We start from the raw sequence: 138,319 nt of genomic DNA on the forward strand, positions 1-138,319 counted from the left end.
CATCTGCAAATAGAGATACTTTTACTTCTTTCCTACCAATTTGGATGCCTTTATTTCTTTATCGAGCCTAATTGTTCTGGCTAGGACCTCCAGCACAATGCTGAATAAGAGTGGTGATAAAGGGCGTCCTTATCTGGTTCCTGCTCTCAAGGGGAAGCTTTCAGACTCTCTCCATTTAGGATGATGTTGTCTATTGGCTTTGTATAAATGCCCTTTATAATGTTTAGGAATTTTCCTTCTATTCCTACTTGCTGAGAGTTTTTATCAGGAATGGGTGTTGGACTTTGTCGAATGCCTTTTCTGCATCAATTGATAAGATCATGAGGTTCTTGACTTTTGTTTTATTTATATGATGGATTACATTGATTGTTTCTCTAATGTTGATTTTGAGTCATCCCTGCATACCTGGTGTGAGTCCCACTTGGTCAAATATTTGGTGAATTATTTTTTTGGTATGTTGTTGAATACTATTGGCTAGAATTATGTTGAGGATTTTTGCATCCAAGTTCATGAGGGATATGGGTCTGTAATTTTCTTTTTTTGTGGTGTCTTCACCTGGTTTTGGCATCAGGGATATGCTGGCTTCATAGAACGAGTGTGGGAGTATTCCCTCCTTTTCTATGCTCTGAAATAGCTTTTGTAGTAGTTGTTAACTCTTCTCTGAAAGTTTGGTAGAATTCTCCAGTGAAGCCCTCCAGGCCAGGGCTTTTTTTGTTGTTGTCTTTGGGAGTTTTTTGATTACCTTTTCAATCTCTTCTTTTGTTATGGGTCTTTTGTTAGTTGTTTTACCTCTGTTTGTGTTGGTTTAGGTAGGTACTGTGTTTCTAGAAATTCGTTCATTTCTTCTAGATTTTCAAATTTATTAGAGTATAATTTTTCATAGTAATCTGATTCTTTTAGTTTCAGTTGGATCTGTTGTGATATCACCCATCTCATTTCTTATTCGGGTTATTTGCTTCCTCTTCTGTTTTTCTTTTGTCAGTTTGGCCAATGGTTTATCGGTTTTGTTAATTTTTTTCAAAGAACCTGATTTTCGTCTTGTTAGTTCTTTCAATTTTTTTTTTCTGTTCTCTATTTCATTTAATTTTGCTCTGATTTTTATTATTTGCTTTCTTCTGGTGCCTCAGGGTTTCTTTTGTTGCTCTCATTCTATTTGTTCAAGTTGTAGGGATAATTCTTTGATTTTGACCCTTTCTTCTTTTTGTATGTTTGCATTTATTGGTATAAATTGACATCTAAGCACTGCTTTAGCTGTGTCCCAAAGGTTCTGGTAGAACGCGTTTTCATTCTCATTGGGTTCTATGAATTTCTTTATTCTGTCCTTAATTTCTTCTACAACCCAGTAGCTTTTGAGTAAGGTGTTGTTCAGTTTCCAATTATGCCTTTTAATTTTTTTTAATGGAGAGGTTAATGCCACCCTTAAAGATAAAAAGAATGCAGGGATGGTGATTCTCATCATCTCCTCCCTTTAATTCACCAATCTGGTCCCTACAAAAGTCAGATAGATCCTGGAGAATGATAGTTTACTGCAAACTCAACCAAGTATCAACCCAGTTGCAGCTGCAGTGCCAAATATGGTATATATTCTAGAGCATATTAACATGACCTCAGGTAGAAAACAGTCATTGATCTAATAAATGCATTCTTTTCTGTACCTTTCAGAAAAGAGGAACAGAAGCAGTTCATATTTGCATGGGATGGACAAAAGTTTACATTTTTGGTTGTTTCCTATGGGTTAAGGTAGCTCTCCTGACCTTGATCATATTATACTCAGAAGGGATCTGGACTATTTGGAAATCCTAAGGATATCATCTTGGTTCACTTTATTGATGATATGCTATTCAGACCACATGAGCAAAGCTTGATAATATGTTGGAGACCTTGATAAGGTACATGTGCTCCAGAGGGTGGAATATATACCAAATGAAGATTTGGGGACTAGACACATAAGTGAAGATTTTAGGTGTCTAGTTGTCTGGGAGGTCGTATGATAGAATTTTGCAAGACCAACAACTTATTCATTGCAAATACCTTTTTTTCAACAACATAGTGATTATACACATGGACCTTGCTGGATGGAATACACACACAGGAATGAAATCCACTATATCTGTGGAAAGAGATAATGGAGAAACTCAATATCATAGTTAGAACAAGGCCAGGGGCAACTGCAGAACAGACCATCAATTGCGCAAATACAAGTTCAAATTGAAAGTGAAGAAAATGAAAACGAGTCCACAAGAGTCAAAAGTATGGCCTTTAGTATATCCCACCTGAATTTAGAGAGTATCTCAAGAATATGTTTGATGCATTGAACACTAATAACTGGAGACCAGACAAGTTGTGGTATGACATCAAGGGCATGATAAATGAAGAAAGCAAAAGGTTATTAAAAAGACAGGAAAAAAAGAAAACACCAAAATGAATGTCAGAAAAGACTCTGAAACTTGCTCTTGAATGTAGAGTAGCTAAAGAGAAAGGAAGAAATGATGAAATAAAAGAGCTGATGGGAAGATTTCAAAGTGTAGCTTGAGAAGACAATTTATTATAATGAAATGTGCAAAGACCTGGAGTTAGAAAGCCAGAAGGGAAGACCACGCTTGGCATATTTCAAGATGAAAGAATTAAAAAAAAAATTAAACCTCGAGTTGCAATATTGAAGGATTCTATGGGTAACAATTGAATGGCACAGGAAGCATCAAAAGAAGGTGGAAGGAATACACAGAGTCACTGTACCAAATAGAATTGGCCAATGCTCAGCCATTTCAGAAGGTAGCATATGATCAAGTACTGACGGTATTGAGGGGAGAAGTCCAAGCTGCACTGAAGGCACTGCTGAAAAACACGGCTTCAGGAATTGGCAGAATACCAATTGAGATGTTTCAACAAAAAGATGCAATGCCGGAAGCGCTTACTCGTCTATGCAAAGAAAATTGGAAGACAGCTACCTGGCCAACCAACTGTAAGAGATCTATATACATGCCCATTCCAAAGAAAGGTGATCCAAAGGAATGTGGGAATTATCAAACAATATTATTAATATCACAGGCAATAAAATTTTGCTGAAAATAATTAAAAAACAGTTGCAGCAGTACATCAACAAGAAATTACCTGAAATTCAAGCCAGATACAGAAGAGGACATGGAACAAGGTATATCATTGCTGATGTCAGATGGATCTTGGCTGAGAGCAGAAACTACCAGAAAGATGTTTATTTGTATTTTATTGACTACGCAAAGGCATTCAACTGTGTGAATCATAACAAATTAACATTGTGAAGAATGGGAATTCCAGAACACTTAATTGTGCTCATGCAGAACCTGTATCTAGATTAAGAGGCAGTCGTTCAAACAGAATAAGGGGATACTGCGTGGTTTAAGGAAACCCTGGTGGCATAGTGGTTAAGAGTTCGGCAGCTAACCAAAAGATCGGCAATTTGAATCCACTAGCTGCTCCTTGAAAACTCTATGGGGGCAGTTCTACTCTGTACTGTAGGGTCGCTATGAGTCAGAATCAACTAGACTTGACAGCAATGTTTAGTTTGCTTTGGTGTGGTTTAAAATCAGAAAAGGTGTGTGTCAGGGTTGTATCCTTTCACCATACTTATTCAATCTGTATGCTGAGCAAATCTGAGAAGCTGGACTATATGAAGAACTCAGCATCAGGATTGGAGGAAGACCCATTAACAACCTGTGATATGTAGATGACACAACCTTGCTTATTGATGAAGATCAAAGACTACAGCCTTCAGTATGGATTACACCTCAACATCAAGAAAATAAAAATCCTTACAACTGGTCCAGTAAGCAATATTATGATAAAAGGAGAAAAGACTGACGTTGTCAAGGGTTTCATTTTACTTGGATCCACAATCAATGCCCATGGAAGCAGCAGTCAAGAAATCAAAAGGTGCATTGCATTGGGCAAATCTGCTGCAAAGACCTCTTTAAGTGTTAAAAAGCAAACCTGTCACCTTGAAGGTACGTCTGACCCAAGCCATGGTATTTTCAATCACCTCATACTTATGTGAAAGCTGGACAGTGAATAAGGAAGGCTGAAGAAGAATTGATGCTTTTGAACTATGGTATTGGCCAAAAATACTAAATATACCATGGACTTACAGAAGAACAGACAAATCTATCTTGAAGAAGTATAGCCAGAATTCTCTTCTGAAGCGAGGATGGTGAAGACTTCATTTTTCTTATTTTGGTGTGTTATACAGAGGGACAAGTCCCTGGAGATCAGTGAAAAAGAGGACGACCCATGATGAGATGGACTGACACAGTGGCTGCAACAGTGAGCTCAAATGTAGCAATGATTATGAGGATGGTGCAGGACCAAGCAATGTTTCGTTCTATTGTACACATGGTCACTATGCAATGGAACTGACTCGGCACCTAACAACAACAACAGCTGTCTGGGACATGCCAGGCCATCTTCTCCAAACTAAAGAAGAAACTATTGCATCTCATACTTCCACCAATAAGAAGGAAGCATGATGCCTAGTTTGCTTCTTCAGGTTCTGTTGTTGTTGCTAGGTGTTGTCAAGTCAATTTCGACTCATAGGAACTGCATGTAATAGAGCAGAACTGCCCCATAGGGTTTTCTTGCTGTAATCTTTATGGAAGCAGATTGCCTGGTCTTTCTCCTGCAGATCTGCTGGGTGGACTCAAACTGCCAACTTTCCAGTTTGCAGGTGAGAACTTAACCGTTTGCACCACAAGCGTTCCTTCTTTAGATTCTAGAAGCAGCATATTTCACCCTTGCGAAAAATTCTCTGAATCATTTACCAGGTGACAATGAAGCCTGCCAGATTTGAGTGGGTTCCAAGGCAGGAAAGGACTCTATGTGTGAGGTCCAGGCTGCAACACATATAGCATTGATGCTTTGGCTGTATGAGGGGGTATTGCTGGTGTTGCAGGTGTCCATTGTGGAAGTCATCTGTGTGGAGTTCATAGCAAGCCTGAATAAGAGAAACACAACATATACCACTATGGTTCTGGAGCAAGGCGATAGCATCCATAGTGAATTGTACACCTTTTGAAAAATAACTCCTCATGGCACAATGGTTAAACACTCTAGTGGAATAAGTTTGTCACTCAGGTGATCCACCAGGGGTCTCCTGGTTCTCCCCTGTACAATCTTTATATAAAATGGACAAATGCAACAGCCACATCCTGAGAGGACATTAGTGACCAGAGGATTAGACTTCTCAGGGATGAGTGTCTGGGTTACTCACCTAGACCATGAGAGACAATAGCCAGGAATGAGGGGAATATGGAATAGGTAGTATTGAAGGGAGACAGTGAATATTCTTTATGGATATGCTACAGCAGTGGGAGCTGTAAGTCTTTCTACTAGTCTACACTTATAAATTTCCACAGGAACAGAGCAGAATTCTGGAATAGCTGTACCTATTTCTAATTATACCACGCAAGTGATCAAGGGGTAAACTGTACTGTACATTTTGATACCCCACTCATAACAGTCCCTTCAGAACTGAGGCACTCATTTCCCCAGCTGTCTGGAGAGTTGGTGGCTAATGGTTCTTAGTTGAACCTCTCTCTGGGAATTGACCTCAGCCAAAGAATTGCCTCACAAGAGGCCACACCCCTTCCATGCTGAACACCTTGCATTAAAGCAGGAAAATTTTAAAGGGCTATTCTAGTTCTTGAGCTCCTGAAAGGATCACCAGGAGCCTCTCTTGTAACTGGAGTTCAACTGCTCAGTCTGGTCTTTTTTCCTTCCTCATGAGTGTAATTTCTGAGAGCACATCTCAGTAAAATTCCTGAATTCAAATCTCAGTCTTGAGTCACCTTCTTGGGAATGCAATCTAGAACAGTTCTCTTCCTCTGTGATTTCATTCACTTTCATAGGCTTAAATACTATTGCTCTGTTTCTAACCAGAGTTTTGAACCCATTCAAACCCCTGCTGAGAATTTTGCATTTCGACCCCAGATATACGGAATCAGAATCTACATTTTAACAAGATCCTCAGGTGAATCGTGTGTATAATAAAAATTGAGCAGCCATAGCACTTAGCCACTACACCACCAGGGTTTCCGGTATATCATATACAAGGGATTTAATACAGGGATGGAGTTACAGGGTGATGGAGAGGCTGAGGAACCAAATAAACAATGGTGAGGCAACCCAGAGATCAGCAACAGTAGGAAACTGATATCTTAGAGCTGGAGGGACAAAGGCAGGCAGTGGCGGTTGAATCACCCAACAAAAGCTGGATCATGAAGAACATTTAGTGAGAATAATGGTCTCACTTTTAGGGATATCAAACAAGAGGAGTTTGAGGCACTGAAGAGACATAACCATTGAATTGATTCTGACTTATGGAGACCCCAAGTGCTTCAGAGCAGAACTATGATCTTCAGGGTTTTCTTGGCTATAATCTTATGGAAGCAGATTGCCAGGCATTTCTTCCATGGCACTGCTGGGTGGATTCGAACCACTGTCCTTTTCGTTAATAGCTGAGAAAGAACAGTTTGTACCCCCCCCATGAACCTATATCCACAAAACCCAATGCCGTCGTTATAATAAATCCTAACAACTGGTAGAGCAAGTTTTTGCACCTCCTTCAATTGACCAAAAATTCCTTCACTCTTTCATTAGTTCTTACAAATTTAGCATCAACTAGTCAAGTTCCATGGAACACACTATTGAGATTTTGATTGGCATTACAGTGAATTTGTTTATTTAGAAAGGAATGACATTGAGTCCCTCTATACTCAAACATGGTATGTTTCTCCATTACCTATCTTTTTCTTAAGAAATAAGGCTTTGTAATGATTCCATTAAGGTATCTTATTATTTCTTTGCTCCTGGAATTGCTATCTTTAAAAAATTACATTTTTTCTTGTGATTGTGGGGAATGCAATTGTAAATATGAATGGTTTTGTCTAGCAACATAACTAAACTCTCTTATTAATCATCATAACTCGAGTTCCGATTATCTTGGGTTTTTCTGTGTAAACAATTCAGAACGCTCTTTAAAACATGTATTTATATTCAGTGTTTTAATTAGGTAATGTAATCAGCTCTAAAATTAAACATATAAACGCGTACAGTAGCACTCTTCCTCTCACACTTGTCCCCTGCTCACCCGGTTCCTAACCCTTCACCTCTCACAGCCCTCTTTTCTTCTGTATTGCTGTACAGCTTCTTCGTGAATATGCAAACAAATATAATTTAAATTCTTATTCACTTCTCTCTTTTCGCAAATGTAGCAAACTATAAACAGAGTCATGCACCTAGCTTTTCTCTCTTTGCTATAGCTGGAAAAATCATTTTTTCAAAAAGTCTGTTTAATAGCAATAGACTAGGGGAGGAGACCGGGTGGTGAGCTAGCAAACGACAGAGTGTCAGTCAGGGCCGTGGCTAGAGAGGCCCGGAAGCGGCCTCCGTGCCCCGCCCCGCGGGTGGTTTGCTAGTTTTGGACACTTTGTGAGTATGGGGTGAGTGAGGGACGCTGGTTGGGCACCCGCTTACTGGTGTGGATTTAGGTCTCCTCGCGTGGCTCTCCTCTGGCGATGCGTGCAGTTCTTTGGGTCCCTGGGTGGAGTTGTGTTTACGGTTAGGGGAAACCCCTCCTTGGGGAAACCCCTCCGTCACCAGCGCTCTGCAGCCGGGACCCTTCGGGAGGGACACCCCGGCGAGGGGCGTGGAGGAAGGGAGTGCGCTGTGTGGCCGGACGGGGTTGGGCCTGGGGTCCCCGCGGGGAGCCCACTGTGGGTGCCCCTTGTCCAGGGTCTTTTCTAGGAGTCTGGGTCAGTGCCTCACGGCGTTTGGAGACTGGGGATTCTTGGGTCACACTCACAGACAAGCCTTGAAAATGGGAGCCGTTAAATTTTGCTGGAGACAAGGTCAGTACCAAGGTCTTAAAATTACTATTGAAGTACTGGAAAAGAGCTCGAACTTTGGCGTCAGACCGCCTGGTTCGAATCCTGCCTCTGCCACTTATTGGCTGTGGGACTTTTGGCCAGTCCTTTAACCTCTCTATGCCTCATTTTACTGCTTTGTAAAATGGGGATAATGATTATGACCTAATTCACTGGGTTGTTGTGAGAATTAAATGAGTAAATATGTGCAAAGCCCTTAAAATAGTATCAGGCACAGAGTAAGCACCATTTAAAGATTTGCTATAATTATTTCTAATTGTGGAATATTATCTTTATCATGGTATCTGGCTTTTGCTGCTGTTCCTTGGAATTTTAGTGCCATTTGTCAGTTTTCTTTGTAAGGCGATCACCTATATTTTAGTAGGGAAAAATGAGATATTCTTAAGAAGAGCCTCTCCCAAAGCAAAAACCCAAACTGATTTGTGTTGTGTGTTGTGATGCTCAAATTCACAGTGGCATCCAGGCTTGAAGGTGCCTTTTCCTTGGCTTTTTTTGATTCAAGAAGAGCAAGAGAGGTTTTTAACAGTTAAGAACTAGGACCCCTGGTGTGAGCAAACATCTTGGGTCCTTCACAGTCTAGAGATCTGCCAGCTCTTTAGGGAAGAATTGGAAGCACTTAATAGACTGGAGACAATAATGAAGGCCTGAGCCATGGAGATGGCAGTGAGAATGGAGAAAAGGGAACAGATCTGAGAGACATTACAGAGGTAGAAGAGATTGGACCAGGTAATCCAATGTGACAACTGAATGAGAAGAAAAGGTCAAAGATGATTCCGAGGAAACATGGTGGGTGGGTGGCACTGCTGTTTCTAGAGAATGCCACACTGGGGAAGGAGTAGATTAGGAGGGAAGAAAACCAGCGTGGCTTTGAACATATTCAAAGTAGGCTAAGCCCTACTTCCAAGCTAAGTGTAAATTTCGTGGCAAGCCTCACAACAGAGACAGATGGAAGCCTCACCAGTATGTAACCAGGGTTGAGAAATTCAGTTCTATTTCTTCTGATCCATGTCCTGCCTCTTTTCTTTGTCCTTTCCCTAACGTTGGTGTCTTGACAGCAGGTAACTGGTTGCTTTCAGTTGTGACTGTTGGCAACCCCACATGGCTGTAATCTTACGTTAAGTAGATCATTTTTTTTCTGGGGGGCTGCTGGGTGGATTTGAACCACCCACTTTTCACTTAGTAGCTGAGAGCAAACCATTTGTGCCACTCAGAGACCTTCTTGACAGCAGATAAGGACCCAGTATTAGTTTTCTATTGCTGCACAACAGCTTGCCACAAATCTATCAGCTTAAAACAATACCCATTTATTATTTCCCAGTTCTGTAGGCCAGAAGTTCAGGCAGGCTCAGCTGAGTTCTCTGCTTGGGGTTCTCCGAGGCTGAAATCAAGGTGTTGGTAGGGCTGAGCTCTTACCTGGAGGCACTGGGAGGGATCTGCTTTACAAGCTCATCGGGACGTTGGTAGAATTCAGTTCTTTGCAGCCTGAGGATGCTAATTCATTGTATTCAGAGTCTTAGGGATTAAGGCAAGAAATCTTTGGGAGACATCTTAGAATTCAGCCATCCACAGACCATGGTTGTTAATGGGACAGCTCCAAGCCAATCACTGTGAAGGGCTTCCTAGAGAACACAGGAAGTGGCCTGGGTCTCTGCCAAAGGTCTCCTAGCCCAATCTCAACTTCTCTCCCAATTAGTTCAGGAGTAGGGAGGAAGGGGAGCGGCCAGCCCACCCCCAGGACATCCTTTTAGATGTTTACTATGGGATTCAGGACTGGGGTAGTGCGCAGGCTGAAGCTGCAGAGGCATTTGAACAAGGGGAGAAAATCTCTGCAGTTGCTCCCCAAGGGTGTTGCGGGCCACTGGGCATGGAGGGAGGGGACCCTTGCAGTTTCACTAGTTAATAGCGATTTCCTCCTTTTCAGGAATCTTCTGCAGAAATACAGCTCCCAGCTAGAGTGAGGCCCGAGTACCACCTTGGCCCAGGATGGCAAGAGAATCGAGGCAACGCGCAGCCCTGGACGCCCAGTCTACAGAGGACCAGACGAGACTCCTGACCGTGAAGGTGGAGAAGGAGGAAGCCTCCGCCTTAGCAGAAGAGACCTGTTTGCCCGGCAGTCCGGCACCGGGCCGCGAGCGCTCCCGCCAGCGCTTCCGGGGCTTCCGCTACCCAGAGGCTGCAGGGCCCCGCGAGGTGCTGGGCCGGCTCCGGGAGCTCTGCTGGCAGTGGCTGCAGCCTGAGATGCACAGCAAGGAACAGATCCTGGAGCTGCTGGTGCTGGAGCAGTTCCTGACCATCCTGCCGGGGGCGCTGCAGAGCTGGGTGCAGGAGCAGCATCCAGAGAGTGGGGAGGAGGTGGTGGTTCTGTTGGAGTATTTGGAGAGGCAGCTGGATGAGCCGAGGCAGCAGGTAGGGACAACTAGCTTAGTACCTGAGAGCTGTGTATTCTTTCTTCCTAAAATCTCAAGATTGGAGTGAGGGGCATTCCTTAAGATTCAGGGGTTCTGAATCTTTTTCTGTACCATGAACCTCTTTGGCAGTAAGGTTAAGTCCCTGGACCCCTTCTCAGAATAATATTTTTAAAGGCATAAAGGAAAATATAAAGGGCTACAAAGAAAATTAATTGTGCTGAAATACAGTTAGCAAAATATTAAATTTGTGATGCAGTTTTTTTTTATTAACACAGTAAAAAGATATAGGGCAGGTATAATGATTCTGGCAATTTCAAGGTGGTAATAAGCAAAATTACTTTGGAGATTATTTGCCTGGTTGTCATGTGATGTGAAAACATCTGCAGTTTCTATTGGTGACAAAGTCAGAGGTACAGCTCAGACTACCTTGGTTTGTTGCTTGCATTCATAATTGAAGGAAATGCTAAATTTCACTTAAAAAAACCAGTGCCATGGAGTCAATTCTGACTCATATTGACCCTATAGGACAGAGTAGAACTGCCCCATGGAGTTTCCAAGAAGCAGCTGGTGGATTTGAACTGCTGACGTTTTGGTTAGCAGACATAGCCCTTAACCACTACACCACCAGGGTTTCCAGATTTCACTTAGAGGTTAGTAAAATGAAAAATACATTTTTTCCTTCCTTTGTCATGGACCACTTGGGAAGGAGTCCATGGCCCACTGGTTAAGAACCCCTGGTAGAAATGGTTCATTTTTACCTGTATCTTCCTGCTTGTTGTAAGAGACTGTTTCCTCTTTGCATTTTCCTGTGTCCTTGTGCACATTCCTTCAGAGAATGAGACCAGAGTAAAGCCTTCTAATCCACGACCAGGAGTTCAAGGTTCTTGACTTGGACCTACTGCAGCTGAGCTGTGTAACAGTGAAGAGTCATTTCAAGTCTTTTAAGTTCAGGCTCTTCATTCTGTAGAAATTCTGAGCTGCATATGAATTAATGATCATGAAAGTGACTCAAAAACTGTAAATATATAACGTAATTTATAATTAAAAAAATAATATTTAATTATAATTAAATGTAATTATATAATGTAATTTAACACAGGAGGCCCTGCGTTGGACAGTTTCACATAAAACCAAAACCAAACCGATGGCGGTCAAGTTGATTCCAATTCATAGCAACTCAATAGGACAGAGTAGAAATGCCCCCTAAGGTTTCCAAGGAGTGGCTGGTGTATCTGAACTGCCGACCTTTTGGCTAGCAGCCAAACTCTTAACCGCTACACCACCAGGGCTTCCACAGTTTCACATACTGTGATCTTATATCAAGTCCCCCAAACCCTTTAAGTTAGAAACTTCTATTCTCATTTAGCACCATTTTCCAAAGGATTTTCATAAAAGCACAAATGTATATAATGATGGGGCGCAGAATAATTGTGAAAAGCATGGGCTCTGGAGTCATTTGGTCTGAGCTCCCAGTCTAGCATTGCCACTAACTAGCTGGGTGACCCTGGACAAACTTCTTAAACTCTGCTTTAGTTTCCCTATCAGTAAAATGGAGATCATAAAAGTTCCTACCTCCCTGGGTTGTTGTTCATGTTAGATGAGTTAATACTTGTAAAGCTCTGAGAAACAGTGCTAGGCACATAGAGAGCACTACAGAAGTGTTTGATGAATAAATGAAAATAAAAATTAATGACTTCTAGGTCCCAGGTGGTGACCGAGGGCAAGAACTGCTCTATTGCAAGATGGCACTGTTGACAGGAGCCCAGGGGTCACAAAGTAGCCAATTCCAGCCGATGAAGGCTCTGCTCAAGCATGAATCTTTGAGGTCCCAGCCCTTACAAGAAAGAGGTGAGGATTATCTTCTGGGCACTATGAATTCTACCGATTTCATCCAGTTTCCTGTCAGGGTCACCTAAAAGCTGGACCCATTGACAGTTACTTTATATGCCTATCACAGACTGACTTTTTTTTTTTTTTTTGAGAATGAGACTAAAAGGGCAATTTCAAACACAGTGATGGAAAGCCTTCCTAACCAAGCCTGGACATAGTAAATAAGATTTTACTAAAGTTTGGGCTTGGAAAGAATTGATTTTTTTAAGAACACAGTGTCTCCATTCATTTAACACATCTTTATGGAGGTCTCCTATGTGGTAGCCAGTATTGTTGGCACTGGGGATAAAGCTGTCAGTGAGACAGATCCTTGCTCCAATGGAACTTATGTTTAGGGGAGACAGCAACTAACAAATTAATAATACAATTTCAGATAGTGGTTAAGTGCTATGAAGAAAATAAGGCAGAATCTGTAAAGCCAGCCAGAATACTCCACAGATCGTAGAACTATTGCAAAGTGAAGTGTGTAAATCTCCTAAACCATAGGCCTGTTATTAGAACAGCATGAAAATCCCTTCACAAGAAAAAGCTGTAAGTTCCAAGGTGTCCAGTCATATGCCCTGAACATGTGTGCAGGTTCCCAAGACACACAACACTGGGACAGGCCAGCCAATGTGTATTCTTCAACTGACCAACTTGCTTTCTGCCCCTTGCAAAGTTTGTCTCCTGTGGGGAAACCAGAACTTCTTTACATTTCTCTCTCTTTTGAATCTGAGAAAGTTCTATACAAGCAGACTCCCGTTTCCTTTTTTCTGGGCCCAGCCTTGTCTGACTTCGTAGTTTTTCAAAACCAAAGAAGAAAGTACCCTAACCAAAACTGAACCAGTTGCCTTCAATTTGATTCCAACTCATGGCGACCCCATGTGTTGCAGAGTAGAACCTGCACTCTGTGGAGTTTTCATGACTGTGGCCTTTTGAAAGCAAATGGCCAGGCCTTTCTTCTGAGGCACCTCTGGGTGGATCTGAACTGCCATCCTTTCTGTTAGTAGCTGAGTGCCTATCCAGTTGTGCCACCCAGAGGCTTCTAGAAAACACCCTGTTGTTATGTGCCTTCAAGTCAATTCCAACTCCTAGTGACCCTATAGGACAGAGTGGAACTGCCCCATAGGATTTCCAAGGATGTTTTCTTTTATGGGAGCATATTGCCAGGTATTTTCTCCCAAAGAGTGGTTGTGAATTTGAAACACTGACCTTTTACTTAGCCGCTGAGTGCTTAACCATTGTGCCACCAGGGCTCCTTAGAAAGCACCCTAATAGCTACTGAAGACATTTTAAGCAAACATCTTATTTTATCCCCCTGTTGTTAGTTCCCCTCGAGTTGATTCCAACTTGTGGCAAACCCGTGTATGCAGAGTAGAGCTAGTTTTTGAGGCTGTGACCTTAAGGAAGTAAATCATTAGGCCTGTTTTCCAAGGCACCTCTGGGTGAGTTCGAACCGCCAACCTTTTGGCTAGTAGCCAAGCACTTAACCATTTGTGCCACCTAAGGACCCCTATCTCAGCAAAATTCAAGACTAAAGGATCTTCAAACAGAGGGCTCTGTTTTCTTTTTTCTAATTTTTATTGTGCTTTAAGTGAGAGTTTACAAATCGTGTCAGTCTCTCATACAAAAACTTATATACACCTTGCTATATGCTGCTAGTTGTTCTCCCCCTAGTGAAACAGCACACTTCTTCTCTCCACCCTCTATTTTCGTGTCCATTCAGCCAGCTTCAGACCCCTTCTGCCTTATCTCTCCTCCAGACGGGAGCTGCCCACATAGTCAGAGAGCTGTTTTTATTTTGTTTTGTTTTATGTTGCTTTCATTTCTCCATTCCTTCCAAGGATCCTGCCCATGGTTTGTCTCTCTGCAGGAGCACACCTGCTCTCTTCAGGCCCTAGAAGTAGAGCTGGTAGGGATCAGGCATTTTGGAAAGAAACACTCTGTATAAATTTGTTTGGCAGGAATTTATTAACCCAGTTTTCGAACTTGGATTCCACAGGGCGGGGAGGCTGAATGCCAGGATAGATCTCACCCATAGCTTCTTTCCTTCTTAGTTCTCTGGGTTCCTGGTCTTGCCCAGGGTGGAAGCTGCAAAGAAGACACAGTGGTAGCTGCCAGGCTCATCCCAGAGTCCCAGGTGAGCTAGAGTCTCCCGTCTCTCCCCCAGAACTTTTCACTACTGTTGGTCTTCTCACCAAGGTCCCTCCCCACTCCTCCTCAACCCCAATCCGAGATTGTAAAAATGGCACAGGGATGTCTGACCTCATCTAACGGGGAGAGAATCCTTATCATCAGCAGCCCCAGGCTGATCCCCATGAGGTAGAGGTCAGACACACCTCTCTTCTCCAATCTTTTTACCAATTCTGACACCAGCCGTCCCTCCCACGGCACTCTCTACTTCTCTCTTGGGTTTGATAATTCATTGCCACACAGAACTCACAGATCATACTCAACGGTTATGAGGTTTATTAGGGAAGTAACAGGTTATACCTCAGAACCAGGATCAACAGGCTACAACTCAGGATCAGGATCAGGAAGCCCGTAGGCAAAGTCTCCCTTCTTCAGTGCAGGACAGCTCTCTCCGCTCCTCTCCGTGCCCTGAGGACAGGCTCACTCAGCCCTCTGAGGAGAGGCTCCTCTCTTGGCCCTCAGTCCTTGGCCGCACTTGGGCCTGGCCTCTGCCCTGCTTGGGCAAGCCATACAAAGCTCTTTAGCTCTGCCAATAAGCTGCCAGATGCACCCTACTCTGCCAGTAAGCCTTGGCCCAAAGGCGCTTAGCTCTCTCTCGCTCCATGGATCCTCTGTGGGTTGGTGGGCCTTACTCTGCCAAATGCCTGGAGGCACCCCACTCCACCAGCAAGCCTCCTGCCTGAAGGAGCTCAGCTCCCTCACTCCGTGGTTCAGCACAGCCTTTGTAGCCACCTTGTTCTGTGGGCTGGGAAGCCCACCGCGCCATCTTGCGCCGGTCTCCTGGTTCTGCTGCTCTGTCTCTGCTGCCGCTTCTTGTAGTCTCATACTGTCTCCTGTGTTATAGCTCTCTGTCTCCTGGATCTAGGAGGTTCTCAGCACAAAGACCCTGGGTCCTAAGGATGTGCGCCTTTCCTAGCTCTTTTTTCTTGGCGGTAGTGAGGTCCCCACCTCTGCTCTGGGATTGGCTCTCTTTTTAAGCCTAGTGGGGTGGCAGAACTGACCAATCCCCTTGTTAGGGTTCCATATACCTTATTTGCATGGTCCCAACCCTGCAAAGGTTCCATACACCTTATTTGCATTATTAGCAGGCTATCAAATCCCCTTGGTGGGCCACAGGCACATTATTTGCATAGTCCCTCCCACTCATTACAAAACTATGAATGGCTAAAAGGGCCATATTAAGTAATTGACGGCACTGCATAGATCCACCTGTGATTCAAGTTTTCCCGTCTATCCCAAGTTTGCTTATTACTGCCTGTCTTCGTTTTGGTGCCCATGTAAGAGGTATTTCCTGTTTTACTAATAGCTTGGAGGGCTGTCTGTGCTTCCCAGATCTTTTCTACTCCGTCTCTTTGGTCAGCCCCTTCATCTGTGGGATTTTCTTCTTGAACCAAGGGCGATTTAGCAAATGTTAACTGAGGATTTTTATGTGAAGCTGGTCTTGTTTTATTCTGTAAAAGTTTTTCAAACTCTTTGTTTTTAAAAAAGTTTTTACGGTAGTCATGTTAGTGAGGGACATAAAGACATGGACTCTGCCCTCAAGGAGCTCACACTTGAAGGGACACAGAAGACCTGTCCTTTTGAGTCTGAAGTTATTTATGATACCACCTGAGCAATCTTTTCTTACCTGGATTTTCATTTCTCACCCAGTCTTGCTGGAAGATCTCAGTGTTTAAGGCACTTTAGTTCTCCAGTTTTTTCCCACCTCAGACTTAGATTTCATTGTATCTTAAAAACTATTAATGTAAATAAGCCCCCACCTCTACCATGCCAAAAAAGCACAACATAAATCTTTTGAAAGTTTTGGATCTGGTCCACTCCTTTTACTTTGTTGGCCTTTATTTTCCAACTATTTTCACTTTCTAGACTGTTGTCTAGATATTTATATGAAAATACTTATCCTAATCTGTTTAATGTGGTTTTTGATAAAAATGTTACTAAAGATAGGGTTAAGTAGGTATGGTTGGAGAGGCCTCGCTCTCTTATTAAGTGGGACGTTCATTCTTTGCATATGCCCCTCAGGCAGTGTCCAGCTTTGTGAGTGACCTTGGGCAAGGGGAACTAGGTGGGATTGCCTGTTGTTTCAGGGGTTGCTGAAAGTGGAAGATGTGGACCTGACCCTCTCCCCTGGGTGGCCACAGCTGGACTCATCTCAGGCAAACCTCTACAGAGACGAGAGGCAGGAGAACTGTGGCAGCCTCATCTCCCTGGGTAAGATGATGGGCACTCATTTCTCTTAAGCTTTCTTGGTGTTCTTTGTGTATTAGAACCTACTGGGCTATTAGATGCTTTGAAGCCCCATTATGTTTAGATTCAGAACTAACATTTCTGAAACCCAGCTACTAATCAGCTGTGTGACTAGTTCCTTAACCCTTCTGACCTTACCTTGTTCCTTGCCCTGGCACTTCTCTAGTCAGCTTAAGTGTGATATAGTAGATGCAGCCCCTTAGCACAGGCCTTACTCATAGTAAATGTTGACTTCCTTTCCTTCCCTTCTTAGGGCCTAAATGATGAGGAAGGCTGAGGGGTCTCTTCAGGAAATGGGCCATGAGACCATAGAGTGTAAGCACTAGAACGACCTTAGAGATGAGGGTGCAGAGGACAGAGGTTAGGTGACTTGTCTGAGTTCACATAGCTCATTGGTGGCACAGCAGGGGTTCCAACTCAGATCTCCCAACACCAAAACCAGTTCTGTTTTGCAGACCCTGCCATTTCCTGAGGCAAAGTAAAAAATGACTATCTTTTCATTGGTCAGTGACCAGTTCGAGTCATCACTTTTCCTGTTTCTTACAGAATGCTTCAGAAACCCTTTTACTTGCACTTTTTACTTTGGCCTTCTGCTCAGCCCTTTTAGTATCTAATCCTAGGGGTATGGCCCTGCCTTACTGTTCTTAGAGCTGAAAGCCTCTGCATGTATCCCCCCCACAGTTCTTCATCCTCACCACCCTCCTCCACTCCCTTCGCTCCCAGTTGTACCCTTCTTCCGATGCACCCATTCCCAGTCTCAGGTCTCCCTCCTCTCCAGCACTTCTGTTCTCCCCTGTATTCCTGTCTGTACACTCGCACTCAAGTCCCCCTCCTTGGCATATGCAGACCTCCGGAAGTCTTGCCTCCCTGATACGCATCACAGAGCTTTCCTCCCATGACAGGGCATTATTGACAGTCACCCGTCATTTGTTGTTTCAGGTGGTGAAATACAGACTAAGATCAGCAACTTGCCTCCTGAAGATGAAAATCTAGTACGAGAGCCTCGGGAGCTCCCATGCCACCTGGGTGAAGACATTGCCAAGATTCCTCCATGTGCAGAAGCTGGTGAACAGGAGGCCAGGGTACACAGAAAGCAGAAAAATGCCACAGGAAGTAGGCGGCACTACTGCCATGAATGTGGAAAGAGTTTTGCTCAGAGTTCAGGCCTGAGTAAACACAGGAGAATCCATACTGGGGAGAAACCCTATGAATGTGAGGAGTGTGGCAAGGCCTTCATTGGGAGCTCTGCCCTTGTCATTCATCAGCGTGTCCACACTGGTGAGAAGCCATATGAATGTGAAGAATGTGGCAAGGCTTTCAGTCATAGCTCGGATCTTATCAAACACCAGAGAACCCACACTGGGGAGAAGCCCTATGAGTGTGATGACTGCGGAAAGACCTTTAGCCAGAGTTGCAGCCTCCTTGAACATCACAGAATCCACACTGGGGAGAAGCCCTACCGGTGCGACATGTGTGGCAAAGCCTTTAGGCGGAGTTCACATCTGCTGAGACATCAGAGGATCCATGGTGGGGATAAAAACATGCAGGATTCTGAACTTGGAGACACCTGGGAAAGTCAGGGCAGAATGGAAAACCAGTGGGAAAATGCTGAGGCTCCCATATCTTATAAATGTAATGAGTGTGACAGAAGTTTCACTCGGAATAGAAGCCTCATTGAACATCAAAAAATTCATACTGGTGAGAAACCCTATCAGTGCAATGCATGTGGAAAAGGCTTCACCCGAACATCATACCTTGTTCAACATCAGAGAAGCCACGTTGGGAAAAGAATTCTATCACAGTGAGCCATGTAGTACATGCCAAAGGTGGTGCTCATTCCCCATGGGACCGAAGCCACCCTGGAGCTCCTCCTGACTCCAGAAATTGTAGGCTGGGGCTTTGTTTACCACTGAATATAATCAGGTGTTAGACAATATAGAGTCTGATTAGGAAGAATTATCTCCTATAAGGTGATGGGAAAAAAAAGAAAAACTTGTTTAATAGGAGGCTATGAGACTGGTATCTCAAAGAGGTAGGACCTAAAATAGTTTGTTTTAATCCGGTGAACTTAAATGGGCTTCCATACTAGCTGCTCACTCTTAGCCAGTACTTTGTTATATCCCCTGGGTGGATGACTGTGATTAAGCTGTTCCGACCATTTCATTCCACCTGTACCTATAATGAGGAAACCCTGGTGGTGTAATGGTTAGGGGCTGTGGCTACTAACCAAATCCACCAGGTGCTGCTTGGAAACTGGGACAGCACTACTCTGTCCTATAGAGTCGCTATGAGTCAGAATTGACTTGACGGCAGTGGGTTTGGTTTTGGTTTATAATGAAGGAATGGTGGCACAGTGGTTAAGCACTCAGCTGTTAACCAAAAGGTTGATGGTTCGAACCCGCCAGCCATTCCGTGAGAGAAAAATGTGGCAGTCTGCTTCCATAAAAGATTACAGCCTTGGAAGCCCTGTGGGGCAGTTCTGCTCTGTCCTGTAGGGTTGCTATGAGTCGGAATCAACTCAGTAGCAACTGGTTTGGTTTTTTGGTTTCTATACCTTGATGAATCCTCCAAAAGTTAGATTCATGAGGACTTATACTCCCCACTGTGCCTTGCACATAGGCGCTAATAAACCTTTGGTAAATGTATCAGAGAGATTACCTTCATAGATTTGAAAATCTGATGCTGTCTAGATTTCGGAGGAATTTCTCACTAAAGCCATTTGTGCTTGTATCTAATTCTTTGAAGTTCTAGGTTCTGGGTCAGTCTAGCCCCTGATGTAAATTCTGAGATGCTCAGCAGCTTGTTTCTCACTTTTTAGGCCTCTTTGGCCTAATCAGGTGCCCCTAAAGCTCCAGACACTACCCTTTCCTCTCCTCCCACTGTGTACAGACTACATCAAGGTTGTGTCCCCCAAGTGCAAACTTCCTTTGGATCAGTGAATTCACGCTAAATATTTATAACAAGTAGCACGTAAGGTTTCAAAACTGCCTTAGTAGTGTGTGACAGTGTTTATCTTCTATGTAATGATTCCTGCATCGCCTGTGTGGTGCTAGCTCCTCACTTATTCATGTGAGAACATTAGAAGTTCTTGTTACTGCCTCAGGCTAACTACTTTTCTCTAACACGCTTTTGTAGACCATCTTTTTTTCCTCATGGTAGTCAAAATTTCAGTCTTGTGAATTCAAGGGAGGAAACGTGATTGTTTAGTCAGCTCTATAAATAGCACTGTTTTTTTTTTTTTTATATAAGTAGTATTTATTATGTATGTATTTCAAATGGAGTTGCTGCTACAGAAGTCTTTCAGGATAGCTGCTTTCCTGCAAACTTTTTTGTTAGTGTATCACTTCTTATTTATAGAAGTATGCTTTTGTTTTTGCATCTAGAAACCAAGTGAGAAACCAGCAATCCCTTCCCATTTACAGTATCAGTCTAAGACTCTGGGATTTGGATGTAGCAAGGTTTCTTGCTCACCTTTCACAATTAGTGGTTTAGCCATTGTGATATATTCCTGCATGCTGTTTTTTTTTTTTTTTTTTTTTTTAGGAGTTGAGTCATCACCCAAAATTACTTGCAGATTTATCCATGCCCCTGTTTTTATGCCAATTGCCAAGACTTGGTACTTCAAGGTTTTCAGGATCTAGGACAATGAAAACTCTAGGGATCACAATGAAATATTGTCCCATCCGCAACCAATTATGGGTATAGCGCAGGGCTGAGCAGCATTTTTTTCCATTGTGCATGGAGTCACCATGATTTAGGGATGACTTGCTAACAACAACAGGGGAAAGAAATCTAACAAATCCTAATGTATTTTTACATGCACCACAGATGGCATCCCATACTTGATACATTTTTTATTCCAGGTGGTTTCTTGTATATATTATCTATTCCCATGGGCATGAAATGTGCAGTGTAACTATTAAATTTGTGTGTACATTGCTTAATCTGCTTTTGTAAAGCCTTCACCATATGATGTGCCCTTCAAAATCTAATATTTAGAAGCCCAGTGGCCTGACCATCCAGCAGGCTCCTTAATGAGGGCCCATGAGTCTATGTGCTTTAGTCAATGTCAGGCTCTGTACCAAATTGATGTTCAGCTTAACTGCACAGTCTCCAGTGCTTTAGGCAGTTTACTAACATAACAGTGGATGACTTCATAATGTGGATTTACCACTAATGTAATGTGGATTTTCCACATTAGAGATGGACTGTTCCATCAGTGAACCATGCTTCATTATCGGGTTATACCTGTTGCCCAGTCCTCCATAGGCCAGTGGTTTGGGTAAAGCAGCAGATGATTACATCTCTCTGCCTACCATCTCTTGTGCTGTTTGTTAAGGCCTCTGCATCCAGATTTGGTCCTCAAATAAATGTGCTGTCTCTATTTCATATGGGGACTTTTTTGTACTTGCTTACTTTTTGGGATTTTGGTTCAGAAAAGACCCTTTACAGGATGAGAAGTCATCACTTTTTCTTTGGTTTGATGATCTCTATTTATTAGCGTTCAATAACAGCAATGCAGTTGCATCTCAAAGGGCTGTACTCTTCAGAGTTGGAGGAAAGCCTTAAGTGGAAAAGCCCAGGGCCCACTGAATAATCAGGGGGTTTCACTGCCAAAGGCTACAACCAGCTGTTGATTAATTGATTAAAAACACCTGCAATTTCATGTTTTTGATAGAGGAGAAAGGCAGTGCTTATTGCACACTTAAATGAACTGCTTCCAGGGCCTCCATTCAAACGTAGCTGCATTTTTGGTGACTTGATTCACAAACTGTAGGAAAATTCTCAGGTTTGAAATGTGTTGTTTCCAGTACTAAAGATGCCAATGAGATGTGGGGCATCCTTCTTTGTCACTGTGTGTCACATAAAGTCAGTGATTCTCTGGAGTTGTTTGTGGGCCCAGGTCTCAGGCCTGATCTTTTTTTTTTTTAATCTGTCAAGGTATTTATTTGTGTAATGAAAAGCTTTTAAATTTCTCAAGTTCCAATGAATTATTGTAATTAAGGGTGCATTCATTAAAAAGTATCACTAATGAGAAATGTGGCATCCCTGGGTGGTACAAACTGTTAACATGCCCAGCTGCTAACCAAAAGGTTGAAGGTTTGAGTCCACCCAGAGGCCCTTGGAAGAAAGGCCTGCCAATGTATTCTGAAAAGCCAGCCATTAAAAACCCTGTGGAGCACAGTTCTATTCTGACACATATGAGGTTGCCATGAGTCAGTCAACTCGATGGCAGCTGGTTTTTAATGAGAAATGTGGGCAGAAAGAAAGAAGAACATATAAAATTCTAGCAAAGCAAGTGATACCAGGTTAGACTTGCTTAAGGCAAGAGTCTGGCCCACTTTCATGGTTAGAACACCCCTTGATTTCTGGGTCTAGCCAGGCCTAATCTTATTTCAGTTTGAGAAACCTAAGTAGGGAGTCTCTGGTTCCTGTATCCATGTTATCACACAAGATGTAATTGGGGGCTATGATTTTTCCTCCCAAAAGTCTCTTCCAGGGTAGGACTTCTGGTACTGTCAGTATGAGGAGGGTAGGAAAGTCTTCCTGTAGAAAACAATTAGGAAAATGACAAAAATAATAAAAACAAATATTTGAGATCTGTGGGAAATAAAGACAAATTTGAGAAGAGCTTTAATCCTGAAAGACTACTACTACATTGGGTAAGAACTGCAATTTTGTGGCCTCCTCCTAGTGTGGACTCAACTCAGTGACTCATTTCTGATGAAACAAAGTAGAAATAATGGTGTGGGACTTCAATTATTAGGTCATAAAAGGCACTGTGTTTTTCTGCTTGGCATCTCTCTCCCCCTTGAATTATTCGTTTTGGGAGAAGCAGCTGCCATGTCATAAACACATCCGCCTATGGAGGGGCCCACGTGGTGAGGAATTGACGCTTCTGGCTAACACCAAGTAAGGAACTGAAGCTTTCTGCCACCAACCACATGAGTGAGCTCGAACACAGGTCCTCCAGAATTAAACATTCAAATTATTACAGTTCCATCTGACATCTTGATTGAGAAACCTTTAGTGAGAACTACCTAGCTAACCTGGTCCTGGAGTTCTGGTCCTCAGAAACCATTGGGGATAATAAATGTTTGTTGTTTTAAACTGGTAAATTTGATATAATTTGTTATACAGCAATAGATGACTACTACAGACATTTGGTACCTGAAAATGTGATGCTGCCATAACAAAAACTTTAAAATGTGGAAATGGCTTTGGAACTAGTCAGTGGGCAGGAGCTGGAAGGGCTTTGATAAAAATATTAGTCAACACTGAAGAGTCTGGAGGAAACTATTTGTAAAAGCAAAATGTCTTTTGAGGAGGCTATCTGTAAGGGCTTAAAGTGAGGAAAACCTTACTGGAAACTGAAGGAAAGATGATTTTTGTTACATAGCGACAGAAAGTTAGCAACACTATTGCCTGCAGTAAAGTGGAAAGTAAAAAACGTGCCTAGTAAAGTGGATGACCTAAGAAGATTTCTAGGCAAAATGTTAAAGGTGCCACCAGTTTTTGCTGCTCAAAATAAATTGCTAAAGGAAGATTTATTAAACTAAAAGGTTCAGAATTCTGGCTTTAAAGATTCCCAGCCTCTCCAAATGGTGAATAATGCTAAAAATAAGAAATTACTTCCTAGCAAAGATCAAATCCAAGGCACTCTCAAGGAAGCAGTAGATGAAGCTGAGGGCAAGATACAAACTCCTTTGCCAAAACCTCAAGAAGATCAAGTTGGTGTCACAGAGTACAGTTTAATCAGACAACAGGCCTTCAAACGAGTTACGAGTGTGCCTCAGATTCTCTCAAACAATAAGCGTTCTAAGAAGTTTAAGGATGTTGATCCTTAGCAGTCTTAGCTGAAGCCTAAGGTACAGAAAGCCTTATCTCTAAGAAATTTGTGGGTGTGGATTTTGTCTAATGGAATGAATTCAACAAAGTTTTTCATAGATCAGCAGAAACATCACACATTTTGAATAAAAGGAACAGAGACGGTACTAAATGTGAAAAGCAGCCTATGGAGCCCTAAATTCTACTGGCAGGAAGCAGAATGAAAGAAGTATGCAACAACAAACACAGGTAAAAGGATGGATCACTCAGCATGTAGAACTAAGATTCCAGAGTATAGAGTCAAGAGCCATGGAGCATTATTCCCAGGCAGGGGTAGGGCTGGGTCCTAACCAAGGAATTTCGAACATTTGCCTGGATGGATTTTAGCATTGTTATGTGGCTCCTTTGTCCCCTCCCTTTTCCTGTTTTTAAATGTCCACAATGGTTATCCTATGCCTGTCCCACTGTGGTGTGTTGGGGCGCTGGGGGTGGGGGGTGGGGTGGGGTGGAGGGCAGGAGATAACTTGTTCTTTAGTTCACAGTACTTCAGATCATGGATAACTGTACTTGAAGCACTGTTGTTGTTGTTAGGTGTCATCGAGCTGGTTCTGACTCATAGCGACCCTATGCACAACAGAATGAAACACTGCCATGTCCTGCACCATCCTTACAATTGTTGCTATGCTTGAGCCCACTGTGTCAATCCATGTCGTTGAGGGTCTTTCCTCTTTTTCACTGACCCTCTACTTTATCAAGCATGATGTCCTTCTCAAGGGACTGATCCCTCCTGATAACATGTCCAAAGTATGTGAGGCAAAGTCTCACCATCCTTGCTTCTAAGGAGCATTCTGGTTGTACTTTAAGAAAGATTTGTTCGTTCTTTTGGCAGTCTATGGTATATTCAATATTCTTCACCAACACCGCAAGTCAAAGGTGTGAATTCTTCTTCAGTCTTCCTTTTTCATTGTCCAGCTTTCACATGCATAATGAGGCAATTGAAAACACCATGGCTTGGGTCAGGTGCACCTTAGTCCTCAAGGTGATATCTTTGCTTTTTTAACATGTTAAAGAGATCACTTGCAACCAGTTTGTCCAGTGCAGTGCCTCCTTTGATTTCTTGACTGCTTCTTCCATGAGCATTGAAGCAGTGTACCCAAATAAATATATTCCAGGAGCCTTATCACACTGGAACCTGGAGATGAGAATATCCATGAATCCCACAGATATACATAAGTGATTAAATAACTGGGGGAGGATATACAAATCTGTACAGAAAAATTCTAAATAATTTATGTAGATATTCTGCCCTCAAGGAATTGGAGCATAATTTCTTACCCCTTAAGTGTGGACTTCGCATAGTGGCTACTTCCAAAGAGTACAGTACTAGCGGGGGGAGGTGGGAAGGGGAGGGGGTAAAAAAGTAATTTCACAGTGGAGACACCTAGGAAAAGGAAACTACTTTAGTCAGGTGATCAAGGTTAACCTCAACAGCGATGAATCAAGTAGATATTATATACCCTTGATAGGTTGTTGAGATATCTCTGTGGACTTCCCAAAAACTCATATCCCCCATCTAACCATGAGAAAAACATCAAAATGAAATTGAGAAACATTCTACAATATATCTGACCAGTACTCCTTGAAATTATTAAAGGTCATCAAAAACAAGGAAAGTCTAAGAAACTGTCATAGCCAAGATGAGCCTAAGGAGACATAACAGCTAAATGTAATGTGATACCCTGGATGGGATCTTGGAACAACAACAACAAAAAAGACATTAGGGAAAGACTAATGAAATCTGAATAAAGTATTGTTTAGTTAATTACAATGTATCAGTATTGCTTCATTATCTGTGACAAATGTACTATAAGTAAGGTAAGATGTTAACAACATATAAATCTAAAATCATTCTAAAATTTATTTTAAAAGATATGCTCAGAAAAGGAATAGGGAGTACAAGGTAAAAATTACCTACGTTTTAGTTTTCCCAGGTGTTGCCATCAAGAGGGTAGAGAGACCGGTTATGTGAGAAGAGATGGAAACCTCAGAGATGGCACGAGGCTCCTGAGCTCTCCTCCAACGCCTCCTCCACCCAGGATCCTGGCCCCTGTGGAGTCCAGGGCTGTTGAAAGGAATCTTCATCGCCACATTGATGCCTAGACTCTGGGTCAGCTATCTCTGCCAGCCTTACCGCGCAAACCCCTCCACAGCTACTCAGACTTCAAGAGAGCAGAGCGCATGCGCCCCCATATGGCCACAGGGCTAAGGACGGAAGACCACAGATTCATTTCGCCTCCCCACGTGATTCCCCCTTTTGGTTTTCTCCATCATTTTTGTTTCCCACTTGGTCTATTACTATCCCAAAGAAGGAAATATGGCAAGTAAAGTACTGAAAATCTAAATATCTGAAAACTTCTTTAGGCTACTTTGCCACTTATATTTCATTTACAATTCTGTGTCGGAAATAATTTTCCTCCGAATCTGGAAGGCATTTCTTCAATGTCTTCCAGCTTTCAGAGACATTGCTTTTTGTTCCCTCTTTTTATTTTCAGGATCTCTTCTTTTCCATCCTCTTTTTGAAATTTCATTGTTATGTATCTTAGTGTGGATCTCTTTTCATCTAATAAGAATTTGATTGGGCATATTTAAACTATAAACTTTTATCTGTAATTTGTAAGACACTTATTTTAATTATTTTAAATCATTTCCAACTCTCAATTCTTTTTGAAACTTATGTTACGAGGTTGTGTTGGAATTGCTTGATTTACAGTATAAGATTCTTGTAGTTTTCTCTCGTTTGCCATCAATTTTCCATTTTGTACTGCTCTGTCAAAGTGTGACATGTTGTAATTCATCTATTTTTTTTCATTTCTATGATCATATTTTAATTTCCAAGACCTCTTCATTGTTTTCTGTTTGTATTTGACTGTATTTTTTTAATTTGTTATTGTTTCATAAATGTCACATATTTTCTTACATCATTTAGAAATTAGTGATAATAGTGACAGGAGACCTGTGAGGTCTCATGGTTATCTGCTTTCATAATATCATGAACTTTTCCCTCTCAGCACTTAGCTCAGTAGTGATTTTACATTTATCTTTGTAATTTTTTTTTTTAATAAATGCTGGTTATGTATTAAATTGTGTCCTCCAAAATTATGTATTGCCAATCCTAACCTCTGTGCCTGTGGTTATAATTGTAATTCCTAAAAGAGAAATTTGTGTCAATATGCAAGCACATTGAAATTGTCTTTATTACATTAATGAGACAGGATTAGTGTATGGTCTATCTTGAGTCAATCTCTTACAAATATAAAGAGAGCAGATTAGGAGGCAAGGCCAAGACGGCAGCGTAGACAGATGCTTCTGGTGATCCCTCTTACAACAAAGACCTGAAAAGACAAGTGAAACAATTTTACTTATGACAAGCTAGGAGCCCTGAACATCAAAGGCAAAGTTAGAAAATGGACTGAGCAGCAGGCAGAGGGAGAGACGGTTCAGAAGTGGAGAGTTGCCAGAGCTGAATCGTCAGAAACCCTCAGGCAGCATTCCTGAGACTGACTGCAAGGGGTTGGTGGTAGTGTTTGGCCAGAGTTTCCTCAGGGAGAAACTGGCAGCTGCACAGCCTAGTTGCACCTCCAGAACCAGAAAAGAATGGCACTCTTGGCAAAAGCTAAGTACTTGAGTATATTTTACTGTGGCCCCAGCCCCCAAGCCGGTTCCAGTGGCTGTTGATTTCCCTGGGCCTGAGATAGGCTCTGCTGAGTGCTCTGAGCCATTCTCCCAGCCTTGGAGAAGGGATAAATTCACAACTGCGGGAAAAGATAATCTGCCAGGTCCACTAAACTGTGGACCTGAGGACAGAAGCGGCTCCTGTCAGGCATAAAGGGTCCATGGACTTTGAATACCTCCCCCTCCCGCATGGACCTGTGTGGGCCTAGTTCAGGAGAATAAGCCCTTATTGGCAGACTGCAACTCTTTCAGCTGTATGGTAGCGAGGTGGGCATTTGAAATTTGACACTGCTCTGCCTATTAAACAGTGTCCTCGGCTACCCACATCAGGGGCCTAAGGAATGGTGTCTCCACTCAGGTCACCCAGCCACCTGTGACAGGGGTCCAAGGAAAACGGGTACCTCCCAGTCCTTACAACCAAAAGCATTGGGTGCCCATGGTCCATCTGCAGAACTGACCCACCTGTGTGTTCTAGGGAACAGGGACATACTTTCCTCATAGACACTCAGGGGACAGCTGTCAGCCCTCTGCTTTGTTCAGGGTGTGACCCTGCTGCAATCAGATACCTATGCCTACACCAATCACCCCTGCCCCTCTAAGACTGTAGGACAGAGCCTGTACCACACACTTGATGACCAACTACCTAGACACCTGAGCTAAATCCATACAAGAAAAGTGAATGGACTCCTAGGCTTATATACCTGATAACAGCTCTAGCCATCTGGTGACAGGACATTAGAGCTTCAAACGTGAAAATAATCAAGCTGGCCCACTCAAACAAGCTGTTTGAACATATCGAAACTAAACAAAGCAAGAAGCTAGGATACAGTAAGCAAACATAAATAATGCAATAACTTATAGATGGCTCGGAAACAATGGTCAATATCAAATCACAAAAAGCATGATTGCTTCAACAAGCTCTCAAAACAAAGAATCAAGGGATCTTCTGGATGAAGGTGCCTTCCTGGAATTACCAGATGCAGAATACAAAAGATTAACATACAGAATTCTTCAACATAGCAGGAAGGAGATCAGGCAATATGCAGAACAAGCCAAAGAACATGAAAAGCAGTTGAAGAAATTAAAAAGGTTATTCAAGAACATAAGGAAAAATTTAATAAGCTGCAAGAATCCATAGAGAGACAAAAATCCATAGAGAGACAGCAATCAGAAATTCAGAAGATTAACAATAAAATTATAGAATCAGACAACTCAATAGAAACTCAGAGGAGCAGAATCGAGCAAGTGGAAGGCAGAATTGGTGACCTTGAAGATAAAGCACTTGGCACCAATATATTTGAAGAAAAATCAGATAAAAGAATTAAAAAAAAAATGAAGAAAACATAAGAATCATGTGAGACTCTATCAAGAGAAATAAACTACGAATGATCAGAGTACCAGAACAGGGAGGGATAACAGAAAATACAGAGACAATTGTTGAAGATTTGTTGGCAGAAAACTGCCCTGAAATAGTAAACGATGAAAAGATATCTAAGATACTCATCAAACTCCACAGAAGGTAGATCTTAAAAGAAAGTCACCAAGACATATTATAATCAAACTTGCCAAAATCAAAGATAAAGAGAAAATTTTAAGAGCAGATGGGGGTAAATGAAAACACACCTACAATGGAAAGTCAATAAGAATAAGCTCAGACTACTCGGCAGAAACATGCAGGCGTGAAGGCAGTGGGGTGACTTATACAAAGCATTAAAGGAAAAAAATTGCCAACCAAGAATCATATATCCAGCAAAACTGTCTTTCAAATATGAAGGTGAAATTAGGACATTTCCAGATAAGCAGAAGTTTAGGGAATTTCTAAAAACCAAACAAAAACTATAAGAAATACTAAAGGAAGTTCTCTGGTTACAAAATCAATAATAACAGATATCAACCAAAGACTAGAACACAGGACAGAGCAAGCAGATGTCAACCCAGAGAGGGAAATCACAAAAAGAAATCAAGGGGAAAAAAAAAAAAAAACACCCAAAACAGGGAAACAGTGGTGTCATTATGTAAAAGAAGACAACATCAAAACAATAAAGAGAGACTAAGAACTGTAGTCATAGATCTTTCATACAGAGAGGAAGACAAGGTAACACAAAGAAATAAACTTTTGGTTTAATCTTAGAAAAACAGGGGTAAATATTAAGGTAACCACGAAGAAGATGAACAATCCTACTCACCAAAATAAAATACAAGAAAAAAATAGAGACTCAGCAGAAACAAAATCAACAACAACGAATAAAACGAAAAGACAATGTATAAAGATAAACTACTCAGCACAAAAAATTAAGTGGGAAAAAGAAACTGTCAACAACACACAAAAAAAGACATCAAAGTGATAGCACTAAATTCATAACTATCCATAATTATGCTGAATGTAAATGGACTAAATGCACCAATAAAGAGACAGAGAGTGGCAAAATGGATAAAAAATACACAATCTGTCTATATGCTGCTTTCAAGAGACACACTTTAGACTTAGAGACACAAACTAAAACTCAAAGGACGGAAATAAATATATGAAGCAAACAACAATCAAAAAAGAGCAAGAGTGGCAATATTAATTTCTGACAAAATAGACTTTAAAGTTAAATCCACCACAAAGGATAAGGAAGGACACTATATAGTGATTAAAGGGACAATATACCAGGAGGATATAACCATATTGAATACTTATGCACCCAATGACAGGGCTGCAAGGTACATAAAACAAACTCTAACAGCACTGAAAAGTGAGACAGACAGCTTCACAGGTATAGTAGGAGACTTCAACACACCATTTTTGGTGAAGGACAGGACATCCAGAAAGAAGCTTAATAGAGGCACAGAAGATCTAAATGCCACAATCAACCAACTTGACCTCATAGACATATACAGAACACTCCACCCAACAGAAGCCAAGTATACTTTCTTTTCTAGTGCACATGGAACATTCTCTAGAATAGACCATATATTAGGTTATAAAGCAAGCCTTAGCAGAATCCAAAATATTGAAATATTACAAAGCATATTCTCTGACCATAAGGCCATAAAAGTAGAAATCAATAACAGAAAAAGCAGGGAAAAGAAATCAAACACTTGGAAGCTGAACAATACCCTGCTGAAAAATGTCTGGGTTATAGAAGACAATAAGAATGGAATAAAGAAAATCATAGAATCCAATAAGAACGAAAACACTTCCTATCAGAACCTTTGGGACACAGCTAAAGCAGTGCTCAGACGTCAATTTATACCAATAAATGCACACATCCAAAAAGAAAAAAGGGCTAAAATCAAGGAATTATCCCTACAATTTGAACGAATAGAAAGAGAGCAACAAAAGAAACCCCCAGGCACCAGAAGAAAGAAAATAATAAAAATTAGAGCAGAATTAAATGAAATAGAAAACAGAAAAACAATTGTAAGGGTTAACAAGACTAAAAGCTGGTTCTTTGAAAAGATTCACAAAATTAATAAATCATTGGCCAAACTGACAAAAGAAAAACAGGAGAGGAAGCAAATAACCCACATAAGAAACAAGATGGGTGATATCACAACAGAGCCAACTGAAATTAAAAGAATCATGCCAGATTACTATGAAAAATTGTACTCTAACAAATCTGAAAACCTAGAAGAAATGGATGAATTTCTAGAAATGCACTACCTACCTAAACTAATACAAACAGAGGTAGAACAACTAAATAGATGAATAACAAAAGGTAATCAAAACACTCCCAACAAAAAAAAAAGCCCTGGCCGGGATGGCTTCACTGCAGAGTTCTACCAAACTTTCAGAGAAGAGTTAACACCACTACTACTAAAGGTATTTCAGAGCATAGAAAAGGAAGGAATACTCCAAGACTCATTCCACAAAGCCAGCATATCCCTGATACCAAAACCAGGTAAAGACACCACAAAAAAAGAAAATTATAGACCCATATCCCTCATGAACTTGGATGCAAAAACCCTCAACAAAATTCTAGCCAATAGAATTCAACAACATATCAAAAAAATAATTCACCATGACCAAGTGGGATTCATACCATGTATGCAGGGATGGTTCAACATTAGAAAAACAATTAATGGAATCCATCATATAAATAAAACAAAAGACAGGAACCACATGATCTTATCAATTGATGCAGAAAAGGGATTTGACAGAGCTCAACACCCATTCATAATAAAAACTCTCAGCAAAATAGGAATAGAAGGAAAATTCCTCAGCATAATAAAGGGCATTTACACAAAGCCAACAGCCAACATCATCCTAAATGGAGAGAGTCTGAAAGCATTCCCCCTGAGATCGGGAACCAGATCCTTCCTTTATCACTACTCTCATTCAACATTGTGCTGGAGATCCTAGCCAGAGCAATTAGGCTAGATAAAGAAATAAAGGGCATCTGGATTTTTTTAGATTGGTAAGGAAGAAGTAAAAGTGTCTCTATTTGCAGATGACATGATGTTATACACAAAAAACCCTAAAGAATCCTCAAGAAAACTACTGAAACTGGTAAAAGAGTTCAGCAGAGTATCAGGAGACAAGATAAACTTACAAAAATCAGTTGGATTCCTCTACGCCAACAAAAAGAATATCAAAGAGGAAGTCATCAAATCAATACCATTTACAGTAGCCCTCAAGAAGATAAAATACTTAGGAATAAATCTTACCAAAGATGTAAAAGACCTATACAAAGAAAACTACAAGACACTACTGCAAGAAACCAAAGGATACCTACGTAAGTGGAAAAACTACCTTGCTCATGGATAGGAAGACTCAACATTGTAAAAATGTTTTCTACCAAAAGCAATCTATAGACACAATGCAATTCTGATCCGAGTTCCAATGACATTTTTTAATGAGATGGAGAAAGAAATCACCAACTTCATACGGAAGGGAAAGAGGCCCTGGATAAGTAAAAAGCGTTACTGAAAAAGAAGAAAAAACTGGGAGGCCTCATTCTATCTGATTTAAGAACCTATTGCACTGCCACAGTAGTCAACGCAGCCTGGTAATGGTACAACAGATACACAGACCAGTGGAACAGAATTGAGAATCTAGACATAAATCCAACCACATACGAGCAGCTGATACTTGACAAAGGCCCAAAGTCAGTTAAATGGGGAAACGACAGTCTGTTTAACAAATGGTACTGGCGTAACTGGATATCCCATCTGCAAAAAAATGAAAGAAGACCCATGCCCCACACCATGCACAAAAACTAACTCAAAATGGGTCAAAGACCTAAATATAAAATCTAAAATTATAAAGATCATGGAACAAAAAATAAGGACAACGCTAGGAGCCCTAATACATGGCATAAACAGTATACAAAACATCACTAACAATGCGGAAGAAAAACTAGATAACTGGGAGCTCCTAAAAATCAAATACCTATACCCATCCAAAGACTTCACCAAAAGAGTAAAAAGACTACCTACAGACTGGGAAAAACTTTTTAGCTATGACATTTCCAATCAGCACCTGATCTGTAAAATCTACATGATACTGCAAAAACTCAACTACAAAAAGACACATAACCCAATTAAAAAATGGGCAAAAGATGTGAACAGACACTTCACTAAAGAAGACATTCAGGTAGCTAACAGACACATGAGGAAATGCTGACTATCATTAGCCATTAGAGAAATGCAAATCAAAACTACAACGAGATTCCATCTCACTCCAACAAGGCTGGCACTAATCCAAAAAACACAAAATAATCAATGTTGGAGAGATTGTGGAGAGACTGGAACACTTACACATTACTGGTGGGAATGTAAAATGGTACAACCACTTTGGAAATTGATTTGGCACTTTCTTAAAAAACTAGAAATAGAACTACCATATGATCCAGGAATTCCACTCCTTGGAATATATCCTAGAGAAATAAGAGCCTTTACATGAACAGATATATGCACACCCATGTTCACTGAAGTACTATGTACAATAGCAATAAGATGGAAACAACCAAGGTGCCCATCGACCGATGAATGGATAAACTATGGTATATTCACACAATGGAATACTACGCATCGATAAAGTACAATGATGAATCTGTGAAAGATTCCATAACATGGAGGAATCTGGAAGGCATTATGCTGAATGAATTTAGTCAGTTGCAAAAGGACAAATAATGTATGAGACCTCTATTATAAGAACTCGAAAAATAGTTTAAACAGAGAAGAAAATATTCTTTGATGGTTATGAGAGTGGGGAGAGAGAGGGGTATTTACTAATTAGATAGCAGACAAGAACTATTTTAGACAACACACAATACAGGAGAGGTCAGCACAACTGAACTAAACCAAAAGGAAAGATGTTTCCTGAGTAAACTGAACGCTTTGAAGGTCAGTGTAGCAGGGGCGGGGGTTTGGGGACCATGGTTTCAGGGGACATGTAATTCAATTGGTGTGATAAAATCTATTAAGAAAACATTTTGCCTCCCACTTTGGAGAGTGGCGTCTGGGGTCTTAAATGCTAGCAAGCGGCCATCTAACATGCATCAATTGGTCTCAACCCACCTGGAGCAAAGGAAAATGAAGAACACCAAAGACACAAGACAATTATGAGCCCAAGAGACGGAAAGGGTCACGTAAACCAGAGACTACAACAGCCGGAGACTGGAAGAACTAGATGGTGCCCGGCTACAACGTATGACTGCCCTGACAGGGAACACAACAAGGAACCCCTGAGGAAGCAGGAGAGCAGTGGAATGCAGACCCCAAATTCTCATAAAAAGACCAGACTTAATGGTCTGACTGAGGACTAGAAGGACCCTAGAGATCATGGTCCCCAGACCTTCTGTTAGCCCAAGACAGGAACCATTCCCAAAGCTAACTCTTCAGACAGGGATTAGACTGGACTATGGGATAGAAAAAGATACTGGTGAGGAGTGAGCTTCTTGGATTAAGTAGACATATGAGACTATGGGGGTAGCTCCTGTCTGGAGCAGAGATGAGAGGGCAGAAGTGGTCAGAAGCTGGCCAAATGGACACCAAAATAGAGAGTGGAGAGATGATTGTGCTTCTCATTAGGGTGAGAGCAACTAGGGGTTTATAGCAAGGTGTATATAAGTTTTTGTATGGGAGACTGACTTGAATTGTAAACTCTCACTTAAAGTGCGCACACACACACACACACACACGAAGCAGATTAGGACAAGGAAACAAGCAGAGATGGGAGAAGATTGATGCCAAGGCACATGGAGATCTCCAAGGAACCAGGAAGCAGAAGCTGAAGAGACAAGGACCTTCCTCCAGAGCCAACACAGGGAGAAAACCTTCCCCTAGACCCAGCACTCTGGATTTGGACTTGTAGCCTCCTAAACTGTGGGAAAATATATATTTTTTTGGTTAAAGCCACCCACTTGTGGTATTTCTGTTATAGCAACACTAGATGGCCAAGACAATGCCTATCTGCCTCATATACGCAAGTCATCCTGCTTATCTGGGAATAGGGAATTGATGGAAGATGAGTTAACAAGGCCTCTAAGAGAAAATGCCCTGGGTTCAATTTCAGCTCCACCACCTCCTTAACCACTCTGAGTCTCCCTCTCCCTATCTGTAAAACTGAATAACATATAGGCTACCTTATGACTTTTACAGAGGATTAATTTGACGAATGCAATACGTCGTTTGATTTCTTGACTGCTGCTTCCTTGTAAAAAAAAAAAAATTTTTTTTTTTTTGTAGATCCAAGTAAAATGAAATCCTTGACAACTTCAGTATTTTCTCTGTTTATCACGATGTTGCTTATTGGTCCTGTTTTGAGGATTTTTGTTTTATGTTGAGGTATAATAAAAAAAAAATTTTTTTTCTTTTTTATAATCCATATTGAAGGCTGTAGTCTTTGATCTTCCAAAAATGTAAAATGATCCTCCCTTTTCACTACATTGTTCTATTTGGGAAAACAAATATTTTTCATAAAAATAAATCATTTTTGCTAAAATGCTGTTGTTGGGTTATTAATATTATTCTAAATGAGTTAATAATTTTTTTGTTTTAATTTTTAACACGGTAAATGCCGATTGGAGTCCCTGGGTGGTGCAAATGGTTAACAAATTCAGCTGCAAAACTAAAGGTTGGAGGTTGAGGGTACCTAGAGGCAATTCAGAAAAAGGCCTGGCAACCTACTCACGAAAAATCAACCACTGAAAATCCTCTGGGGCACAGTTCTCTGATACACGTGGGGTTGCTGTGAGTATGGGTCCGCTAAAAAGCAACTGTGTTTTGTTTTGTTTTTCAATATCAACAGATACAAACCATATAAACAATATCTCTTTGTTGTAAGAGCGTACAAGATTGGAAAGCAAAAAGTTTTAAAACCACCGACATCTTCCTGGGCACATACTCGAGACAGTGTGACAAAGAGTGATCCGTGCAGGAGGAGGGGGTCAGGGCAAAGACCCAGGTCTCCGGGATTGGCTCTAGGGTCTCAGGCCGCGATGGCAGTGTCAGGGTGGGGAGGCCTACCATTGTGGTTTCTCCCTCCCACAACCTGCGTCGTCTCCTTCTGCCTGGACACACATGACGCGTCCCGGTTCTCCAATTGGGCCCCCAATTTCCGGAGCAGCCAGTCACAGTCTCCGCGATTCCCGTTACAAGGTCGGCTCGGACCCGCCGGAACGCAGACCCTCCCTAGAACCCCAGCACCTGGGTCATGGTGCCGGGGACCCTCCTGCTGCTGCTCTCAGGTGCCCTGACCCTGACCCAGATCCGGGCTGGTGAGTGCAGGGTCGGAAGGGAAACCGCCTCTGGGAGGGAGAAGCGAGGGGACCGCCCGGCGGGGACGCAGGACCCTCGGGGAAACCCCCTCCCCCGCCCCGGTCCCCCCACACCTACGTCCGGGCGCTGCTCCTCCCACCGCCCCTTCTCGGTCCCCCATAGACCCCAGACCTGGGAGCCGCGCAGAGAGGGGTTTGCGCGGCTCAGGCGCTCTCTGCCCCCAGGCTCCCACTCCCTGAGGTATTTCCACACCGCTATATCCCGGCCCGACCACGGGGAGCCCCGGTACATCGAAGTCGGCTACGTGGACAACACACAGTTCGTGCGGATCGACAGCGACGCCGCGCATCCGCGGACGGAGCCGCGGGCGCCATGGATCGAACACGTGGGGCCGGGGTATTGGGAGCAGCAGACACGGAGAGCGAAGGGCAGTGCACCATCTTTCCGAGGGAACTTGCTGACCTTGCGCAGCTACTACAACCAGAGCGACGCCGGTGAGTGACGCGGCCCTGGATCTCAGGTCACAGGTTCCCTCGTCCCAATGGACCGGCCGCCCCGAGGTGGCGGGGTCCGCCAACCTCTCGACTTGGGAAGGTTCGTGGGCATTCGCTCAGGTTGCGTTTTCAGTTTAGGGGGAGACGGGCTCTGGCAAATAACCGCCTGTCGGGGCCGCGGGGACGCGACTGACTGAGGAGGCGGGGCCGACCGCGGGGGCGGGGCCGACCGCGGGGGCGGGGCCGACCGCGGGGTGGGGCTGACTGCGGGGGCGGGGCTAGGGCCTCACACCATCCAAGTGGTATTTGGCTGTGAGGTGGGTCCAGATGGGCGCCTCTTCCATCCGTACAATCGGCAGGCCTACGAGGGAGCTGATTACCTCGCCCTGAACGGGGACCTGCGCTTCTGGACCGCGGCGGACACGGCTGCTCAGATCACTCAGCCCAAGTGGGAGGCTGCTGGGTTTGTAGATCAGGTCAAGGCCTACCTGGAGGATACGTGTGTGGAGTGGCTGCACAGATAGTTGGAAAGCGGGAAAGAGACACTGCAGCGCACAGGTAGGAGGGACTACGGAGCGCCTCCCTATTTCCCCGGGGGCTGGGGCCCTGTCCTCATCCGTTGTCCCACAAGGAGGGAAGGAAAATAAGATCAATGCCAGAGTAACAGCCCCGCCCCCATCCCCCCTACCCACGCGCCGTGGGCCAGGAGACGGATGAGTTGGCCCCGTTTCCACCCGTTTCCAGATCCTGTGTTAGAGCTTGGAGGACCTCTCTCCTGGACTATTAAAGGATCCAGTCTCTCAGAACAGTGGGGGAGGGAAATGATCCTGGCTGCGGCCTTGGGACCCAGTGTCTTTGGAGGTCTGACTCCAGTTTTTCCGCGTTTCTTAATCTCTACCCATATCAGGACTAAAAGTCCCCGTTCTTCCCTTCAGACACCTGGAGCCTCCTACCTTGGGCTGGCTCACCTTGATACTAGAAATTTCCAAGGAATAGGAGGTTCTCTCACACTCTCATCCCAGCTGGTGTCTGGGTTTTACACGCCCTCCCCCAACCCCAGTTGCCCTGTCCATTCTCAGGATGGTTCTTGAATTTTCTGTCTCATATCCTCAGACCTCTTAAAGACACATGTGACTCACCACCCCATCTCTGACTGTGAGGCCACACTGAGGTGCTGGGCCCTGGGATTCTACCCAGCGGAGATCACCCTGATCTGGCAGCGGGATGGAGAGGACCAGACCCAGGACATGGAGCTTTTAGAGACCAGGCCTGCAGGGGACGGGACCTTCCAGAAGTGGGCAGCTATGGTGGTGCCCTCTGGACAGGAACAGAGATACACGTGCTATGTGCAGCATGAGGGCTGCCTGAGCCCCTCACCCTGAGATGGGGTAAGGGGGTGATAAGCGCAGAGCCTCTTCTCAGGGAAAGCAGGGCCCCTTCTGGACATAGCAGCAGGGTCAGGGCCCCTCACCTTCCCTTCCCTCCCCTTCCCAGAGTCCCGTTCTCAGTCCCCCGCCCTCATTATGGGAATCATTGCTGGCCTGGCTCTCCTTGGAGCTGTGGTGGCTGGAGCTGTGATCTGGAGGAAGAAGAGCTCAGGTAAGGAAAGGGTGGGGCTTGAGTTTTTTTTTTTTTTTTTGTCCCACTGCAGGCTTTCAAGCCCCAGGTGGGAGTTTGCTTGCCTTCTGCCTCTACCGTGAAGCACTATCTCCACACCCATGCATACCCAGTCTGGGCCCTGTGTGTTAACATTTACTCTTTTGTAAAACACATGTGAACATGAGGACAGATTTTTCACCTTGATTCTGGTGATGGGGACCTGATGCCCACAGTTGCAGGTCAGAGGGGAAGGTCCCTGCTGAGGACAGACCTCTAGGAGGGTGATGGGTCCAGTCCCTGCACGTTTCTTCTGTTGTTGCTTCCTGATCCTGCCCTGGATCTGCAGTCAGTGTTCAAGGGTCCAGGACTAGTCGACTCTTCTAGGACCTCATGGTCCTGCCTCTTCCCTGGTCTTTCAAAGGACATTTTCTTCCCACAGGTGGAGAAGGAGGGAACTATGCTCAGGCTGCAAGTGAGTGTGAAGAGGTGTGATCCCTGAGACCTCTGGAATAATGTAGATGAGAGCCCATAGGGAGTTCACCTACCCCATAATTCCTCCTTTAGGCAGACTTCCTCCTATGGGCTCTGACAAGATTCTGTTTTTTTTCTGTTTCAGGCAGTGACAGTGCCTAGGGCTCTGATGTCTCTTGAGGCTTCTAAAGGTGAGACTCTGGGAGCCGGATATGGGGGAGGGGTTGGGGCAGAGGGGACACGACAGGGTTATGGGGATTCTTTGTTTTTGGACATTTTGAGCATGTGCTGGGCTGTTCAGCATATCAACACTGACCCAAGAAATCAGCTACTGACCCAAATTTGTTCATGATTACTTTCTTCTATAGCATGAGACAGTTGCCTTTTGTAGGACTGAGTGATACAAGATTTGTTCATCCCCCACTTTGTGACTTCAAGAACCCTTGGCTTCCCTTTCCACGACTGGCATCTGGATGTGTCTGTTCCTGTCAGCCTAATATGAAATTGGAGAGAGAGCAGCCCAGTTCCACCTACCAGACCCTCCTCACACTGACCTGTGTCCCTTTCCTGATCAGCATTCCTGTTCCAGCAGAGGCAGGGCTGATAAGTCTCCATCCCCGTTGTAGCCTCCTGTTGCTCTGAGCTGCAGTGTCTCACCTCCTTGTCGAAAATGAGAGTCTGGATATTAATTCGTTTTTTCAAAGTTTTGCCATGAGGTGTGGTTGATGGGTTAATTAAAGGAGAAGAAAATTCTGAAAATTTAAGAAAGGCGATAAATGAAGACCTGAGAACCTTTCAGAATCCGATGTTTGCTGTGCTGAGTCTGTTGCAGGCAGGACAGGAGAAGACTATGGAGTAGCTGAGCCTAGATGGGGCCTGTGCCCAGGTAGTACTCCGTACTTCATGGGCTTTGACATGGTCACTCCTCGGCTAGGTCATCTTCATTGCTCTGTTGTCCTTGTCCCCTTAATAGAACCTTGTCCCACCAGGACCTGTGATCACAGGGACTCAAACATCGTCTGGGTCTTGTCTGTCTGCAGAGCAGTGGGCAGCAAGGGCTAATGTCACTGTGTTAGCCAGGGCTGAGACCTGGCCCAACTCTCAACTCCCATGGTTTATGTTGTTTATTTTTTGTGTCTTGGTCTTTATGGAAGAGTGTGCTTGTTCTTCTTCTTGTGCATGAGTTTTTTGTTCTTGGTCCCATCCTCCTCTGGGTATCCCCATCTCTGACAGCACTAGTAGTTGTTTTCCTGTCATTGTCCCCACAAGGCCCAGGGTGGCCCCTGCACACAGGAGTCTCTGTGGTATCGAGAAACCAATTTTCAGGCTAGTTCAGCTCTCGTTCTCCTTCTAGGACTGTTCCTGGATTATTATTTCCATTTTCTCTGCAACCTTTTTTAAAAGAACCAGATTCTGGAATCAGCAGAAAGGAGGGATCTGATAGTTTCTCATCTTGATAAGTTCCTGTTATGTTTCCATCCTCTGCTCACCCACCCTCTCTCCCTGCTCTTAGCTCTATAATCCTAGTGCTGGCTCCTTCCAGACTGATGACTATCGAAAGCAGACTCTCATTTACATTCGCAGTTGATTGGAAAATAGGGTCCATAAGCCTAGGATTGTTCTTTTCTGAAAATAGAAATGAAATTGTGTGCTATAGTGGGCGGGGTGGCGTGGAAGGGAGGGAGAGCAGCCCCTGTGAGAAAAGTCCAGGCGGCATTAACGTCAGTGTGAGTGGATGTTGTGCTGCGGCTGCCACAGAACAGCCTTTGGTCTGAGGCTGGATTAATAAAGACACTGTCTTTAGAATAGGAAGGCGCTCTACGCTACAGGATCATTCATTCTACTGATATTTATTGAGTGCAGGCTATGTAACACACTTTTTACATCTGGGAAACATCAGAGAACTAAAAATGCAAAAATCGTCTTGTGGAGCATGTGTTCAGGTGGGGAGAGATAGACTACTGACTGTAAGCATAGAAACAAGCAAAGTATTTACGTTAAAAGGAAGTAAGTGCAGTGGGGAAGGGGACCCAGAGGGTGGGTGTGTGGGGAGGGGGAAGGTGGCTATGGTAACTTGGGTGATCCTTGTGGGCTTCCTTGAGGAGGTGACCTTTGAGGAAAAATTTGAAGGAAATGAAGGAATTAGCCATGAGGATGTCTGGGGAAATTCTTTCCATGCTGGGGGAACATCCAGTGCAGACACACTAGGGCAGGAGGGTGTCTGTGTTCTGGGAGCAGCGAGGAAGGCAGTGTGGCTACAGCAGAGTCACTGAGTGAGGTCAGAGGTACAGCCAGACCATGCAGGCCTTGAGGATGTTGGAAGAGTTTTTGACTTTTCTCTAGGTTAGATGAGTTACAAGACAGTTTTGAGCAAAAGAGAGACATGTTGCAACTTCTCTTTTAAAAGGATCACTCTGGCTGTTGTGCTGAGAAGAGTTGAGAGGAAGAGCAAGGCAATAGGGAAAACTGGGAAATTTGGATAGTATTCCAGCTACAGATGTTGGTTGCTTAGACCTGGGTGTGAGCAGTGCAAATAGTGGGACATGATGGGATTCTTGATACATGTTGAAGATGGACTTTAAAGGACTTCATAATGGATTGAATTTGGGATATGAGAGAGAGGAGTCAAGGAGGACACCAAATATTTTGGACTGTGCAAATAGAAATATGGTGCTGATGTCCACAGAGATGGGGAAGACTCTGGAAGAAGCCTCTTTGAGGAGGGGGCATCACAGTCTGTCTCATTTTCTGAATCTGAGATAGACCTACAAGTGACATTGTCAAAGTGGCAGTTGGATACACTAGTCTGCAGTTAAGGAGAAATGTCTGGGCCGGAGAAGTAGATGTTGGAAAGTGATGCCACATCAATGGTATTTAAAGCCTTGAGAATGGATGAGGTAACAAAGGGAGTGATTAGCTATAGAAGAGAAAGGAAAAAGGACTGAACCCTGGACCCTCCAGTGCTAAATGATCTGATTAGCCCATACACCAAGAGCAGACTGCACAGTTCTAGAAGCACATCCAGAAAGTACGTAGACCAGGGAGTCCCAACCTTTACTATGCACAGAAATCACCTGGAAATCTCATTAAGATTCAGGAAGTCTGGAGAAGAACATGAGATTCTGTATTTATAATAAGGTTGATGCTTTTGCTGCTGGTCTTCAGGTCACACTTTTAGTAGCAAGAACATAGACCAGGAATTCCCACATGGCTGTGCATCAGGTTCTCCTGTATAGCTTAAATAAGGGATTTCTGGACCCTGGGCCCAATACTCTAAGACAGTGGGTCTGGGGAGAGGCTTGGGTATTCTGTAACAAGCCCCACGAACACTCCTTGTGCTCAGCCAGATTTGGAACCACTGATGCCAGTGATCAGAGTGGTGCTCAGGGGGATGGAGGTTCTTAAAACCACATTAAATGTACAATGGAATACAAATTTTTATAATTTTAACATAAAGGAATTTATCTATACAATATTGGGGGCTCATCTCATTTTTATGAAATCGATAGAACCAGGTCCGAGACTACACAGGCAGGAACAGAATCCACAATCCCACCCTCAGTCGGGTCTCATATAGAAACCACGGCCGCTGCTGCTGGGTCAGATGCCACTGCCCACACCACTGACACCCTGATGCTGGACACCGGGCCCTATGACCAGTACGACTCTCACTGCTGCTCCCAGCAACTGGATGTCACTACTGCCATTCACACCACCTTTGCCAAAGTGCATTCCGCACAGTCCTAGCTTCTCTGGCAGCACGTCCTGAGTCAGAGTCTGGCATATGGGCATCTGACTGGTGAAGCCTAAGCCCCATGCCCGTGTCCAACTGCATGAATGTTTGGGAAAGTGAGTTTTCCTCTTTCATGGAAGGAGGTGGTCTTCGCCTCCTATCAAGATTTTAAGTGTGGAATTCTCCTAATGTAGGATGAGTGTTCAGGTGCTGGAGGGTGGGAGGATCGGGGATGGAGAAAGAATGACAAATGACAATTCCTGAAATAGTGTTCTGGGACTAAGACTTGATCTGGTACATTGTAGGTATTTGATGGTGTTGGTCGGATGAATGAGTGACTAATAAATGACATTTTTTCACTTATTCCTTTGACGGTCTGTTATGGGATCCTGCTTTTGTCTACTCTGGTTTGTATACACAAATATGGGGTGTGGTATTGTGGCCTGGTGAAATGATTACCCAAAACATTTCCTGTCTTTGTCTCCTACTAGGATTAAAATATGTACTGACATATTAATTCTTATAGTTCCTTGTACCTGCACTATTTCTGGGGAGACGATCCATAACATTTATCAGTTTTTATGTGATCCCTGCAAAAGTTTTTTAAAAAACCCAAGTTTAGACACTGTGCTACTTAGTCTGGTCCATGAACAGCTGATCACAAACTTTTTAGCAGCACCAGTGATGTGATATAAATGCTCATCTTTTGCTTGGCTGTTAACCAGTCTGGGGCAAGATATGACAGAGGTTTACTTGCTTCTTACTCTCAATTTCTGTCTGTACCTCCTTGTGAGCTGGTAACAAACAGTTCACAGAGCAGTGCTGGTACACAGACCACCTTTGAATAACACTGGTTTAGACAACTTGTATTCCAGCACCTAAGCCCAAACCAAAAAAAAACCAAACCCAGTGCCACTGGGATTTCCACACCTAAACCCATTGTCAGGTAAAAAGCAGGAATCAATCAGTAGTTAATGGGGATTTCTACCACCTTTATGTCACCTTTATGGAAACCCTGGTGTCCTAGTGGTTAAGCACTACGGCTGCTAACCAAAGGTGCCAGCAGTTCGAATCCGCCAGGCACTCCTTGGAAACTCTATGGGGCAGTTCTACTCTGCCCTGTAGGGTTGCTATGGGTCAGAATCGACTCGACAGCACTGGGTTTGGTTTTTGGTTTTTTATGTCAGTTTGTCATACTGTGGCAGCTTGTGTGTAACTGTGATTCTGGAAGCTATGCCACCAGTATTTCACATACCAGCAGTGTCACCCATGGTGGACAGGTTTCAGCAGAGCTTCCAGACTAAGACAGATAAGGAAGAAAGGCCTGGTATCTGCCTCTAAAAATTAGCCAATGAAAACCCCATGGATCACAACAAAACATTGTCTCATTACCAACAATCATGAAGATTGTTCAGGACCAAGCAATGTTTTGTTTTATTAGGCATAGGGTCACCATGAGTTGGAGCACACTCAACAGCAACTAACAACAATAGGGATTCCATTTCCAGTGTATGGTAGGCTAGCTTTTGAGGCTGTCTCTTTCACTGAAAACAACTAAAAATAATAGATAAATTATAAGAAGCATCTAAATGTGTAGAACAAGCAAGAGAATAATCATGTAGGCCAAAATATATATGTGGGCAGGAACCCAGGGAGAATAGTTATGTTTATTCTGAGGGCATTTGCCAACTCTGGGAAATCGTAGCTTTGGATTTCTCAGGCTCACAAGCTGTAGGAGGCAGGAGATGATGCCCAGAGCTTGTCAGTTGGGGCATGTAATAGGAGACACCTCCACCCTAGAAAATCCGGGAAACCAAAGATTCATATCCTTAGAGTAAAAAGAAGTAAACATTCTCAGAGTAAAAATCCAAAAGCCTTACAGGGAACAGTAAGTACTCCAGAGATGGGAATAGTGACTGTTCCCACCAGCCAGAGAGGAAAACTTAATAATTCACTGGGCATTGGGTAAAGTATTCAGGAAAGTCTTTCAGTAGTGGGAATAATTAGCACTGGCCTAAACACAGCTCTGGTTTCACCTGTTGTTAGTGTTGTTAGCTGCCATCAAGTCAGCCCCTGACTCATGGCAACCCCATGCACAAAGGAAGGAAACACTGCCCAGTCCTGCACAATCCCCAGGATCAGTTGTGGATCAGACTGCTGTGATCCATAGGGTTTTAACTGGCTGATTTTCAGAAGTAGATTGCTGGGCCATTTTTCCTAGCGTCTTCTTCTGGAAGCTTAGCTGAAACCTGTTCAGCACCATAGGAACACACAAGCCACTACCGACAGACGGGTGGTGCTGTGCATGAGGTCCACTGGCAGGAAATCAGACTCAGCTCTCCCGCATGGAAAACTAGAATTCTACCACTGAACAGGGAAAACCGTGGTTTCACCTAGGGAATATTAAAATCAAGTCTTAAAAGGATCAGATAGCTTCCAAGTAACTTATCATGTCCCAGAAATATAAGCTCAAGATCATTTAACCCACCCAACCTACTGCCGTCGAGTAGATTCCAACTCATAGCGACCCTAGAGGACACAATCATTTATAGACATAAAAAACAACTAGCACCTAACAAGGCAAAATTGTACTGGGGAGGAAGGAGGTGGGGCTGGGAGAGTAAATGGCGTTGAGGTGGTGCAGTCCCTGTTCAAACTCAGCGCTGACCACTCAGTGGCGCGAGCAGCGGTGCAGGAGGCTGCAGCCCCGAGGCCTAGCTCCGGCCAGGCGGGCGGTCAAGGCAGGGAGGAAAGATGCGGGGATTTCCCTCCCCGCGCCGCCCCCCCGCCGCGCCGCCCCCCCCCCCCCGCCCGCCGCAAGCCTCTGGCTTCCTCTTTACCAAACGCGGAGTGTCTGGTTTCGACGGTGGCTGAACTCCCTTCCTCACCCTTTCTCCCACGCAGGTTCGTGGGCCTTTGGGAGCAGGAGAGGCAGAGGCAGCCCGAGGCCAAAACACCTGCCAGGCGCCAAGGAGAATATGCAACAGGTGTCAAAATGACTCCAGACTTGGGAAGACATAGGAAGAAATGGCAGTTCAAAATTTGCTGAAGTCTTTTCCATCAAACGGACCACCCTTAGCACAAAATGGGGAGAGGCCACATTTAAAGCTAAATTAGGGCAGAAGAGGCCCAATTTCAAACCAGATATCCAAGGAATCCCAAAGAAACCCAAGGTGGAAGAAGAAAATACTGGGGATTCTTTTGGATTTGATAGTGGTGATGAAGAGAAACTAACAGCCTCATTATGGGGAACAGAGAGATGTTTATGAGTTTTAGAAAGTGTAACAGTGTATAATCCAGAAAATCAAAGCTACTTGATAGTATATAAAGATTCACAGCTCATTGTTTCATCAGCTTGATTACTAGCCAAAAAGTTGGTGGTTTGATAAAGAAAATGTTCTATATTTTACTTTGATGAGTAGCGTCTGGGGTCTTAAAAGCTTGTGAGCAGCCATCTAAGATACTCCACTGGTCTCACCCGGTCTGCAGCAAGGGAGAATCAAGAAAACCAAAGACGCAAGAGAAAGATCAGTCCAAAGGACTAATAGACCACAACCACCACAGCCTTCACCAGACTGAGTCTAGATGGTGCCAGGCTTCCCCCACCGACTGCTCTGACAGGGATCACAATAGAGGGTCCTGGACAGGGCTGGAGAAAAATGTAGAACAAAATTCTAACTCACAAAAAAAAAAAAAAAAAAAAAGCCCAGACTTACTGGTCTGACAGAGACTGGAGAATTTCGAGACAGACACACTTTTAGCTTAGTAATGAAGTCACTCCTGAGATTCACTGTTCAGCCAAAGATTAGACAGGCCCGTAAAACAAAATGAGACTAAATGGACACATCACTCTAGGGGCAAGGACAAAAAGGTGGGAGGGGACAGGAAAGCTAGTAATGGGGAACCCGAGGTCAAGAAGGGGAGAGTGTTAACATGTTGTGGGGTTGGCAACCATATTGTCATATAACAATATGTATATTGCTTAATGAGAAGCTAGTTTGCTCTATAAACCTTCATCTGAAGTGCAATAAAAAAAATGTTAGTGGTTCAGATTCACCCAGAGGCACCTAGGAAGACAGGCTTGGTGATCTGCTTCTGACAGGTCATAACCTTGAAAACCCTATGGATCAGTTCTATTCTGCAACATGTGGGGTCTCCATGAGTCATAACTGAATCGACCCAACAGCAACTAACAACACCAACAACATATCTTTTTGGAAGTGGGTTGTCAGGCCTTTGTTCTGAGGCACCTCTGGATGGACTGGAACCTCCAACTTTTTGACTAGCAGCTGAGTACATTAACCATTCCCAAACCCCTGGGTCAGACAACAGGGCCAGAAGTCAGATTTGGGGTCAGCGTTGTAGGACCTTTACATTTAGGGATAGTTGGTGGCAGGGAGCAAGGTCTGAGACAGCAGATCCCTGTCTACTCAAATCCATGAAGAAGAATAAAAGAGGCAGTATGTCAGCGTCCTCGGTTCTCAGGGCTGGGAGAGGAAGGGGCCACCCTCCGGGCTCCAAGAGGATCCACCCTTGGTATTCGGAAGGATGGTGGTGGGATGCCTGGGGTCTGGAGGTCTGGGGAGGTGCAGAAGGACTGCTCTGTCGGGTTCCTGGGAGATGTTGGGCAAACACCTGGGCCGGGTCTCATTGTTGATCTCATTGTAGCCCACTACAATCTCTAGCCTCCATGCCACATCCTGCCCTCAGTCCTCCAGGAACGCCACTTCCATGGCCACCAGCGGAGGCTGGGGGGCGGGCAGCTCCCTGCCCATGAAGGGCCACCTTCCAGGTTGCCAGGGCTGTGGCCTTAGGCAGGTTTGGCTCTAGAAGAAGGGGAATCCCCTTAATCACATTCCCTATACTCATCTCTTTCCCTTTCTTTATGTGTGTGTGTGAATTATACCATACCTTAGGTACAGAAAAAAATGCATAAAACTTAAGTACAATTTACTGATTAGTTATAAAACACACCTGTGTAATTACCATCTGTGAAAAATAGAGACCTCTACAAGCACCCCAGCCAGCAACTCCCTGTGCCTCTCACCTAACAGAACGCATCCCTCCCAGCACAGGTATCCACTAAGCTGACTCCTTCCAGTGCCCCTTTCTTCTCTGGTTCCTTCCCAACCACGACTTTTTGCCTCTATCTCCTTAATGTCCCTATTTCCTCCCTCTCTTTGCTTCTCCAGGAGCCTCCCCATCTTCCTAGGTCAGTGACCCAGCATGCACTCCCTCCCCTGGGTTGGGATTGATTCCTGAGATGAGATGCCTTCATCCCTGGAAGTAGCAGCAAAACAAGTGACAAGGACCTGGGGGTCCAAAATCCTATCCTGACAGGGGAAGTTAGAAGCAAGGTATTTGAGAATGAGCCATGTGATACTGGGTTAGAATTGGACACATCAGTATGAACTCATGATTAACTATCGATATGGGTGAATATATATATATATCCTCACATATATGTAATCATAGATATGTATTGTATGTGGTGAGTATACATGTATTTCCTTGTTCTGTCTGCTAAGGTGGCCTAGAAGCAATGAAATCCCAATAGCAATGAGGAAACCCAGTGCCCATACTTGGTTTCTAATACCATCCTCAAATAAAAGGACCCAAGGCACCTTGGAGAAATAACTGACTCGATGGCACCGGGTTTGGTTTGGTTTTGGTTTAGGGCTGGGGCAGGGAATATACAAGATGAGTCTGGTGTATCTCCAGGAAGTAACAAAGTGCTCAAACAACAAAATCATGGGAATTTGTCAAAGTGACTCAGGAGCCAACTGAAACAACTCCCAAAGGCCAAAGTTGGAACAGCTTGAGCAACAAATAACACAGAATTGGATTATAATCTGAAATATAATACAAATATCCACAAATCCATACTGATATATATATAAATGATTTAATAAATAAATGAATGACGAGAATAGACAAGCCTAAAGAGAGATGGCAACTAAATGTAATGTGGTATCCTGGATGGGATCCTGGAACAGAGAAAGGACACTAGGGAAAAACTAGTTAAATCTGAATGAAGTATGAAGTTTAATAATAATGTATCAACATTGCTTCATTAGCTGTGACAAATGTACAATAGTAATGTAAGATGTTAACAACATATAAATACAAAACTATTCTGTCTGAGTCATCTAGTGTTGCCATAACAGAAATACCACAAGTCGATGGCTTTAACGAAGAGAAATTTATTTCCTCACAGTAAAGTAGACTAAAAGTCCAAATTCAGAGCGTCTGCTCTAGAGGAAGGATTTCTGTCAGCTCTGGAAGGTCCTTATCCTCAATCTTCCCCTGGTTGAGGAGCTTCTCTACTCAGGGACCTGGGGTCCAAAGACTCGCACTGCTCCTGGTACTGCTTTCTTGGTGGTATGAGGTCTCCTGTCTCTCTGCTCACTTTTCTCTTTTATATCTCAGAAGAGATTGCCTCAAGGGACAATCCAATCTTGTAGATTGAGTCCTGCCTCACTAACACAATTGTTGACCATCCCCCTCATTAACATCACAGAGGCGGGATTTAAAACATATAGGAAAACCACACAATACTGGGAATCATGGCCTGGCCAAATTGATACACACATTTTTGGGGGGACATAATTCAATCCATGACATTTTCTAAAATTTATTTTAAAAGATGGTATTCAGAAAAGGAATGGGGAATACAGGCAGTCTTCAGGTTACAAACCTCTGAATTATGTATAATCTGTAATTATGAACCAACACCTGTAAAGCCTATTATAACAAAAATGTGGGGTATTTGGCAACCAGTGTCACAAAACAATTTCTGTATTGTTTAATGAGAAACTAATTTGCTCTGTAAACCTTCACCTAAAGCACAATTTAAAAAAAAAATGCGAGCTATATACGATGGTTTGTAATAACAAATTGGTACTACATTACTATTATTACTGTATTATGTTAAAGATGTTCTAATGTAACTGGAAATGTTTCTTTAATGTTTTTTATGCATAGAAAGGTACACTATTTAATAAAACAAACATTTAACTAACTGACGTTAGATATATCACTGAACTGTTCCTAACTATTCTGACTTACATACAAATTCGACTTAAAGACAGATTTATGAGCAGAATTCATTTGTAATCCGGGGACTACCTGTACAGAATAAACCAGATAGTTATTTCCTTTGTCTGAGTAAATTGTTAGATAAAAATGCATCGCATTATTTCCAAACTGTCTGAACATAACTGTAGTTTCAGGTATTAATTAAAGTGTTAAAGCTTTTAACCATTCTTCCCCCTTTTGATCTCCCACCAGTTCTGCCCATTGGCAATAGGAGCCTAGGGAATTAAATTTATAGCCTCCCTTCCCTGCTTACAGACCAGTATAGAGAAGAGCTGGTGTGAAGCTATGAGATGAGAGAGAAATGATGGGCTCACTAGTTCAGGGTTGAGCATTTGACCCAAATGGAGCTAATTATAGTCCCTTTCCTAGGATTTTGGATTTGGAATAGACACTCTTAAACCGGGTAGAGCCACAGCAGTGCCTTGGAAAGCCTGGAACCATATTTTCGCTGTCACATAGATTGTGAGGCATAGAAAGCCTGTTTGCATCAGGAATATTGAAGTGTCCCCCAAGAGATGGATAAAAATAAGATGGAGAACCAATGAGTCCCAGTGTGTTCTTGAGACCTTATAGGATATCTTAGTATCCTTATACTACATTCCCCCTTTTTTCCTTAGGATAGCTCCAGTGGGATTCTGCCCTTGCAACCAAGAGACCTCTTTATAACCAGTGTGTTGTCATATTATACGGCAGGCAGAATAAAGACTCCCATAAAGTTATCAACATCTTAATCTTGCAACCTTTGGATATATTACATGGCAAAATGGACTTTGATGATGTAATTAAGGTCACATCATAAAATAGAAAGATTATACTGGATTATCTTGGTGGTCCCAATCTAATCACATGATCCTTTAAAAAACTGAGAGCTTTCTGGCTGTAAGCAGAGGAGAGATGTGGCAAAGCAGATGAGGAAGAACAGAAGGTGAAAGAGATTTGAAGCATGAGACTCAACTTGCTGTTGTTGTTTTTGAAAATGAAGGGGCTATGAGCCAAGGAATGCATGTGGCCACTAAAGAGTGAAAATGACTTCTAGCCAACAGCCAACAAGGAAATGAGGCAGTCAGTCCTGTAAGAACACGGAACTGAATTCTGCCAACAGTCTGAATGAGCTTGGAATCAGACTCTTTCCACGAATTTCCCAATGGCAGGCCATCCAGCTGACACCTTGATTCTGGTCTTACGAAACCCAGGGTAGAGAAATTTGCTGAGTCAACCAGGGTTTCTGACTTACAGAACTGTGAGATAATAAATTTGTGTTGTTTTAAGCCACTCTGTGGGCACTTGTTATGGCAGCAATGGAAAATAAATACAAGCAGCGTAGCATCACCTGGAAGCTTATTAAAAATCAAAATTCAATCTACTGAATCTGAATCTATATTTAAGATTACCTAGGTTTTTACGTTTCTCTGCATACACTCATTTTTGAGAATCACTGCTCTGTAATACTTGCCTGCTATGGAAGTAAAAAAGCTGAAAGACAGTTATATTCACATTTGTAGCAAAGAAAGAAAAAATCAGGAACCCTGAAGACCAGATATATATAGATTTATTAGAGGGAATAGGGTTACACATTTGTGGAGCTGGTTGAATAGTCTCCACAAAGCTCCAAAGTCTATAGGCAGGCTGGAAGGGAAGATCATAAGCAGGCTGGAAACTCATAAGCATTAGCTGGAACCTATTGTCCATTCTTGTTGCCTCTGATCTTGGTGACAAGGGTATCCTATAAGAGCTGGGACCCTTCATCTCAGATTTAAATACATGCACCTGGATCAAGAGGCAGACAAACTGAAGGAAGACTCAAGGGGAAAGGAGAGCAATTGTAGGCTGATGCTGCTTCACCTAAGGTCCGGGATTGTTGTTGTTAGCTCCCAGCGAGTAGACTCCCAACTCATGGCAACTCCATGTGTTACAGGGTAGAACTGCTCCATAGGGGTTTTCTGGCTGACATCTTTACAGAAGCAGTTCACGAAGACTTTTTTCCACAGAGTGGCTGGGTAGGTTCAAACCATCAACCTTTAGGTTAGTAGCTCATTGCAAACTGCTTGCACCATCCACGCTCCTCATAAGTTATTCTAGAACATTAAAAACTTAATTCTTTTTATGATGCAAGTAAAATACTGGAGCCTAAACCTTAATAATACAGTTAAAAAAAATTACAGACCAGTATCACTTTTTATTGAGGAAAAATGCACTGAATAAAATAGTAGCAAAATCCATTACCATATTAAAAAACTAACTGCTACTCACAGCAGATCCGACCATGGGGGTGATCACATTATACGCCGACTGCTGAAACACTGAGAATCATGGCCCAGCCAAGATGACACACAATCTTAACCATCACATACACCATGACTAAGGTTTATTCCAGGAATGCAAGGTTGGTTAGACATTAGGAAATCCTTTCAGAGAATACAAAATAATAATGGCGTTAAGGAAAATAACGTGATCTCTACAGACGCTGAAAAAGTCTTTAACTAGATGTAGTACATCTTTTTATATAGTAGCTGTAACACCTACCAAAACAAAAAAATATTAGGGATGTACAGCAGACACAAACCCAGGATCCTGAAATAATCACTGTGAAGTTTTAAAATATGTGGCTACTGTATTTAGTTGAGCTTGGCTGCTAACCAAAAGGTCGGCAGTTCAAATCCACCAGCGGCTCCTTGAAAACCCTCTAGTACAGTTCTGTTCTGTCCTATATGGTTGCTATGACTTGGAATCGACTCGATGGCAAGGTGTTTGGCTTTTTGTTTATATTTAGTGACCCACTATAAAATATATAAGCCTTGTTCTATGCATGGATAGAAATTTGGCTATGTTACTACCTTGCTGAAGGAGAGCTTCTAAAGATTCTTTCCTCTTTAGCTTATAGGTTTTCGAAGTGAAATTAATATGTAACTGAAAGTATTGACCCTCACAATATTATATCACACGTTATCTACAAGGGAAACTACCTCTGTCATTATCTGTCAATAGGCTGTATATATCTTTTTGTTTCTTAAAAAATAATAAAGTTTAAGCTGAAAATAGATACTCTGAAGGACACCTACATGGCTTTGTGTTGGAGGATAGAGAGGTAGTCTCAAATGTTTGGAAGTGGCCAGCAATTCAATGATGTTGGTTGTTTTCACTCTATTGAAACATGGTGTGATTTCTGTGTCCTGGGGTACCCATACATGCCTATCTAGCCTTTAAAGAAAATATTATATATTTACAACAAACAATAAACAACCAGTACTACTGTCTATACTCGTTGAGTGAATTAAAAACATGAGATTAGAGTAGGCGTGGGGGAAACAGCACATCCTGCAACACGTAACTGTCCAGAAGATAGTATCACAAGTCCAGGGATGCAGGTAAACAGCATATTTCAAAAGTCCTGGTTGCTCTGGGAAGGGAAAACGAACTTCTGACTTTTCCTTTTCTTGACCCAAGACATTCAATGAATATTTTTACTGGCTAAAACGGGCAATTTAGAATACTCATTCCCCATACAACTTGTCCATTTACCTTAATGATGTTAATTTTTGTGATGTTGAGGTTGGAGCTCCGTCTATATGACTTCCCACAAGTCTCTCATTTTTAAGTGTCCCTCTAATATGGACTCACTGATGTTTATCAAGGTGCAACCTCTGTCTGAAGACTTTTCCGTGCTCATCATGCTGGCAGGATTTCTCTTTAGTGTGAATTCTCCAATGCTGAATAAAGTTGGTGATTCCATGGAATACTTTCCCACATTTATCTCTCTCCAGTAGATTCCCTGGTATATAGTCGGTCCTGACTTCTCAGTGAAGGCCTTCCTACATTTTTCACACAAGGTCCTATAAGGTTTCTTTGCTGAATGAAGGCATCTTTACGGTCATTACATTTATGAGGTCTCTCTCTTACATGGACTCTCTGATATCAAATAAGGCCACTAAGGCTGAAAGCATTCTCACATTCCTTACACTCATAGTATTCTTCCTTGTGGCGGATCTCCTGTTGAGAAAGGAGGGTCCCATTATATAAAAATAGCCTTTCCACACTTGTTGCTCTCAAACAGATTCTCTTCAGTGTGGACTCCTGATGCTGTGTAATGACCCACTAGTAACTAAAGCGCTTACTACACTTACTGCATTCATTGTTCTGTTCTATAGAGATCCCCCCACGTGATTCAGCATCTTAAGATTTTTTGTGTGTGTTACAGCCAAGTCCTTATTTCAATCTCAGTAACACACATAAAAAAAAAAAAAAAAAAAAGCACAGACAATTCAGATGTCAGTTGTCTCTTCTGCAGACATAATGAGACTTGTGATGAAGAAGAGAGAGAGAAAAATAAAATCTAGTTTTACCTTAAGTATGCAGCCTATATCTCTAAACTGGCATCCCAACTTTGTCAAGTGCCAAGGAGGGCAGGGTTCAGTTTGAATGACAAGAGGAGACAGCTGGGCAGAAAGAGTTTGGAAGAACATGGGAGATATTCTCACAAAATATGACAAGCAAAGAATCAGTAAGGAGTAATCCAAAGGTTAAGAAGTCAGTTTGAATCCAGAGCTGAGAAACAGGGAGTATCATGAAACCAAGACAGAGTTTAATATGCTAAGGATAGTTAAAAGGACCACTTACACTTAGTCTACTGCTGTAGACATAGGAAATGCTCAATAAATGTTTGTTGAGTGGATCATTAAACCAGGGGATATTCTTAAAGTTAACTTGAAGCGGTAGCTAGACTGGTTTCAAAATACATACTAATTTTATATGGGGGAATCAGTAAAGTGAAAAATTATGGGGGGGGGGTGGGGAAATAACTTTTCCAGGTAATGTTCAGGACTAAAAAATAAGCACGCAACATTTTGAAGCTAAGGGAGTTGAACAGGCTGAGGAAAAAATGTTACAAATATGGCTGAACATTTCTCCTCAGGAATCAGGTAGATAACAAGGAGGTAGGCAGGGGTGAAGTTTCAAGGAAGCGGACACTACTAATAAGCGTTCTTCAGAGTTTCCCTTGAGAGGCTCCTGTCTTCTGCCATTCTCTCCAGAGATCCTTTCTCATCAGCTTTCTGTTTTAAAAGGCAATAATGCTGAGAGTTACCCTGAGACAGGGTCTGAACAGGTTGAACCTGAAACCTTTGTGATTCCAGGGTACTATTCTGCCATAAGCAGAATAGCCTGGGACCTAAGGCAATGGGATAAAGTTGGTCTCAGAAAACCAAACTTAAAGCTAAACTCTTAGTAAAAATGCCCCCCCACACAAAAGTCTCCCAATATAGAAAGAGAAGGTTCCAGAAGTGTACATAAATAGCAGGGGGAATTAAAGCCTATGAGGGAAATGCTGGGTGACGGCTCCAGACACATCTGGTGGATTCTAAAGTTCAGTTTTGCTGTTTTCTGGGCTATTCCCAAAGCCTTTCAGTAGCAAAGCCTAAGTGATGATCCCAACCCTTCCCACCTGATGGCTTGTCCTTCGAGCTGTTTCTTCAATGTCTCCAGCATAATCTCTCCACATTCTGGATGGCATTATCCTACCCAGGTCTGCAGGCCCCTAATCAGGGTCAGGACCTGCTCCAACACCTGTTTCTGGGTATGTATTTTTGGTCTCAGCAACCCCTGAGCCAGCTGAGAGCTGCATGGGCTCCATCCATCTATCTCCAGGTGGTAACAACATTGGTCGAAATATTTGTGTTTTCTTTGCCAGCATCATTCTTGGTCCAGGCACAGTCCTCTTCCCCTAATGTCATTATTAGAGACCCTTCCTGCAAGAGGACTGCCATTCTGGAATTACAGAGCTCAGGAGAAGGTTCACTCCAGCTTGGGGTCCACACTGACTTTTCAGTAGTATTTCCTCATAGCTAGTCTTCTTCCTGAGGCATAAAACAATACTGTTAACAGAAACTTTAAATTTTGCTTAGCTTTTCTACCCAAGAACTCACTTACCTAGACAGTGCACAGAATGAAGGAACTGTGTCAGGAAGCTAAATAAGTTAAGAGAGAAAGTGGGAGTGGCTTACCAAAGTCGCTTTTACTTCTTGAATGTGCATTGGTTCCCAAGGCAAGAAAGTAAAGGCAGATCTGGGTAGGAGCTTTTATCCAAGGCTGGATGGACAAAGCAGTAGGGAAACTTTCAGCCTGGTTACAGGTAACTTCTGGCCCGGGGCTGGGGCATCTTGAGCCCAAACCATTTGAGAGCACGAAGCGTAGTAATCAAAACCATAGCAAACAATTATAAAGCACTTAACAGGTACAAAGCACTGTTCTAAGCACTTTACGTATACTGTAAAACCAGTGAAAGCCAGAACCTGTGTAAGGCGGAAGCCTCCAGAAAAGAAAACTCCAATATTTTCCACTAAACTGAGCAACAGAAATGTGGTAAGACCGCACCCTGTCAAAGGCAGAAAACTTGCAAAACCTGGAAAAACAAGGTGGTTCTGTGGAGTTCCAGCTTTCACAGTTTTCACTGTATTACAGAACTCATTTAATCCATATTATTGCTCAGTGAGGTAGGTACTATTATTACCACCACTTTATATACGAGGACACCAAGGCAAAAGTTTACCTTCCTCGCCCAAAGTCACTCAGCTAGTAGTGGCGAAGCTGAGATTCGAATCCAGCAAATCTGTCTCAGGAAGACATGCTCCTAAACTCTACCTCAGGAATCCATAAGGAGCCTGACAATTTCCAGAATCTACAGGAAGCTATTTTTTTTATTTTTTATTTTACAGGAAGCTATAAAGAATCCCTAAATTGCTTCTTCATTCTTTATCGGGGATGAAATGGGGAGATACCTACTCCTAAATCCTTCATTGATGTGGGCAGAACTGAGGCACTAGATCAAGGTGTAGGGCATGCATAGCTAGCTGGGAGAGGAATAATGAAGATCTAACCAGAAGTCAGAGGTTCCTAATGGTCTCCACTTAGGAATTCTTCTCAGGACACCCAAGACCAGGCCATTTGGGCTTAGGAAGATGATGGCAAACAAACATATCCCCCAAAGATCACCTTGAACTCTGGTAGGTGAAAGTTCTGGGTGTCTTGACTGATGAATTTTCAGACCCAGAATCCTTCTTCTTGAATGTGTGAAGAGAATCAGCTGTTTCCATGAAATCATGGGAAAACTGCTGGCTCTCAATGATGATCTTACAATGTAAACTAGGGAGCTAATCAACTGAGAAGTGAAAAAATGCTCATCATAGTTGGCTTTGTAAAATTCAAATTATATATATGCATATATATAATAGAAATTGTATATACAACATACATAATACTATCAATATACATATCTATACATATAGATAAACATATTAAAATATTATGTATGTATAGAGATAATGTGTGCAAACTCCTTATAGATTATACCCACAAACATTTGGAACTAGAGAGGAACCAAAGAAATTCATTTAAAATGATGAACTGCAGGAGTGGCTGTGCTATGAGAACTTTTCAGTGTGGACAGATATAAGTTGAGAAGGGATACAATAAGGTTACCAAATAACTATCCCTAAGTTGAACAAGGACTCACTGTTCAGATAAATTCCGGCCTTGTGAAGTCAGGAGGGGCACCATTTGAGCCATAAAAGAGGCAAATCTTAAGCAAATTAAACCACTATTTTACATAATATATAGTTATGTTTTGTTTTTAACCCAAGAAGTGGTACTGGCTGCAAATGTAAAATCACTTTTAAAAACTCGTTGAAGATATATAATGGGTTATTAACACTTGGGGACATATCTCTAAATCGTTGACTTGTATTAGAAAAGTCAAATATCTATGACAGCCAAAATAATGCAGAGAGTGGATTGTCATTCTAAGACTGGAGGATGATCCTTTCATATAAAGAGCCCATTTTTAAAGTAAAATGTCTGCTGAGGACACCCTCATTGTGCAGAGAACAAGAATTAGGGCTGATGTTTACAATGGCTAATCCTCATTCAAGATTTGGTAGGCAGAGAGGGTGATGATACCTTTGGTATTTTGACCCCAGAGCTTTGGGGTTTCTAAAATATTTTCGAGAATAGTGATAGGAGTTGAAAACTTTCTACAGGTAAGTACTCAAGACACTAAATACCACTGCAACACATAGTTTGTTCAATTGGAATAAATAATTAGAGGAAGTGTGTTACAGATGTTAAAAGCATGGACTCTGGAATCAGGCTGTTTGGCTTGAAATCTTGGCTCTACCACATACTTGTGACCTTGAGGAGCTTTAATTCATTGATTTCAGTTTCTCTAGCTGAAAATGAAATAATTTAAGGAAAATAAATTAAGTAAAGCATTTAGTTATGTCTGGCCCTTCGTAAGCAGTTAATAAATATATTATTAACAAATCCTTCACCATTCCAAAAGATGACCAATAGTGGTGGCTTTGTTCTTACTGTAACAACAATCAATAATCTACTGGCTATTAACAAAAGAGGATACTTCTGTACCAAGTACAGGAGTGCAGAGCTTTTCAAGTTTTTCTATCTGTGCTCTCCACATCTGTTCTACCCCACAGTTCAGATCTCTGCTCTATCCCATTCTCTTTCTCCATCAGCTTTATCTCACATCACAAATTTCAGCAACTTTTTAATTCAATTTTTTGGGGGCCCATCTTTCATTAGTCCCTTTCTACTGCACGCTCTGGAACCTGTTTTCATCCAAAGCCTGTGTTTAAGCTCACTTCACTTTTCACTGCTTTTAAAAACTTGGGTCTCCCCCAACTTCATCAGGTGCTTTTTGCCTTAAAAACCCAGTGTCTTGTTTAACCTGAATCAATTAGAAAACAGAAGCCAGTCAACCTTATTCTCATTCTTAATGCTATTTTTGAGCTGCTGCTTTATGATTCATCATTTGAATGTTACACCGGTATGACTTCTCCTCACTTATTATATTGTTATTCGACATTTTGCATTTATGGCTATAGTAAAAAATCTACTAGATGACTACTTTGTGCATTAACGATGTACATCTGGCAGTAACAGATGCCAAGGTGCGAGGCTAAAGTTATGTTTTGATGGTTAAGGTTGTCAGCTTGGCTGCGCCATGATTCTTAGTGGTTTGGCAGTTACGTAATGATGAAGTCATCATCCATTTTCACACACTAATCTGCATAATAACCTGGTCTTTGGAACCTAACCATATTGATAAGTGAGGTTTACTCCCATCTGGCTGCTGTGTTAATATTGACTGCCGTTACTTCTACATTAAACCTGCTTCACTTTCATACTCTCTTTCCATTCAGCCTCCTGTCATCACTGATGATTTCAAAATTCATGTAGATAAGCTGCTTCAAAGGTCCCAGATTCCTAGATCCTGTCATAGCACGTCTTTTATCCATAAAGGCTTACACTTGACTTCATTGCAAGGCATTCCTCTGTTCACTACACTCCCCAATGTAGCACTCTTATCCCATATCGAACATCTATCATGTCCTCTACTTGCCCCTCTGGGCCTTCAGTTTTTCTGTCCCCAATGTAGCCCCAATTAATAACTTTACTTCACTATATGTTGTTGTTGCGTGCTGTCAATTCCAACTCCTACTCACCCTACATAAGTAATCCTTATTCTGGGTAACTAGTTTGATCTTTTTTGATGTCTACCTGAAAATTCCATGCCCCTCTACCTTTTTTTGGTATTGCAACTGTATTTAAGCACAAGAAACACCCAGAATAAAATCCCCACATTTTAACAAGTTATGAATCATATCCTTATATATAATAGGCATATTTCATTGTTCTGGGTCTTTGTTTTATGGTCCTTTTGTAATATTAGGTATTAAGAGAATTAGATTAGGTAGGCAGATGGAGGTACATGTATGTGTTGAGAGAATATGTTAAGCAGAAGATGAACTGGAGAGACTCCAAGTCAAGACATGCAAAGGAACAGAAAGCAAGGTTAAGATAAGGTTTGCATTCCAGTGAGCAATCAGATTAAAAGGGGAGACTCTGAGGTTACTATGAAGAGTAATTTTAGTTTGGGTAACAGGTTTGAGAAATCTGATAAGCCGGGGAGTATGGACAGCATCGATTTGGTAAGGTGGACATTCTCACGAAGGGTCTCGTCACTAAGTAAAGTCCCCTTCAATAAGAATTTGCATGAGAGTAAGCAGTGGGAGTAGGACAAGTAGGGAACAAGCCTCACATAGATGTAGCTACAGAGCTTTAGGCTCTCTTTAGGATTATTATGGATTGAATTATGTCCTCCAAAAATACGTGCTGTAAATCCTAACCTCTATGTCTGTGGTTATCTCATTTGGGAATGGGTTGTCTTTGTTATGTTAATGAGACAGTATTAGTGTAGGGTGTATCTTGAGTCAATCTCTTTTGAGATATAAAAGAGATTAAACAAGTAAGTAGAAGCAAAGATGGGGGAAGAGAGATGTCCAGCCACATTGAAGATCTCCCAGGAGCAGAAGCCCACAGAGATAAGGACCTTCTTCCAGAGCTCAGAAAGAAAGCCTTCCCCTAGAGCCAGTACCCTGAATTCGGACTTCTAGCCTCCTAAACTGTGGGAAAAATAAATAGCCATCTATTTATGGTAGTACTGTTATAGCAGTATTAGATAACTAAGACAGGGATCCTTGTTTTCTCCAGGTAAAAGACTAGTTTTTAATCCCAGCTGCCTCAGTGCCTTATGTGTGCAACCCCAATGTTGGTCTTATGATAAAGTCTAAATAAGCAGTTCTCAATTTATAAATGAGTTATTTTTCAATTGTTCATCTGCTTTTCCACGCTATCAACTCAGTGTTTTTCCATATAGAAACAGTCATACCAATTTCAACTCCAAAAGCCAATTTGATACATAAACCAAAAAAAAAATCCACTGTCATCAAGTTGATTTCAAGTAAACTGTCCCATAGGATTTCCAAGGTGGTAAATCTTTATGGATGCAGACTGCCACATCTTTCTTCTGCAGAGCAGCTCGTGGGATTGAACTGCTGACCTTTCGGTTAGTAGCTAAGTGCTTTAACCACTATGCCACCAGGGCTCTGAAATTTGACACACAGTATGTCTAAATTATAAAGCTAATAATATTATCATTTATATGGGAAAATATGTTCATACTTACTAATTAGAAAGTTGGGAACTAATCTATTCCTATAGCACTAGAGACTCTTAGTTCTAAGCCAGTGATGACATTCTGATGTTCTGTATGGAGGTTATGGATAGAGGGGTAACAGACAGAGATACTTGGGAAATACGGTACAGTATGTCACAAAGGTGGGAAAAAGATGGAATAAAGATGCAGGGCTGGATAAAAAGGTAGTTATGAATGGGACTTATATAGCAGAATGGAAATCACCCTTTTTTTCTTTCTCCCCATCCCCTTTTGTCACTGTCTCACCACTTCAAACCCACTGATCAGAAAGAGGTGAGGGAAAAGGGGCTGGAGTTGGGTGGAAGCAGGGTTGAGGAGGTAGTCCCAGAAATTGAGGAGTTTGCTGTGGCAAGATAGAATGGGAAGGAAATAAGAGAACATCTCAGAAGGGATTAGGAATGATTTCTGTAAATAAGAGATACACAAACCATGTGTACTTCTATGTGGCTTGCCTATTAAACACTGAAATAACCATCATCCAAAGAGGAAATTTTTACTCAGTAATACAGGAAAAGTCGATCAGTTGTTGGTTAACTTGTTTTTCAGAAGCTCCAAGGGGTAGAATCATTAACCTCTGGGATATTTTACATACTCCAGAAGGTATGTGAACCAAAAATTTAAAGCAGTCCTCAATAGCAGTTATTAGAAAATTCAGAACACAATGATAACTATAAGGAAAGAGTTGAGGAACAAAGGTAGGGTAAGAGTATAACTGTTAAGACCACCAGCATTCCTCCAACTAAATAAACAAGGCCTGCACTGAGAAGACCTTTGAGAATCCTGGAATGTAGGTCAGTCTGTTTTTGGAAACACTTAAACCTGAGTAGGTCAAAAGACCATCTTGAGGCCCTAGTTTTCAGGCATGACGCTTATCTAATTCCCTGCTTCATTCTAAAAAGATGGTAGCACATGTCCCCCGGTAGGGCTTTCCTTGTGCTAAGATCTGTAGTGGTTCCTTGTTTACAGGACTGTGCTCAGGCTTCCTTCACAGACAACAGCGAAAGCAGCTGTGATTCAATGCAATGTTTCTCAAATTTCAGAGTACATCAGGTGACTGTGGAGTTATGAAAATGAAGATTCTTACACATACCTTCCACTCACACCTATCGAAGCAGAGTGTCTGTGAGTGAGACTCAGGCATTTTACACAAGCTCCACAGATGATGTGGATGGTCATTAAAGTTAGGGAATCACTGGTTTAATGGACAGGACTTGAAGTTAAAACCAAAAAACAAACCCACTGCCGTCGAGTTGATTCCGACTAATAGCGACCCTACAGGACAGAGTAGAACTGTCCCACAGAGTTTCCAAGGAGCACCTGGTGGACTTGAACTGCCAACCTTTTGGTTAGGAGCCATAGCTCTTAACCACTACGCCACCAGGGTTTCCAAGACTTGAAGTTAGAGACTTCCATTTCAGTTGCTGGTCTCTTCCTTTGTGTGATAGCTATAAAGCCATGTCACCATCTCCATGAGTATCTTCATTTGTCAGTGAAGAATAATTTCAAGTTACAGAGGCATTTTAGGAATTAAATGAGCAAAATACTTTATAACTGTCAAAGCTCTTTACAGTATTGAAGGAAATTATTGACCTCCCACAGTCTGTCCTCAAGCTATGTTTCCAACTTTAATGGTATCAATTTCCCAATTTGCAATCTCTACTTTAGGTAGATTAATCTTGTCACTGATGCTTCCAAACCACATTGCACTTTTGCCACTGGTTATATTTCATCCTAATGTTTTCTCCCTTTTGCCTTCCAAATCTGCCCATTAAACTCTTTTCTTTAATACAATCTTTCCTGACTACCCTGGGCAAAATTGGTGTCTGTCCTGTAGAATGTATAGCACTTACTGCCCATCAAGTGCCCTTTAATCCTATACTACTTTGAGTATCACCTGTATTGTCCTTTATTCTCATTTAACTAAATATGTGGAGCTTATGTATTTTAAACTAGGTTGCAAACTGTGTCAGAAAAGGAATCTGGTGTTATGCTTCTGGTTCCCCACAGCACTAATAAAATGAGCAGCATGTAGTGGTTCTTTATGAAATATCTGAGGTTTCCTTATAGCAAAAATGACTGATGTTTTGCTCCAAATCATTACAAGGCTAGTATTTTCTCTCCAGCCTGCCCTGTGTGAGACAGCTTCCCTGCAATCATCACACAGGAACAGATTTCTCTCCTTTGTGGATAGCCTGATGTTGAATAAGAGTTGAGTTCTGCCTGAAGGATTTCCCACACTCTTTACATTTACACGGACCACCCCTACTATGGATTCTCTGGTGTTTACTAAGATCTGACCTCTGTCTGAAGACTTTGCCACAGTCTTCACATTGGTATGGTTTCTCCCCGGTGTGGATTCTCTGATGCTGAATGAGGCTGGTGATTCCTTGGAAGGCATTCCCACACTCATAACACTTGTAAGGCCTCTTTCCAGTGTGGATTCTCTGGTGTTCAGTGAGGACTGATCTTTGAGCGAAAGACTTCCCACACTTAACACATTTATAGGGTCTCTCTCCAGTGTGAATTTGTGGATGTTCTATAAGGCTTGTCCTCCGAATAAAGGCTTTCCCACATACGTCACATTTGTAGGGTTTCTCCCCAGTGTGGATTCTCTGATGCTGAATAAGGCCACTCTGGCTGAAGGATTTCCCACATTCCTTACACTGACAGCATTTTTCCTTATGGTGGACCTCCTGATGGGAAACAAGAGATGAGTTATAAACAAAGGCTTTCCCACACTCACTGCACTCATAGGGTTTTGCCCCCGTGTGAACTCCTTGATGCTGAATAAGTACTGAACGCCGACTAAAACTTTTATTACAATGAGTACACTGATAAGGTTTGTCTCTTGTGTGGATCTTGAGATGGTGAAAGAGGCCTGCTTTCTGGCTAAAGGCTTTGCCACACTCATTACAGTGGTAGTGTTTCTCTCCTGTGTGAAGTCTCTGATGTTGATTAAGAGCTGACCAACGGCCAAAAACTTTGCCACACTCATTACATTTATACGGTTTCTCTCCAGTATGTATTATTTTGTGCCGAACAAGCACAGTTCTGCCACGAAAAGTTTTTCCACATTCTTCACATTTGTAGGGTCTGTCTCCAGTATGGATCCTCTGATGTTCTATGAGGCGTGAGTGCTCACTGAAGGCTTTTCCACAACTGTCACACTCATAACGTTTTTCTCCTGGACAGATTCTCTGTTGTTCAGTAAGATCTGAGTTCTCAGTCAAATTTACTCCATTCTCATCACATGTGGGCTGTTTATCTTCCTGCGAGTATCCAGAAGGATTTTCTAGTTTTTCTTCAGGTTCATGGGTTTCCCCGAACCCAGCAGCCATCTCACTTTCAAATCTGTTTGATATATCCCCATACGGTTCCACTTCTTCAGAAACTTCATGCTTTAGAATTAAATTCCTGTACTCATTTTCAGTCTCAACATCTGAAACTACAAAGGAATCACAAATGTTACCCAGCTGCCTGTGACAGCAAACAGCAGCCTCATTAGAGAACGATGAAAATTTTCAAATGAAAAACATAAAGTAATAACCTAGACTTTCTGTATGACTATAAAAGTGGACCTAATATATACAGTACTCCAACAATCGTTAAGGAATAGATCAACAACCCAAGAGAAAGTGGGCAAAGGAAAAATTGACAGTTTCCAGGAAAGGAAATACAAAAGCTCTTAAACATCAGATGCTCCATGTCACCACAAGGGAAAATTTAAACAATACTGAGATATAATTTTTCACCATTGGATTTGCATAATTAATTTGATATTACATTGTATATATAAAATGGATATAGTTGGTAGGAATATACATTATAAATCTCTATGGGGGTAATTTGACAATATCTATCAAATTACAAACGTATACATTCTTTGACCTAATAATTCCACTATAGGAATTTATGCTACAGATATACTCACATACATGGTTATTCACAGAAGTACTATTTATAATAGGAAAACACTTTAGACAAATGTCACTGCAGGGGACTGGCTAAGGTAATTGTGTTGTACATCCAAACACTTTAATACTAAGAAAGCTGTTAAAAATAAAATGTGCTACCAGACTGAGCCCAGCACAACTAGATGGTGTCCGGCTACTGCCACTGACTGTCCTGACAAGGATCAAAATAGAGGGTCTCAGGCAGTGCTGGAGAAAAATGTAGAACAAAATTCAAACACACAAAAAGACCAAACTTACTGGTATGACAGAGACTGGAGAAACCCTGAGAGTATACCCCCCTAATACCCTTTTAACTCAGTACTGAAGTTACTCCTGAGGGTCACCCTTCAGCCAAAGACTGGACAGGCCCATAAAACAAACAATAGTACATGTAACTCAACCACTAAATGGGCATACCAGCGCAAAGGCAAGGATGAGGAGGCAGGAGAGGACAGGAAAGCTGGATGAATGGAAATGGGGAACCCAGGGTCAAGAAGGGGAGAGTGTTGACATGTCATGGGGTTGACAACTAATGTCACAAAACAATATGTGTATTGTTTAATGAGAAGCTAATTTGCTCTGTAAACCTTCATTTAAAACACAATTTAAGGAGGTGGGGCCAAGATGGCGGAATAGACAGACGCTCCTGGTGAGTCCTCTTAGAATAAAGACCTGAAAAAACAAGTGAAACGGATATATTTATGACAAGCTAGGAGCCCTGGACATCAAAGGCAAGGTTAGAAAACGAACTGAGGGGCAGAAAGAGGAACAGATGGTTCAGAAGCAGAGAGGAGTTACGGGACCTGAATCGCTGGGAGCCCTCAGGCACCATTCCTGGGAGGGGCTGCAGCAGGCTGATACTAGCGTTCGGCTGCAGCTTCCTCAGGGAGAAGCAGCCAGCCACACAGCCTACTCACACCTCTGGAACCAGAAAAGAATGGCACTCTCAGCAAAAGCTAAGTAAAAAAAAAAAAAAAAAGTACCTGTGTATATTTTAGTGCACCCCCCACCCCCAAGCCAGCTTCAGCAGCTCTTGATTTCCCCAGGCCTGAGATAGGCCCTGTTGAGTGCCTAGAGTCATCCTCCAGGCCCTGGAGAAGGAATAAATTCGTAATTGGGGGAAAAGAAAATTTGCCAGGTCTACTAACCTGGGGAGCTTAGGACAGAAGCGGCTCCTGTCCAGGCATAAACAGTCCATGGACTTTCAGTACCTTTACTTCTGCATGGACTTCTGTGGGCCTATTTCAGGAGAATAGGCCATTGTTGGTAGACTATAACCGTTTCACCTGTGCAGTGGAGAGGTGGCTGTTTGATGTGTGACACTGTTTTGCCTATTAAACAGGGTCCTCACCTACCTACATCAGGGGCCTAAGGACTGGTGGCTCTACTCAGGTCACCCAGCCACCTGCGACAGGGGTCCAAGGATAACTGGTACCTCCCAGTCCTTACAACCAGAAACATTGGGTGCCCATGGTCCGTCTGCAGAACACGCTTTCCTCAGAGACACTTGGGGGGCGATTCTCAGCCCCCTGCCTTGTTCAGAGTGTGACCCCCTGCTGCAACCAGATACCAGTACCTACACGAAACACCCCTGCTCTCTAAGGCTGTAGGAGAGAGCCTGTACTGCATACTTGACGATCAGCTACCTGGACACCTGAGCTGAATTCATACAAGAAAAGTGAATGGACTCCTAGACTGATATACCTGATAATAGCTCTAGGCACCTGGGGACAGGATGTCAGAGCTCCAAAGGTGAAAATAATCAAGCTAGCTCACTCAAGCAACCCATTCGGACATATCAAAACAAAACAGAAGTTATGATATAATAAGCAACATAAAATAAACTAATACAGCAACTTATAGATGGTTCAGAGACAACAGTCAATATCAACTCACAGAAAGAAACAGATCATGATTGCCTCAACAAGCACTCAGAACAAGGAATCAAGGGATCTTCTAGATGAAACTGCCTTCCTGGAATTACCAGAGGCAGAATACAAAGGATTAATATACAGAACCCTTCAAGACATCAGGAAAGAAATCAGGCAATATGCAGAACAAGCCAAGGAACACATAGATAAAGCACTTGAAGAAATTAGAAAGGTTATTCAGGAACATAATGGAAAATTTAATAAGATGGAAACATCCATAGACAGACAGCAATCAGAATTCAGAAGATTAACAATAAAATTACAGACGTAGACAACTCAACAGAAAGTCAGAGGAGCAGAACTGAGCAAGTGGAAGGTGGAATTTCTGAAGATAAAGCACTTGGCACCAATATATTTGAAGAAAAATCAGATAGAAGAATTTAAAAAGATGAAGAAACCTTAAAAACCATGTGGGACTCTATCAAGAGAAATAACTGACGAGTGACTGAAGTACCAGAACAGGGAGGGATAACGGAAAATACAGAGAGAATTCTTGAAGATTTATTGGCAGAAAACTTCCCTGAAATTATGAAGGATGAGAAGATATCTATCCAAGATGCTCCTCGAACTCCACATAAGGTAGATTTTAAGAGAAAGTCACCAAGACATATTATAATCAAACTTACCAAAACCAAACACAGAGAATTTTAAGAGCAGATAGGGATAAACGAAAAGTAACCTAAAAAGGACAATCAATAAGAATAAGCTCGGACTACTCAGCAGAAAAAAACTCAGCAGAAACCACGCAGGCAGGAAGGCAATGGGATGACTTATACGCAACATTGAAGGAAAAAAATTGCCAGCCAAGAAACATCGAGCAAAACTGTCTCTCAAATATGAAGGTGAAATTAGGACATTTCCAGATAAACAGTAGTTTAGGGAATTCGTAAAAACCAAACCAAAACTAAAAGAAATACTAAAGAGAGTTCTTCGGTTAGAAACTCAATAATATCAGGTATCAACCCAAGACTAGAACACTGCGCAGAGCAATCAGATGTTGACCCAGACAGGGAAATCACAAAAATAAATCAAGATTAAAAAAACACTCAGAACAGGGAAACAGCAATGTTATTATGTAAAAGAAGACAACATTAAAACAATAAAGAGGGACTAAGAAATATAGTCATAGATCTTTCATATGGAGAGGAAGACAAGGCGATACAAAGAAATAAAAGTTAGGTTTCAATTTAGAAAAACAGGGGTAAATAATAAGGTAACCACAAAGGCACAAACTATCCTACACATCAAAATAAAATACAAGAAAAAACTAGAGACTCAGCAGAAACAAAATCAACAACAACAAATATGAGGAAAAGACAATATATAAAGATAATCTACTCAGCACAAAAAATTAAGAGGGGAAAAGAAACTGTCAACAACGCACAAAAAAAGACATCAAAATGATAGCACTAAATTCATACCTATCCATAATTACACTGAACGGAAATGAACTAAATGCACCAAGAAAGAGACAGAGTGGCAGAATGATTAAAAAATACCATCTGTCTATATGCTGCCTATAAGAGACACACCTTAAACTTGAGAGACACAAAGAAACTAAAACTCAAATGGTGGAAAAAAAATATATCAAGCAAACAACAATCAAAAAAGAGCAGGAGTGGTAGTATTAGTTTCTGAAAAAATAGACTTTAAAGTTAAATCCATCATAAAGGATAAGGAAGAATGCTATATAATGATTAAAGGCACAATATACCAGAAGGATATAACCATATTAAATATTTATGCACCCAGTGACAGGGCTGCAAGATACATAAGACAAACTCTATCAGCATTGAAAAGTGAGCTAGACAGCTCCACAATAATAGTAGGAGACTTCAACACACCACTTTCTGTGAAGGACAGGACATCCAGAAAGAAGCTCAGTAAAGACACAGAAGATCTAAATGCCACAACCAACTTGACCTCATAGACATGTACAGAACACTCCACCCAACAGCAGCCAAGTATACTTTCTTTTGTAGTGCACATGGAACATTCTCTAGAATAGACCACATATTTGGTCATAAAGCAAGCCTTAGCAGAATCCAAAACATTAAATATTACAAAACATCTTCTCTGACCATAAGGCCATAAAAGTGGAAATCAATAACAGAAAAAGCAGGGAAAAGAAACCAAACACTTGGAAACTGAACAATACCCTGCTGAAAAAAGACTGGATTAGAGAAGACACAAAGGATGGAATAAAGAAATTCATAGAATCCAATGAGAATGAAAACACTTCCTATCACAATCTTTGGGACACAGCGAAAGCAGCGCTCAGGGGTCAATTTGTAAAAATAAAAGCACATATACAAAAAGAAGAAAGGGCCAAAATCAAAGAATTATCCCTACAACTTGAACAAATAGAAAGAGAGCAACAAAAACCCTCAGGCACCAGAAGAAAACAAATTAAAAAAATTAGAGCAGAACTAAATGAAATAGAAAACAGAAAAACAATTGAAAAGAATTAATAAGACAAAAAGCTGGCTCTTTGGAAAAAAACAACAAAGGTGATAAACTATTGGGCAAGCTGACAAAAGAAAAACAGGAGAGGAAGCAAATAACCCAAATAAGAAATGAGATGGGTGATATGACAACAGATCCAACTGAAATTAAAAGAATCTTATCAGATTACTATGAAAAATTGTACCCTAACACTTTTGAAAACCTAGAAGAAATGGATGAACTCCTAGAAACACACTACCTACCTAAACTAACACAAACAGAAGTAGAACAACTAAATAGACCCATAACAAAAGAATAGATTGAAAAGGTAATCAAAAAACTCCCCCCCAAAGAGCCCTGGTCCGGATGGCTTCTCTGCAGAGTTCTACCAAGTTTTCAGAGAAGAATTAACACCACTACTACTAAAGGTATTCCAGAGCACAGAAAAGGACGGAATACTAACTCATTCTATGAAGCCACCATATCCCTGATACCAAAACCAGGTAAAAAAAAAAAAAAAAAAGACACCACAAAAAAAGAAAATTACAGACCTATTTATCCCTCATGAATTTAGATGCAAAAATCCTCAACAAAATTCTAGCCAATAGAATTCAACAACATATCAAAAAAATAATTCACCATGACCAAGTGGGATTCATACCAGGTATGCAGGGATGGTTTAACACTAGAAAAACAATTAATGTAATCAATCTGTAAATAAAACAAAAGACAAGAATCACATCATTTTATCAATTGATGCAGAAAAGGCATTTGACAAAGTTCAACACCCATTCCTGATAAAAACTCTCAGCAAAATAGGAATAGAAGCAAAATCCCTCAAGATAATAAAGTGCATTTATACAAAGCCAATAGCCAACATCACCCTAAATGGAGAGAGCCTCAAAGCATTCCCCTTGAGATCAGGAACCAGACAAGCATGCCCTTTATTACCACTTTTATTCAACATTGTGCTGGAGGTCCTAGCCAGAGCAATTCAGCTACATAAATAAAGGGCATCCAGGCTGGCAAGGAAAAAGTAAAAGTATCTCTATTTGCATATGACATAATCTTATACACAGAAAACCCTAAGGAATCCTCAAGAAAACTACTGAAACTAATAGAAGAGTTCACCAGAGTATCAGGATATACAATAAATATACAAATAGATTCCTCTACACCAACAAATAGAACACCGAAGACGAAATCACCTAATCAATACCATTTACAGTAGCCCACAAGAAGATAAAATATTTAGGAATAAATCTTACCAGAGATGTAAAAGGCTTATACAAAGAAAACTACAAAACACTTCTGCAAGACACCAAAAGAGACTTACATAAGCGGAAAAACATACCTTGCTCATGCATAGGAAGACTTAACATTGTAAAAATGTCTATTCTACCAAAAGTGATCTATAGATACAATGCAATTCTGATCCAAATTCCAACAACATTTTTTAATGAGATGGAGAAACAAATCAACAACTTCAGGTGGAAGGGAAAGAGGCCCCGGACAAGCAAAGCATTGCTGAAAAAGAAAGTGGGAGGCCTCGCTCTACCTGATTTTCAAACCTATTATACTGCCACAGTAGTCAAAACGGCTTGGTACTGGTCCAACAACAGACACATAGACCAATGGAACAGAATTGAGAATTCAGACATAAATCCATCCACATATGAGCAGCTGATATTTGACAAAGTCCCCAAAGCAGTTAAACGGGGAAAAGATAGTCTTTTTAACAAACAGTGCTGGCATAACTGGATATCCATCTGCAAAAAAATGAAACAAGACCCACACCTCACACCATGCACAAAAACGAACTGAAAACGGATCAAAGACCTAAATATAAAATCTAGAATGATAAAGATCATGAAAAAAAAATAGGGAGAACATTATGAGCCCTAATACATGGCACAAAGAGTATACAAAACATTACTAACAATGCAGAAGAAAAACTAGGTAACTGGGAGCTCCTAAAAAATCAAACACCTATGCTCATCCAAAGACTTCACCAAAAAAGTAAAAGATTACCTAGAGACTGGGAAAAAGCTTTTAGCTATGACATTTCCGATCAGCACCTGATCTCTAATATCTACATGATACTGCAAAAACTCAACTACAAAAAGACAAACAGCCCAATTAAATAATAGGCAAAAGATATGAACAGACACTTCACTAAAGAAGACATTCAGGTAGCTAACATATACGTACGGAAATGCTCATGATCATTAGCCATTAGAGAAATACAAATCAAAACTACAATGAGATTCCATCTCTCTCCAACAGGGCTGGCATTACTCCAAAAATACAAAATAATAAATGCTGGATAGGTTGTCGAGAGACTGGAACACTTATACACCGCTGGTGGAAACATAAAATGGTATAACCACTTTGGAAATCAATTTGGCACTTCCTTAAAAAGCTAAAAATAGAACTACCATAGGATCCAGCAATCCCATTCCTTGGAATATATCCTAGAGAAATAAGAGCCTTTACATGAACAGATGTATGCACACCCATGTTCACTGCAGCACTGTTTACAAAAGCAAAAGGATGGAAGCAACCAAGGTGCCCATCAATGGATGAATAGATAAATAAATTATGGTATGTTCACACAATGGAATACTACACATAGATAAAGAACAGTGATGAATCTGTGAAACATTTCATAACATGGAGGAACCTGGAAGGCATTATGCTGAGTGAAATTAGTCAGTAGCAAAAGGACAAATATTGTATAAGACCACTATTACAATAATTCAAGAAACAGTTTAAACATAGAAGAAAATATTCTTTGATGGTTACGAGAGGGGGAGGGAAGAAGGGAGGGAAAGAGAAGGGTATTCACTAATTAGATAGTAGATAAGAACTACTTTAGGTGAGGGGAAAGAGAACACACAATACAGGAGAGGTCAGCACAATTGGACTAAACCAGAAGCAAAGAAGTTTCCTGAATAAAATGAATGCTTTGAAGACCAGCATAGCAGGGGTGGGGGTTTGGGGACCATGGTTTCAGGGGACATCCAAGTCAATTGGCACAATAAAATCTACCAAGAAAACATTTTGCATCCCACTTTGGAGAGCAGCGTCTGGGGTCTTAAACACTAGCAAGTGGCCATCTAAGATGCATCAATTGGTCTCAACCGACCTGGACCAAAGGAGAATGAAGAACACTAAGGACACAAGGTAATTACGAGCCCAAGAGAGCAACATCATGATAAACGGAGAAAAGAGTGAAGTTGTCAAGGATTTCATTTTACTTGGATCCACAATCAACAGCCATGGAAGCAGCAGTCAAGAAATCAAAAGGCACATTGCATTGGGTAAATCTGCTGCAAAAGACCTCTTCAAAGTGTTGAAGAGCAAAGATGTCACTTTGAAGACTAAGGTGCGCCTGATCCAAGCCATGGTCTTTTCAATTGCATCATATGTATGTGAAAGCTGGACAATGAATAAGGAAGACCAAAGAAGAACTGACGCCTTTGAATTGTGGTGCTGGTGAAGAATATTGAACATATCATGGACTGCCAAAAGAACGAACAAATCTGTCTCAGAAGTACAGCCAGAATGCTCCTTGGAGGCAAGGATGGCAAAACTGCGTCTTACATACTTTGGACATGTTGTCAGGAGAGATCAGTCCCTGGAGAAGGACATCGTGCTTGGCAGAGTACAGGGTCAGTGGAAAAGCGGGAGACACTCAACAAGGTGGACTGACACAGTGGCTGCAACAATGAGCTCGTGCATAACAACACTTTTAAGGATGGCTCAGGACCGGGCAGTATTTTGTTCTGTTGTGCATAGGGTCGCTATGAGTCGGAACTTGACGGTACCTAGCAACAACAACAAAAGACAGAATCCAAAATAAAAGACAGAAAGGGCCCCATAAACCAGAGACTACATCAGCCTGAGACCAGAAGAACTAGATGGTGTCCAGTTACAACCGATGACTGCCCTGACAGGGAACGTAACAGAGAACCTCTGAAAGAGCCCGAGAGCAATGGGATGCAGACCCCAAATTCTCATACAAAGACCACACTTAATGGTCTGACTGAGACTAGAAGCACCCCAGTGGTCATGGCCCCCGGACCTTCTGTTAGCCCAAGACAGGAACCATTCCCGAAGCCAACTCTTCAGACAGGGATAGGCCTGGACAATGGGATAGAAAAAGATGCTGGTGAAGAATGAGCTTCTAGGATCAAGTAGACACTTGAGACTATGTGGACATCTCCTATCTGGTGGGGAGATAACAGGGCAGAGGGGTTTAGAAGCTGGTGGAACGGACATGAATAGAGAGAGTGGAGGGAAGCAGTGGGCTGTCTTATTAGGGGGAGAGCAATCAGGAGTATATAGCAAGGTGCATATAAATTTTTGTATGAGAGACTGACTTGATTTGTAAACCTTCACTTAAAGCACAAAATTAAAAAAAAAAATTTAATAAATAAAAGAGTTACCGTCTGAGTGAAAAAGAGAAGAAAAATATGTCTCTGAATATGGAAAATGTATTTACATTAAAAAAAATCTCTGGAAGAACACACAAGAAACTAATAATAGTGACAACCTGTTTCACAGTAGGGGGATGAAAGCAGATGGCTGGGGAATTGTATGAAATGGAAATTTTTCACTGGATAACATAAATTTTTGTTTTTGAACCATTGAATGTATACCTATGTAAATAAACTAAATGAAAAAGAAAAAAAAATAGAGAAAATAGTGATAAGGAAGGTACAGGGTCTTTACCCATTCACTACCTTTCAGAGTTTTGCCATATCTATTTTATTATTCCTTCTCTTTATAGGTGTACACAATTTTTTCCCCCTACGCCATCTGAGAGTTAGTTGCATATATCATGGGCAAAGGCTTTTTAATTGAGGAGGAGGGATATAGTCAAAGGGGAAGATAGTGGTAATGTCTGGTAGGATAAGGGCTAGCAATAGCAGGGAGGTCAGTGCAAAGGAAGATAACAGTAACAGGAATTAATATTAAATCAAACAAAACACAACCACTATTTGGAAAACTGTAAGTACAAAGAGAAAGAAGAATATAGTCTTTTTGAAGAATATTTTAAGAGTGGCACACCAGGCTGAGAATCTAAAAAACACCAAACCAAACCCAGTGCCGTGAGAATCTAGAGAGGTCTTTAATGATCAGAGAGAGTGTTGGCTACAAAAGAGCCCAAAATGCCCTGTTAACCCTGTCTTCCCCTTCTTCTCAAGATACATCTTTCTTCTTTACCTTGTTCCTGTTGGACTTCAGGTTCTGGACAGTCACGCTTTAGTTTAGCTTTCACGGACTGAAGGGACATGCTGGGTTCTTGTTCTGTTCCTGGAGGTGCCATCTCCTGCAAGAACATTTCCTGTTCCTCCATGTGGACTGAGACCTGAGGAAAATGAGATATAACTGAGAGAGTCCCCTGGATAACAGAAAACAAAAGGTATCCTATTCATGGCAGTGGGGAGAAAGGCCCATACCCAGCTCTCTGAAGCTTGGAATGATCTCCCTCCCAGAAATCAGCCTGTCATAATCCTACTCATACTTCAAGGTCAACATAAAAGCTGCCTCCTCTGAAGAATCCTCCCTTCCCTAGCTGGAAGCAAGTTCTCCTATTCTTACATTCTAACGTATGTTAGTTGTCCCACTTTTATATGTTTGTCTTATGCTCACAGAAGTGGAGAAAGCAAAGGGAAAAAGAAGGAAAAGGAGGTAAAAACAGGCAGAAAGAAGGGAAAAATAAAATTGAAAGAACAGGGAAGGGGCTAAGTAAAGGGAAATGATGGAGAAATGATAAAGAAGGAGAAGGGAACAAAGGAGAAAGAAAAAGAAAAGAAAGAGGTTGAAGAAGAAAGGAAACATGAAGGAGAGAAATCTCTTCTTTATTCACTCCCAGAAACTATTCCCAATGTCTCCACTCTTCTGAGGCCCTCATCCCACTTTTCTCTGGGAAAATGATCTTATTTCTTACTTATCTGACCTAACAATTGCCCAGAGTTTACTTCTTCATTCATTCTTCACTTTACCCATCACTACCTTCATCTCCTTTCCTTCCCTTCTTATTTTCAAGGCTCACTTTACATGTGCCTTCAATCCCACCCCTTTCAACTTCCCTCTGACTCTTGTTCCCGCAATAAACTCTTTATTCAGCAATTTCAGCCCCTCTGTGACTCCCATTCCTCCATGGGCCCATTCCCTCTTGCATTTAAAAATAATAGGTCTCCCCAGAATGGTACTGTGAAAAGCTGGGATCTGGATTCACTCTAGTTACTTTGTCTCTTAGTTTAGTAGTTCTGGACTAGTTACATAATCTGTCTGACATTTTAACACACCATGTATGTGAAGCATGAAGAACAGGGCCTTAGCATACAGCAGGCCCTCCAAATGACTCCTCCCCCCGACCCACTCAATGGCTAAATGTTTAAGCCAGAGGTCATTGCCATACACTGCCTCTATGTCCTTGACACATTTTCACTTTTTAACCTCTGCTTTTTTTTTTTTTTTTTCCAGACTAGGAAACAGAATCAGCAGAATGTTATCTCAGATGTACAGAAATAGATGTTTTGATACCTCAAGGAAAAAAAAAAAAAAAAAGCCAGTACAGTGAGCCGTGCCTTTTATCCCTGAATCTCTGGCTGGGCCTTAGAAATCAAGCTGTCAACTCTATTAGCTGCCCCTGGCATGCTTCAAAGAGATGGCAGGTTGGCAATATAAACTCAACATTTTTGCCTGCACCTGAGTCTCTTCAGTTTTCATTGCTGGTTACTCTGATGATCTCATCCTGGGTCATGGCTTTAATGCAGTTCCCAATTTTATATTTTTAGCGCAGACATCTCCATTGAATTCTAACTCATAATACCTACTTGCTTGCTCAACTTCTCCACTTGGATTTAAAAAAAAAAAAAAAAAAGCCCACTGCCATCAAGTCGATTCCGACTCATAGCGACCCCATAGAGTTTCCAAGGCTGTAAATCTCTACGGAAGCCAAATGCCACAACATTCTCCCATGGAGCTGCTCGTGGTTTCAAACTGCTGGCCTTTCAGTTAGCAGTCGATCATTTTTAACCACTGCAAAACCAGGGCTCCTTTGAGTTCTAATGGACCTCTCAAAATTAACTTATCTGAAACCCAACTCTTGATTCCAGTCCCTCCACCCCAAGCCTACTTCTCTCCCAATCTGTGACTGACAAATCCATTCTACCTGATGTCGAGACCAAAAAGTTTGGCATAATCCTTAACCGCTCACTTTCTCTCACATCCAGGAACTACATACTACATAAAAGCAAATGCTATCAAGCTCTACCTTCAAAATACATCCACAGTCCAATCACAACTCACCACTTCCACTGCTACTATTCTAAAAAAAAAAAAAAAGCCACCAATATCTCTTCCCTGGATTACTGGTTATGGCTCTATCCTCCCAAACTGCTCTCCCTGCTTCTACATTTGACCCTATATTTCCCTGCCCTCCCCTTCCCCACTATAGAACTTCCTCAGCATAGCATTGAGGATGATTATTTTAAAACTTAAGTCAGATTCTCTCTCTTCTCCTCTCAAAACTCTCCAATGACTTTCCACTTTACTTAGAATAAAATTCAACATCTTTATAATGGCCGAAAGTTCCTACATGATTTGATTCCAATACCTATTTGACTCCATCTCCTCCTTGCTGTTCTTCTACCATGACAAGCAAATCTTCACCTTCAGACCTTTCCATTTACTATTCTCTCTGCCTGAATGCTCTTATCCTAGACCACTGCATGGCTTGCTCTTTTAATTCAGACACTACTGCAAGTGTCACCTTACCTGCCCCAAATGTCAAGCCTTCCCTGACCGTTCTATCAAAAATAGTATAACCTGTCCTATGGTCACTCTTTCTTTACCCTGCTTTATTGTTGTTTTCATAGAATTTACTACCACTGACATATTGTATGTTTGTTATTTTGTTTCCTGTCTGTCTCTCCTCAGTAGACTATACAGGAGAGCTGAAACCTTCTATGCTTTGTTCACGGTTGCATCCCCAGTGCCTACATGGATGACTGGTGCAAAACAGACTTTAAGTGAATATTTGCTGAATGAACGAACTGTTCCCCAATCCATCTTCCCCTACAGTCTTTGTTAGGAGTGTCTCCATTACACTAGTCTTTCAAACTTGAAATCTCTGATGCTTAGCCCAAAAAAGATTTTGCTCAGTAATGAATTCTCCGTTTATTCTTTCTTCATTATACATCTAATCTGTCATCATTTCTAGTTAATTTATCACCTAAGACATGTCTCATCCTTTGTAGTTACTCTTTCATGGCTCTATTTCAAACTTAGAAATTCTTGCCACATACACCTTCTTTCTGCAGTCTATTTTGTACCCCAATGCTAGATTACACATCCTATCTTACTGTTTTTTATTTAACTGTTTCATATGCCTTATGCCAATATTTCCTAATCTTGGTTCTATCCACACTCTGGGTTGGATAATTCTTTGTTGTATGGGACTGTCCTGTGTGCACTGTAGGATGTTTGGCAGCATCCCTGGCCCCTACATGCTAGATGCCAATAGCACCTCTCACTTATGACAACCAAAAATATCTTAGGACATTGCCATATGCCCTGAGGGGTAAAAAATTGTCACTGTTTGAGAACCACTGTCTTTTACCAATGTTAAAACAAAAAAAGGTCCTACATAATTTGGTTCTCTTTTACATCTTGGAGTTAGTAAAGCTTATTTACATGCAAGGAGAAAGGTTAAGAACCTCTTTCCTACAGAATAAAATCTAAATTCCAGAGGCTGATATTCAAGGTCCTGGACTCTACTTTCAACTCTTCTACTCACAACTCAGCTTTCCAACCTAACTAGGCCTCTGCTACGCAAAGAAGCATGAGTCCCCCACCCTGCCCCTCTCCACCAACTTTCCCCTCTGCTGCTACATCTCAGCCCCCAGAAATAGTGACTTTAACTTCAACATCTTTTAATCCTTTAATGGAGTTGAGGCTCTGTGAAATAGATGTCCACAATTTATCTTTTCTCAAACAGAAACCACATCTTATTTCTCACCTGCTCTCCTGGCTCATCCAGCTCTCTCTCTAAATCCTCCAGCACAATCACTGCCTCCTCTCCACTCTCCGGATGCTGCTCCCGCACCCAGGCCTGGAGCTCCTCAGGCAGGATGCTCAGGAACTGCTCCAACACCAGCAACTCCAGAATCTGCTCTTTGGTGTGGGTCTCTGGCCTCAGCCACTGATGGCAAAGTTCTTGGAGCTGGCACAAAGCCTCACGGGGTCCAGATGTTTCCTGGTAGCAGAACTGCCTAAAGTACTGTCGGAAGACCTCTCTGCTATGGGAGTTGTTCTTTTGCAGCCTCTGATCCTTTCTGGTGGTATACTTATATTCTTCCTTCTCCTCCTTCTCTATCTTTACTTCCAAAACTTCATCCTGGTCTGCAGGGGCCGGGACAGTCCACGTAGCTGCCATCATAGCCGTGTCAAAGCTGTACCAATGTTTTAAGCAATATATTCCCTGGAAAATTTCTTCCTGGGTGAACTGGAGAAACAAGCCATCATTATTAACACAAACTACATCATAAGCAAACATTGCTAGTTCTAAGAATTTAAATATGAACCTTGAAAATCTGCCTCTAGGTTAATTGATTATACTCAGGGAAATACTATGATAGAAAAGACTTCCAAATACCATAGGCTAAGATAAAGAGACTAAGTAAAAAGCTCCAAGAGCCAAGTTATTTCACCCCTTTTCAAGATGGAAGAGTGAGAAGGAAACCTATTTCCACTTAGTTCTAAAATAAAGAAAAACGAATTGGTATAAAATAAACATTTAGGGCAAGTACATAACCACAATAAAAGGCTGGTGCAACGCTGGTTTGTTGCCTTTTTTATTTTTTTAATGCCCAGACGTCTGTCTGGGGGAAACCATGAAGCTCCAAAAGCTGAAGAGTCACACGAACTTATTTCTTTGTAACTTAGTCTCTATGCTCCTCTCTTCATTCTTCATTGATAAAGTGAAAAGGCTGGAGATGTTGCTCTTTAAGGCCTTCTTCTGCCGTCGCGCTCTATGATTCTAAACGTAAATAAAGGCTGCCAGGCAGGCCCAGGGCAGGTTCCCTAGGACACCGGTCGGTGTCTGTGAGCTAGGAATGTTAGAAGCGTCTAGAGAAGCCGAAGAGTACACGGCCCAAGGCAAATCTAGAGGCAATGGGGCGCACAACCCGTAATGTCCGCGGAGACCCGGGGCGGATCCCTCATGAATACACTATTCTGATATGGTTTGCCGGGAGGGGAGCGTCCTGCGGCCCCACCTGGGCGGGGGAAGACCGGAGCCCACCCCGCACCGGCCTCACTGAGTTGAGGGGCCCAGGCCGTGGGAACGCAGCAACCCGTCGCCAGGCAACCGCAGTCCCACCGCCATCTACCCCTCCTCTTGGCCCGGAACACGGGCTGGCTCACCCGCGGCCCCAGGGAGGGCGAAGGGCTGAGGTCTACCGCCCCTACGGACCCCGGAACCCTCCAAGAGACACCCACAAAGGCCGGAAGCGACCGGTCGGTGCGGAGGACATGGTCGCTCAGCCTGCGCACAACGCACTTCCGCGGGAGCTCTAGGAAGTGGGGCGTGAGGGCGGCTTTTCCACTCGGTGGTTTTCCTTCGCGTCCACCGGGAAGAGCCACTGGGGTTTCTTACGACCCTGGTTAGAGGGAATTCTTTTTTCCCTTGTTTACCCCGCCATTTTCCCGGAGCTCCCCAACCCGATTGGTGGTGGACGCTTGCAGAGAGGATCTGAAGATAAGGAAATCCTTTACTCTTCGTTGTCACTTTCATTTGGGTTTTTTCATCTATAAAGTTTGGTCTGGACTACTTTCTTCCGTGGTAGTGCGACGGAATAAAAGTCCTGGCGACAAGATTACAGCCAACAAAACCCTATGAAGCAGTTCTACTCTGTAACACGCGGCATCACCTTGTGTCCCCATCCACTGGAAGCAACAGGATGTTTGTCTCAGTCATCATGTTGGCCGATGGAAACCCCAGGTTTTGCTATGTGGGACTGTCACAGTCAATAAACAGTAGGCAGAGGTGGGAGATCAGAAAGGTGCCTTTATTTCGTTGCTCAAGGAAAGGAAAGTTGGGGCTGGTGTCTCCAACACTGCTTGCAGGCAGCTTGAGGAAGTGGGCTTTTACAGAGAGCAGACAAGGAAATGTGAATTTATCATGAATATTCACGATGGACCTTAGTGCAGGCTTCCGGAGCTTGTAGACGATTGGATTTTCTTTAGACAAGGGTTCAGTTCTGTGGGATGGAGGAAGAGTTTGATTTTCTTTCATTAGCATGTTTAATCTCCACCCAGAGGCACTTCTTTTGAGCTAAAAAAAAAACCGTAAACTCATTGCTGTTGAGTAGAGTCCAACTCACAGTGACCGTATAGGATAGAGTAGAACTGCCCTATAGGGTTTCCAAGGAGTGGCTGGTGGATTTAAACTGCTGACCCTTTGGTTAGTAGCCTAATGCTTAAAAAAAAAAAAAAACTTAACCATGTTAAATTGTCAAGATGGCATTGAAAACCTTCTAAAACCAGTTGAGGCCGGCTATGGCTCATTCTGTGGTTATCTTGTCAAGGAAATTACAGAAAAAAATGTGTATCCTTTTCCGCCCTGTGTAGGAAGATAAGCCTGAGCAGGCCATTAGAAGGGCTGAGTTCTGAGGCTGCCTGTCTCATTCACTCTCACCTTTATTTGGGTTTATGCATCTGTGAAGTTGCAGTGCCTCAAAGGTATGGTTTTCTGACACCTTCCCTACTCAACAGTGCTTCATGGCTTAAAGGACATGGCCTCTTCTACATACACTCCTCAAGGGGCAACCTGCTGGTTTGTGCCTGCTTTTCTCACCTTCAACAATGCTCTTGGGGTCCATTTTTATGCTCTGAAAACCAACGGAATTCAATGGGGAAGAAGCCATATAAAAAAGATAATTTAGTAAGTAACAGGATATAAAATTAACACAATTGATAGCCCTTATGTATACACATAACCAGTGATAACCAGCTACAAGATAAAATGGAAGATCGTATTTCCAATAACAACAATAAAAGAAAGATAAAATACTTAGAAAGAAACTTGAGAAATGTGTAAAGCCTGTGTAAGAAAACCTTAAAACACTCCTTAAAGACTAAGTGTAATTTTAAATAGAAAGCCATATACAGTTCTTAGAAAGACCAATAAAGATGTCAACCTTTCTTAAATATATTTGTAACGATAATATTCCAATAAAAATACCAGCACATACTGTTCTGGAGTTAGATAGGTTGATTATAAAATTCAAATGGGAAGGTAAGAATAGCCAGGAAATCCCTGAAATAACAATGGTGAGGGGCAGCCTTATCCATTATTAGAACATATTATAAAACGAATACAATTGAAAGAATATGGTATCTATGCATAAACAGACCAAAAAATGTTCATAAATGGACCCAGGTATATATGGATATTTCATAAATGATGAAGGTGGCATCTAAAATCAATGGGGGAAATGAGGGCTTATAAGTCAGTTTTATTGGGACAACTCATAGTCATTTAGTGAAAGATAAAATTGTATCCATATTGCTCACCATGTACTACAATCAGGATAAATTCCAAATGGATCCTAAATCTAAATGTAAAAAATGCACCCATACGCGTTTAGAAGAAACCAGGAGTAATTCTAACACTTGAGAGTGAAGAAACCTAACCACGACCCAAAATCCAAAAAATAAAAGATAAATCTGACTACATAAAAATAAAATATATTGCTTGTCAGGACACATTAAAAAAGTCAGAAGGTAAATGATACGCTGAAAAAAGTTTGCAACATATCACAAAAGGCTAACATCCCTAAAATATAAAGATTTCCTAAAAACTGAGAAGAAAATAATAACCCAGTAGAGAAAATTGGCAAAAAAAGGAACAGTTGACAGAGTAGAAATGCTAGCAACCCTCAGACATCTGCAAAGCTGTTCAACTTCACTCAAAATATAAACATACAAGCTAAAAACTACACTGAGGTACCATTATTAATGGGAATTATAATGTATAATCTTTTATGAACTATGGTTGCTAATCAGTTTCTTTAAAAGTGATCACACTGGGCATCAAAGCAGATCAGAGCCAGACATGAAAGCATTAAAAAATCAAACTGTGGGACCCTGACGTAACTGTACTGATAAAATTGTTGTCGAATGACGTTTTTGTATTTTGAATCCATATTTCTCATCTGGAAAAATGTTAATACCTAAACTCAATGTAATAGCACGTAATACGTTGTTGTTGTTTTTGTTGGGTGCCAACAAGGTGATTCTGGCTCATAACAAGCCCATGCAACAGAGTGGAACTGTCCCGTAGAGTTTTCTAGGCTGTAACATTGTTGTTGTTTTTGTTGGGTGCCAACGAGGTGATTCTGGCTCATAACAAGCCCATGCAACAGAGTGGAACTGTCCCGTAGGGTTTTCTAGGCTGTAACTTTTACAGGAATAGATTGCCGGGTCTTTGTGCTGAAGAGCAGCTTGTAGGTTTGAACCACCAGCCTTTTGGTTAACAGTCAAGCACTTAACCATGGTGCCACCAGAGCTACTTATTTAACACATAGTCAATTTTTTAATTCTCATGTAGGAAAGAAATGACTAATTTTTAAACTCTAGATTATTATTAGTGATAATAAAACCAGAAGCCAAAAACAAACCAAGGTTTTGTGATATGAATTATGTGAGCTTCTAGAAAATATATGGCAGAAAACACAGGTACCATATGTCAATAAAGGAAGGACTTTCAGAGTTCACATGGAGACAGTGGATTTTTTTATTTCCTGTTCACAGTTCTAATGGGAGAGTCCACAACCAGCTGTTTTAAAGAATCAATTTGCATCTAATTCATGAATGCTGATATAGTTCTTTGCTCAGGTCAAGAAGCTGATCTATCTTTAAGGTATGTGGCATAGACTGAGGAAAAGGCTCAAGAATATTTAGATATGTCCATGCTGTTAAACATAAACTGAGTCATGCAACTAGGCATATACTATGATTTTGCCAGAGTACATGTTGAATAAACCCTTGTTTACAAAAATGATCAAAAATTTAATCTCACCCAGGTGACAAAAGGAGGAACTGAGACTAGTAATATAAATATACTGTGGGGACTGTACGTGACTTAAATTCCACCCTAATGTAGCAAGAATTCAGTGGACAATGTCTACATAAAGTAAACGAGCGAATAGTAACAGGCATGTTGTTTAGTGATACGGAGATGACCACTAGGAGAACCAGGAACAGAAAAGGTGACCCTCAGGAATATCACAGTATTAAGTCATATAACAGGGTTTGTTGCTTTTCATCATAATACCTGGCATGATACTTAGACTTTTTTTTAAATTATAAGCCTAATTAATTAAAAAAAAATACAATAGAAAAAAATTAACATTTTGAGTATTGGCCAAAATTTGATTGCTACTGCCCAACATGAACATATTAACAAAAAATAGAATATTCCTATCTTAGATACATCAGTTAGGCTGTTCTGTTGTTTACCACAGTGGTTTCTTTGGGAGGGCTGGATGTTACTGTGGGTTACAGGTCCTCATTTCTTGGATCCACTGATCACTAAGATTTTATGGCCCATTTACCATATTTGCTCATATTTTATATGTATAGAGGTTCATTCTGTGCTTCTAAATGCAGACTCCAGTCTTTGGTTAAAACTGAGATTTTTTTACATAACCACCTGGAGGCCCTGTAGGAAGCGATGGCCACTTGCAGACTACTGCTCTTATGTTCCATCTTGGATCAGATCGAAGCATTCAGAGTATGAGGATGAATAAAGGAAAAAAGAGAGAATGAAAAGGGAGAAAAGTGGGGGAAGGGTATAATCCATATTCCCACAATGACGAAAAGAACACTGTTGGGTACTAGAGGCCAGTTGCCAAGTTTTGTAACATAAGTAGGACAGCAGCATGCTGCAGAGGCAGAGCACCATTTAAGAGAAAGGGAATGAACTTGAGAGATTTAGATCTGGGTCTCTTCTGGCACTTAATAACTGAGTGACTTTGAGCAAATGACTTTACTGAGCCTCAGTTGTCTCACCTATAAAACATGCCATGTGTAAAGAGTATACTATAAATAGTCGATCCTCACTGATTGTGGATTCTGTATTTTTTAATTTGTCTACTTGTAAAATTTATTTTGTAGCCCCACAATCAATACTCATGGTGCTTCAATGCCCATTGTCAGACACGCGCACAGTGGTAAAAACTTGAGTTGAGTGACACACGCGTTTCCAGCTGAGGTTGAACAAGGTGGTGCTCTGCCCTCTCATTTGAGCTGTCATGCATAAACATACAGTCCACTTAGTGCCTTGTCTCTCGAATTTTTGTGCTTTTTTGTTCATGATTTTGCTGCTTAAAAGGGTCCCCAAGCTTAGTGCTAAAATGCTCTAATATTCCTAAATACAGGAGGCTGTGATGTGCCTTAGAGAGAAACTATGTGTGTTAGGTAAGCTTTTTTCAGACATGAGCAATAGTGCTGTTGACTGTGTGATTATTGTTAATCAATCAATATGGTGCATCTAGGAAAAAGAAGAGGAAACTCACCAATCTGTACTTGAGGCTGCTTCAGAAAGTGTTAGAGTAACATCTATATTACATGACAAAGTGATGGAAAAGAGGCTAAATTTGTAGATTCAATGAGATGATGAGAGATTAAAAAAGCATGGTGGAACGCCTTGTGGGAATGAAAGCCAAAGAAATTTACAGTCACATTACTCAGGGTTCGGAAAATGTTAAACCTCCTCATCTAGTGTTCTATTTTGAAGAAATTACATGTAGTTAATTATTTGTAAATATATATATATTAAGTAAGGTGTCTTTAAACAGAAACACATATAACATGATTATATATTGATTGATTGATGAAAATGTACTGAGGCTTATAGGAAACTAAACCTGTATTTCTGCTAGGAGCAATGACTTAGGATTCACAAATTAAGTCTTCACGATGATTTAACAGACCATAACTTCCACGAATAATGAGAAGCAACTATGTTTAGTATATACTAGTACGTAGTCTATAATAGCTTCCCAATAAATCACATTATTAACAATAATATATTATTACAGACAATTTGCTCTGTTGTCTGATACCAGCTTACTCAATTCCTTTGGCAATATCTGGGTGCTAGATAAGGAATTAACAGTAGAAGGAAGTTTTCCTACTCTTACCGCAATCATGAGGTCTTTCACCAGTAGATTTTCCAATGTTTAGTTAATATTATGCATCTAATAAACTATTTACTCCACAGATTATACTGGAAAGGCGTTTTCCCCCAATGTGTGCTCAGTTGGGCCTGTGTTCTGACTGAAGGCTTTGCCACACTCATTGTAATAACAACACTTCTCTCCAGTGTGGACAGACTGGTACTGGGTAAGCACTGACAACTGGCAAAAGGTTTCCCCACACCACGTTATAGGGCCTCCCTCCAATGTAGATTTTCTAATGTCTAATAAGGCATCAGGATTGGAGGAAGACTCATTAACAACCTGCAATATGCAGATGGCACAACCTTGCTTGCTAAAGTGAAGAGGACTAGAAGCATCTACTGATGAAGATCAAAGACTACAGCCTTTAGTATGGATTACATCTCAACATAAAAAAACAAAAATCCTCACAACTGGACCAATAAGCAACATCATGATAAATAGAGAAAAGATTGGCGTTGTCAAGGATTTCATTTTACTTGAATTCACAATGAATGCCCACATAAGTAGCAGTCAGGAAATCAAACAACATACTGCATTTGGGCAAGTTTGCTGCAAAAGACCGCTATAAAGTGTTAAAAAGAAGAGATATCACTTTAAGGACTAAGGTGTGCCTGACCCAAGCCATGATATTTTTCAATTGCTTCATATGCATGTAAAAGTGGACAATGAATAAGGAAGACTGAAGAAGAATTGGTGGTTCTGCATTATGGTGTTGGCCAAAAATATTGAATATACCATGGACTGCCAGAAAAACAAAGAAGTCTGTCTTGGAAGAAATACAGCCAGAGTGCTCCTTGGAAGCGAGGATGGCAAGATTCTTCTCATGTACTTTGGACATGTTATCAGGAGGGACCAGTCCCTGGAGAAGGACATCATCCTTGGTAAAGTAGAGGGTCAGCAAAAAAGAGAAAGACCCTCAACAAGATGGATTGACACAGTGGCTGCAACGATGGGCTCAAGCGTAGCAAAAGTATGAGGGTGGTGCAGGACCAGACAGTGTTTCGTTCTGTTGTACGTAGGTTGCTATGAGTTGGAATCGACTTGATGACACCTAACAGCAACAATAAGGCCAGCTTTTGCACTTAAAGTCTTTCTACATTCTTCACATTTGTAGCATTGTTCTCCTGTGTAACTTTTCTAATGTTCAATACACCCTGGACTGAACCATATCCTGCAATTGTTACCTCCAAGGCATTTCTATCCTGAGGGGTGTGTGTTGTGATGTTGGACAAGTCATTTACTGGGTCTCTGATTTCTCTCAGCCTTGTTCTGCTCACAGAGGTTCCCCTCATTAACTAATTTTCAACGAGGCCCACAATTGTGACTTCCAGTCTCTTTCTGGGTTGCTTAGTTCTTCCCTGAGTGAACATTATAATTCTCAGTGCAGGCTGCCCTCTGATTGATGGGTTTCCCACGATCTTCCTGCTTACAGGGTTTCTCCCATAATGGATTCTCTGATGCTCAGTGAGGCTTATTCTCTAACTGAAGGCTTTCCTATACTCATTACATTTTACACACTGATGTCAAAAGGAGGATGAGTTGCACTCATAATGTTTCTCTACTGTCTGAGCCCCCCGATGGCTGAATCAATATAGACTGGCAAGTAAAGTTTTTACTACACTGATTACAAAGAAAGCTTTTTTTCTCCAGTGTGTTTTTTGAGATGATTAAAGACTTCCATTCTGAGTAAAGGCTTTTCAAGAGTAGTGTTTCTTGCCTGTGTGAAGTCTCCAATGTTGATTAAAGATTGATCTTTATTAGTCAGTTGCAAAAGGACAAATATTGTATAAGACCACTATTATAAGATCTTGAGAAATAGTTTAAACTGAGAAGAACATACTCTCTTGTGGTTACGAGAGGGGGGAGGGAGGGAGGGTGGGAGAAAGGTACAAGAACTACTTTAGGTGAAGGCAAGGACAACACTCAACACAGTGGAGGTCAGCAAAACTGGACTAAACCAAAGCAAAGAAGTTTCCTGAATAAAATGAATGCTTCGAAGGTCAGCAAAGCAGGGGCAGGGCTTTGGGGACCATGGTTTCAGGGGGCATCTAAGTCAATTGAAATAATAAAATCTTTTAAGAAAACATTCTGCATCCCACTTTATAAGAGTGGTGTCTGGGGTCTTAAAAGCTAGCAAGCGGCCATCTAAGATGCACCAATGTGTCTCAACCCACCTGGATCAAAGGAGAATGAAGAACACCAAGGACACAAGGTAATAACGAGCCCAAGAGACAGAAAGGGCTTCCGGAGACCGGAAGAACTAGATGGTTCCCAGCCACAACTGATGACTGCCCTGACAGGGAACAAAACAGAGAACCCCTGAGGGAACAGGAGAACAAATTCTCATAAAAAGACCAGACTTAATGGTCTGACTGAGACTAGAAGGACCCCGGTGGTCATGGCCCCCAGACCTTCTGTTGGCCCACGACAGGAACCATTCCCGAAGCCAACTCTTCAGACATGGATTGGACTGGACAGTGGGTTGGAGAGGGATGCTGGTGAGGAGTGAGCTGCTTGAATCAGGTGGACACTTGAGACTATGTTGGCATCTCCTGCCTGGAGAGGAGATGGGAGGGTAGACAGGCTTAGAAGCTGGCAAAATGGACATGAAAAGAGAGAGTGGAAGGAGGAAGCGGGCTGTCTCATGGGGGGCGGGGGGAGAGAAATTGGGAATATGTAGCAAGGTGTATGTAAGTTTTTATGTGAGAGACTGACTTGATTTGTAAACTTTCACTTAAAGCACAATAAAAATTATTTATAAAAAAATGAATATTACCCGTCAGTACTGTGTTTCTTTAAAAAAAAAATCACCTATATGAGACCAAACAGTCAACAATTACTTTAAAACTAAGATGAGAATGTACGGGGGAAATTATATTAATGTATGGGGAAATTAGATTAATGGAAAAGAAACAACCAGAACAAAAACAATGAGAACGTTCATGCATTGTAAAGAATATAACCAATGTCACTGAACAATTTGTATAGAAATTGTCAAATGGGAACCTAAACTGCTGTGTAAACCTTCATTGAAAACATAATGAAATATTCTTAAAAAAAGAAATTGATCTTTGACAAAGATTTCACACTCATCCCATTTACAGGGTCTAGTTCCAGTTCAGACTTCCATATGTTGGATAGGCCATTGCTTGAGCTAAAGGTTTTCCCACACTCTTCACATACAGCTGGTGGGTCTAGAGTGTAACTTCTTAGGTGTTCAGTGAGCTCTGTATTTAAAATGAGGACTGTCATGCTCACCCTCCTCCAAGGATTTCTCTGTGAGGTAGAGACTGATTTTGTGGATTATGCACAAGTTAGAGACCTTAAGCTTGACTTGTTTCTCAACTGTGAACGTACTGACAGCTTTCCTAACCTTTCCTCCAACAGGATGTTCCACTCTTGGGGCCCTGAGAAATTTCCCTGTTGGATATGTCCCCATGGAGTTTCCTTTCTTCAGAAAATATTTGTTTTGGACACAAATCTCTGTATTTGCTTCTGAAAATCACCACTACAAACTATAAATAGACTATCTAAGGAATAGCATGAATTCAATGAAATGAGTATGATTCCAATTTGAGGCAACTGTTTCAGTATATGGGTAACAGAGCTTCTTCACACAGGAGAGGGAAGTGGTTAGCATGAGACAAGCAAGCCAGCAGCAGGGTGAGAAGACTTAGGTGAATGTCACGGAAAGAACGCAAAGCAGAATAAAAAGTCAGTTGAGATGAGTGGGAGCGACAGTATTTGAGGATAAGAATACACTGTCTTAAGCCTTTGCAATGTCAAAGTGATGCAAATACATAGTGTAGAAATGTGAAATAAGTACAAAAATTTTGGATATGTATCAACCAGAATTAAGAAGAGAGGAAAGGAAAGTTGAAGACAATGATTCTGAGGTTGATTTATAATTACAAGAAATGAAGAATCATAAGACAGGGATCATGGTAAATATGAGAGTATGTCCCAGAGACATTTCTCTCAAAAGCAATTCAAGAGACAGTAAGTAAAGGTACAGTAGAAGCCTTGTTTCATTTGAGGTGCTTATTCTAAGTCAGGAATTTATGGTCTCCTGAAGTCTCTTTTTTTTTTTTCTGGGACTTCTTAAATTGATCCCTCTTTTGAGCTTTGCTGCTAGGTATAAAAGCAAAAGAGAATTAAGTATGGCGGATTGGGGGAAGTATAGCATGTTTTTGACATATAAAATCAAAGGTATACAAAAAAGTAAAGAATATTTTATTCTCTAAAGATAGTTAGGAAAGGCAGAATACTCTTACATTGAATGCACAGGGTTGGCTTTCTGGAAGATGTATCTTTAAGGAGCGGGGAAGGAATGCTGAAAGTATGATAAGGAAAGAAGATGTCAGTGGCAGAGGTATTCAGCCTTTAAGGCCAGCTGGAAACAAGGGAAGCCAGAGGAGGAAGAAAACAATGGGAGAGATGGTAGAAGAACTTGAGACTTAAAAAAAAATTTTTTTTGGATAGGTGGACTGCTGGGGGAAATTAAATGTTATTATGGAATTATTGTTATTAAGTGTGATGTTATTGTATTATACACAAAATATCATTATCCTTAGGAAACATATTAAAGTGTTTAGAGGTAAAGTATTATGGTGGTTCAAATACTTGTCAAAAATTTTTTGAAAAGAAAATGAAAGGGAGTGTGCCTATAAACAAAAAAAACCAAACCCAGTGCCGTCGAGTCGATTCCGACTCATAGCGACCCTATAGGACAGAGTAGAACTGCCCCATTGAACTTCCGAGGAGCGTCTGGCGGATTTGAACTGCGACCCTCTGGTTAGCAGCTGTAGCACTTAACCACTATGCCACCAGGGTTTCCAGTGTGCCTATATATATGAGATAAAGCAAATGTGGCAAAATGTTTTTTAAAATGTTACTTCACCAAAATAAAAAAAGTTTATTAAGAAGAGGAAAGAAATCATACATGCAAAGCAATAGGAACCCATCAGGTTTTACATGAGAGGAGTCTTTGTGGTTGATGGCTATAGAGGCAGATGTTGAGGAATGTGCACCAGATTGGGAATCAAAGGGCATCAGTTTTTGCCTCATTTTGTCTCTAACTAGAAATTGACCTTGAGCAAGTCTGGTTTGTAACCTATAAAACATGGGGTTGGATCAGTAGATTTCAGTCCTCCTCTCACTTTTTTTTTAAATCACTAGAAGAACTCTTTTTAGGAGTTTCAGTATAGAGAATGGATCAAAGAAAAGCTGTTCCAGCTGAAGTAAAGAGGATAATCAGCCCTGCCTGACTAACCTGGTCCTACTCATGGCTGACAGCCAGGTAATATACGAGGAGCCACCTAGTATTCCAGGGAACACGGTTTGAAAACCAGTGGATTTGCTGCTTTTGGAAGGCCTTTATACAATTTCAGTCAACTGCTTCTTAAAGTTGTGTGTACTTGTAACATACACGTTTGTGAGGCAATTAGCAAACTAAGAAGCTCTGAGGTTCTTATAGCAAGAAGAAATCAACTAACTGAAAAGCTATTGGAATTATTTAAAGATGAAATATTAAAGAACCGAGGAGTAAAAGAGGCCAGTATTCCGTATCTGGTGTCCTCCTACACCACAGGATTAAATAGGATGATACGTGAAAACACTGTATAGTGTCTAATACAAAATAAACATACAATAAATGTTAGCTGAATCTGGATCTAGAAAGTGACACCTCCTCTTAAATGTAAGAGATAAAAAAAAAAAAAAGAGGAGAGGAAAAATTACAAAAGGACCAAAATGACCCCAGGAGAATCCATCTCCTCATCTCTTTTAGGGAATTGCATTCTGGAGAGTTGCATTTGAGCTGAATTTCCACTGGTTGGAGCTAGATATTCTTTGAATCCTGTGAGGTCCCTAGAGATGTCCTTTCCTCCAGGAACTTTCTCTGTCCCTTGTTACAGGTTGAGGCCTGAGAATGGGTGAAGGAGGAACAAGTGGGTCATATGTTATTTAGGGCAGCAGTTTAGAAGTAAGATGAAGCACAGCTAAAGCCTGATAGCGATTTTGCCCTCCTTGTACCTAACCATCTGTGGTGGAGATTTAAGTCCCAGTTCTCCCATGACAGGTCTTTTCTGTTTGCTTCTCCAGACCTACTTTATTATTTTTTTTTAACTGAAATTTAGATGAAGGTTTACAGAACAAACTAGTTGCTCTTCAAACAGTTAGTACACACACTGTTCTATGACATTGGTTAACAACCCCACGACATGTCAACACTCTCCCTTCTCAACCCTGGGTTCCTTATTACCACCTTTCCTGTTCCCTCCTACTTTCCAGTCCCTGCTCCGGGGCTGGTGCACACCCCCTTTAGTCCTGTTTTGTTCCATAGGCCTGTTCAATCTTTGGCTGAAGGGTGAACCTCAGGAGTGGCCTCATTACTGAGCTGAAAGGGTGTCCAGGGTACATACCCTCAGGGTTTCTCCAGTCTCTGTCAGGCCAGGAAGTCTGGTCTTTCTTTTTGAATCAGAATTTTGTTCTACATTTTTCTCTAGCTCTGTCTGGGACCCTCTATTGTGATCCCTGTCAGAGCAGTCAATGGTGGTAGCTGGGCACTGTCTTGTTGTACTGGACTCAGTCTGGTGGAGGTCATGGTAGTTGTGGCCCATTAGTCCTTTGGACAAATCTTTCTCTTATGTCTTTAGTTTTCTTCCTTCTTCCTTGCTCCCGAAGTGGTGAGACCAGTGGAGTGTCCTAGATGGCCGCTCACAGGCTTTTAAGACGGCAGATGCTACTCACCAAAGTAGAATGTAGAACATGTTCTTTATAAACTCTGTTATGCCAATTGAGCTAGATGTTCCCTGAGACCATGGTCCCCACAGCCCTCAGCCCAGCAATTCGATCCCTCAGGGAGTTTGGGTGTGTCTATGGAGCTACCATGGCCCTGCCTTGTGCAGGCTGTGCTGGCGTCCCCAGTATTGTGTGCTGTCTTACCCTGCACCAAAGTTACTGCTTATCTATTGTCTATTAAGTGTTTTTCCATCCCCACACTTGTAACCATCAAAAATTGTTTCTTTTTGTATGTAAACCTTTTCATGAGTTTTTACAGTAGTGGTCTCATACAATATTTGTACTTTTATGATTGACTTACTTCACTCAGCATAATGCCTTCCAGATGCATCCATGTTATGTGATGCTTCACAGATTCTTCGTTGTTCTTTAACATTGTGTAATGCTCTGTTGTGTGTACGCACCACAGTTTGTTTATCCATTCATCTGTTGATGGGCATCTAGGTTGTTTCCATCTTTTTGCTATTGTGAACAATGCTGCAATGAACATGGGTGTTCCATTCTGGAGAACATTCCATGTATGTTGGAAAAGAATGTGTACGTTGCAGCTTTAGGGTGGAGTGTTCTGTATATGTCTATTAGGTCAAGCTGGTTGATTTTGCTCTTTAGCTCTTCTGTATCTTTATTGAGTTTCTTTCTAGATGTTCTGTCCTTTACTGACAGGGGTGTGTTGAAATCTCCTACTATTATTGTGGAACTGTCAATTTCTGTTTTCAGTGCTTTGGAGCCTTGTCATTGGGTGCATACATGTTTATTATAGTCAAGTCTTCATGACGGATCATTCCTTTAATCATTATATAGTGCCCTTCTTTGTCTTTTATGGTGGATTTCGTTTTGAAGTCTATCATGTCTGAGATTAGTATTGCCACTCCTCTTTTCTGGTAATTATTTGCTTGATATATTTTTTTCCATCCTTTGATTTTTAATAAATTTACATCTTTGTTTCTAAGGTGTGTCTCTTGTAGACAGCATACTGATGGATCCTGTTTTTTATCCATTTGGTCACTTTGCGTCTCTTTATGGGTGCATTTAGGCAATTTACATTCAGTGTAATTATTGACAGGTGTGAGTTTGTTGCTGTCATTTTGTAGGGCTTTTTTGGTTTTTTCGTGGTGCTAACATTTTCTTTGTTCCTCTAACTCTCCTGTGCTGAGTTCCTTTTGTTTGTGGATTTCTTTTTCATTTCTTTTGTTTTTTGTTGAGACATTATGTTTTTCTTCTTTATTTTGATGAGCAGGTTTGTTAACTTTCTTTGTGGTTACCTTGAAATTTACCCTTATCTTCCTAGGTTTGATCTAGTCTATTATTACTTGGTATCACCTTGCCTTCCTCTCCATTAGAAAGTTCTATACCTATACTGTTTGTTCCTTCTTTTATAGTTCTGACATTGTTGTCAATTACAGATTAACTTCTCTGGTTCCCTGTTGCAATTGTTTTGGTTTTGGATAGTCCTGGGTTGGTATCTGGCTGGTACAATCTTGCCTCCTAGATTCAGGCTGTGGTCTGATGTTTTATCTCAGGCCAAAGGACTCCATTTAATAATTCTCTTAAGTTTGGCTTGGTTTTTACATATCCCCTTAATTTCTCTTTATCTGAAAAGGTCCTAATTTCACCATCATATTTGAACAAAAGCTTTGCAGGATATATTATTCTTGACTGGCAATTTTTGTCTTTCAAGGCTATATATGCCATCCTATTTATTGCCTTCTTGCCTGCATGGTTTCTGCCAAATAATCAAAGCTTGATCTTATTGTTTCTCCTCTGTATGTGACTTTTTTTATTTTTTTCAAGCTGCATGCAGGATTTTTTTTGTCTTTGGTTTAAGTAAGTGTGATTATGATATGCCTTGGTGTTTTTTTTGGGGGGGTCTATCCTATATGGGGTTCATTGAGCTTTTTGGATGGTCAGCTTTTCATCATTCATGGTATTAGGGAAGTTTTCTGTCAGCAATTCTTCGATGATCTTCTCTGTGTTTTCCATTTTCTCTCCCTGTTCTGGAACTCTGACTCACAAATTTTTGCTTTTGATTGTATCCCACATATTTCTGTGGGTTTCTTCATTTTTCTTTTTTCTGATTTTCCCTCAAACAGAGTGGTATCCAAGTGTTTTTCTTCAATTTTGCTAATTCTGTCTTCCATCATTTCAAACCCTCTCCTTAGACCTTCTGTGACACTGTCCATTTCTGAAATCTTGTTATTTATCTTTTGGATTTTTAATTGTTGTTTCTGTGTGATTTCTAGTTGTGAGTTAATTTTGGCATTTTGTTCCTGTATTACTTTCCTGAATTGTTCCATTTTTTGTCTGTATTTTACATGAATTTGTCCACCTTTTCCATAAATTTGTCTATTTTTTCCTCATTTTTGTCTGCTTTTTGCTTCAACTCTTGGATTGCTCTGAATATTAGAGATTTGAATTCCCTTTCAGGTAGTTCTAGTCCCTTTTCTTCTACTGGAAAGTCATCTGGTGTTTTATTTTGGATGCTTACTGGAACCATCTTGTCCTTTTTTTTCAATATGTTTTGATATTGTCTGTTGTCTTCAGGACATTCAGTAGTTATTTTCTTCATTTCTCGATTGCAGATTTGTTTTTTTTGTCCGGCTTTTTTGTTTTGTTTAGTTATGTCTGACCAGGCAGGCTGTGCATCCTCTGTTGTTTGCTCATCTCTAGTCACAGCACTTTTCACCTCCTTGTCCAATGGCAGGGCCAGTCAATCAGCTAGGGTGCAGCAGGGCAGGTACAGCTGAAGGGGAGGGGCTGGGATGGGCTATTTGTGGCACTACTAGGGCGACAGGGCAGGGCAGGAATCAGTGCTGGGCAGGTTCCAGTAGGCTGTGCCTGTGCTGCTCAGGGGTGTGATGTTCAGTGCACTGTGCACATAGGCAGGAAAGATGTGGGAGGTTGTGATGTGTGGAGCTAATAGGGGTATGGGAAAGAGGAGAAACAGGAGCTAAAAACAAACAAGCAAAGAAAGAAAGACAAAGAGTGCTAAGGGAGACTGCCTGTGGAGGGGAGAGAAAAGAAACCAAAAAATGGAGAAAAGCAAAGAAGAAAAAAAAGAAAAAGGGAAAAAGAAAGAAAAAAAATAACTAGATGAAATTTGGAAAAGAAAAAAACATGAGAAAAACCCCCAGGAGTCCCAGATTCCCACCAGTGGGGCTGCTAAGATGGGGGAAGTGGCTCCCTGGCTGTGCAGTATAGCCTGGCTAGAGGGGGTAGAGATGTTATACAGCACCAGGTATTCAGGGGATGGGAAAAGAAGACAACTGTAGAGAGACGAGAACTTAGAAATGAGGAAAGACAGAAAGGGAAAAAGAGAGAAAAGAGAAAAAAAAAAAAAAAAGAAAGAGAGAAAGAAAAGAAATGCCCCTAGGGATCCCACCTACCTGGCTGCATAGATTCGGTGGTGGCTCCTAAGCCGTGCAGTGCAGCCCACTAGAAGGGGCTCCCAAGCTGCGAAAAGAAAAGAAACAAAACGAAGCAAAACAAGGCAAAAAGAAAGAAAGAAAGAAAAACCTCAGGGATCCCACCAGCATGGTATCCCGGGCGGGGGGAGTGATCCCCCAGTTGAGTGTGGTTTCACAGCCTTTCAAGAAGAAGCAAAGATGGCACTTGGAGCCAGGTGTTCCCGAGAAAGGAGGGCGAGGTGGTAGGAGGCACAGAAGAAACCAAAAGAGAAAGAACCAACAGCTCAGGAGCCTGGCCAGTGTGGCAGGGCGAATCCAAGCAGCCTAAGGCCAAAGCAGCTGGCTCCCAGCCAAGACATTGTGACTGGCGGGAAGCAGAGGAGGCCGAAGAGGGGATGAAGAAGGGCGGTTATGACAGTGTATATCGCTCCTTACTGGGTGCTCTGTCTCCTGCTGGGAACTTCATGAAGCTGCTTTCCCCTACTCTCTGTCTGTTGATCTCTGATGTGGGTGGGGCTAATCCAAGTGGCATGGATGCTGCACTTCCTGGCTGGCAGAGCCACTGCAAGCCAGCCAGGAAGCTCGGAGGTAGAGCAGCGGGGAGAGAATAGGGGGTGGGAAAGCATGTGTCGCTGGTTACTGGGTGCTCTGGAAGTTCCAAGAAGCTGGTTTACCGTGCTCCCTGTCTGCTGATCCCCAACAAGAGTCCAAGATGGTCGATCTATGCTGCACTAGCGGTGGGGCCCTCTGCAGGTATCTCTCCTCACTCGCTGTCCTCTGTCAGTTTCTTATTCCATTCAGTGCTTGGTTGAGTTCTTTATCTCTTCATTTGACACTTCAGGTTCCAGGAATGATGTTTGTCTCTGCTTTACTTAGTTTTTCTGGTCTTTGCTGTAGAGGTATGGTGTGGTGCTTCTGTCTATGGCACCATGTTGGCCGAAAGTCTCGATCTACTTTCTACTGTGGTCTGGACCCGCAGAGAGTTACCTGCATGGACAGCATCAATGGGTTCTGTTGTCCTCTGCCTTCTGGTTTTGTTTTTTCCAATAGGAGGCACTGGCAGATCAGAAGGCAGCTGAACAGTGAAGTTGGAGTGTTTATTTTCCTGGTCCTCTCTATACGGTCTATATGAGTTGAAATTGACTCAGTAGCAATGAGTTTGGTTGGCTTAATGGGCTTCCTGTCAGGTGCCATGGCTAACTTCGATCCTTTGCCCAAGGCCATAGCTTCTAACAGGTGCCCCTCTCTCTTTAGGGCTAGCAGTGGTAATGACTCCCTGCTATTGATAGTCCTGGAAGACTTCATGTACTTTATTGATTTCTTTAGACTTTACCCATCCCTTTGTAATTATTCCTTTTAACATTAAATGACCCATTTTGAGTGTCTCATCTGTTTCCTGCCTAAACCTTGAATGAATAATTTCCCTCTCCTCATTTTTCACCTGCCATCTGGCTTATCAAACTCTGTTATGGATTGAACTGTGTCCCCCCAAAATATGTGTTGTAAACCCTAACCCCTATGTCCGTGATTATTATTCCATTCGGGAGTGGGTTGTCTTTGTTGTGTTAATGAGACAAGATTAGCGTAGGGTGTATCTTAAGTCAATCTCTTTTGAGATATAAAAGAGATTAAACAAGCCAGCAGAGCAGGGATGTGGGAAGACACATGCCAAGCCACATGAAGATTGCCCAGGAACAGAAGTTCCAAGAGACAAAGACCTTCCTCCAGAGCTGACAGACAAAGCCTTCCCCTAGAGCTGGCACCCTCAGTTCAGACTTCTAGCTTCCTAAACTGTGAGAAAATAAATTTCTATTTATTAAAGCCTTCCACTTATCATATTTCTGTTATACCGGCACTAGATAACTAAGAATTTGGTACCAGAAGAGTGAGGTATTGCTCTAACAGATACCTAAAATGTGGAAGCAATTTTGGAATTGGGTAATTGGGAATTGGCTGGATGGCAATGGGTTTGGTTTTGGTTTAAAAGTAAAAGCCTAGGTTGCCTTGAACAGACCGTTGGTAGAATTATGGACATCAAAGGCAATTCTGGTGAGGGCTCAGAAGGAAGTGAGAAGAGCTATACAGAAAGTCTTGTTGCTAGAAATATGGACATGAAATGTGTTTCTGGTGAGGCTTTAAAAGAAAATGATGAACATGTGATTGGACAATGGAGGAAGGGCGGTGCTTTTTATGGAGTGGCAAAGAACTTGCCAGAAGTATGCTCAAAAGTTTGGTGGAAGGTAGAACTTGTGAATGATAAACTTAGATACCTGGCTGATGAGATTTCTAAGCAAGATCTTAAAGGGGCCACATGGTTTCTTCTTAGAGTAAAATGTGAGAGGAAAGAGATGGACTTAAAAATGAACTATGTGAAATGAAAACAGAACTGAGAGATTTGGAAAATTCTGTTGTACAGACTAAGGACACACGTCCTAGAATGTTCACCAAGGACATGGCTATACATTCTTTTGTTAAAGAGATTAAGCCTGTGACTGATGGATCTAACAACCACCACGCAGAAAAACCATTAGTTTAAACTGAACGGGACAGAGAAAGAAGGAACAGAAAAAACGCAGTCTGCTTCTTGGAATTCTACAGGCAAGAAACAGGCCAATGGCATTACATCTGTTGTCTTCCAAGAAAAGAAAAGGACCTTCCTGGGAACAGCTTGGAGATCAGCAGAACTGTTGGCAGGAGCATGGGAAGCAGAACCTTCTAGATTTCAAAGAGTGGGTCCATGACCTCTGGGGTCTCAAAGGTTAGAGCCAAAGCCTCTTAGGTTTCAAAGAAACAGATCTCCACCATCTTGGTTCCAGAGTGTGAGGCTGCCATTCAGTTTGGCCAAGAGGATGGGGCTGATGCAGAAAGCTGAGGACAGGGCTGCCATGCCCAAAGGGCAGAAGAATGGGGTCTGCTGGGGCTGAGGGGGTGGGGTCACCACTCAGATGGACTAGGAAAATGGGGCCGCCCAAAGCTAAGGGAGCAGAGTTGCTGTCCCAGTAGGTGGAGCTGAAGCCCAGGGCTGAGGAGCTTCCCCCCAGAATCCAGAGGGCATTGCCAATATCCAGAGTTTGAAGGGCAGGGCCATTTTCCAGATGGTCTCAGAGAACAGAGAATTATTTTCAAGCCTTGAGAGCTAGTTTAAACTGTTCTGCTGAGTTTTAGACTTGCTTGGTGCCCATTATCCCTTCTTTCCAATTTCTCCCATTTGTAATGAAAATATATACCTTGTGCCTGTTCCACCGTTGTATTTTGGAAGTAGATAACCTGTATTCTAGATTTCACACATTCTCAGATGAAAAGGAATTTTGCCCCAGGGTGGTTTACACCCCACATCTCATCCATATTTGATTTAGATGATTTAGAAGATGAGATTTTGGATTTGGAGTTGGTTTAAGACTTTTGGGATGTAATATCATGGGGTGAACATGTTTTGCACATGGGAAGGACATGAACCTTGGGGGGCCAAAGGGTGGAATGTTATGGATTATGTACCCCCAAAATGCATGTTGTAAATCTTAACCTGTATGCCTGTGGTTATAATCCCATTTGGGAATGGGTTGTCTTTGTTATGTTAATAAGGCAGGATTATTATTATAATATGGTAGTGTGTACCTTGAGTCAGTCTCTTTTGAGATATAAAGAGAGTAAACTCAAGCTGCCAAGCAGAGATGGAGGAAGAGGGATGCCAAGCCACACTGAAGATTGCCCAGGAGTAGAAGCTCAAAGAGACAAGCACCTTCCTCTAGAGCCCACAGAGAGAAAGCCTTCCCTACAGCTGGCACCCTGAATTAGGACTTCTAGCTCCTAAACTATGAGAAAAAAAAATTGTTTCTTAAAGCTACCTATTTATGGTATTTCTGTTACAGCAGCACTAGGTAACTAAGACAAGGATCTTTGTTTCCTGCAGGTAAAAATTAGTGTTCAAACCAAGCTGCCTCAGTGCCTTATGTGTGCAACTCCAATGTTGGTCTTATTAAAGAGTCTAAATAAACATTCCTTGATTTATAAATGAGTTATTTTTCAAACATTCATTTGCTTTTCTATGCTGTGAACTCAGTGTTTTTCTCCACAGCAACCATATCAATTCCAACTCCAAAAGCCAATTTGACACATAAACCAGTTGCTGCCAAGTTGATTCTGATTCATAGCGACCCTATAGGACAGAGTACAACTGCCCCATAGTGTTTCCAATACCATTAACATTTATATGGGAAAATGTGTTCATACTTAATAATTTTTTGAAAGTTGGGAACTAATCTATTCCTATAGGACTAGAGACTCTTTCAGTTCGAAGCCAGTGATGATATTCTGATGTTCTGTATGGGGGTTACGGATAGAGGGGTAAGAAACACAGAGACTAGGGAAATGGGGTACAGTATGTCATAGGGGTGGGAAGAAGATGAAATAAACACATAGGGCTGGGTAGAAAGGTAGTTATGAGTAGTACTTATTAGAGCAAAAAAGGAAATCACCCTTCTTTTCTTTCTCCCCTTCCACTTTGGTCACTGTCTCACCACTTCAAACCCACTGATCAGATAGAGACGAGAGAAGGCAGCTCTGGAGTTAGGTAGAAGTGGGATTGAGGAGGCAGTCCCAGAAATTGTGGTTTCCTATGGCAAGGGAGAAAGGGAAGGAAATAAGAGAACATCTCAGAAGGGATTAGGCATGATTTTCTATAAATAAAAGATATACAAACCATGTGTACTTCTTTCTATGTGGCTTGCCTATTGTACACTGAAAGAACCATCATCCAAAGCAGAAATTTTTACTCAGTAGAACAGGAAAAGTCAACCCGTTGCTGGTTGATTTGTTTTCCAGAAGCTCTAAGAGGTAGAATCATTAATCTCTGAGGGGTATTTTACATGCTCCAGAAGGTATGTGAACCAAAAATTTAAAGCAGTCCTCAATAGTAATTATTAGAAAATTCAGAACACAATGATAACTATAAGGAAAGAGTTAAGGAAGAAAGGTAGGGTAAAGCTGGTAAGACCACTAGCATTCCTCCAGCTAAATAAACAAGGCCTGCACTGAGAAGACCCTTGAGAACCCTGGAATGTAGGTCAGTCTGTTTTTGGAAACACTTAAATCTGAATAGATCAAAAGACCATCTTGAAGCCCTAGTTTTCAGGCATGATGATTACCTAATTCTCTGCTTCACTCTAAAAAGCTGGTGGCAATGTCCCCTGTAGGGCCTTCTGTGCTCAGGCTTCCTTATTTCACAGACAATGGTGGCAGCTGTGATTTAACGCAATGTTTCTCAAATTTCACAGTACATCAGGTAACTGTGGAGTTATGAAAAGGAAGATTCTCACACACACCTTCCACCCCCACCTCTTGAAGCACAGTATCTGTGAGTGGGACTTAGGCATTTTAAACAAGCTCCACAGGTAACTCAGATGTTCATTAAAGTTGGGGAATCACTGGTGTAATGCACAGGACTTGAAGTTAGAGACCTGCATTTCAGTTGATCTTTTTCTTTGTGTGATAGTTACAAACCCATGTCACTATCTCCATGAGTGTCTCATTTGTAAAATGGAGAATAATTTCAAGTTACAGAGGTATTTTAGGAATTAAATGAGTAAACTGTTTTGTATCAAATTGCTTTATAGTTAAGTGAAACTACTGGTCTCCCACAGTCTGTCCCCAGGCTGTTTCCAACTGTGATGGTTGATGTTACGTGTGAAATTGGCTAGGCCATGATTCCCAGTATTATGTGATTGTACTCCATTTTGTGGGGTTGTGTAATTATGCATTATAAATCATAAACCCTTACATGTTAATGAGGCAGGATTAGTGTGGGGTGTATCTTGAGTCAAGTCACCACCATACTTCAATCACCACCTTGCTCAAGTTATCACCTTGCTCAAGTAAGGGGAGTTTTCTTGAGGGTGTGGCCTGCACCCAATATATATGAATGCTCTGGCAACGTTCTCTTTCTCGCGCTGGATTCTGCATCTGGCTCATAATCTGACCTCTGGTTTTGGGATTTGAGCTAGCAGCCTGCTGATTCTGGGATTTACCAGCTTATGCAGCCCTGTGAGCCAGCAGCCTATCATTTGACCTGATTCACCAGCTTCCATAGCCCCATGGGCCAACAGCTTGTTGTTAGACCTGCTGATTTGGGTTTGTCAGCCCCTGCAGCCTATGTGAGTTAGGAGAAGCCTCCAGCCTGATGTCTGACCCTTGGATTTGGGACTTGCTGGCCTCTACAACCATATGAGTCATTCCCTTGAGATAATTTACACACACACGCTTCACTGATTTTGCTTCTCTAGAGAGCACAGCCTAAGACACCAAGACACCAACCTTAATGATATCAATTTCCCAATTTGAACTACTTAAGGTAGACTATCTTGTCACTGATGCTTCCAAACCACATGCACTTCTGCCTCTGCTTATATTTGTATCTTAAAGTTTTCTCCTTTTTACCTTCAAAATCTGCCTATCAAACCCTTTACCTCAATACAATCTTTCCTGATCACCCTGGGCAACAGTCATCTGTCCTTTCAATTCTACTGTCCTATAGTCCTTACTTAACTAAATATGTGGATCTTACATATCCCAAACTAGGTTGTAAACTGCTTGAGAAAAGAAATCTGGTGTTATGCTTCTGGTTCCCCACAGCACTAATAAAATGAACAGCACATAGTGGTTCTTTATAAAATATCTGAGCTTTCTTTATAGCAATAATGACTAAAGTTTTGCTCCAGATCATAACAGAATAGTACTTCTCTCCAGTCTGCACTGTGAGACAGCTTCCCTGGAGTCATAACACAGGAACAGATTTCTCTCCTTTGTGGACAGTCTGATGTTCAATAAGAGCTGAGTTTTGCCTGAAAGATTCTCCACACTCTTTGCATTTATAGGGACCATCCCTAGTATGCGTTCTCTGGTGTTTACTAAGATACGACCTCCGTCTGAAGGCTTTGCCACAGTCATCACATTGGTAGGGCTTCTCCCCAGTGTGGATTCTCTGATGCTGAATAAGTATTGAACGCCGACTAAAACTTTTATTACAATGAGTACACTGATAAGGTTTGTCTCTTGTATGGATCTTGACATGGTGAAAGAGGCCTGCTTTCTGGCTAAAGGCTTTGCCGCACTCATTACAGTGGTAGTGTTTCTCTCCTGTGTGAAGTTTCTGATGTTGATTAAGAGCTGAGCACTGGCCAAAAGCTTTGCCACACTCATTACATTTATACGGTTTCTCTCCAGTGTGTATTATTTTGTGCCGAACAAGCACAGTTCTCCCACGAAAAGTTTTTCCACATTCATCACATTTATAGGGCCTGTCTCCAGTATGGATCTTCTGATGTTCTATGAGGTGTGCATATTGACTGAAGGCTTTTCCACAGCTGTCATACTCATAAGGCTTTTCTCCAGGACAGGTTCTCTGTTGTTCAGTAAGACCTGAGTTCTCAGTCAAATCTACTCCATTCTCATCACATGTGGGCTGTTTATCTTCCTGCGAGTATCCAGAAGGATTTTCTAGTTTTTCTTCAGGTTCATGGGTTTCCCCAAACCCAGCAGCCATCTCACTTTCAAATCTGCTTGATATATCCCCATACGGTTCCACTTCTTCAGAAACTTCACGTTTTAGAATTAAATTCCTGTACTCATTTTCAGTCTCAACATCTGAAACTACAAAGGAATTACAAATGTTACCCAGTTGCCTGTGACAGCAAACAACCACCTCATTAGGGAACAATGGCAATTTTCAAATGAAAAACACATAAAATAAGAACCTAGAGTTTCTGTATGTCCATATACACACCACACACCCACTGCTGTCAAGTTGATTCTGACTCATAGCAACCCTACAGGACAGAAAAGAACTGTCCCATAGGGTTTCCAAAGAGTGGCTGGAGGATTGGAACGGCCAGCCTTTTGGCTAGCAGCTGAACTCTTAACCACTGTACCACCAGGGTTCCGTATGACTATAAAGTGGCATTAAAATACAGGGTGGACCTAATATAAAGCATTCCAAAAATTGTTAAGGAACAGACCAACAACCCAAGAGAAAGTGGACAAAAGAAAAATTGATTTCCAGTAAAGGAAATACAAAAACTCTTAAATGTAAGAAAAAAGGTTCCACGTCATCATAAGGGAAAAACAAATTTAAACAGTAATGAGATTTAAATAATTTTTCACCTACTGAATTTGAATAATCAGTTCGATACAACATTATGTATATGAAATAGATAGCACACATTGCTGGTATAAGCATAAATTAAAAATCTCTACGGGGGCAATCTGACAATATCTATCAAAATTATAAATGCATACGTTCTCTGACCTACTAATTCCACTGTAGGAATTTATAGTACAGATATACTCACATACGTGGCTATTCCCTGAAGTAGTATTTGTAATAGGAAAACAATGAAGACAACTTAAAAGTCACTGCATAGGACTGGCTAAGGTAATTGCGTTGTACATCTGAACATTTTAATACTAAGAAGCCGTTAAAAATAAAAAGTGCTACCATCTGAGTGAAAAGAGAAGAAAAATATGTGTCAATATGAAAAATGTATATACATTTTTAAAAAATCTCGGAAAGAGCACACAAGAAACTAATAATAGTGACAAACTGTTTCAGAGTGGGGGGAGGAAATTAGATGGCTGGGGAATTGGGTGAGATGCTTTTCATTGGATAACTTTTAAAGTTTTGTTTTTAAACCATTGCATTTATACCTATTTAAATAAATTAAATGAAAAAGAAAAAAATATAGAGAAAATAGTGATAAGGAAGATACAAAGTCCTCACCCATTCACCAACTTTTAATGTTCTGCCATATCTACTTTATTATTCCTTCTCTTTACAGGTGTACACAATTTTTTTTTCCCCTGAACCATCTGAGAGGTAGTGGAAGACATCATGGGCAACAGCTTTTTAATAGAAGAGGAGGGATATAGTCAAAGGGAAGATAGTGGTAATGTCTGGTAGGATAAGGGCTAAAAATAGCAGGGAGGTCAGTACCAAGGAAGATAATGATAAACCAAAAGCCAGAAAACCCACTGCCATAGAGTTGAAGATCTCAAGTAAAATACAACTAAAACTGGAAAAACGTAAAGAGAAAGAAGAATCTTTATATTCTTTTTGAAGAATATTTGAAGAATGGCAAACCAGGTGAGAGTCTATGTATAGGCCATCAGATTCCTAGAGGTCTTTAAATGATCATAGAGAGTATCTGCTACAAAAGAGCCCAAAATGTCCTGTAAGCCATGTCTCCCCCTTGTTCTTAAGATAGGTCTTTCTTCTTTACCTTGTTCCTGTTGGGCTTTGGGTTCAGGAGATTCACACTTTAGGTTAGCTTTCATGGACTGAAGGGACATGCTGGGTTCTTGTTCTATTCCTAGAGGTGCCATTCCCTGCAAGAATACTTCTTGTTCGTCAGTGTGGACTGAGACCTGAGGAAAATGAGATATAACCGAGAGATTCCCTCAAACAACAGAAAACAAAAGGTATCCTATTCATGGCAGTGGGGAGAAAGGCCCATACCCAGCTCTCTGAAGCCTGGAATGATCTTCCTCCCAGAAATCAGCCTGTCATAATCCTACTCATACTTCAAGATCAACATAAAAGCCACCTCCTCTGAGAAATCGTCCCTTTCCTAGCTGGAAGCAAGTTCTCCTATTCTTAAATCCTAATGTATGTTTGTTGTGCCACTTTTACATTTTTGTCTTATGCTCAGAGAAGTGGAAAAAGCAAAGAGAGAAAGAAGGGAAGGAAAAGGAGGTTAAAAACAGGCAGAAAGAAGAGAAATATAAATAGGAAGAAGAACTGGGAAAGGGATAAGTAAAGGGAAATGATAAAGAAGGAGGGAACAAAGGAGAAAGAAAAAGAAAAGAGGGTTGAAGAAAAAGAAGAAATGAAGAAAGGAGAGAAATCTCTATTCACCCCAGAAGCTATTCCCAATAGTCTTCGCAATTCTGAGGTCCTCATCCCACTTTTCAGAAGATAATCTTATTTCTTACTTATCTGACCTAACAACTATCCAGAGTTTACTTCTTCATCCATCCTTCATTTTACCCATCTCTACCCTCATCTCCTTTCCTTCCCTTCTTACTTTCAAGGCTCACTTTACATATGCCTTCAATCCCACCTCTTTCAACTTCCCTCTGACCCTTGCTCCCTCAATTAACTCTTTTTTCAGCAATTTCAGCCACTCTGTGACTCCCATTCCTCCATGGGCCCGTTCCCTCTTGCACTGAAAAATAATAGGTCTCCCCAGAATGGCACTGTGAAAAGCAGGGATTTGGATTCAGTCAAGTTACTCTGTCTCTTAGTTTAGTAGCTCTGGACTAGTTGCTTAATCTGTCTGACATTATAAGATACGATGTATGTGAAGCACCAAGAATGGGGCCTTAGCATAGAGCAGGCCCTCCAAATAACTCCCCCCGCCTTGCCTGCCCCCGTTCCATGGCTAAATGTTTAAGTCAGACGTCATTGCCATACGCTGCCTCTATTTTCCTGACGTGGTTTTACTTTTTAACCTCTGCCTCTGGACTAGGAAACAGAATCAGCAGAATGTTAGCTCAGATGTATAGAAATAGATGTTTTGATATCTCAAATTAAGAGAAAAGGGGGAAAAGAAAAAAGCCAGTACAGTGAGCTCTGCCTTTTATCCCTGGTTATCTGGCTGGGCCTTAGAAATCAAACTGTCAACTCTATTAGCTGCCCCAGGCATGCTTCTAGAGAGAGGACTGGTTGGCATTGTAAACTCAACATTTTTAAAACCAAATTACTTTTGCCTGCACCTAAGTATCCCATTTTTCTTCTAGTTCTCCCCTTATCTCCCTGGCCACTCTTCAGTTGCCATTGCTGGTTACTCCTTTGATGATCTCATCTGGTGTTATAGCTTGATTACAATCCCCAATTTTGTATTTTTAACGCAGGACATCTTCATTGAATTCCAGCTCATTATATCTAGCTGCTTGCTCAAATTTCCACTTGGATTCTAATAGGCATCTCAAAATTAACACATTCAAAACCCAACTCTTGATTCCAGTCCCTTCACCCCTAACCTACTTCTCTCCCAATCTTTCCCACCTCAAAGAATGACAAATCCATTCTACCTGATGTTCAGACCAAAAACTTTGGCATAATCCTTAATTGCTCACTTTCTCTCACATCCCACATACTACATGCTGTATGAAAACAAATCCTGTCAAGCTCTACCTTCAAAATATATCCAGGATCCAATCACAACTCACCATTTCCACTGCTACTATTCTAGTCCAGGCCACCAATATCTCTTCCCTGGGTTACTGGTTATGGCTATATCCTCCCAAACTGCTGTTCCAGCTTCTACCTTTGACCCCTGTGTTTCCCTTGCCTCCCCTCCCCCACTGTAGAACTTCCTCAACATAGCATTGAGGGTGATTATTTTAAAACTTAAGTCAGATTATCTCTCTCCTCCTCTCAAAACTCTCCAATGACCTTCTACTTTGAGAAAGTAGATTCAACATCTTTATAATGGCCTCAAAGTCCCTACATGATTGATCCCAATACCTATTTGACTCCATCTCCTCCTTGCTCTTCCTCTACCATGACAAGTGAATCCTCACCTTAGGACCTCTCCATTCACTATTCTCTCTGTCTGAACACTCTTATCCTAGACAGCTGCATGGCTTGTTCTTTTAATTCAGATCTCTGGTCTAAATGTCACCTATCTGCCCCAAATGTCAAGCCTTCCCTGACCTATCAAAAACAGTACAACCTGTACTATGTTCACTATTTCTTCTGCTTTATTGTTGTTGATTTCCACACAGAATTTATCACCACGGACATGTTATATGTCTGTTATTTTGTTTCCTGTCTGTCTCTCCACAGTAGACCATACTCTACAGGAGACCAGAAACCCTCTATGCTTTGCTCAGTGTTGCATCCCCAGTGCCTAGATGGATGCCTGGTGCAAAATAGACATTAATAAATATCTGCTGAACGAATGAACTGTTCCCCAATCCAACTTCCCCCAAAGACATTTTTTCTTATCTTTTTTTAAAATTGTGATTTAGGTGAAAGTTTACACAGCAAATTAGTTTCTCATTAAATAGTTAATAACAAATTGTTTTGTGACATTGGGTGCCAACTCCACAATGTGTCAACTGTCTCCCCTTTTCCACCACAGGCTCCTTGCTTTCTTATGTCCAGTTTTCCTGTCCCTTCCTGCATTCTCATCTTTGCTTTTGGGCTGGTGTGCCCATCAGTCTCGTATACATGATGAAATTATGAAGCATGTCTCCCAAGTATGCTATTGTTTTGGCCCTATAGACTTGTTCAATCTTTGGCTGAAGGGTGACTCTCAGTAGTGACTTCAGTACTGAGTTAAAAGGGTGTACAGAGGTCAGGGTTTTCCAGTCTCTGTCAGACCAGCAAGCCTGGACTTCTGTGTGTGTGTGTGTATTTGAATTCTGTTATGCATTTTTCTCCTGCTCTGTCTGGGACCCTCTTTGTGATCCCTGCCAGAGCAGTCAGTGGTGGTAACTGGGTACCATCTAGTTTTTCTGGGCTCAGTCTGGTAGACGTTGTAGTAGTTGTGTTCCATTAGTCCTCTGGACTAATCTTTCCTTTGTGTCTTTGGGCTTCTTCATTCTCCTTTGCTCCAGTGAGGATGTGACAAGTACATGCATCTTAGATGGCTTCTCACAGGCTTTTAAGATCCCAGCTGCTACTCACCACAGTAGGATGTGGAACATTTTCTTTATAGAATATGTTATGCCACCTAAGCTAGATGTCCCCCAAACTACAGTGTTTTTAGGAGTGTTTCCATGACACTAGTCTTTCAAGCTTGAAATCTCTGATGCTTAGCCCAGAATAGGCTGCCTGGTAAAGAATTCTCCATTTGTTCTTCCTTCATTATAAATCTAATCTGTCATCATTTCCAGTTAATTATGACCTAAGACATGTTTCATCCTTTGTAGTTACTCTTACATGGCTCTGTCTCAAACTCAGGAATTCTTGCCACATACTCCTTACTTCTGCAGTCTATTTTGTACCCCAATGCTAGATTACACATCCTATCTTACTGCTTTTATTTAACTATGTTTTGTACACCTTATGCCAAGATTTCCTAAATTTGGTTCTATCCACACTCTGGGTTGGATAGTTCATTGTTGTATGGGACTGTCCTGTGTGCACTGTAGGATGTTTAGCAGCATTCCTGGCCTGTACCCACTAGATGCCAATAGCACCCCTCACTTATGACAAACAAAAATGTCTTAGGAATTGCCACATGCTTTCTGGGGTACAAAATCACCACTGTTTGAGAACCACTGTCTTTTATCAATATTAAAACAAAACGAAAAGGTCCTACATAATTTGGTCCTTTTTCACATCCTGGAGTTAGTAATATAAGCAAGGAAAAAGATTAAGAATCTCTTTCGTACAGAATAAAATCTAAACTCCAAAGGTTGATATTCAAGGTCCTGGACTCTACTTTCAACTCTTCTACTCACAACTCAGCTTTCCAACCTAACTAGGCCTCTGCTACTCAAAGTAGCATGAGTCCCCTGCCCTGCCCCTTCCCACCAACTTTCCCCTCTGCTGCTACATCTAGCCCCCAGAAATAGTGGCTTTAATCTCATCATCTTTTAATTAATACTTTAATGAAAACGAGGCTTTGTGAAATAACCCTGTGTCTCATTCTGGCCTAGAAGTCCACAATGTATCTTTTCTCAAACAAAAACCACATCTTTTTTCTCACCTGCTCTCCTGGCTCATCCAGCTCTCTCTCTAAATCCTCCAGCACAATCACTGCCTCCTCTCCACTCTCCGGATGCTGCTCCCGCACCCAGGCCTGGAGCTCCTCAGGCAGGATGCTCAGGAACTGCTCCAACACCAGCAACTCCAGAATCTCCTCTTTGGTGTGGGTCTCTGGCCTCAGCCACTGATGGCAAAGTTCTCGGAGCTGGCGCAAGGCCTCACGGGGTCCAGATGTTTCCTGGTAGCAGAACTGCCTAAAGTACTGTCGGAAGACCTCTCTGCTATGGGAGTTGTTCTTTTGCAGCCTCTGATCCCTTCTGGTGGTATACTTATATTCTTCCTCCTCCTCCTTCTCTATCTTTACTTCCAAAACTTCATCCTGGTCTGCAGGGGCCGGGACAGTCCAAGCAGGTTCCATCATAGCTGTGTCAAAGCTGTACTAGTGTTTCAATTACTATATTCCCTGGAAAGTTTCTTCCTGGGTGAACTGGAGGAATAAGCCATCATTATTAACACAAACTATATCTTAAATAAACACTGGTAATTCTAAGAATATAAATATGAGCCTTGAAAATCTGCCTCTAGGTTAAAAGCTGCAAGAGCCAAGTTATTTCAGCCCTTTAAGAAAGAGTGAGACTTAGTAGGAAACCTATTTCCATGTAGTTCTAAAATAAAGAACAACTAATTGGAATAAAATAAACATTTAATGCAAGTAATATAAATAAAAGGCTGGTGCATCCCTAGCTGGTGCCTTTAAAAAAATTTTTTTTTAATGCCCAGATGTGTGTATAGGGGGAACCATGAAGCCCTAAAAGCAGCAGGGTCACATGAATTTATTTCTTCGTAATTTAATCTCTATGCTCCTCTCCTCATTCTTCATTAATAAAGTGAAAAGTCTGGAGACATTGCTCTTTAAGGCCTTCTTCTGCCCTTGCATTCTGTGGCTTGCCAGGCCGGCCCAGGACAGGTTCTTTAGGATACCGGTCAACGTCTGTGAGCTAGGAGTGTAAGAAACATACAGAGGTGTCGAAAAGGAGAAGAGAACACGGCCCAAGGCAAGCCCAGAGGATTTGGGGCACACAACTGTACTGTCCGCAGAGACCCGGAGCGGACCACTCATGAATACACCCTATTCTGAGATGGTCTCTGAGACAGGAGTGTCCTGCGGCCCCACCTGGGTGGGGGAAGACCGGAGCGGGGTGGGGGAAGACCGGAGCCCACCCCGCACCTGCCTCGGCTGGGTTGAAGGGCCCAGGCCGTGGGAACGCAGCAACCTTTCGCCCGGCAACTGCAGTCCCACCCAGCGCCCTCTCCTCCTGGCCAGGAGCACAGGTTCGCTCACCCACGGCCCCAGGGAGCCAGCCAAGGACTGCCTCCTACAGGGCGAAATGCTGAGGTCTCCAGTCCCTTCGGAGCCCGGAACCCTCCAAGAGCGACCCACAAAGGCCGGAAGCGGCCGGGCAATACCGACGAAAAGCTCGCTCTGCCGGCGAGTGGCGCATTTCCGCGGGAGCTCTAGGAAGTGGGGATTGAAGGAGGCTTTCAACTCAGTGGTTTTTCCTCGCGTCTACACAAAAGGACCGCTGGGGATTCTTAGGCCAGCAGTTAACGGAATTGTTTTCTTTTTCTCCGCCCATTTACTCCGCTATTTCCCCCGAGTTCCGCAACTCTATTGGTGGTCGACGCTTGGAGAGAGGATGTGAAGATAGAGAAATCCTTTACTCTTCCCTCTCACTTTCATTTGGGTTTTTGCATCTGCGAAGCTTGCTCTCAATTAGTAAATGTTGCCTGTTTTAACCTACCCAGTGGTGCCACGGAAGAAAGGCTTGGTGATCTGCTTTGGTAAAAGATTAAAAAAAAAATTTTTTTTTTTTACAACCCAGAAAACTATGTGAAGCAGTTCTACTCTGTAACACGTGGTGTTGCCATGACTCCAAATCATCTGAGGCAACAGGTTTTTTAGTTCACTCTTCACTCACACTTATATTTGGCTTTTTGCATCTGTGAGGTTGCAGTACCTCAAAGGGGTGGTCTCCTGAGGCCTTCCCTACTCAACAGAGCTTCACTGCGGCAAAGGACATGGCCTCTTCTATATACACTCCTCAAGGGATAACCTGCTGGTTTGTGCCTACTTTTCCCACCTTCAACAATGGTCTTGAGGTTCACTTTTATGCTCTGACGGTATGATTATACACCTGAAGACCAACGGACTTCACTGGGGGAAACTATATTAAAAAGATTATTTAGTCAAGTAGTGAGATATAAAATTAACACCCTGAAATCGATAGCCCTTATGTATACACATAACCAGTGATAATCATTTACAAGATAAAATGGAAGACCATGTTTCCAATAACAACAACAAAAAGATAAAATACGTAGGAATAAATTTAAGAAATGTGTAAAATCTATATGAGTAAACCTTAAAACACTTCTTAAAGGTCAAGTGTGAATTTAAACAAAGTCATGTACAGTTCTTGGATAGAAAAACTAAATAAAGATGTCAATCTTCCCTATATATGTTTGTAACTATAATATCCCAATAACAATACCAACACATACTGTTCCAAGGTTAGATTGATTATAAAATTCATATGGGAAAGTAAGAATAGCCAGGAAATCCCTGAAAAAACAATGGTGAAGGGCAGCCTATCAATTATTAGAACATATTATAAAGCTGTTGTAATTAAAAGAGTAGGATATCTATGCATAAGCAGAGAAGGAAATGTTCAGAAATGGACCCAGGTACATATGGATAGTTAGTAAATGTTGAAGGTGTTATCTACAATCAATGGGGAAATGAGGGCTTATAAGTAAGTTTTACTGGGACAACTGACAGTCATTTGCTGGAAGATAAAATTGTATTCATATCTCCCACCATACATTACAATCAGGATAAATTTCAAATGGATCCTAGATCTAAATGTAAAAAACGCACCTATACATGTTTAGGAGAAAACGAGTAAAAATTTTAATACCTGGGAGTGAAGAGTCCTTAGCTAACCGTGATTCAAAATCCAAAAGATAAATCTGACTACATAAAAACAAAACGTATTGTTTGTCAAAACACATCACTAGACAAGTCAAAAGACAAATGACACACTGAAAAAAGTTTGCAACATATTACAAAGGGCTAACATCCCTAATACATGAAGAGCTGCTAAAAACTGGGAAGAAAATAGTAATAGAGAAAATTGGCAAGAGAAATGAACAGTTGACAATAGAAATGCTAGCAAACTTCAGACATCTGCAAAGATGTTCAACTTCACTCAAAATATAAACACACAAACTAAAAACTACACTGAGGTGCCATTACTAAAGGGAATTACTATGTATAATCTTCTTATGAACTATGGTTGCTAATCAGTTTCTTTAAAAATTATCACACTGGGTAGAAAGCAAATCAGAGCTAGACATGAAAGCATTAAAAAATTAAACTATGCATGGGACCCAGAGGAAACTGTACTGAAAAAATTGTTGTCAAATGACATTTTTGTATTTTGAACCCATACTTCTTGTCTGGAAAAATGTTAGTACCTAAATTCAATATAATAATATTTAACACATTGATGTTGTTGTTGGGTGCTGATCAATCGATTCCAACTCATAGCAACCCCATGTTACAGAGAACTCCCGATAGGGTTTTTTAGGATGTAATCTTTACAGGAGCAGATTGCCAGGTCTTTCTTTCACAGAGCGGCTGATGGGTTCAAACCACCAACCTTTTGGTTAGCAGTCAAGCACTTAACTATTGTGCCACCAGGGGTCCTTATTTAACACATAGCCAACTTTTTAATTCTCATGTTAGGAAAGAAAAGACTAATTTTTTTTTTTTTTTCGGGTGGCAGTCTACCTGGATTTTTTTTTTTTTAATAATTTTTATTGTGCTTTAAGTGAAAGTTTACAAATCAAGTCAGTCTCTCACATATAAACTTATATACACCTTACTACATTCTCCCATTTACTCTTTCCCGAATGAGTCAGCCCGCTCCCTCCTTCCAGTCTCTCCTTTCGTGACCATTTTGCCAGTTTCTAACCCCCTCTACACTCCCATCTCCCCTCCAGACAGGAGATGCCAACATAGTCTCAAGTGTCCACCTGATGCAAGTAGCTCACTCCTCATCGGCATCTCTCTCCAACCCATTGTCCAGTCCAATCCATGTCTGACGAGTTGTCTTGGGGAATGGTTCCTGTCCTGGGCCAACAGAAGGTTTGGGGACCATGACTGCTGGGGTCCTTCTAGTCTCAGTCAGACCATTAAGTCTGGTAAGAAAAGACTAATTTTAAGCTCTAGATCATCATTAGTGATTATAAAAGAATACTTTCATTTACAGATTTGAAACCAGAAGCCAAAAACAAACAAGGTTTTAGGATGTGAATTGTGAGCTTCTAGAAAATATATGGCAGAAAACACAGGTACCTTATGTCAATAAAGGAAGGACTTTCAGAGTTCACATGGAGACCGTAGAATGTTTTGCTTCTTATCCACAGTTCTAATGGGAGAGTCCATGACTAGGTGTTTTAAAGAAACAATTTCCATCTAATTTATGAATGTCAATACAGTTCTTTGCTCAGGTAAAGAAGTTGATCTATCTTTAAGGTATATGGCATAGACTGATGAAAAGGTTTAAGAATATTTAGACATGTCCAGGCTGTTAAACATAAACTGAGCCATGCAACAAGTAGGCATATACTATGATTTTGCCAGGGTATGTGCTAAATAAACCCTTGTTTAAAAAATGATCAAAAATTTAATCTTCCTCCCCTGCCCAAATGACAAAAGGAGGAACTGAGAATAGTAGCACAGTGGTTAAGAGCTATGGCTCCCAAGCAGGAGGTTGGCAGTTTGAATCCACCAGCCACTCCTTGGAAACCCTATGCAACAGTTCTACTCTGCCCTACAGGGTTGCTTTGAGTTGGACTCGACTCAATGGCAGTGGTTTGTACAAGACTTAAATTTCAATCTAATATAGCAAGAATTCAATGCACAAAGTCTAGATTAAGTAATCCAGAAAACAGTAACAGAGGCGCGTTTTGTAGTGGTATGGAGGTAACCACTAGGAGAGCCAGGGATAGAAAAAGTGCCCCTCAGGAGTATCATGAAGTGTATTAAGTGGCATAGCAGGGTTTGTTGCTTTTCATTGTAAAACCTGGCGTGCTACTTAAATGAATAATTTCTTTTATAAGGATTAGTACAACACTGGTTTCTATGAGATGGAGGTTAAAGATGTCCCAAATGTCCAACTCTTCCAAACCGCTATACCACTCCATCATCACTAGCATCCACTATTCTCCCTCCCCTCAGTAATTTCTCTCCTGCTTGGTTTTGGTAATTCACTGCAATGTCTCACAGAACTCAGAGTTAACTGGGTTTATTAGGGAAGTAATAGGGCACAACTTGGAATCGGGATTAACTTGGAAATAACAGGAACAACTCAGGACGCAGTTCTTTGATCAGGACAGCTTCTTGCCCTCTGCTACTGGGCCCTGCTGGGACCTTGCTGCCACTGGGTCCTTCTGGGGGCCTACTCAGGCAAGTGTTACACCTCTTAGCTCTGTGGGTCAGCAAGCCCCACCGCAGTTGTCACACACTTATCTCCTAATTCCTGTGTCCCATGGCGCTATCTCTGGCTTCTGTGTTACAGCTCCTCTCTCTCTCTATGTCTCCTTTAAGCCTAGAGGAATGGCAAAACTGACCAATACCCTCATTAGGGTTCCATATACCTTTTTTGCATGGTCCCACTCCAACAAGGGTGCCATGCATCTTCTTTATATTATTAGCAAGATATCCAAGCCCCTTGGTGGTCCACAAGCGCCTCATTTGCATAGTCCCACCGAGACATTTGGTGGGAGTTACAAAGACTATGGCTAGAAAGGCCATATTAAGTAATTCATTGCACTTCAGGCCACCCCCTGGCTCTTCTAGCCATTGGCTTTTTCATACTTGAAGCATTAACTTCCCCCTTCCAATCATTTTACCAGCCCAAAAGAGTCATTAACAATTAGTCCTGCAGTAGCGCAAAGAATCCTAAGGGTAGGTTACTCAGGTACCAGCCATTCAGGTCTGCTGCAGGTGTCCATTCTATCTGATCAGGTTCTCCAAAAGCCATCTTGGCTTCATCCTTTCCGGCATATGATAAAATTTAACTGAGATTATTCCCTTGGTCTGAGTCCCACAAGGTATTAGTATAGCAAAACCTTTAAGGGACTTAAGGTTTGGCAACTGTACTCCAGTCCAGCAGTGCCTCCCCCTTAGTCCACTTTTTCACACTTACACAGCTTCTGCAATTACACTTTCTACTATCCCAATTAACTCTGTTAACAATCAACACTCATAACTGAATCATCTAATACAATCAACATCTTCCCACACCCTCTTTTCCCCAGACCCATCAAGAAAAGAGGAAACTATTCAGTGGGGATTCTCCCTTGTCCCCTGCATTTAACGTAAACACACTCACGAAAGCATGTAAGCCAGCCACTTCATGCCTTTATCTCCCTGTTTTAGATAGCCAATGTTTAAATAGACCATCCCTATTAAACCAGTAGTCTGAGGAGACAGCATGTTACTTGATCTTGAAGAATCTTCTGTTCCTTTCGGAACTTTGAGCATCTGCATTCATAAGCAAAGTCCAGTTCAGAGCAAGCCACCAAATCACAGCTATCTATGGTGTCAGAAAGTCAAGCTGGATTCAGAAGAAGATGTGGAACCAGAGATATCATTGCTGATGTCAGATGGGTCTGGGCTGAAAGCACGGAATACCAGAAAGATGTTTACCTGTGTTTTATTGACTATGCAAAGGCTTTGCGGATCATAACAAATTATGGATAACACTGCAACGAATGGGAATTCCAGATCAGTTTATTGTGCTCATGTGGAACCTGTACATAAACCAAGAGACAGTCATTAAAGAGAAAAGGGGATACTGTGTGGTTTAAAATCAAGGAGGGTGTGTGTGAGGGTTGTATCCTTTCACCATACTTATTCAATTTGTATGCTGAGCAAATGATCCTAGAAGCTAGACTCTACGAAGAAGAACACAGCACCAAGATTGCAGGAAGACTCATTAACTACCTGTGATATGCAGATGACACAACTTTGCTTGCTGAGAGCAAAGAGGACTCAAAATACTTACTGATGATGATAAAAGACTACAGCCTTCAGTATGGGTTACACCTCAACATAAAGAAAGCAAAAATCTTCACAGCTGAACCAACAAGCAGCATAATGATAAACGGAGAAAAGATGGAATTTGTCAAATATTTCATTTTACTCGGATCCACAATCAACACCCATGGAAAAAACAGTCAAATCAAACAACATATTGCATTGAGCAAATTTGCCACAAAAGACCTCTATAAAGTCTTAAAAAGCAAAGAAGTCACCTTGAGGACTAAGGTGTGCCTGACAAAAGCCATGGTATTTCCAATAACCTCATATCATGCAAAAGCTGGGCAATGAATAAGGAAGACCAAAGAAGAATTGATGCCTTTGAATTGTGGTGTTGGCCAAGAATATTGAATATACCGTGGACTGCCAGAAGAACAAACAAGTCTGTTTTGGAGGAAGTACAGCCAGGGTGCTCCTTGGAAGTGAGGATGGTGAGACTTTGTGTTACATACTTTTGACATGTTATCAGGAGGGACCTGTACCTGGAAAAAGACATCATGCTTGGTAAGGTAGAGGGCCAGCAAAAAAGAAGACTCTTGATGAGATGGACTGACGCAGTGGTTGCCACAATGGGCTCAAGCATAGCAATAATTGTGAGCGTGGTGCAGGACCAGGCAGCGCTTCCTTCTATTGTACACAGAATCGCTATGAGTGGGAACTGACTCGACAGCACCCAACAATGATAACATGGTGTCAAACATCTTTCTCTTCATTCAGTCGGGTTCTGGTCAGCTCATCCCTACCTCATGTGGGCTAGGTCAGTGGGAATCAGCCTTAGGTTCGGAAGTTCACACACCTCCAGGCACTTCAGATCAGCCAGTCCCTTGTCTTTCATCCCTAGCTCCCATGGAGAGGTCAGCAGGCACCAATGGAACATGTTCAAACTGAGCCCATCTCTTCATTGCTGTACCTCCCCCACTTCTGCTCATGGAATGGTCCCAGGTGGTCACCACAAGCAAGCATACCAGGCTGTCTACTTGGCAGCTCCCTTTTTTTAAAAAAATTTTTTATTGTGCTTTAAGTGAAAGTTTACAAATCAAGTCAGTCTCTCATTCAAAAATTTATATACACCTTGCTATATACTCCTAGTTGCTCTCCCCATAATGAGTCAGCACACTCCTTCTCTCCACCCTCTATTTTTGCACCCATTCAGCCAGCTTCTGTCCCTGTCTGCCTTCTCACCTCCCTACCAGACAGGAGCTGCCCACATAGTCTCATGTGTCTACTAGATCCAAGAAGCTCACTCCTCACCGGTATCATTTTATATCCTATAGTCCAGTCCAATCCCTGTCTGAAGAGTTGGCTTTGGGAATGGTTCCTGTCTCGGGCTAACAGAAGGTCTGGAGACCATGATCTCCAGGGTCCTTCTAATCTCAGGCAGACCATTAAGTCTGGTCTTTTTCACAAGAATTTGAGGTCTGCATCCCACTGCTCTCCTGCTCCCTCAGGGATTCTCTGTTGTGTTCCCGGTCAGGGCAGTCATCGGTTGTAGCTGAGCACCATCTAGTTCTTCTGGTCTCAGGCTGATGTAGTCTCTGGTTTATGTGGCCCTTTCTATCTCTTGGGCTCATAATTACCTTGTTTCTTTGGTGTTCTTCATTCTCCTTTGCTCCAGGTGGGGTGAGACCAATTGATGCATCTTAGATGGCCAGTTGCTAGCGTTTAAGACCGCAGATGCCCCTCTCCAAAGTGGGATGCCACTCTCCAAAGTGGGATGCAGAATGTTTTCTTAATAGATTTTATTATGCAAATTGACCTAGATGTCCCCTGAAACCCTGATTCCCAAACCCCTGCCCTGCTATGCTGGCCTTTGAAGCGTTCCTTTTATTCAGGAAACTTCTTTGCTTTTGGTTTAGTCCAGTTTTGCTGACCTCTCCTGTATTGTGTGTTGCCTTTCCCTTCACCTAAAATAGTTCTTGTCTACTGTCTAATTAGTGAATACCCCTCTCCCTCCCTCCCTCCTCACTCTAGTAACCATCAAATAATATTTTCTTCTCTGTTTAAACTATTTCTTGAGTTATTATGATAGTGGTCTCATATAATATTTGTCCTTTTGCAACTGACTAACTTTCGGCAGCTCCCTTTAACTTCCAGTCCTGGAAGTTCTTCTGATAAGCACTGACTTTTCCTGCCTCAATGCACCCAAAGGCAAACCTTGCTGGAAATTCAAAAAGCAAAAGTTTTTTTTTTTTTCCATAAGTCCTTCCCTCAGATGTACATCTCCTGTTCTCTCAGCAGCTCGATGAGTCTGTGCTTCTTTTCAAATGCAAATTTCCTGACTCCAAAGGGTAAGAGTGGTGTTCAGGTATACTCTGGTCTACTGCATTGAAATGAACAGCCTGCGTTTCTTTAAGGAAAATCCTAGTTCCCCTTTTAGCATATCCAGTCAAGTATTGGCTGAAGGCAGAGTTACACGCTCTCCATAATCTATAATACCCAATATTCTTCTATCATACATTTAGGTCTGTTTTACAACACTAGCTAGGAGAACATTCAATATCCATAGTACATTCAAATAAGCACATAATCCTTTTATAACATTCCTGTTTCTCTTCTCCACCACTTGACTATCTTCCCATTCACATGCGTATGGATCAAGCTTCTGGCTGAGTGGAACCAGTAGATTTCAGCCCCCTACCAATCATCTTGTTTATTTAACCTTTTGCCCCAGGCCACTCCAGATGCAGTTTTTTTCCCTCAGCTGCAGCATAATCTCTTATTTTCCTTTCAACCATTACAGGTAACAACAACCAAAGTAACCATCTAAGAATTAAAAGTTTCACTTCCCATGCTCCTTTGTTCTTTCTCTTACAAGGTTCCATGCTTCCATGAATCTAGAGCCATTGTAACAAATCTGGCTCCTGACACCAGCTGTAAAAATGGCATGGGGGTGGTGTCTGACTTCCTCTAACTTCACAAGGGGGAAAGAGAATCATTATCTGCACCAGCAGCCCAAGGCTGATTCCTATGTGGTTGAGGTCAGACATGCCTCCACTCTCCAACCTTTTGACCAATTCTGACACTAGCACCTTCCCATGTGGCACTCTCTACTTTTCTGCTGGGTTCAGTAGTTCATTGCAATGGCCACACAGAACTCACAGACCATAGTCAGGATTATGGGGTATATTAGGGAAATAACAGGTTACAATTCAGGTTCAGGATACAGTTCTTTGATTAGGACAGTCTCTTGTCAGCCAAGCCACAAGCAGACCTCTTCGTGGCCCTTGGCCCCTTGGCCTAGCCTCTGCTCTATTCGGGCAAGTGTTATAAAGCTCTTTTAACTCCACCAATAAGTACTCGGAGGCAACCTATTCCACTAGGAAGACCCTTAGCTCTTTAGATTTGCAGGTTGGCACAACCACCATGCTGTTTCCTACCAGTGTGCTGGTTCTGCTATCTCTGCCACTGCTTCTCGCCATCTCCAGTGTTATAGCTTTCCCTCTCTGTCTTGGTTCTGTTGCCTTTCTCTGTCTTCCGTGTTACAGCTCCTCTCTCTCTCTCTCTGTGTCTCCGTTTAGGCCTAGGAGGATGGCAAAACTGATTAATCTCTTCATTAGGGTTTCATACAACTTATTTGCATGGTCCCACCTTCTTTACATTATTAGCAAGCTATCCAGTCCCCTTGGTGAGCCACTACTACCTCATGTGCATAGCGTCACCCAGTCATTTGGTGGGAGTTACGAAGACTATGGCTAGAAGAGCCATATTAAGTAATTCACTGCACCGCAATGAATCAAAGATATTTTAAAGTCTATATGGTCAAGACCAAACTCATGAGAGCCATTTTCCCCCTAATCTAAGTTTTCTTTCAGTGTTCTCCATCTTAATGAACAGCATCTATCCATTTAGTTTCATAAGCCAGATTTAAGGAATCATTCATAACATCTTGCTCTCCTTCACTCCCTATAGTCAACTCAACTCTGAATCCTGTCACTTTCACCTCCAAAATAGTTCTTATCTTCACCATCACCCTTTCAAATGGATTACTGCAATAGTCCCCTAACTGGTCTCCTGCTTCCATTCTGAACTTCACATTGCAGCCCGTAATTCGCTTTTCAAAAAGAAAACTGATCACATCGTCTAACTCCCCTGATTTTCTATTTAAAACTTGTCAACACCTTCCCAATATTCTTAAGCTGAATAAGAAATTTTTATATGGCTTCCAAGCTCTGCCTGCGTTTCCAGGCTCATCCGGAAGTCTCAATCTCTTCATTCCAGCCATATTAGGCTGGATTTCCTTAAAGGTACCCTGCTTACTCCTCAAACAGGGTCTTTTGCACAGGCTATTACTACTGTCTGGAGCGTACCTGTCTCCAACCTCTTCTTTTCTCTTAGTTAATACCTTCAGATTTTTGTGTCATTTTAAAATTTATTCATTCAATAAATATTTATTTGGTCCTTACTGTGAGCTAACTGTTCTAGGCCTTGGTGATAGCACAGTGAACCAGACCAGGTATTTGTGTTCCTGCAACTTAAACTCTAGAAGTGGAGGGCACTAATCAAACGCATGAACAAAATAATTACAGACTATGTTTTGGACTTCAGAAACTTAGTGTTGTAGCATCACTGAGCTAAGAACAGAGAACTGGAGAGAAACAAGAAGCAGTGGGAATAGTGGAAGATTACTGCAAAGTGAAAGATCTCTGGTCTCAGTCCATCTCTCTTCTCTATTATCTGTTCCTAACCTTATCAAACCCTGTATTTGATGACACCTAAATCTTTTTTTTTTTTTTAATCTGTGTCTTTAGTTCTGGCCTTTCCCCCTGAATACCAGACTCATCTATCTCAGTTTTCTACATCACCATATGTTAGCCTAATTGAAATCTCAAATTTTAAAATGTCTGTGGGAAAAAACACTGATTTTTCTCCCACAAAAGCTGCTTCACATAGGCTTCCTATTTTACTGAACAGCACTGCCATAAATTTGGGTGTATAATGTGGTTTCTCTTTCTTCCCATCACCAATCCAAAGCCAAGTCCTCCTGGTTCTACCCCCAAAATGCATAACAAATATCCCTTGCTTCTATCTATATTGTCAACATCCTAATCTAAGCCACAATCATCTTTTGTCTAGACAACTATAATGGCCTGTTAACTGGTGCCTGTTTTCAGTTTTGTTTTGTTTATAATTGTTGCAAGTATATATATAATACAACATTTGCCAGTTTAACTTTTTCCCCTCTGCTTTCACTTTTGCCCCTAGTCCATTCTCCTCACAGTAGCTAGAATTATCTTTTCAACATGTAAATCAAATGACATCAGTGCCGTTTATCTAATGTCAAACTCCTTTTCTAAAGAGCTCTACATGATTTAGCCCCTACCTGCATTATTCTTTTATTTTCTCCCGTGTTCAGACATTCTAGCCATCTGTCCCTTAAACATATCAAGCTTGTCTCATTTATGATATGTACTTGCTGTTATCTCTGCCCCAAATACTCTTCTTCCAGATCTTAGAGTCTGCCCAACCCATTTTTAAGTCTCATCTCAAATGTTTAGAACCCTAAAGAGGCCTTCCTGGACTATCTTACAGTAGCCCTTTATCACACTCCAGTACTACTATCACAGTTTCCTATTTTATTTTTCTCATAACACTTATCGGAAGCAATTATCTATGTTTCTGTTTGTCAACCCCCTTCCCTAGAGTGTACATTTCTTGAGGAAAGAGACTCTTGTTCACTGATAACATCTAATATGCACTCCAAATATTTTTGTCTGTTAACTAATATTCCAAAGACATAGGTTTCTGTGTGGATTTTAATACTTTAGAAGTGATAACTTGATCATCTTAGCAGCAGTCTCCATTGGTTCTTTTCTTTGAATATGGATCAAATTTTCCCATCACTTCATACATGGGTAATTTTGGCTTGAATTCTGGAAAAGGGAATATGTTGTAGAGTCTGTGGATTCTGTTATGTTCCTCCAAAAAGCTGATTTTTCTAAGAAGGTGGTTAACTTCATTTTACTTAAATTGTCACCCCTGTGGTGCCTGGCAGATAAAATCTCAGCTGTTACTTTAGCCTTAACTGAGTTGCCTGCACTCTACCCTGTGCGTGCACGGTTCAAGGGTCAATGGGAAATTTGAACAGAGTTTATTTGTAGAATTTGGAGCTCCTTTTTTCTGGTTGTCTTCTTTCTGGGAGTTTCACCTGCCCCCCCGCCGCCCACCTTTCTAGTTGATACAGTTGCCCCAAACTCTGTTCTCTGGTTCTTTAAGAAAACATGACTGTAGGCTTTCTATCTCTGCTTCAGTTGCACCACATTGCACATACTGAGACCTGCTCTCAGGCTAACAGATGTAATTAGCTACCCATGTCCTGCCTCTGGAAAGCCTGGTGGCGTAGTGGTTAAATGCTACGGCTGCTAACCAAGAGTTCAGCAGTTTGAATCCACCAGGCACTCCTTGGAAACTCTATGGGGCAGTTCTAATCTGTTCTATAGGGTCGCTATAAGTCGAAATCAACTAGACGGCAGTGGGTTTTTGGTTTGGGTCCTGCCTCTATCATGGACCAAATCAGTTATTACAACTGAAAGGACTTTCCAAACAAATGCAGTTATTAATGTCGCCCCTCACCTACTACAATGCAGATTTTCTGAAAGGCAGGTATCATGCTTTGCTTATTTGTGCAATTCTTGTAGCAGCTCACATTGCACTAAACATAGGCGTTCAATTCATTTTTGTTGAACTAAATTGACTAGCTCCTAGTTATGGTTGGAAGTAACTACAAAACCAATAGTTCGAGGGTTTATTCTACAAGTCAGTAATTTTTCCTCAACTAATGAGGACTATGAAATACATAACTGAAAAAAAATTGGGGGGGCGGGGCCAAGATGGCGGACTAGGTAGACGCTACCCCGGATCCCTCTTGCAACAAAGACTCGGAAAAACAAGTGAATCGATCACATACATAACAATCTATGAACCCTGAACAACAAACACAGATTTAGAGATGGAAAACGAACAAATACGGGGAAGCAGCGACTGTTTTCGGAGCCTGGAGCCAGCATCCCAGTCAGCGGAATTTCTGGAAAAACAAGTTTCCCAGTGATGGCTCGGAGACAGCAGTCGATATCAAACCACATAAAGAAGCAGACCATGACAGCTTCTACAACCCCCCAAACAAAAGAATCAAAATCTTTCCCAAATGAAGATGCAATCCTGGAATTATCAGATACAGAATATAAAAAAATAATTTACAGAATGCTTCAAGACATCAGGGATGACCTCAGAAACGAAATAAGGCAAACTGCAGAAAAAGCCAAGGAACACACTGATAAAACTGTTGAAGAACTCAAAAAGATTATTCAAGAACATAGTGGAAAAATTAATAAGTTGCAAGAATCCATAGAGAGACAGCATGTAGAAATCCAAAAGATTAACAATAAAATTACAGAATTAGACAATGCAATAGGAAGTCAGAGGAGCAGACTCAAGCAATTAGAATGCAGACTGGGAAATCTGGAGGACCAGGGAATCAACACCAACATAGCTGAAAAAAAAACAGATAAAAGAATTAAAAAAAATGAAGAAACCCTAAGAATCATGTGGGACTCTATCAAGAAGGATAACTTGCGTGTGATTGGAGTCCCAGAACAGGGAGGGAGGACAGAAAACACAGAGAAAATAGTTGAAGATCTCCTGACAGAAAACTTCCCTGACATCATGAAAGACAAAAGGATATCTATCCAAGATGCTCATCGAACCCCATTTAAGATTGATCCAAAAAGAAAAACACCAAGACATATTATCATCAAACTTGCCAAAACCAAAGATAAAGAGAAAACTTTAAAAACAGCCAGGGAGAAAAGAAAGGTCACCTTCAAGGGAGAATCAATAAGAATAAGTTCAGACTACTCAGCAGAAACCATGCAGGCAAGAAGGCAATGGGATGACATATACAGAGCACTGAAGGAGAAAAACTGCCAGCCAAGGATCATATATCCAGCAAAACTCTGTCTGAAATATGAAGGCGAAATTAAGATATTTACAGATAAACACAAGTTTAGAGAATTTGCAAAAACCAAACCAAAGCTACAAGAAATACTAAAGGATATTGTTTGGTCAGAAAACCAATAATATCAGATACCAGCACAACACGAGGTCACAAAACAGAACATCCTGATATCAACTTAAATAGGGAAATCACAAAAACAAATTAAGATTAACTAAAAAAAAAATGCTCATAACAGAGAATCACTGAAGTCAAAATGTAAAAGATCACAATAATCAAAAAGAGGGACTAAATACAGGTGGCATAGAACTGCCACATGGAGAGTGATACAAGGCGATATAGAACATTACAAGTTAGGTTTTTACTTAGAAAAATAGGGGTAAATATTAAGGTAACCACAAAGAGGTATAACAACTCCATAACTCAAGATAAAAGCCAAGAAAAACGTAATGGCTCAACAAACATAAAGTCAAACACTACAAAAATGAGGATCTCACAATTTACTAAGAAAAACGTCTCAGCACAAAGAAGTATGTGGAAAAATGAAATTGTCAACAACACACATAAAAAGGCATCAAAATGACAACACTAAACACTTATTTTTCTATAATTACGCTGAATGTAAATGGACTAAATGCACCAATAAAGAGACAGAGAGTCTCGGACTGGATAAAGAAACACAATCCGTCTATATGCTGCCTACAAGAGACACACCTTAGACTTAGAGACACAAACAAACTAAAACTCAAAGGATGGAAAAAAGTATATCAAGCAAACAATAAGCAAAAAAGAAGAGGAGTAGCAATATTAATTTCTGACAAAATAGACTTTAGACTTAAATCCACCACAAAGGATAAAGAAGGACACTACATAATGATAAAAGGGACAATTGATCAGGAAGACATAACCATATTAAATATTTATGCACCCAATGACAGAGCTGCAAGATACATAAATCAAATTTTAACAGAACTGAAAAGTGAGATAGACACCTCCACAATTATAGTAGGAGACTTCAACACACCACTTTCGGAGAAGGACAGGACATCCAGTAAGAAGCTCAAAAGAGACACGGAAGACCTACTTACAACAATCAACCAACTTGACCTCATTGACTTATACAGATCTCTCCACCCAACTGCTGCAAAGTATACTTTTTTTTCTAGCGCACATGGAACATTCTCTAGAATAGACCACATATTAGGTCATAAAACAAACATTTGCAGAATCCAAAACATCGAAATATTACAAAGCATCTTCTCAGACCACAAGGCAATAAAACTAGAAATCAATAACAGAAAAACTAGGGAAAAGAAATCAAATACTTGGAAACTGAACAATACCCTGCTGAAAAAAGACTGGGGTATAGAAGACATCAAGGAGGGAATAAGGAAATTCATAGAATGCAACAAGAATGAAAATACTTCCTATCAAAACCTCTGGGACACAGTAAAAGCAGTGCTCAGAGGTCAATTTATATCGATAAATGCACACATACAAAAAGAAGAAAGAGCCAAAATCAGAGAACTGTCCCTACAACTTGAACAAATAGAAAGTGAGCAACAAAAGAATCCATCAGGCACCAGAAGAAAACAAATAATAACAATTAGAGCTGAACTAAATGAATTAGAGAACAGAAAAACAATTGAAAGAATTAACAAAGCCAAAAGCTGGTTCTTTGAAAAAATTTAAAAAATTGATAAACCATTGGCTAGACTGACTAAAGAAATACAGGAAAGGAAACAAATAACCCGAATAAGAAACGAGAAGGGCCACATCACAACAGACCCAACTGAAATTAAAAGAATCATATCAGATTATTATGAAAAACTGTACTCTAACAAATTTGCAAACCTAGAAGAAATGGATGAATTCCTGGAAAAACACTACCTACCTAAACTAACACATTCAGAAGTAGAACAACTAAATAGACCCATAACAAAAAAAGAGATTGAAACGGTAATCAAAAAACTCCCCCCCCCCCCCCCAAAAAGCCCTGGCCCGGACGGCTTCACTGCAGAGTTCTACCAAACTTTCAGAGAAGAGTTAACACCACTACTACTGAAGGTATTCCAAAGCATAGAAAATGACAGAATACTACCCAACTCATTCTATGAAGCCACCATCTCCCTGATACCAAAACCAGGTAAAGACAGTACAAAAAAAGAAAATTACAGACCTATATCCCTCATGAACATAGATGCAAAAATCCTCAACAAAATTCTAGCCAATAGAATTCAACAACATATCAAAAAAATAATTCACCATGATCAAGTGGAATTTATACCAGGTATGCAAGGCTGGTTTAATATCAGAAAAACCATTAATGTAATCCACCACATAAATAAAACAAAAGACAAAAACCACATGATCTTATCAATTGATGCAGAAAAGGCATTTGACAAAGTCCAACACCCATTTATGATAAAAACTCTCACCAAAATAGGAATTGAAGGAAAATTCCTCAACATAATAAAGGGCATCTGTGCAAAGCCAACAGCCAATAGCACTCTAAATGGAGACAACCTGAAAGCATTTCCCTTGAGAACGGGAACCAGACAAGGATGCCCTTTATCACCGCTCTTATTCAACATTGTGCTAGAAGTCCTAGCCAGGGCTATTAGGCTAGACAAAGAAATAAAGGGCATCCAGATTGGCAAGGAGGAAGTAAAATTATCTCTATTTGCAGATGACATGATCTTATACACAGAAAACCCTAAGGAATCCTCCAGAAAACTACTGAAACTAAGAGAAGAGTTTGGCAGAGTCTCAGGTTATAAGATAAACATACAAAAATCACTTGGATTCCTCTACATCAACAAAAAGAACATCGAAGAGGAAATAACCAAATCAATACCATTCACAGTAGCCCCCAAGAAGATAAAATACTTAGGAATAAATCTTACCAAGGATGTAAAAGACCTATACAAAGAAAACTACAAAGCTCTACTACAAGAAATTAAAAAGGACATACTTAAGTGGAAAAACATACCTTGCTCATGGATAGGAAGACTTAACATAGTAAAAATGTCTATTCTACCAAAAGCCATCTGTACATACAATGCACTTCTGATCTAAATTCCAATGTCATTTTTTAAGGTGATAGAGAAACAAATCACCAACTGCATATGGAAGGGAAAGAAGCCGCGGATAAGCAAAGCATTACTGAAAAAGAAGAAGAAAGTGGGAGGCCTCACGCTACCTGATTTCAGAACCTATTATACAGCCACAGTAGTCAAAACAGCCTGGTATTGGTACAACAACAGGCACATAGACCAGTGGAACAGAATTGAGAATCCAGATATAAATCCAAGCACATATGAGCACCTGATATTTGACAAAGGCCCAGTGTCAGTTAATTGGGGAAAAGATAGCCTTTTTAACAAATGGTGCTGGCATGACTGGATATCCATTTGGAAAAAAATGAAACAGGACCCATACCTCACATCATGCACAAAAACTAACTCCAAGTGGATCAAAGACCTAAACATAAAGACTAAAACAATAAAGATCATGGAAGAAAAAATAGGGACAACCCTAGGAGCCCTAATACAAGGCATAAACAGAATACAAAACGTTACCAAAAATGACGAAGAGAAACCCGATAACTGGAAGCTCCTAAAAATCAAACACCTATGCTCATCTAAAGACTTCACCAAAAGAGTAAAAAGACCACCTACAGCCTGGGAAAGAATATTCAGCTATGACATCTTCGACCAGTGCCTGATCTCTAAAATCTATATGATTCTGTCAAAACTCAACCACAAAAAGACAAACAACCCAATCAAGAAGTCGGCAAAGGAAATGAACACACCCTTCACTAAAGAAGATATTCAGGCAGCTAACAGACACATGAGAAAATGTTCTCGATCATTAGCCATTAGAGAAATGCAAATTAAAACTACGATGAGATTCCATCTCACTCCAGCAAGGCTGGCATTAATCCAAAAAACACAAAATAATAAATGTTGCAGAGGCTGCAGAGAGATTGGAACTCTTATACACTGCTGGTGGGGATGTAAAATGGTACAACCACTTTGGAAATCTATCTGGCATTATCTTAAACAGTTAGAAATAGAACTACCATACAACCCAGAAATCCCACTCCTCGGAATATACCCTAGAGAAACAAGAGCCTTCACACAAACAGATATATGCACACCCATGTTTATTGCAGCTCTGTTTACAATAGCAAAAAGCTGGAAGCAACCAAGGTGTCCATCAACGGATGAAAGGGTAAATAATTGTGGTATATTCACACAATGGAGTATTATGCATCGATAAAGAACAGTGACGAATCTGTGAAACATTTCATAACATGGAGGAACCTAGAAGGCATCATGCTGAGCGAAATCAGTCAGAGGCAAAAGGACAAATATTGTATAAGACCACTATTATAAGATCTTGAGAAATAGTAAAAACTGAGAAGAACACATACTTTTGCGGTTACGAGGAGGGAGGGAGGGAGGGAGGGAGAGGGTTTTTTACGGATTTATTAGTAGATAAGAACTGCTTTAGGTGAAGGGAAGGACAACACTCAATACATAGAAGGTCAGCCCAATTGGACTGGACCAAAAGCAAAGAAGTTTCCGGGATAAAATGAATGCTTCAAAGGTCAGCGGAGCAAGGGCGGGGGTTTGGGAACCATGCTCTAAGGGGACTTCTAAGTCAATTGGCAAAATAATTCTGTTATGAAAACATTCTGCACCCCACTTTGAAATGTGGCGTCTGGGGTCTTAAATGCTAACAAGCGGCCATTTAAGATGCATCAATTGGTCTCAACCCACCTGGAGCAAAGGGGAATGAAGAACACCAAGGTCACACGACAACTAAGAGCCCAAGAGACAGAAAGGGCCCCATGAACCAGAGACCTACATCATCCTGAGACCAGAAGAACTAGTTGGTGCCCGGCCACAATCGATGACTGCCCTGACAGGGAGCACAACAGAGAACCCCTGAGGGAGCAGGAGATCAGTGGGATGCAGACCCCAAATTCTCATAAAAAGACCATACTTAATGGTCTGACTGAGACTAGAGGAATCCCAGCGGTCATGGTCCCCAAACCTTCTGTTGGCCCAGGACAGGAACCATCCCCGAAGACAACTCATCAGACATGAAAGGGACTGGACAGTGGGTAGGAGAGAGATGCTGATGAAGAGTGAGCTAATTATATCAGGTGGACACTTCAGACTGTGTTGGCATCTCCTGTCTGGAGGGGGGATGGGAGGATAGAGAGAGTTGGAAGCTGGCAAAATTGTCACGAAAGGAGAGACTGGAAGGGCTGACTCATTAGGGGGAGAGTAAGTGGGAGTATGGAGTAAGGTGTATATAAGCTTATATGTGACAGACTGACTTGATTTGTAAACGTTCAGTTGAAGCTCAATAAAAGTTAATAAAAAAAAATCTTAACCTCAAAAAAAAATTTGCAAGATAAAGAAATACATTAATATTTAAATGTAAAATTAGTCAAGTTAACCATAAATCAACCACTTACTTCATTCTGATTAACCTATTGCCGTCAAGTCGATTCCAACTCATAGCAAACCAATAGGACAGAGCAGAACTGCCCCATAGGGTTTCCAAGTAGCAGATGGTGGATTTGAACTGCTGACCTTTTGGTTAGCAGCTGTAGCTCTTAACCTTTGTGCCACCAGAGCTCCTGAGTTTGGTTATTAACTAATCAAATAAAATATCTGTGATTCCTATTCCTTAAACTCCTGACACCTAAGAAGATAACAATATTTTCCTAATGGAAGTCTGTATGCTGAGCAAATAATCATAGAACCTGGACTCTGTGAAGAGGAACGGGGCATCGAGATTGAGGGAAGACTCCTTACCAACCTTTGTTATGCTGATGACAGAACCTTGCTTGCTGAAAGTGAAGAGGACTTGAAGCATTTACTGAGGAAGATGAAAAACCACAGCCTTCAGTATGGACTACACTTCAACATAAAGAAAACAAAAATCCACACAACTGGACCAATAAGCAACATCATGATAAATGGAGAAAAGATTCAAGTTGTCAAGGGTTTCATTTTACTTGGATCCACAAGCAACACCCATGGAAGCAGCGGTCAAGAAATCAAAAGTCACGTTGCATTGGGCAAATCTGCTGCGAGAGACCTCTTCAAAGTGTTGAAAACAAAGGTGTCACCTTGAAGACTAAGGTGCACCTGACCCAAGCCATGGTGTTTTCAATTGCCTCATATGCATCCCAAGGTTGGATAGTGAATGAGGAAGAGCAAAGAAAAATTGATGTCTTTGAATTATGGAGTTGGGAAAGTCATTGATTGAATTGTGTTCTCCAAAAATATCTTTCAAGTTGGCTAGGTCATGATTCCCAGTATTGTATGATTGTCTACCATTTTGTCATCTGATGTGATTTCCCTATGTGTTGTAAATCCTATCATTATGATGTAATGAGATGGATTAGTGGCAGTTATATTGATGAAATCTACAAGATTAGGTAGTGTCTTATGCCAATCTCTTTTGAGATATAAAAGAGAGAAGCCACCAGAAACACAGGGGAACTTCATACCATGAAGAAAGCAGTGCCGGGAGTAGAGCACATCCTTTGGACCTGAGATTCCTGTGCTGAGATGCTCCCACACCAAGGGAAGACTGATGACAAGGGTCTTCCTCCAGAGCTGACGGAGAGAGAAAGCCTTCCCCTGGAGCCAGCGCCCTGAGTTCACACTTTTAGCCTACTGGACTGTGAGAGAATAAGCTTCTCTTTGTTAAAGCCATCCACTTGTGGTATTTCTGTTATAGCAGCACTAGATAACCAAGACAGTGAAGAATATTGCATATACCATGGACAGCTAAAAGAACAGACCAATCTGTCTTGGAAGAAGTACAACCAGAATGCTCCTTAGAAGCATGGATAGTGAAACTACGTGTCACATACTTGGGACATGTTACCAGGAGGGATCAGTCCCTGGAGAAGAAAATTATGCTTGGTAAAGTGGAGGGTCAGCAAAAAAGAGGAAGACCCGTAAGGAGAAGGGTTGACGCAGTGGCTGACACAATGGGCTCAAGCACGACAATGATTGTAATGATGGCACAGGACTGGGCAGAGTTTCGTTCTGTTGTACATAGGGTTTCTATGAGTTGGAACTGACTCAACAGCACCTAACAACAACACAACAATGAAACTTGTTTTTATACTTGTACTAGAGTTGGTTTCAAGCTGTGAAAGACTATAAGATTATATAAGACATAATTTAATGAGTAGTGTAAACATTAATGACGTTTTAGAACTACATTAGTTGATGATTTAAATGATTTGCAGTAAAGCTTACTGTGATGGTTAAGATTGTGTGTCAACTTGGCTGGGCCATGATTTTCAGTGTTCTGGCAGTTGTATAATGTTGTGATCACTTCCCTGTTGAAATCTGATACGTGATGACCCTCCATGAAGGAATCTGCTGTGTGGTACTGGTGGGGACAGGACTTGTGGCAGCTCAAAACCCCCTCAACCTTCATCTCCCAGCCCTCCTCTGCCTACTTGCTTCCTGCTTGCCTTGCTGGGGCTTTCGCTGGTTCTGGATCCTGCAGTTGGCTCCTGTTTATCTGGCCTCTGGTTTTTGGGACTTGGGCTAGCAGCTTACCGGTGTCTTGCCTGCGGAACTTGGGATTCCTGAATCCTAACAGCCTGTGAGCAAGAGCCCTGCTCTCCAACCTGCTGATCTTGAGTTTGCCAGTCCCTGTGGCTATGTGAATCAGGAGAAGCCTCTATCCTGATCCATGGACTTGGGATGTTCCAGCCTCTACAGTCGTGTGAGCTGTTCCTTGATATAAATCTCTCTCTCTATATATTTATATGCTTTACTTCTCTGGAGAACCCAGCCTAAGACACTCACTAAGCCTTTCCTTAAAATATACTATACTCAAAGTATGAAAAGATTAATATGTTTATGGTGGTCAATATGAACAATGATCATCTTTTTCTTGCAATAGAATTCAAAATCAATAAAGAAGATTCTGGCAATTTTCCTGAATCCTTAATACAATGCAGAAATGTTTTCCGAGTTTTCTATACCCCTCCTCTGAAGATTTGCTTGGTCTCTCTAAGTTTTCCTAATGCAAATTAAGTCACAAAATACAAATTAACACACTTATGAAAAAAAAGGCATTTTTCTTGTTTGCAGTCTTGGCTGGGGGCTACATGTTATAGTTAATCAAAACTTAAGCTCGGATTAGAAAGCCCAAGAATTCGCCCTACTGACATTGAAAAGATGCTGAATCAGTTTTTTATTTGACTTCACAAACCATCATCACGGCAGCAGCATTTAAAATATGTTAATCTCCTAATACTGCTAACTGTACTTTACATATAACTTAAGTTTTTATTATGAAATATTATTAAACAGCAGTCCAAATTTTTGTAAGAACTGCCTATTGAAGCAACCGCTAAAACATCTGGAAACCTAAACTGGTAGTCCATAGGCTGCCCTTTAAATCACTAAAATAATGTATGTAGCTCATTTGATCAAACCGTTAAGAAAAACTAAATGACTTGCTCTGTTAAATCTGACAGGACTTTTTTGGACATTGTGAAGGGCCAGTTCTCATTCAAAGCCCATCTAGTGGTCTGGTATGAAGAAATTCTGCCTTGCCAATTTCAGATGCTGGCCATTTATGAGTTACCAATGTTAGATGGGGTGCTATTGGTCAAAGCCTTTCTCATCCATATTTACCAACTTCCTAAGTTCTCTCTCAAATGGGTTATCTGGTGTTTAATAATGAGTGTTGACTAAAACTTTAACTATACTGATTACACTGAAAGGGTTTCTCTCCAACATAGATTCTGAGATGATTAAAAAGCTCTGTGTTCTGACTGAATGCTTTCCCACACTTGTTACAGCGATAACATTTCTCTCTGGTGTGAACTCTCTGGAGCTGTTTAAGGGCTGACCACTGTCCAGAAACATTCCCACTTGTGACATTTATTATAGGGTCCCTCTCCAGCATAGATTCTCTTATGATAAGCCCATTGTTTGCACTGGAAGCATTCTTATATTCTGCACACTTGTGCATCTAATTCTGGTGTGAACTCTCTTATTTTCAACGAAACCTGCACTCTGAGTAAAGGCTTTCACACCCTAATTACATTCGTACATTTCTCACCAGTGTGGATCCCTGATGTTGAATAAGTATGGAGTTCTGAGTGAAACTCATTCCACATTCATCGCACTTATGCCATTCCTGCGGCATTTTTCTGGATATCTTTCCCTGATATATTTTGACTTCTCTACAATCAGAGTTCTGAAGAATAGTGCCAGTGTTTCCCTGTTGGCCTGCTATGTCTTCAGATTTCTTCTGCTTTGGAAGCACTTCCTTTGCCATTTTGATCAAATTATCTGAAAGAAACTGTGAAAATGTCAATACAATTTGCTCATAACACATCCCTTACTCACTTGCTCATTGAATAAGCACTTACTGGAAGTACATGCTAGAAGAAAGAGATAAGAGAACTAAATGTTCCACATAAAACAAATGTGTATTTAGAGGTTGTGACTTTTAAATTATAGTGGGTTACCATTTAAAAAAAAGGAGGGTTATGTGTGTGTATACATATGCTTACGTTAAAAAAAAAAAAAAAAAAGATAAACCATAAAAGTAAAGAGTAAGAAAAGGTTATCTATGGAAAAGGAAGGGAGTAGGGAAGGGGGAACAGGAATAGAACTAAACTTCTTTGAAAATGTCTTACTTTGTAGATTTAACATTTAAACCAAGTTGATATTTAACATAACTAAGGAAAATAAAATTTTAAAAATGATCACTAAACATTGAAAATGAAATGAAACAAACTGAACTTAAATGTGTACTTACAGGTGGCATAACCACACAAAAGACAAATAATCTCGTGTCTTTAAAACAGTAATTTTTTTGTATTATATCTAGTAAGGTATATCTTAGGGACAAAAAGAATGGAATAAAAAACTTGCACACACCGCTATTAAGCTGTTTATAGTTAATTACATTGTTGATGGTAATATTGATATTATTATTATATACATTGTGGGATAATGCAAATGACCGATTATTTGATACTCTATTATTTCTGGTGTTTTTGAAAAGAGAATTCTCCGAAAGATACAAATGAAAGATAAGAGATTAAGTGAAGACCCTGTAAGTATTGAATTTGAATTGAAACTATCAATGTGAACCATGATACATATTTTTTCTTAATTTTTTTCCCCTAGCTCTGGCCACTGAAAAGACCAAGGAACAATGAGCAACTAAGCAATGAATATTCCTAGTGCCCTACTTTTGTTCTTGAAATACAATTTCCCACTAAATAGTATAAGGCTCCTTGAAAAAACGATTGATTCCAGGACTGGGGAAGGAAAATTATAAGATGGGCCTGATATATTTTGTCATACCAAATAACAACAAAGCTATCAAGGAATACTAGGCTAATGTCATAAAGATTCAGGAACCAAAGAGTTTCATACTTCCCAAAGATGAGACATGAGTTTCAATAAGGATACTAAATACAATGGACTGAAACACACGAAATATGCTTAAATCCATGAGTTCCTAGTGATACTACTATTAATAATAGTAACTGGAGATAGCTGTACAGATAGCAAACTAATTCATTGTTTTGAAAACTGATAAAAAAAAAAAGGTGGGGGAGGAAGTTAAATGATTATCTTGCCTTTCCTTTACAAATAATTGAGTAACTAAACAGAAGATCAAGGGAAGTGCCTCTTTATTGAAATATTTGAGCTTTTTTAAATGAAGAAGAAATGATAGACATCCCCATGTTGAATCTCCTACTGGATCTAGGCATTCAACATCAAGAGCTGCTAACATCACAGAAAAAGAGACAGGTATTACAAGCTCCTGATAGAATATGCCACCTTGCTAAAATAATTAAACTTGTCTTGCCAAAAAAATTGAATTTGGTTTTGATTAAGCCTCTAGATTTACTACAATTTACAGAAAATTGGATGATGGAACACATTAAACTGCAGCATGGGATGTACGCATCAAAATTCAAAATGTGGAAAACTCTACAGGACAACCTGATTTCTTCAACAAGTAAATTTCAAGGGGAGAGAAAAGATGGAGGGGGTACCTTTATATTAAAAGAAATTTAAGAGATATATCAACCAATCACAATGTGTTTTCTTTTTTGGATTCTGACTCAAACAAACCAGCTTAAAAACAAAATGAACAAAAGTTTATGACAACTTTGAGACAATCGGAAAATTGACGACATTCAGGATTTGTTAATTTTTTAGGTGTGATAATAGCATTATGGTTATGTTTTTAAAAAGAATCCTTTTTGTTATGCCTCTAAGAATTCATATCTTTTAGAGCTACAAACTTAAATATTTACAGCTGAAAAAAATATAACTGAGATAAGCTCCAAAATCATATGGAGTAAACACATGTTTATATGTGCCACATACATTTTCAAGTATAAAATAAAGCACATAAAATATATGGATGCTTCCCAGATATAATCAAACACCTCATGGGATTGGTCTACTGGGTTTGAGGGTTTAGGACCATAGCCTTGTGGGGAAACTCAGTCAGTTGGCATAATATAGTCCATAAAGACAGTGCTCTACATGCTAGTTTGGTAAGTAGCATCTGGGGCTTTAAAAATTGTGAGTGGCTGCCTAAGATACAACTATTAGTCTCTACTTGTCCAAAGCTAAAGAGAAAGAAGACAACAAAAGACTCAAAGAAGAAACTAGTCTACAGGACCAATGGTCTACACAAAAAATGACATCACCTACTTTGAAACCAGAAGAACTAGATGGTGCCTCGCCACCGCTACCGATGGTTCTGACCAGGGACTCAATAGATGGTCCCAGATAAGAATGGGAGAAAAATGTAGAACAAAACTGAAACTCCTAAAAAAAAGGCCAGACTTACTGGACTGGTAGAGACAAAAGGAACCCCTGAGACTATCACCTGGGGATACCCTTTAAACTTGGAACTCAAACCACTCCTGGAGGTCACCTTTCAGCCAAATGATAGATTAGCTCATTAAATAAATATCACCCATGAGTACTGTGCTCCTCAAAATAATCATCTAGATAAATGATGATTTATGGTCTTTGGTAAACATTTACCCTAGACCAATGATGAGAAGGCAAAGGGGTCAGGGAAGCTAGGTTAATGGAAACAGAACAACCAAAATGGAAATAACGAGAATGCTGTTATGTTGTGAAGAATGTAAACAATGTCACTGTACAATATGTATAAAAAATGAGGACCTGATTTCCTATGTAAACTTTCACCAAAAACACAATATTTTTTAAAAAATCACATGGAAAAAAATAATATGGGAAATGAGTAGAGTTATAAACAAAATAACATGTTGAAGTTGAGTGACAGCTTCATAGAGATTCAGTATGCCATTCTGCTTTTACATATGCTTAAATTTTGTTAATAATAAAAGATAAGAAAGTCTGGCTTTTTGTTGGAGGCATTTTAAAAAACAAAAAAAGAGGCAACTTAAAACTCTCCAGGGCCAGTTAAAAAATAATTCAACACATACACAGTGAAACATACAATAGCTATATGTATATATTGCATGTAATTGTCTTAGAAAGATACCTGAGATATAATACTAAATTTAAAAAAAAGTGGTAAATAACGTGTATGGTATAAGTCCATTTGGGTATGTCTGTGTGTTTTTCCAATGAGCATGCATCACTAAATAAAGTTTGTTTCCTACTCTCATTTTTAAAAAATGTGCTATCTGAACATTTTTTACTTTTCTATTACATTTAGCTTTTGGGTTGTTTCCTATTGGTTTCAATACAGAAAAGCGTCCTCCTGCTTCTGGGATAGGAGGCCAGTGTTAGGGAAGTTGGCAGTAGTAAGTTAGAATGGAGAAACTGAACCATGCAACAGGAAATAGAGAGTGGCAGGATTTTTCAACAATTTTAATGCAAAGAGGAGAGGTAAGAAACGAACCATAATCAATGTTAAAACGATAGGCTTAGAGGAACAAGTTAAAAGCAGAACAGGCATTCAGTGAATGGTAGGCGAAAGTGTTAGTGATGAGGTTTATTTGGAAAAGACACCAGCATTTCCTAACTGCTTCCCAGTATAAACTCTGCCTCACCTACCCACCCCCCAGCCCCCCACCCCCGCCGCCCCAATAGGGCACAGTACCCAAGATTCTGAGTTGAGCTGAGCGTTTACTGGCTGGAGGTGAACCCAAGGTGAGTCCTGAGCTGCTTGCCAGATAAACTATTTGCTGTTGGGGTACTTCCTCTCCCTGTAGGAGGTCTGGGACCTGGGGACAATTAGGTACAGTTTGACTTGGATGGTATTTTCTGAGAGTCCTAGAGCTTAAGATTTCAAGAGAAGAGAAAGCAGGGTGTCACTTAATCTGGAAGGGCAGGGGATAAAAGGACAGGGGGGCACATATGTGGGGAACATAACTGGGCAGTACATGTTGGCCATTTTCCTCTCATTACACTTGAAAGGTGATCTCAATTCTTTTATCTCTCTGGAAATAATGACTGCTTTCTGATAATTGATAATTTCTATCTAATCTCACCTTTCCTCCTGGATCATCTAGCTCCCTCTCCAAGCCCTCCAGGACAGTAACAGCCTCTTCTCTACACTCTGAGCTGCTCCTGCACCCATACCTGGGGCTTCTCAGGCAGGATGGTCAGGAACTGCTCTAGCACCAGCAGTTCCAAGATGTGCTCCTTGGTGTGGGTCTCCGGCCTCAGCTGCTGATGGCAAAGAGCCTGGAGTTGGTTCAGGGCCTCTCAAGGCCCGTGGGACTCCTAATAGCAGAAATGCCTGAAGTTTTGTGTGAAGAATTCTGGGCCAGAACCTCCATTTCCAAGCAGGCTATAATCTTTAACTCTTTGACATTCCTTCTGTTCTTCTGCAGCCTAGAAGGGCTGGACTGACTTCACTGCTGAGTGAAACAGCTCAGAAGACTGGCTCACTACATCAACATGTTTGCTTCAGGCTTCAGTCTAAGCCACAACACATTATTGTTAACAGAGATCAACTCCAAAACAAGAACATATTTACTCAGACTGAATGGCCATGATTGAGGCATTGATATGAAGGGAAAGAAGCTCTGTAAAAGATCAAACAAGCAAAAAATAGCATAAGAATAATGACATAAAATTAAGTAAAAGACAATTCAGTTATTAGCTTTTAGACCTAGAAACTTCAGCAAAATATTCACATGAAGAAAAACAATAGTTGCACATAGCAATGCAAACAGCTTTGCCTGCTTATATTGCTTGTCAAAGTTTCAGTCAATTAACATTTATAAATCAACTTCTGTGTCAACAGTTATGCTAGATGCTTTCAAAGGCTGTTTCAGAA

The 138,319-nt window shown here is 41.3% G+C and overlaps 3 protein-coding genes and 1 pseudogene across 12 annotated transcripts; 2 read left to right on the forward strand and 2 right to left on the reverse strand.

Moving 5' to 3' along the window:
• The first annotated feature begins 7,412 nt into the window (after positions 1-7,412).
• LOC100676556 (zinc finger protein with KRAB and SCAN domains 4-like) lies at positions 7,413-28,400 on the forward strand. 4 transcript variants are annotated; one of them, XR_010321464.1, is made up of 8 exons: positions 7,478-7,877; positions 9,835-10,319; positions 12,022-12,169; positions 14,248-14,330; positions 16,471-16,594; positions 17,570-18,516; positions 23,579-23,707; positions 25,441-28,400. XR_010321464.1 is itself a non-coding variant. In XM_064282319.1 (7 exons), exons 3-7 carry the CDS (start codon positions 9,897-9,899, stop codon positions 18,433-18,435), a joined length of 1,644 nt encoding a protein of 547 aa, XP_064138389.1. In that variant the 5' UTR covers positions 7,413-7,469; positions 7,762-7,877; positions 9,835-9,896; the 3' UTR covers positions 18,436-20,190. The 4 variants fall into 4 exon arrangements, 3 of the variants coding, with proteins under 3 accessions (XP_064138389.1, XP_003421182.2, XP_023396012.2); XM_064282319.1 differs by lacking the exons at positions 23,579-23,707; positions 25,441-28,400 and adding an exon at positions 7,413-7,469 and having other exon boundaries at positions 7,762-7,877; positions 17,570-20,190; XM_003421134.4 differs by lacking the exons at positions 23,579-23,707; positions 25,441-28,400 and having other exon boundaries at positions 17,570-20,190.
• Positions 28,401-35,366: 6,966 nt separating this feature from the next.
• Positions 35,367-38,643, forward strand: LOC100675987 (class I histocompatibility antigen, Gogo-B*0101 alpha chain-like; annotated as a pseudogene).
• A 10,503-nt stretch (positions 38,644-49,146) lies between these two features.
• Positions 49,147-80,023, reverse strand: ZSCAN12 (zinc finger and SCAN domain containing 12). 6 transcript variants are annotated; one of them, XR_010321487.1, is made up of 5 exons: positions 77,723-80,023; positions 73,918-74,062; positions 62,655-63,801; positions 54,732-55,143; positions 49,149-53,281 (listed from the first exon to the last, which is right to left on the reverse strand). XR_010321487.1 is itself a non-coding variant. In XM_064282356.1 (4 exons), the coding sequence occupies exons 1-4, from the start codon at positions 78,257-78,259 to the stop codon at positions 55,023-55,025; spliced, it is 1,950 nt and encodes a 649-aa protein (XP_064138426.1). In that variant the 5' UTR covers positions 78,260-80,023; the 3' UTR covers positions 49,147-55,022. The 6 variants fall into 6 exon arrangements, 5 of the variants coding, with proteins under 5 accessions (XP_064138426.1, XP_064138433.1, XP_064138437.1 ...); XM_064282356.1 differs by having other exon boundaries at positions 49,147-55,143; XM_064282363.1 differs by lacking the exons at positions 49,149-53,281; positions 54,732-55,143 and having other exon boundaries at positions 60,800-63,801; positions 77,723-78,208; positions 79,129-80,009.
• A 19,454-nt stretch (positions 80,024-99,477) lies between these two features.
• Positions 99,478-111,678, reverse strand: LOC100666875 (zinc finger and SCAN domain-containing protein 12-like). Of its 2 annotated transcripts, XM_023540241.2 has the most exons (4): positions 110,209-111,678; positions 108,868-109,864; positions 104,425-104,569; positions 99,478-102,799 (listed from the first exon to the last, which is right to left on the reverse strand). In XM_023540241.2, the coding sequence occupies exons 2-4, from the start codon at positions 109,285-109,287 to the stop codon at positions 101,925-101,927; spliced, it is 1,440 nt and encodes a 479-aa protein (XP_023396009.2). In that variant the 5' UTR covers positions 109,288-109,864; positions 110,209-111,678; the 3' UTR covers positions 99,478-101,924. The 2 variants fall into 2 exon arrangements, with proteins under 2 accessions (XP_023396009.2, XP_064138449.1); XM_064282379.1 differs by lacking the exon at positions 110,209-111,678 and having other exon boundaries at positions 108,868-110,192.
• Between the last annotated feature and the right edge of the window lie 26,641 nt (positions 111,679-138,319).

Source organism: Loxodonta africana, chromosome 1, assembly GCF_030014295.1.
Source record: "Loxodonta africana isolate mLoxAfr1 chromosome 1, mLoxAfr1.hap2, whole genome shotgun sequence".
NCBI classification, from domain to species: Eukaryota; Metazoa; Chordata; class Mammalia; order Proboscidea; family Elephantidae; genus Loxodonta; species Loxodonta africana.

Excerpts from the sequence above, each read along its gene's own strand:
- LOC100666875 (XM_023540241.2), bottom strand. The coding sequence starts at position 109,287 with ATGATGGAACCTGCTTGGACTGTCCCGGCCCCTGCAGACCAGGATGAA. Across the intron at positions 104,570-108,867 it reads TGGATGAGCCAGGAGAGCAG|GTCTCAGTCCACACTGACGA; the intron begins GTGAGAAAAAAG and ends CATTTTCCTCAG. Across the intron at positions 102,800-104,424 it reads CAAAGCCCAACAGGAACAAG|TTTCAGATGTTGAGACTGAA; the intron begins GTAAAGAAGAAA and ends ATTCCTTTGTAG.
- LOC100676556 (XM_064282319.1), top strand. The coding sequence starts at position 9,897 with ATGGCAAGAGAATCGAGGCAACGCGCAGCCCTGGACGCCCAGTCTACA. Across the intron at positions 10,320-12,021 it reads TGGATGAGCCGAGGCAGCAG|GTCCCAGGTGGTGACCGAGG; the intron begins GTAGGGACAACT and ends AATGACTTCTAG. Across the intron at positions 12,170-14,247 it reads CCAGCCCTTACAAGAAAGAG|TTCTCTGGGTTCCTGGTCTT; the intron begins GTGAGGATTATC and ends TTTCCTTCTTAG.
- ZSCAN12 (XM_064282354.1), bottom strand. The coding sequence starts at position 78,259 with ATGTTTGCTTATGATGTAGTTTGTGTTAATAATGATGGCTTGTTTCTC. Across the intron at positions 74,063-77,722 it reads TGGATGAGCCAGGAGAGCAG|GTCTCAGTCCACATGGAGGA; the intron begins GTGAGAAATAAG and ends CATTTTCCTCAG. Across the intron at positions 63,802-73,917 it reads TGAAGTCCAACAGGAACAAG|TTTCAGATGTTGAGACTGAA; the intron begins GTAAAGAAGAAA and ends ATTCCTTTGTAG.